Here is a 115,942-nt window from a genome sequence, read left to right as displayed (position 1 = left end):
ATAGCTTGTTCCTCTAATGCATCCATTCCGCCTTCACTTGAATCTACCAAAATATTGTCAATAGCATATTTAAATTGGGCAGATGGTGACGGACACCCAAAAATTCTACGCTCCACATTAATCCAATCTCTAAATAATACTGATATCTCTAAGTTGATTTCCAACTAAATGTATAAACTCGAAGCTGATCAAATAAATCATCTATTCTGGGGAGAGGGTATTTGTTCTTTACGGTGACCTTATTTAGCTGCATGTAGTCGATACACATTCTAAGGGACCCATCTTTCTTCCGCACAAATAGGACCGGAGCACCCCATGGTGAGACACTCGGCCTAATGAATCCCTTATCTAACAAGTCTTTCAACTGCTCCTTCAACACTCTCAACTCAGCTGGGGCCATTCTATATGGAGGAATTGAGATAGGCTGGGTATCAGGAAGAACATCAATCCCGAAGTCGATCTCCCTATCAGGAGGGACTCCAGGCAGATCTTCAGGAAAGATATCCGAAAACTCGTTGACAATCGGAACCGACTCAAGGGATGGAGACTCAATATTGTCACCTTTCACTCGGAAAATGTGATAAACACACCCTTTTGAGATTAGCTTCCTGGCCCTAAGGTATGAAATAAACTTACCCTTAGGAGCAACAGGGCTACCCTTCTACTCTATGACAACCTCATTCGGGAATTTGAACGTGATAATCTGAGTTCTATAATCAATAGAGGCATAACAGACATAGAGCCAGTCCATGCCAAGGATCACGTCAAAGTCAACCATATCCAACTCAACTAGGTCGGCCAAGGTATCCCTATGATAAATGGACACAGTGCAATCTCTATAGACTCTCTCAGCTAAGACAGAATCACCGACAGGAGTGGCCACACTAAAAGGCTCAAGAAGACGTTCAGGAATTTTATTGAATTTACTAGCCACATAAGGAGACACAAAAGATAGGGTGGCACCCGAATCCATCAATACATAACAGTCAAAAGAAGAGACTCGAATCATACCCATCACGACGTTTGGAGAGTTCTCCTGATCTTGGCGACTGCCCATGGCATATAGGCGGTTTATACCTCCACTCGTACCTGAAGTAGCGCCCCTATGATTACCCCTAGCTAGTGGTGCAGTGGTAGAGAACTGGGCTCTGTTCCCCCATGCTGGACACTCCTTCTGAAAATGGTCTAACAATCCATCTTTCCCGCTCTGCACTCTCCCAAGTGAAGCTTACCACACTTGACGCATGGTGGCTTCCCTTGCGCACCTTGACCCATGCTAGCTTGGGATTGAGAACCCTGGGGTCTGAAATTCTGGCGACCTTGTCCCTGCCGATCATACCTGTTTTGCGGCATCGGTGCATTGGCGGTAGATGAGGCATAGTTGGAAGGCCTCTTCTGGAAGAAGGACCTGTTTCCCTTGTGTTGCCTCTGTTCATTCTCATTGCCCGCTGATTTTGCCTTCTAGCTCATGTGCTCTTCTCTGTCCTTTCTCTTCTCCTCCTCCACCTGTTGGGCGTACACCATTAACCTTGAAATATCCATATCGGAGATTAACAACGCCGCTTTGCATTCCTTCTTCATATGTCTCCCCAAACCGGAGACAAACTTCCTCATCTTTGACCTCATATCTGGGGTCATTTCGGGAGCATACCTGGACAGTTGAATGAACTTAAGGCTGTACTCCTTAACAGTCATACCCTCTTGTTTTAGGTTTACAAATTCCTCCACTTTCGCTTCCCTTAATTCTCGGGGAAAGAAGTGGTCAAGGAAGGCTCCCTCAAATTCATCCCATCTAGCAGGTTCAGCATCCTCACCCCTACCCTGTTCCCATTAGTTATACCAAATGTTTGCCACATCTTTGAGTTGATAGGACACCAACTCGACCTCCTCAATCTCCGTAGCATGTATAACTTTCAGAATTTTCCACATCTCATCAATAAAGTTTTGGGGATCTTCATCTACCTTAGAACTCGTGAATAACGACGGATTCATCCTCAGAAAGTCTCTAATTCTAGTGGCAGCAGATGGCTCTTGGGAGCTAGAGCTAAGGGTCGACGAACTCTGATTTCCACTTCGGGAGGCCATTAGTTGCGTGAGCATTGCAATTGCCCCTCGAAATTCTACCTCTGATGTAGGTGGAGTAGATGGCACTTGGGGTACCTCCGAGTATCTCGCAGGTCGGCCTCTAGCCCTTGCCGGGCGTGCCTCGGACTGGGGCATCGCAGCATTATCAATATTCCTATGGCTAGCAGTACGTTTTGGAGGCATTATCTGTAACGTACATACGCACGAATTAGAAAGGAGTCTTATAGAGTTTTAACTCTATCGCACGAAGTCCGAGTATGAAAGAAGTGAAACAATTCCTAATGTTCTATAGCCTCCTACTTATAAGTGTGGTGCACAACACACCCATAAGCAAGACTCTACTAGACACGACTTCATAGACTCCCTAGGACACTTGAACTCTGGGCTCTGATACCATGTTTGTCACGCCCCGGGAGGGTACCCTAGACGTGACCGGCACTTGAAAGCCATTTCTGACCTTCAAGCGAACCACCTGATTCAGTCACCTCGTCATTCAATCACACTCACCCAAAGAAGGGGTCAATCATAGCATACAATTCACATTGCAGGGCCGAAGGCCAAACATATTCAAGTCCAACAAAATAAGTAAAATAGGACTCCTCAAAATAACAGTCCAACCTTCCCACACTCTAGTCTATGAAGCCTCTATCAAAGTCTAGAAGGTGCCGATGACAAGTCCATGGCTACCAACACTCAAAATAAAAGGAATGACAACAAAACTGTACAAGAAGGCTCAATATCCTTTGGGAACTAGGAGGACTCACCAACTAGTTGGAAGTGTATGTGGATCTTCAACGGAGCGCCGGTTGATGATCTCTAGTACTTGTCTCTGCATCATGAAATGATGCAGGCCAAATGGGTCAGTACATAGAATGTACGAGTATGTAAAATGGCCAAATACAACGAACATCAGGGAAGAATTTATTAACTCGGGAGCTCAACTCAAGAGGAATAACAACTCAATCAAATGTCCCAAGTCTAAACAAGAATATGATTTAGACGGGATTAATCACATATAATTCAACTCAATTTGACTCTGAGTACTATCAAGACCTATTTGGGAGTTTCTCTTAACCGACAACCATCACTTATGAGCCAGTGAAAGTACAACAAACCGACATTGTTGCCGCGTCCGTTCATACTTTGCCAGGGCATGAACGAATCAACAAATCATGGATCTAATCCAACCAGGTCCTATAATGTCAGGACAAATCTCTCGAGGAAGCATCCGACTTTAACGGTTCCATCCCCCTACATTTGGTGACGCAGTTATTGGATTCGAGTATGGACTATACTCTTGCCCAATTCAGTGCTCGATACTTCTCCCAACACTCAATGCTCATAAAACTCCATCCAATCAACTCAATCAAATCATATCGACAAGTCTCATTACAACCTTGTCAACTCATCAACTCTATCACAATCAAATCTCTTCTAATCATACTATCCGATCAATCTCAATCATATCTTCAAAAGAAATTTAAATGCATATATATAGCAACATCTAGATATAATCAATCATTCCCTCCATCCATATGAGAAATCTTTGAGACTCATCATAATTTCAAGACTTTAAATTTACATTTTTATAATAAGCAACATTTTAAAGAAAATAACATCCTTTATCAAAATCTACATAGTCAAGAAGATCAATAGAACATATTTAACAACTCATTTTCATCAACTCATTTTGGGAACTTCTTAATTCAACAACATCAATACCTATAGAATCAAATAAATAGGGGACAAAACTCATTTAAACTTAGACCATACCAAGAACTCCATTTTCATGAACATCTATCCTCAAAGCAAGAATAGGGCACATGGGTGGACTCAACCCATATTTTGGATAGCCTTACATACCTTAGTGAAGACTTGAAGAAAACCTTGTGGTTGGGTCTTCAATGGAGGACTCAAATCTTGAAGCTCTTGGACTCCTTTTTGTTGGAAATAGAGAAGAAGAAGAAGAGAGAGAGAGAAGCTAGGGCTTTTTAGAGAGAGGGTGAGGCTGCAAAATGTGTTCCCAAAAGACCAAGGGTGACATATATATAATTTGGGTAAGTTCCCAAATTGCCCCTCCTCAAAAGTTCTGAAAATGGGCTAAAAACGCACCTGGCGTGATAGTGGCGCGTCGCGCTATTGCAGCGCAAGCTGAATACGCCTAAAACCTGCATACCTCGTAGTGGCGCACCGCGCCAGAGACCAAACTACTGAGGCATGTTTCTGGCGCGATAGTGGCGCGTCGCGCCCTTACAGCGCCAAGGCAATATTTTCTGGGTTCTGGAAATTTGGCCAAAAAAAACCTGCACAACTTTTAGTGGCGCGCCGCGCCAGAGCCCAAACTACTGAGGCATGTTTCTGGCGCGATAGTGGCGCATCGCGCCACTGCAGCGCCAAGCCCAGTTTTCCAGCAATTGCAACCCAGGCTTGAAAATCTCTGCTGTGCTAGTTCATCTTAGGATCGTCATACCTCTCGACTCTGAACTCCAAAAGTTTCATTCTTGGTGGCGTTGGAAAGAAGACTCAACGACCTTTGATTTGATGGGTCATGGGCCCCCCCAGATTGTCACGCCCCGGGAGGGTACCCTAGACGTAACCGGCACCCGAAGGCCATCTCTAACCTCCGAGCGAACCACTTGGTACAGTCACTCATTCATTCAAGCACATTCTATTAGCAGAAAACTCAATTTAAGAAATACTTCTCATATCATAAGGGCCGAAGGCAAAACATTTACAATCAAGACGATAATCAAAATAGGAATCCTCAAGATGACCGCTCGACCTCCTCACATCTCAGTCTATGAAGCCTCTACTCGAGTCTAAAAGGTGCCAATGACAAGCCCATGGATATCGACAATCCAAATAAAGAAAAGGCAATAAAAAACTGTACAGGAAGGCCCAATATCCTCTGGGAACTAGGAGGACTCACCGACTGGCTGGAAGTGTAAGTGGATCTTCAACGGAGCACCGGTTGATGATCTCTAGTACCTGTCTCTGCATCATGAAATGATGCAGGCCAAATGGCGCCAGTACATGGAATGTACGAGTCTGTAAAATGGCCGAATACAACGAACATCAAGGAAGAATAAATCAACCAACTCGGGAGCTCAACTCAAAAGGAATGACAACTCGATCAAATGTCCTAAGTCTAAACAGAGTATGATTTAGACTGGAACAATCATATACAATTCAACTTAATTTGACTCAGATTGCTATCAAAACTTATTTGGGAGTTTCTCTTAACCGACAACCAACGCTTATGAGCCAGTGAAGGTACAACGAAACGACATCGTTGCCACGCCCGTTCATACCTTGCCAGGGCATGAACGACGAACACTCATGGATCCAATCCAACCAGGTCCTATAATGTCAGGACAAAAGCTCTCGGGGAAGCATCCAACTTTAACGGTTCAATCCCCCCTACGTTTGGCAACACAGGTATTGGGTTCGAGTATGGACTATACTCTTGCCCAATTCGGTGCTCGATACTCCTCCCAAGACTCAATGCTCATAAAACTCCATCAAATCAACTCAATCAACTCATATCAACAAGTCTCATTACAACCTTGTCGACTCATCAACTCTATCACAACCAAATCTCAATCTCAATGCTTAATCTCAATCATATCTTCAAGGAAGCTTTAAATGCACATATAACATCATCTAGATATAAAATCAATCACTACCTCCATCTATTTGAGAAAAATCTTTGTGACTCATCACATCTCCAAGACTTCAAATCGACATTCTTATAATAAGCAACATTTTTAAGAAAATAGTATACTTTATAGAATCTATATAATTAACAAGACCAACAAAACATATTTAGCAACTCATTTTCTCATCATCTCATATTTACATAAGGGCTCATTTTAGAAATCTCTTAGCTCAACAACATTGGCACATAAATACTTAAATAAGATAGAAACAAAACTCATTCAAACATGTACCATACCAAGGAACTCCATTTTCATGGATACCTAACCTCAACACAAGAATAGGGCACATGGGTGGACTCAACCCATGTTTTGGTTAGCCTTACATACCTTAGTGAATACTTTGAAGAAACCTTGATGTTGGGTCTTCAATGGGAGCTTGAGGTCTTGAAGCTCTTGGACTCCTTTTTGGTTGGAAATGGAGAAGAAGAGAAGAGAAAAGGGAGAGGAGCTAGGGCTTTTTCTAGAGAGAGAATGGGGCTGAAGAAAATGGTCCCAAAATATACAAGGTTTGTGTATATATAATTTGGGAAATTTCCCAAATTGCCCTTCCTCCAAATTCTGAAAATTAGGCAAAAATGCTCTTGGCGCGATAGTGGCGCCTCGCGCCCTTACAGCGCAAAGGCCAATTACGCCTAAAACCTGCACAACTTTTAGTGGCGCGTCGCGCCAGGACCAAACTACTGAGGCATGTTTCTGGCGCGATAGTGGCGCATCGCGCCTTTATAGCGCCAAGCCTATTGCTCCAAATTCTGGGGATTTGGCCTGAAAAACCCTGCACACTTTTAGTGGCGCGTCGCGCCAGGGACCAAACTATTGAGGCATGTTCCTGGCGCGATAGTGGCGCGTCGCGCCCTTACGGCGCCAGGGCCATTTCCCCAGCAATGGTAACCCAGGCCAAAATGAAATCCCTGTAGTGCTAGTTCATCTTCGGACCGTCATATCTTTTGGCCCCGAGCTCCAAAATCTACGTTCTTGGTGGCGTTGGAAAGAAGACTCGACGACCTTTAATTTGATTGGTCGTGGTCCACCCAGATTGATGTCTTTCAAACGATAGGGTCATTAAAAGTCGACCCTTACGTGAACTCGTCCTAGACTTAGCCACGACGGATCTTTTGGACTTAGCTCGGTCCTAGGGGTCCTCAATGACCCCACATTACCTCCAACGCTCTTAAACTCCTCAGGGACTCATCTTAACTCAAGTACGTACTTCAAAATAAATGTGATGGGCCCCACACATGTACAAAGAAGGCCTGAATCTTAGGAAAAAATTTAAGGGGTGTTACATTATCTCCCCCTTGGGATCATTCGTCCTCGAATGGCGAGCAACCAAGAATAGACTCGGGGTACAAATCACAATCAAAATTCAGTCATTCAATTAATCAAATTCTCAATCAAAACTCAAAAAGGTACGAATGAATTCGAGTCAAGGAAGTAGTCATTACCTTCAATGCTCTCCTCGGTAGGCACGAATAGATGTGGGTATTTAGACTTCATGGCTTCCTCCGCTTCCCACGCGGCTTCTTCAACAAATTGATTCCTCCACAGGACTTTGACTGAGGCGACCTCCTTGTTCCTCAATTTGCGGATTTAGCGATCAAGGATTTGGATTGGGACCTCCTCATAGGATAAGCCATCCTTAATTCCAACGCCTTCAATAGGGACTACCAATGAGGGATCGCCCAAGCACTTTTTCAACATTGACACATGGAACACCGGATGAATAGAAGCTAGTTCTGAGGGTAGGTCCAGCTCATAAGCGACACTTCCAATACGCCTCAAAATTTGGTACGGGCCAATGTATCGAGGACTAAGTTTCCCCTTCTTTCCAAACCTCATGACCCCCTTTATGGGTGACACTTTCAAATACACCCAATCATCCACCTCAAACTCTAAGTCTTTCCTCCTCACATCGGTGTACGATTTTTGGCGACTTTAGGCTATCTTTAGCCTCTCTCGGTAACTCGTACCTTCTCCATGGATTGATGGACGAGGTCAGGCCCAATCAACTCGGCTTCACCAACTTCAAACCACCCAATGGGCGATCTACACCTCCTTCCATACAAGGCTTCATAAGGATCCATTTGAATGCTTGCATGGTAGCTATTGTTATACGCAAACTCTATGAGAGGCAAGTGATCATCCCAATTTCCCTTGAAGTCAAGCACACACGCCCTCAACATATCCTCTAATGTTTGAATTGTGCGCTTTGCTTGGCCGTCTATTTGGGGATGGAAGGCTGTACTCAAGTTCACCCTCGAACCTAATCCCTTCTGAAAGGATTTCCAAAATTGGGAAGTGAATTGGGCTCCTCTGTCTGAGATGATAGACAAAGGGACCCCATGCAATCTAACGATCTCCTATATGTACAACTTCACATAATCTTCTGCGGTGTCAGTAGTCTTAACCGCCAAGAAGTGAGCTGATTTCGTCATTCTATCCACAATTACCCAAATGGAATCATGTTGCTTTCGGGACTTCGGCAAGCCCGTAATAAAGTCCATGTTGATCATCTCCCACTTCCATTCTGGAATTTCTATGTTTTGGGCTAGACCATATGGTCTCTGATGCTCAACCTTCACTTGTTGACAATTCGGGCATTTGGAAACGAATTCTGCAATATCCTTCTTCATCCCGCTCCACCAGTAGATCTCCCTCAAGTCATGGTACATTTTCGTGGAACCCAGATGAATAGAGTATCTAGAACTATGCGCTTCAGCCATAATCCTCTCTCGAACATCATCAACATCCGGCACGCACAATCTATTTTGGTACCGTAACATACCATCTCCCCCTTGGGTAAAAACCATTACCTCTTGTTTGTGAACGCCTCCCTTCAATTGGAGAAGGATGGGATCTTGGTCTTGCTTCTCCTTCACCTCTGCCACAAGTGAGGACGTAGACCCATCCTGAATGGTAACTCCGCCTTCATTATTCTCTTCCAGATGAACTCCCAATTGGGCTAATCTATGTACCTCCTTCGCCAATTCCCTCCTTCCTTCCCCCACGTGGCTAGTGCTACCCATGGGCAACCTGCTAAGAGCATCAGCAACAACATTAGATTTACCTAGATGGTAGAGGATGCTCATATCATAGTCCTTGAGTAGCTCAAGCCATCTCCTTTGCCTAAGGTTGATTTCCTTCTTGCTAAAGACGTATTGCAAGCTCTTGTGATCGGTGAATACATCGATATGCACTCCATACAGGTAGTGGCGCCAGATTTTAAGTGCAAACACCGCAGCTGCCAGCTCAAGGTCATGAGTTGGGTAATTCCTCTCATGGAGCTTAAGCTGTCTTGAAGCATAGGCTATCACCTTCCCCCTTTGCATCAACACACAACCCAAACCAATTCTGGAGGCATCACAATAAATCACAAAACCTTCTGTTCCATCAGGCAAGGTTAGAACAGGAGCAGTGGTTAGCTTGCTCTTCAATTTCTAGAAACTCTCCTCATAAGCATCAGACCATTGGAACTTAGCCTTCTTTTGGGTCAACTTAGTCAATGGTGATGATATGGATGAAAATCCCTCTACAAACCTTCGATAGTACCCGGCCAAGCCCAGAAAGCTCCTTATCGCTGTTGGGGATGTGGGTCTAGGCCAATTCTTCACAGTTTCTATTTTCTGAGCATCCACCTGAATACCATCTCCAGATACAATGTGGCCTAAGAATGCCACCGATGCAAGCCAAAATTCACATTTGGAGAACTTTGCATACAATACCTGGTCCCTCAAAGTTTATAGAATGACTCTAAGATGATAGGCGTGCTCCTCTTCATTCTTGGAGTAAACCAGAATATCATCTACGAATACAATCACAAACATATCAAGGTACGGTTTGAATACTCGGTTCATGAGATCCATAAAAGCGGCAGGAGCATTAGTCAACCCAAAAGACATGACCAAAAATTCAAAGTGGCCATAACGAGTCCGGAAAGCAGTCTTCGGAACATAGCATTCTCTCACCTTCAACTGGTGGTAGCCGGATCTCAAGTCTATCTTTGAGAAACAAGTGGCACCTTGAAGTTGGTTGAATAAGTCATCTATTCTGGGGAGAGGGTATTTGTTCTTCATAGTGACTTTATTCAACTGCCAGTAGTCGATACACATTCTAAGGGACCCATCCTTCTTCCGCACAAATAGGACCGGAGCACCCCATGGCGAGACACTCGACCTAATGAATCCCTTATCTAAGAAGTCCTTCAGCTACTCCCTCAACTCCTTCAACTCAGCCGGAGCTATTCTATATGGGGGAATTGAGATAGGCTGGGTATCAGGAAGGACATCAATCCCGAAGTCGATCTACCTATCAGGAGGGACTCCAGGCAGATCTTCAGGAAAGACATCTGGAAACTCGTTGACAATCGGAACCGACTCAAGGGATGGAGACTCAATATTATCACCTTTTACTCGGAAAATATGATAAACACACCCTTTTGAGATTAGCTTCCTGGCCCTAAGGTATGAAATAAACTTACCCTTAGGCGCAACAGGGCTACCCTTCTACTCTATGACAACCTCATTCGGGAATTTGAACGTGATAATCTGAGTTCTATAATCAATAGAGGCATAACAGACATAGAGCCAGTCCATGCCAAGGATCACGTCAAAGTTAACCATGTCCAACTCAACTAGGTCGGCCAAGGTATCCTTGTGATAAATGGACACAGTGCAATCTCTATAGACTCTCTCAGCTAAGACAGAATCACCGACAGGAATGGCCACACTAAAAGGCTCAAGAAGACGTTCAGGAATTTTATTGAACTTACTAGCCACATAAGGAGACACGAAAGATAGGGTGGCACCCGGATCCATCAATACATAACAGTCAAAAGAAGAGACTCGAATCATACCCGTCACGACGTTTGGAGAGTTCTCCTGATCTTGGCGACTACCCATGGCATATAGGCGGTTTGTACCTCCACTCGTACCTGGAGTAGCGCCCCTCTGATTTCCTCTAGCTGGTGGTGTGATGGCAGAGGACTGGGCCCTGTTCCCCCATGTTGGACACTCCCTCAGAAGATGGCCCATTTGGCCGCATTTATAGCAACCAACCTTTCCTGCTCTGCATTCTCCCAAGTGGAGCCTACCACACTTGCCGCATTGTGGCTTTCCCTTCGAACCCTGACTTACACTGGCCGGGGATTGAGAAACCTAGGGTCTGAAATTATGGCGACTTTATCCCTGCCGATCATACCTGTCTTGCGGCATCGGTGCGCTAGCGGTAGATGAGGCATAGGTGGAAGGCCTCTTCTGGAAGAAGAACCTGTTGCCCATGCTTTGCCTCTGCTCATTCTCATGCCCAGATGACCTTGCCTTTTTGCTCAGGTGCTCTTCTCTGTCTTTACTCTTCTCCTCCTCTACCTATTGAGCATACACCATTAATCAGGAAAGGTCCATATCCGAGATCAACAATGTTGCCTTGCATTCCTTCTTCACATGCCTCCCTAATCCGGAGACGATCTTCCTCATCTTCGACCTCACATCAGGAATCATTTCTGGAGCATACCGAGATAGCTGGATGAACCTTAGGCCATACTCCTTAACCGACATTCCTTCCTGCTTCAGATTAATGAATTCCTCCACCTTCGCTTCCCTCAATTCTCGGGGAAAGAAGTGGTCAAGAAAAGCCCCCTCGAATTCATCCCATCTAGCAGGTTCAACATCTTCACCTCGACTCTGCTCCCATTGGTTATACCAAATGTTTGCCACATCTTTGAGTTGATAAGACACCAACTCGACCCCCTCGATTTCTGTAGCGTGCATAGCTTTTAGAATCTTCCACATTTCATCAATGAAATTCTGGGGATCTTCATCAACCTTAGAACCCGTAAATGCCGGTGGGTTCATCCTCAGAAAGTCTCTAATTCTAGAGGCAGCAGATGGCTCCTGGAAACTAGAGCTGAGAGTCGGGGAACTTTGATTGCCACTTCGGGCGGCCATTAGTTGAGTGAGAATGGCAATTTCCCCTCGAAATTCAGCTTCTGATGTGGGTGCAGGTGGAATAGATGGAACTTGAGGTGCCTCCGCATATCTCGCGGGTCGGCCTCTAGCCCTTGTTGGGCGTGCCTCTAACTATGGCATCCCTGCATTATCAATATTCCTCTGTCTAGCGGTACGTTTAGGAGGCATTATCTGTAACGTATGAACGCACGAATTAGAAAGAAAGTTTCATGGAGTTCAACTCCATCGCACGAATTCAGAGTATGAAAGAAGTGAAACAATTCCTAATGTCCTATAGCCTCCTGCTCATAAGTGTAGTGCACAACACACCCATAAGCAAGACTCTACTAGACAAGCCCATGGCTACCGATAATCCAAATAAAGAAAAGGCAATAAAAAACTGTACAGGAAGGCCCAATATCCTCCGGGAACTAGGAGGACTCACCGACTGGCTGGAAGTGTAAGTGGATCTTCAACGGAGCGCCGGTTGATGATCTCTAGTACCTGTCTCTGCATCATGAAACGATGCAGGACAAATGGCGTCAGTACATGGAATGTACGAGTCTGTAAAATGGCTGAATACAACAAACATCAAGGAAGAATAAATCAACCAACTCGTGAGCTCAACTCAAAAGGAATGACAACTCGATCAAATGTCCTAAGTCTAAATAGAGTATGATTTACACTGGACCAATCATATACAATTCAACTCAATTTGACTCAGAGTGCTATCAAAACTTATTTGGGAGTTTCTCTTAACCGACAACCAACACTTATGAGCCAGTGAAGGTACAATGAAACGACGTCGTTGCCACGCCCGTTCATACCTTACCAGGGCATGAACGACGAACACTCATGGATCCAATCCAACCAGGTCCTATAATGTCAGGACAAAATCTCTCGGGGAAGCATCCAACTTTAACGGTTCAATCCCCCCTACGTTTGGCAACACAGGTATTGGGTTCGAGTATGGACTATACTCTTGCCCAATTCGGTGCTCGATACTCCTCCCAAGACTCAATGCTCATAAAACTCCATCAAATCAACTCAATCAACTCATATCAACAAGTCTCATTACAACCTTGTCGACTCATCAACTCTATCACAACCAAATCTCAATCTCAATGCTTAATCTCAATCATATCTTCAAGGAAGCTTTAAATGCACATATAACATCATCTAGATATAAAATCAATCACTATCTCCATCTATTTGAGAAAATTTTTTGTGACTCATCACATCTCCAAGACTTCAAATCGATATTCTTATAATAGGCAACATTTTTAAGAAAATAGTATACTTTATAGAATCTATATAATTAACAAGACCAACAAAACATATTTAGCAACTCATTTTCTCATCATCTCATATTTACATAAGGGCTCATTTTAGAAATCTCTTAGCTCAACAACATTGGCACATAAATACTTAAATAAGATAGAAACAAAACTCATTCAAACATGTACCATACCAAGGAACTCCATTTTCATGGATACCTAACCTCAACACAAGAATAGGGCACATGGGTGGACTCAACCCATGTTTTGGTTAGCCTTACATACCTTAGTGAATACTTTGAAGAAACCTTGATGTTGGGTCTTCAATGGGAGCTTGAGGTCTTGAAGCTCTTGGACTCCTTTTTGGTTGGAAATGGAGAAGAAGAGAAGAGAAAAGGGAGAGGAGCTAGGGCTTTTTCTAGAGAGAGAATGGGGCTGAAGAAAATGGTCCCAAAATATACAAGGTTTGTGTATATATAATTTGGGAAATTTCCCAAATTGCCCTTCCTCCAAATTCTGAAAATTAGGCAAAAATGCTCTTGGCGCGATAGTGGCGCCTCGCGCCCTTACAGCGCAAAGGCCAATTACGCCTAAAACCTGCACAACTTTTAGTGGCGCGTCGCGCCAGGACCAAACTACTGAGGCATGTTTCTGGCGCGATAGTGGCGCATCGCGCCTTTATAGCGCCAAGCCTATTGCTCCAAATTCTGGGGATTTGGCCTGAAAAACCCTGCACACTTTTAGTGGCGCGTCGCGCCAGGGACCAAACTATTGAGGCATGTTCCTGGCGCGATAGTGGCGCGTCGCGCCCTTACGGCGCCAGGGCCATTTCCCCAGCAATGGTAACCCAGGCCAAAATGAAATCCCTGTAGTGCTAGTTCATCTTCGGACCGTCATATCTTTTGGCCCCGAGCTCCAAAATCTACGTTCTTGGTGGCGTTGGAAAGAAGACTCGACGACCTTTAATTTGATTGGTCGTGGTCCACCCAGATTGATGTCTTTCAAACGATAGGGTCATTAAAAGTCGACCCTTACGTGAACTCGTCCTAGACTTAGCCACGACGGATCTTTTGGACTTAGCTCGGTCCTAGGGGTCCTCAATGATCCCACATTACCTCCAACGCTCTTAAACTCCTCAGGGACTCATCTTAACTCAAGCACGTACTTCGAAATAAATGTGATGGGCCCCACACATGTACAAAGAAGGCCTGAATCTTAGGAAAAATTTTGAAGGGTGTTACACAGATTATCGTCTTTTCAAAAGATAGGGTCGTTAGAAGTCGACCCCTTATGCGAGCTCCTACCCAAACTTAGCCACGACGAATTTTTTGGATTTAATTTGATCCTAGGGGTCCTTCATGACCCCACCTCACCTCTAACGCTTCTCAAATTTTCAAAGACTCATGCATACGCTCCTTAATACTCGAGCTTGACCCTACCCGTATACAAGAAGGGTTTGAATTTTAGGGGAATTTTTTTAGGGGTGTTACATTATCTCCCCCTTGGAATCATTCGTCCTCGAATGACGAGTGGACAGGAATGGACTCAGGGTACAGATCACAATCAATATTCAGTCATTCAATCAATCAAATTTTCAAACAAATATCAATCAAAACTCAAAATGCACTAATGAATTCAAGTCAAGGAAATGTCGTTACCTTCAAAATTCTCCTCGGTAGGCACGAATAGATGGGGATATTTAGGTCTCATGGCTTCCTCCGCTTCCCATGTGGCTTCCTCAACAAATTGATTCCTCCACAGGACCTTGACTGAGGCAACCTCTTTGTTCCTCAATTTGCAAATTTGGTGATCAAGAATTTAGACCGAAACTTCTTCATAGGATAAGCTATCCTTAATTCCAACTCTATCAATAGGGACTACCAACGAGGGATCGCCCAAGCACTTTTTCAACATCGAAATGTGGAACATCGGATGAATAGAAGCTAATTCCGAGGGTAACTCCAACTCATAAGCAACACTCCCAATCCGCCTCAAGATATGGTATGGACCAATATATTGAGGACTGAGCTTTCCTTTCCTTCCAAGCCTCATAACACCCTTCATGGGTGATACTTTCAAGTACACCCAATCTCCCACCTCAAACTCCAAGTCTCTCCTCCTCACATCGGTGTAAGATTTTTAGCGGCTTTGGGCTGTCTTTAGCCTATCTTGGATAACTCTCACCTTCTCCTTGGCTTGGTGAACAAGGTCAGGCCCAATCAACTCGGATTCACCAACTTCAAACCACCCAATGGGAGATCTACACCTCCTCCCATACAAAGCTTCGTAAGGAGCCATTTGAATGCTTGCATGATAACTATTATTATATGCAAACTCTCCCTCAACATATCTTCCAATGTCTGGATGGTGCGCTCTGCCTAGCCATCTGTTTGAGGATGGAAGGCTGTACTCAAGTTCACCTTCGAACCTAAGCCCTTCTGAAAAGATCTCCAAAATTGGGAAGTGAATTGAGCTCCTCTGTCTGAGATAATAGACAAGGGAACCCCATGCAATCTGAAGATCTCCTGGATGTATAATTTCGCATAATCTTCTGCGGTGTCAGTAGTCTTAACCGCCAAAAAGTGAGCTGATTTCGTCATTCTATCCACAATCACCCAAATGGAATCATGTTGCTTTCGAGACCTCGGTAGACCTATAATAAAGTCCATGTTAATCGTTTCCCACTTTCATTCCAGAATTTCCATGTTTTAAGCTAAACCATATGGCCTTTGGTGTTCAATCTTCACCTGTTGACAATTCAGGCACTTGGAAACAAATTCCGCAATATCCCTCTTCATCCCACTCCACCATTAGATTTCCCTCAAATCATGATACATTTTTGTGGAGCCTGGATGAATAGAGTATTTGGAACTATGTGCTTCGGCCATAATCCTCTTTCGAACATCATCGATATCGGGTACATACAATCTACTCTGGTACCTCAACACACCATCTCCCCTTTTGGTGAAAACTATCACCCCTTGTTTGTGAACAACTTCCTTTAGCCAGAGGAGGATGGGATCCTGATCTTGTTTCTCCTTTACCTCTTCTACAAGTGAGGATGTGGCCCCATCTCGAACGTTTACTCCACCTTTATTGTTCTCTTCGAGTTGAACTCCCAATCGGGCTAATCGATGTACCTTCTTCGCCAATTCCCCCCTCCCTTTTTCCATATGGGCAGTGCTACCCATGGACAACCTGCTAAGAGCATCAGCAACAACATTAGCTTTACCTAGATGGTACAGGATGCTCATGTCGTAGTCCTTGAGTAGCTCAAGCCATCTTATTTGCCTCAAGTTGAGTTTCTTTTGGCTGAAGACATATTGCAGGCTCTTATGATCGGTGAATACATCAACATGCACTCCATACAAATAGTGGCGCCAAATTTTTAGCACAAACACCATAGCTGCCAGCTCAAGGTTATGAGTTGGGTAATTCCTCTCATGAATCTTAAGTTGTCTCGAAGCATAGGCTATCACCTTCCCCCTTTGCATAAACACACAACCCAAACCAATTCTGGATGCATCATAATAGATCACAAAACCCTCTGTACCATCGGACAAGGTTAGAACCGGAGCAGTAGTTAGCTTGGTCTTCAATTCTTGAAAACTCTCCTCACAAGCATCGGACCATTGGAACTTAGCCTTCTTTTGAATCAGCTTAGTCAATGGTGATGATATGGATGAGAATCCCTCTACAAACCTTCGATAATATCCGGCCAAACCTACGAAGCTTCTTATCTCCGTCGGGGATGTGGGTCTGGGCCAACTCTTCACTGCCTCAATTTTCTGAGCATCAACCTGAATACCATCTCCAGATATAATGTGGCCTAGGAAGGCCACTGATGCAAGCCAAAATTCACATTTGGAGAACTTTGCATACAAAACCTGGTCTCTCAAAGTTTGCAAGACGACTCTAAGATGATGGGCATGCTCCTCCTCATTCTTGGAGTAAACCAGAATATCATCTATGAATACAATCACAAACATATCAAGATATGGTTTAAATACTCGGTTCATGAGATCCATAAAAGCTGCGGGGGTATTAGTCAATCCAAAGGACATGACGAAAAATTTAAAGTGACCATAACGAGTCCGGAAAGCAGTCTTCGGAATATCACATTCTCTCACCTTCAACTGGTGGTAACCGGATCTCAAGTCTATCTTTGAGAAACACGTGGCATCCTGAAGCTGATCAAATAAATCATCTATTCTGGGGAGAGGGTATTTGTTCTTTACGGTGACCTTATTCAGCTGCCTGTAGTCGATACACATTCTGAGGGACCCATCTTTCTTCCACACAAATAGGACCGGAGCACCACATGGTGAGACACTCGGCCTAATAAATCCCTTATCTAACAAGTCTTTCAACTGCTCCTTCAACTCTCTCAACTCAGCTGGGGCCATTCTATATGGAGGAATTGAGATAGGCTGGGCATCAGGAAGAACATCAATCCCGAAGTCGATCTCTATATCAGGAGGGACTCCAGGCAGATCTTCAAGAAAGATATCTAGAAACTCGTTGACAATCGGAACCGACTCAAGGGATGGAGACTCAATATTATCACCTTTCACTCGGAAAATATGATAAACACACCCTTTTGAGATTAGCTTCCTAGCCCTAAGGTATGAAATAAACTTACCCTTAGGCGCAACAGGGCTACCCTTCTACTCTATGACAGCCTCATTCGGGAATTTGAATGTGATAATCTGAGTTCTACAATCAATAGAGGCATAATAGACATAGAGCCAGTCCATGCCAATGATTACGTCAAAGTCAACCATGTCCAACTCAACTAGGTCGGTCAAGGTATCCTTGTGATAAATGGACACAGTGCAATCTCTATAGACTCTCTCAGCTAAGACAGAATCACCGACAAGAGTGGCCACACTAAAAGGCTCAAGAAGACGTTCAGGAATTTTATTGAATTTACTAGCCACATAAGGAGACACGAAAGATAGGGTGGCACCCGGATCCATCAATACATAACAGTCAAAAGAAGAGACTCGAATCACACCCGTCACGACATTTGGAGAGTTCTCCTGATCTTGGCGACTGCCCATGGCATATAGGCGGTTTGTACCTCTACTCGTACCTGAAGTATTGCCCCTCTGATTACCTCTAGCTGGTGGTGTGGTGGTAGAGAACTGGGCTCTATTCCCCCATGCTGGACACTCCTTCTGAAAATGGTCTATTTGGCCGCATTTATAACAATCCATCTTTCCCACTCTGCACTCTCCTAAGTGAAGCTTACCACACTTAACGTATGGTGGCTTCCCTTGCGCACCTTGACCCATGCTAGCTTGGGATTGAGAACCCTGGGGTTTGAAATTCTGGCGACTTTGTCCCTGCCGATCATACCTGTTTTGCGGCATCGGTGCACTGGCGGTAGATGAGGCATAGTTGGAAGGCCTCTTCTGGAAGAAGGACCTATTGCCCTTGTTTTGCCTCTATTCATTCTCCTGGCCCGCTGATTTTGCCTTCTTGCTCATGTGCTCTTCTCTGTCCTTTCTCATCTCCTCCTCCACCTGTTGGGTGTACACCATTAACCTTGAAATATCTATATCAGAGATTAACAACGCCGCTTTGCATTCCTTCTTTACATGTCTCCCCAAACCGGAGACAAACTTCCTCATCTTTAACCTCATATCTAGGGTCATTTCGGGAGCATACCTGGACAGTTGAATGAACTTAAGGCTGTACTCCTTAACAGTCATACCCTCTTGTTTTAGGTTTACAAATTCCTCCACTTTCGCTTCCCTTAATTCTCGGGGAAAGAAGTGGTCAAGGAAGGCTCCCTCAAATTCATCCCATCTAGCAGGTTCAGCATCCTCACCCCTACCCTGTTCCCATTAGTTATACCAAATGTTCGCCATATCTTTGAGTTGATAGGACACCAACTCGACCCCCTCAATCTCCGTAGCATGCATAGCTTTCAGAATTTTCCACATCTCATCAATAAAGTTTTGGGGATCTTCATCTACCTTAGAACCCGTGAATGCCGGCGGATTCATCCTCAGAAACTCTCTAATTCTAGTGGTAGAAGATGGCTCTTGGGAGCTAGAGCTAAGGGTCGGCGAACTCTGATTACCACTTCGGGAGGCGATTAGTTGTGTGAGCATTGCAATTGCCCCTCTAAATTCTGCCTCTAATGTGGGTGCAGGGGAGTAGATAACACTTGGGGTGCCTCCGAGTATCTCGCAGGTCGGCCTCTAGCCCTTTCCGGGCGTGCCTCGGACTAGGGCATCTCAGCGTTATCAATATTCCTCTGGCTAGCAGTACGTTTTAGAGGCATTATCTGTAACGTACATACGCATGAATTAGAAAGGAGTCTTATAGAGTTTTAACTCTATCGCACAAAGTCAGAGTATGAAAGAAGTGAAATAATTCATAATGTCCTATAGCCTCTTGCTTATAAGTGTGGTGCACAACACACCCATAAGCAAGACTCTACTAGACACGGCTTCATAGACTCCCTAGGACACTTGAACTATGGGCTCTGATACCATGTTTGTCACGCTCCGGGAGGGTACCCTAGACGTGACCGGCACTTGAAAGCCATTTCTGACCTTCAAGCGAACCACCTGATTCAGTCACCTCATCATTCAATCATACTCACCCAAAGGAGGGGTCAATCATAGCATACAATTTACATTGCAGGGCCGAAGGCCAAATATATTCAAGTCCAACAAAACAAGTAAAATAGGACTCCTCAAAATAACAGTCCAACCTTCCCACACTCTAGTCTATGAAGCCTCTATCAAAGTCTAGAAGGTACCGATGACAAGTCCATGGCTACCAACACTCAAAATAAAAGGAATGACAACAAAACTGTACAAGAAGGCTCAATATCCTTTAGGAACTAGGAGGACTCACCAACTAGCTGGAAGTGTATGTGGATCTTCAACGGAGCGCCGGTTGATGATCTCTAGTACCTGTCTCTGCATCATGAAACGATGCAGGACAAATGGCGTCAGTACATGGAATGTACGAGTATGTAAAATGGCCGAATATAACGAACATCAGGGAAGAATTTATCAACTCGGGAGCTCAACTCAAGAGGAATAACAACTCAATCAAATGTCCTAAGTCTAAACAAGAATATGATTTAGACGGAACCAATCACATACAATTCAACTCAATCTGACTCAGAGTACTATCAAGACCTATTTGGGAGTTTCTCTTAACCGACAACCATCACTTATGAGCCAGTGAAAGTAAAACAAACCGACGTTGTTGCCGCGTCCGTTCATACTTTTCCAGGGTATGAACGAATCAACAAATCATGGATCCAATCCAACTAGGTCCTATAATATCAGGACAAATCTCTCGGGGAAGCATCCGACTTTAACGGTTCCATCTCCCCTACGTTTGGCGACGTAGTTATTGGGTTCGAGTATGGACTATACTCTTGCCCAATTCGGTGCTCGATACTTCTCCCAACACTCAATGCTCATAAAACTCCATCCAATCAACTCAATCAAATCATATCGACAAGTCTCATTACAACCTTGTCAACTCATCATCTCTATCACAATCAAATCTCTTCTAATCATACTATCCGATCAATCTCAATCATATCTTCAAAAGAAATTTAAATGCATATATATAGCAACATCTAGATATAATCAATCATTCCCTCCATCCATATGAGAAATCTTTGAGACTCATCACAATTTCAAGACTTTAAATTTACATTTTTATAATAAGCAACATTTTAAAGAAAATAACATCTTTTATCAAAATCTACATAGTCAAGAAGATCAATAGAACATATTTAACAACTCATTTTCATCAACTCATTTTGGGAACTTCTTAATTCAACAACATCAATACCTATAGAATCAAATAAATATGGGATAAAACTCATTTAAACTTAGACCATACCAAGAACTCCATTTTCATGAACATCTATCCTCAAAGCAAGAATAAGGCACATGGGTGGACTCAACCCATGTTTTGGATAGCCTTACATACCTTAGTGAAGACTTGAAGAAAACCTTGTGGTTGGGTCTTCAATGGAGGACTCAAATCTTGAAGCTCTTGGACTCCTTTTTGTTGGAAATGGAGAAGAAGAAGAAGAGAGAGAGAAGCTAGGGCTTTTTAGAGAGAGGGTAAGGCTGCAAAATGTGTTCCCAAAAGACCAAGGGTGACATATATATAATTTGGGTAAGTTCCCAAATTGCCCCTCCTCAAAAGTTCTGAAAATAGGCTAAAAATGCACCTGGCGCGATAGTGGCGCATGGCGCTATTGCAGCGCCAGGCTGAATACGCCTAAAACCTGCACACCTCGTAGTGGCGCGCCGCGCCAGAGACCAAACTACTGAGGCATGTTTCTGGCGCGATAGTGGCACGTCGCGCCCTTACAGCGCCAAGGCCATATTTTCTGGGTTTTGGAAATTTGGCCTGAAAAACCCTGCACAACTTTTAGTGGCACGCCGCGCCTGAGCCCAAACTACTGAGGCATGTTTCTGGCGCGATAGTGGCGTGTCGCGCCACTGCGGCGCCAAGCCCAGTTTTCCAGCAATTGCAACCCAGGCTTGAAAATCTCTGTTGTGCTAGTTCATCTTAGGATCGTCATACCTCTCGACTCCGAACTTCAAAAGTTTCATTCTTGGTGGCGTTGGAAAGAATACTCAACGACCTTTGATTTGATGGGTCATGGGCCCCCCAGATTGTCGTCTTTTCAAAAGATAGGGTCATTAGAAGTCGACCCCTTATGCGAACTCCTACCCAAACTTAGCCACGACGAATCTTTTAGATTTAATTTGATCCTAGGGGTCCTTCATGACCCCACCTCACCTCTAACGCTGCTCAAATTCTCAAAGACTCATGCATACGCTCCTTAATACTCGAGTTCGACCCTACTCGTATACAAGAAGGATTTGAATTTTAGGGGAAATTTTTTTAGGGGTGTTACACCGTAGGTGGCTCAGTTTCATCATCATCATCAAATGTATCAATATCATCATTATCTACATTATCATCATCATCATCATCATCTAGTGATTCATCAAAACTACCATATCTTCTATCTAAATATTCATGGTCTAATTGAGTATTACTATCAATATCAAAACAAGTATTATTTACATGCGTATAATCATCCGTGTCAATACGTAATGGTGGTTGTCTAGTTTTAGATTTAGAAGAATTACCACCAAATTTAGTTTTTCTAGTTAAAACATTAGCAACACTAGCTAATTGATTTTTTACTTTTTCTAAAAATATTTTTGTCTCCGAAATCCATATTTAAATTTTACAAATATGCAAATTAAATAATACAAAATTTAAACACACACAAATAAATAAGTAAACTAGTGAAGACTAAATAAGCGAACTATTAAAATTTTACAAACATGCAAATTAAATATACTACGTAAATTAAACACAAACAAATAAATAAATAAACTAATAAAGTCTAAAAAGATGAAAATTGTAAGTTGGAACGAATGTACCGAATATTTGCGTAAAAATAGGTGTAAAAGCCGAAAATTGCTGAACTTGAAGCTTGAAGATATTCCAAAATAATCCACCAAAATTTTCCAACTAATATAATTTAAGAACACTTAATAAAGTATTTTAGAAATAACAAAACTTGAAAGAGTTGAGAGTTGAGAGAGTAGAAAGTATTGTGAAAAAATTGTAAAGGGGTGGGGGATTTTTATAGTTAAAAATAGGACCTAATTGTATTTTTTACAAACTTTAGGATATTATAAAAAATTGGGGGATAGGGGGTGTTTAGGGGGCTGATGGGGTAATATAGCCATTGGGGTGGGGGGCCAAACGACTATATTAACGGCTAAAATATAAAAAATTTAATTTTCTGGCGGAAAAATCTGGACCAATACTGGCGCAAACCGGATCGGGACGGACCGATAAACCACCACCCACCCGTCCCGTTACCCCTACCCATCCCCCCATACCCCTACCCCTATCGGAACTTACTGGACCGGGATGGAACCAGAATCGGATCGGGACGGACCGGTACCGCTACCGGTACCAGTAAGTTCCGGTTCCGCTGCCAGCCTTACTCTTGCTTGCTCACGACCCTTGAACCCAGAACATGATCCTGGATCATCATCTTGGACTTCTACTCAAGACTTCAAAGTCTCAGAACATCCGCTTTTGCTGAACAATTGTTCATTAGCTCAGGGACAAGTCTTTATACAACAAAAGACACATAATGAGTATAAAATGATAACATTATACCTCAAACACAATTAAAGTGTAGTAAATGAAAGGGCGAAATGTAGCTAAAAACTCGTGTTTATAGCCTATCATCAGTGTTGGATAAAAAAACAAAAAGATTATTACCTAAGATAATCAGTTGTAAATGTTCATGACAATATGAAGTGTTGACAAAATAACAGATCACTAGTAATACTCTTATCATAAACATTTACTTATAGATTCTGACTTAAAGTTGATCTCTAAGTAAGTTGATACTAAACTGTGAGAGTGAGTAACGAAATGAAAGAAATGATCACCATGAATTGGGATTTATTTGTATATTTACCTGTTTGATTTGTGATGTACAGACTTGCGATCAATTTCCTGCACACACTCGAGGATAACCCCTCCTTTCATTCTCTCTGGAATCTCCTTCAGATCTGGACATTGTTGAATGCTCAAACGTTTAATCCGAGGCATGGCACTTGTGGCTAAATGCCATCTTTCCAGGTTTTGAAGATGAGCAAGACTTGGGAACTCCAGTTGACAGAAGCTATTATCGCTGCAGGTAATTTTTATTCCTTCGTAAGCTCTAAATAGATCGAGATTCCTTAGATTTGGCAACTTCCCTAGAGTAGGCATGGGATCTTCAATAAGTTCTGAGTACCGAAGGAATTTGGAAACTGCTCCGATAGGGGCAGTTTTTCTATTCGCCCCTCTAACCACAACTTTTGAAGGTTTTGTCAAGAACTAAGATATTCAAGGGTTGGAAATGATTCATAAGCTACACAACACAATATGAGAGTGCTAAGGTTTTTCAAGCTGCTAATGTTGTTTAGGGAGTAAGTTTTCTTTATACTATACATGATTAATTCATGAAGATTGACTAACTCAACAGGATCAACATATTTCCACTGATCACAAGAAATGTGTTTTAGAACATGGAGACTTGTGAATTTGTGAAGTTGCAGAGATTTTCTATACGGAGCAACTAAATGCCTAAGATTTATTAAGTTAGATGTCTCCGGGTTAATATGCAATAGCGTGAACTATCCTTATCCAAGACTTGGAGTGTCATCAAATTCTTGAGGTTGCCAATGGAGGAGGGAATATTACAGTAGTCTCTCAAGCTTAAGAACTTGAGTTGGTACAAAATTCCTATGGCATCTGGTAATGGAAACAACACCGTTCGATTCTCCAAGTGCAACACATATATATGTTGGAACGCATTTTTGAAATTCAAATGTCTCATATTATAAAAACCAGCAAGGACCATAAGTGACCTTACCTTCAGGCTGGAAAAATCAAGTGAGAAGTACCTTTCTGCTTGATCATGAATGGCATGTCTGAGACATAAGGAGGATATGGAGTGGTTTCTTGTATCATAAATGTCAAAGAAGTTTACCTTCAATGCTTTTTGTATAGCGAGATCACGAAGTAGATCATGAATCTTACAATTGACAACATTTTCCCAAAGTGTATCTGCCACTTGAACCAAGCTTCGTCTTATTAGCTCATTCAGGACACATTCAGTGACGTCCTCCATTCTTTCTTCTCCTCTTGGTATGAATCCCTCGTCCATCCACAGCCGCATTATGTTTTCAGCACAGATCAAATGATCTTCTGGAAAAATACCAAAGTAGAGAAAACACTGTTTGAGAACAGTTGACAGATCATTGTTGCTTAATGACAGTATGTAGGAGATTTCAACAGAGTCATCTCGCATATGCCGCCAAAGGTGTGCTTTCACCTTTTGCCATGCTTCTAGCCCCCGTTTATGTGAAAGCAAACCGCTTAATATGACAATACCAAGAGGTAAGCCTCCACATTTGTCCACCATATCCCTAGCTAGCCTTTCCATTGCTAGGACCATTACCTGAACATCAAGTAGTTTCCTGCAAAAGAGGTCCCAACTTTCTTCTTGGCTTAGGAAACCCAAGTCTATGGGCAAAACCTTTTTCAGCCGCTCTTTCAGCAACATCCTCCTTGGGTGTTTTAATAATCACTCTGCTGCCATCCTTTCCATCTGGGAAGGCTCTTTTCAAACTTTCCCATGCTTCTCTCTGCCATAGATCATCAACCACCAAAAGGTATCTGCGTTCTTTCAATAGATCACGAAGGTAAATTTCTAGATCTCTTTCTTCTATCCTTTCCAACAAATCTAGAATTCCTTTGGTGCAACCTTGGATGGATTTTATGATATTCCTAAGGAGATCCATTGTGTTGTACTCTTGCGAAACACATATCCAAACGCGTGTTGGGAAGCTAGATACTATATTAGGAGTGTTGTAGAGGTTTCTTGCAAGAGTGGTCTTGCCTAACCCCCCCATACCATAGATGGAGATGATGCTTCTACGTGGCTCGTCTTTGAGTAGTTCAGCTAGCAATCTTTCTACAACATCCTGAAAGACAACAAATGTGTGATCCTCATCTATATAGGAGGTAGTTCTCCTCAATGTTCTAACCATAACAGACCTGTTGTTTGGCCCTTCTCCTCCTGCATTATTAATATCTCTAATACCATATGTTTCTCTTTTGCGAGAAATATCAATGAGTTGCTGCTTGAGTGATTCTATCTCCCTCCTTGCTCACATTGTAGAAGAATTTGGTCTCCTTCCTACCAATGCAAGTGCAAACCTTAAGACGACTAGCAAATCCATCGTCATGATCACCTTTACTTGCAGCCTCTAAGCTGTAAGTCTCGAGTATAGCAACAGCGTCACTAGCAATAGAGTTGATCTCAAACACCCATTGTTGAACTCTTTGATCTTCAACTTGCTTTTCTTCTGCACCTTTGAGGAAAGATGGCATATACAACAGCTCATTTCTCAGCCACTGCACATTCTCTCTGAGATTTCCGCGGACCGTAATTTCCTGTATGAGGAAATCTCCTAGTTTTTTTAACTGCAAATGACACAACAGCATCAATCATTTTTCAGGAGCCTTATAATAACTCTTGATTATGAGTTTTGTTTTAGAATTGTACATGTTTTACTGTAAATTTTATAGTGATCATTATCGTGTTAAATGGAGGAGTCCATTAATTTATGTGATTAAAGCTTAGAACTCTGCAATTTGTGAGTAATTAGCGTGTAATTACGCGTAAAACGAGGTTCGTTTTATGTGATTAAAGCATAGAAAATCCGGAAATATGATCATGGGGCTTCTACTTTATGAGGAAAAGAGTCAAAAGTAACAAATTGTGTTGTACTGTACCTAATAAAATAAATTTGTTTGATCATCATGATATTTGTGTTCACATTTTTGTACTGAACTTTTACGTATCAGAAAGAAAAATAAACATTTACACAATCATGTTTTTTTTAAAAAAAAAATAATAATATATGTATTACATGTAATTTCTTATTTATTCGAAATAAAGATGCAACACCAACTATGATAAAATAAATGATATTTTATGGCATAAATTAAAGTTAAATCGGTGCGAAATTATGATGAAAGCACAAACAAAAAGGAAAAATCTCTCTTAACTATTGTATTACTAAGTATAAGAGTCTAGGAAGCAGGTGTTCGTAGGTGTTGGTCAACATGCCTGCTTCCTAGATTACTACTTAATTATTTTATATATTTTTTAAATTTATTTTTTTATAGTATGTTATATATTTAAAAATTACATAAAAATATTATAAATGACAATAATTAATTATTTAAAATATTTAAAAGATATATAAAAAATTCGATTAATTTTTGAAATTCTATCGGCGCCACATAAATTAAGACAAAAAAAAGTAATATATATTATTTGAAATAACTAAATAGTACTATAAATCATAATAATTACAACTTAAAAATTTAAATGACAGAAAATATTCGGTTGATTTTCGAAATTTATCAGTGTCATATAAATTGAGATAGAGAAAGTTACATATTTTATTTTAAAATGACGTAAAAAGTATTATAAATCACAATAATTGACGCCTGCTTCCTAGATAGGGGTAATTTAGTTTTATTTTGTATTTTTTCCGTTTTAATTTGTTTCTCCCGAAATTTATCAGTATCATATAAATTGAGATAGAGAAAGTAACATATTTTATTTGAAAATGATATAAAGAGTATTATAAATCACAATAATTGACAACTTAAAATATTTATAAAAGACATAAAATTTGGTTGACTCTCCAAATTCTATCAATGCCACATATATTGAGATGAAAAAAGTAACATATATTATCTAAAATTATATAAAAAAGTAATATAAATTATAATAATTAATAACATAGAATATTTACGATTCATAAAAAAATTAAATTAATAGGCTCTCCAAATTTAATTTGCGTAACATATATTGAGCACAAAGTGAGTAACATATTCACGGGCTCCAATGTCTAGTTTTATAATAATTGTAGAAAACGAGGCAGGTAAAATGAAATTGAAAGGAAAGAATGACCAAGAAAAAGTACTCGTCTTAGAATACTTGTCATGTTTTTTATTTACACACTTTTTAATAAATATTAATTGTCATAATATATAAATCTGTTTTTAATTTGGCTTCAATTGATATTTAAGTTTTCCAACTTTATATATATACACACAAACATGTATAAAGTTGAACAAGTAGACACACGCGTCCTACGTGACATAATATATATAAGACGCCATATAGGATGCCGATGCGAATTGCGAACATAGGACACTAAGTAGGACATGTCTACTTGTTTAACTCTATACAAGTTTAAATGTCTACTTGTGTATATCCAAAATTGAAGGGTATAGATACCAGATGGGGCCAAGTTAAAATGACATGTTTATGTATTATGCCAACATTAATTAAGAGATTATTTTATTCTTATTTATGTCTTAAGCTATAATCTCTCTTTATTGAATATTACTTTGTTTATGTGAATATTTGTAATTTTCAGTTTTTTCACAAACAATTACTATTAAGGATAAAATGACAAAAATAAATTAATTTTATCTTGAATTTCCAAATGATAAGTATTTTAAGATAAATATTTTTAATAATAACGATAAGTATTTCAAAATGGTGGGAGTACTACGAACCTACTATCCACACAATAGGAAAAGAATGAAATTTTATTCATGGCATTAAGGTATAAAACGAAGTAAAAATGAAATTGACAAGAAAGAGAAGTATGAAGTCACATTAGAGATGATTCAGAAGCATACTGTATAAAGACAATAAAGGGAACTTTTATTGAACTGAGATTTCACAAGGTGGAAAATTGTTTTGGTTCTCATTACAATTTTCAAAAAGGAACAATAATCTACAAACAAGATAAAAATGTACTTTTGTTTTTCTTCATAAATTTATTTCCACTGGTTTGCAACAATGTCAGCAAGATCAACCACCCTCTGTGAGTAACCCCATTCATTATCATACCAAGCAATAACCTTAACCATATCATCTCCCATAACCATAGTGAGTGAAGCATCAACAGTTGATGAAACGTCACTGCACCGGAAGTCAACTGACACGAGTGGTTCATCGCAGACAGATAGAATGCCATTGAGTTCATTATCAGAAGCCTCTCTGAATGCAGCATTCACTTCCTCAGCAAATGTCTTCTTGGATACTTGCACAACAAGGTCTACAACCGAGACGTTAGGTGTGGGAACACGGAGGGCAATGCCGTTGAGTTTCCCCTTAAGGTTTGGGAGGACAAGAGCCACAGCCTTAGCAGCACCAGTTGAGGTTGGAACTATGTTGAGTGCTGCAGCTCGTGCACGTCTAAGATCCCTGTGGCTTGCATCAAGAAGCCTTTGGTCACCGGTGTAAGAGTGAGTAGTTGTCATTGTTCCTTTGATAATGCCTATGGTAAAGGACAAATAATTTATTGATGAGTTTAAGTTATGTACACTAACAGTATATATACATGCTCGTGTATAACTAGATCAAGATGTATTACCAAATTTTTGGTCAAGAACCTTGACAAAAGGAGCAAGGCAGTTGGTGGTGCAAGAGGCATTGCTGATGATAGGTTCATCATGGTTGTAAAGTTCAGCATTCACACCAACGACATAAGTAGGGATGTCACCTTTTCCAGGAGCGGTGATTAGCACCTTCTTGGCTCCAGCCTGGATGTGTTTCCCGGCACCTTCTCTGTCGACAAACACTCCGGTACCTTCTATGACCAAGTCAACCCCAAGATCTCTGAACAAATTACACAACTTTTTGAACAATAGTTTAGATGTTAACTAGGTATCTCAAGCTAGTACTATATGTTGCCACATGAGCTAAATTAAGCATGCTATAATTCAGATTTAATGGTCAAAAACATGCCTAATCTATCATTTTTTCGCGAGTTTCATACCTCAACTATCCGTTGTTCTCTTTATGTACTTAAATTATCACTCCTTTAGTATTAAAACACACCTCGATGCTGAGTCGGCCAAATATTTGTTCTCAATCGATAACAGGTGCATATAGGTCAACTCAATATCAAGGTGTGTTTTAATACAAAGGGAGTGATAGTTGAGGTATGAAACGCGCGAAAAGGTGATAGTTTAGGTGTGTTTTTACTATTAATCTATAACTTATGGCTATTAAAACTTATAAATACTGTTTCTGTTTAGACACAGCTGATAATATGAGTTCCCTGAATCATAATACAGAGTTTTTATTAGTCTTTTCTTCCCTCAATATATTATAACTAACTAGCAATACTGGTCCAAGTTGATTGCTATTTTGCGATAATTTGAATTTTATACATTGAAAATTAGAAAATGTAAAGATTTTTTTATACTAGTCGTCCTAAAACCGGTTATAGATAAACAACAACTAGTAAGGTGAATATGTAACTCGAGAAAAGACGATAACTAACCTGCTGTAACCAGTTAAGCTACAAATTTATTATGTAAATTTTGTTAACACTATATGTGAACGTATACAACTTAAATCCTTTTATTACATGTTAGTATGAAAGAACTTACCCCCAGGGGAGGTTGATGGGGTCGCGGTTGGAGACGACTTGGATGACTTTTCCATCAACAGAGATGCCATCAGTGCCAACCGGCTTGACGTCAGCATCAAAGATGCCAAGGGTGGAGTCATATTTGAGAAGATGGGAGGCTTGCTTGACACCACCAGTGTCATTGATGGCAATGACATCAAGGGGTGAGTCTTTTCTACCATGCCAACACCTCAAGAAGTTCCTTCCAATTCTTCCAAATCCATTGATAGCCACTTTCAACTTTGCCTCAGCTACTACCCTCCTGTTCTTCCCTCCTCCAATCTACATTTTATAAAATCCAATTACCACAAGAAACATCATGCTATGTAATGACGATATAATTGTTGGAAGCTATGCTATTCAGACTCTTCAGAAATGCTGACATGTGCATGTCGGATACTCTAAAAGTAGTGGATTTTGAGAGAATCCGACATGAATGCAACAACAATTTTGGAGAGACTGAGCAACATAAAATAGGTTGGAAGCAATATATAGATGTTTATACAATGTTCATTTTATGTGGCCTAAATTTTCTTTAATAATTTCATCTATCCAAAAGGTCCTCTTAAATTGTTCTTGACCAATAATAAACATTCAATATAGAAAAGGTAGCACATACAAGAAAAGAAGAACATAGAGAACATCTTGATCACAACTATACATGAAGGGATCCAAGTTATATACACCAACAGTACTAGAGATTTTTTACACTATCAATACTAATTAAAGGTTATGAAAAAGATTTACTTATACTTACTTTATAATTATTTACACCGTCAGTTCACATAACTTAAACTATCTTATAATGCAATAGTAGTAGTAGAATAATAATAATAATACTCACAACAGAGGTTTGTAAGGCAATAACAGAGAACAAGTCATCATTAGTTTTCCTCCCAAATGGAACAGCTGATGATGTTCTCAGACCAGAGAATTCAGAGAATCCTTTGTTTCTGACCTGTAGATCAATTCAATAAAAAAAAAAAATCAAATCAACAAGCATATGTTATAACTACATACGCCTCAGTTCCAAATAAGTCAGGATCAACTAATAATAGATAGAATGAAGGGCGAGTGAATGAGGAACCTGAAGAGAAGAGTTGGCTACTGAGAGAGCAGCCATTGTTCTTTTAGAATTACAGCAGCAGCAGTACAGTAATGTGTTGATGAAGAAGATGTGGAAGTTTTATGAATGAATGGATGGAGGGAAGAAAATGGATGAGATTATGGATGATAGATAGAAAGATAGCCTCTCACTCATTGTATGGTTGAGATTTTTTGTCTACTTGTATGTTCCATTTTAATTTTTTTTACTTATGTGCTAGATGAACTTAACTGGTAAATAACTCTTTTGAATATGCACATTTAGATTACATCAATTCATCTTCATTGTGTCGGTTGAACACGTCAACATACAAAATGATCATCTAAAACACCTTCAAAATTTATGTGACATGTCAGCATCGGAATGTCTACGAAACACAGTGGAGATGAGATGAGTTAGAGTGTTTAGTTGTCAGTTGAAATTAAGTTGAGGTATCTAAATGTACACTCTCAAAGTTGAAATGCTTATTTGTCAGCTAATATCAAGTTAGTGTTTGTTTTATATATTCTACCTTTATTTTTATAATCGATATCTGAATTCAATGGTCCTTCTAATATGAATTTGATCATATGTTTCATTTGCTTCTTTTAATAAATGATATAAATACTTTTATTTTCTATTTTCTTATTAAACACTAAAAATAAGTATAAAAAAATATTTTCCATCATATCAAAAATATCCCTGGAAATCGAATAATCTTTTGTTATTTTTCATTCAGTGTCCAATATCTGCATTTGATGTCTAGCTAAATTTAAATTTGTGCCGGAAAATCTCACATTAAAGGTAAAACGGTCTCCAAAAAAACTTATTTCGTCTACAAAATGAAAAAAATTAAACATGCTTAATCTATACCTCCTTAAATTCAGTAATAAGTAACTTCATTATGGCAAAATCAATAAGTACGTTATTAAAAGGTAAATTGTAGTTTTATTGTGATCAATAAAGCAAAATTCTAATTAAATCTTTTTCAAAGAGTTTTATTTCTATTTTTATGTGCAATTGCATTTTTTTCTTTTCTTCAATTAAAGATATGTACAAATTAATGACATGGTAGTTATTTATCCATAAAAAACTGCCACCTGGTCACTAAAACTCCCTGTCATTGGACATCCAATGACTAGAAATCCTTTGTCCATATCCATTTTATATATATTATAAAAATGTATTTTAATTTTTTTCATTTGGTCCCAATGATCTTTATAAGGACTTCAAATTACATTGAAAGAAACATCAACACCTTTGCAAATTTGTGGCTTCAAAAAAGTTTCTTCTTTTATATGATATCTACACTTATCCTTTGGATTTAAAATAGTGGTGTGTTGGGTAGGGAGGAAAATGTTTTTTTTTCCGCAAAATAAATTATTTATTTATTAATGTTTGGTAAAACAAAAAATATATGGTATGTGTAGATGTGTATTTCTAGGTAATTTGATTGTGAAATCAAATTATACAATTTTTCTCAATCTTCCTAACTAATTTACAAAATGTAGTCCAAGACTTCTTCATTTGACAATACTAATGAACGTTGCAATTCCCACTAAAGAACAATTATACTTCATAAAATTACTTGAACGGAGGATTTATCAGAAACGGTCTCTCTACCTTCACAAAGTAGGTTAAGGTTGCGTACACATCACCCTCCCAACCTCCTCAGACTCCACTTGTGGATTACACTGAATATGTTGTTGTTCTAAAATCAAAGTTTTGTTGATGTTCTACTGGTTTTTGTCGCTGGTCGCCACACCCCACTAGTGGTTCTAGCAATCTTTGGAGGGTCCTTCAGAGATGTTGCAAGCTGAACTTCCAATTTTGAAGGATCCAAAGACAACATTACGCGGATAAAATCATCTAAATCAAAGCCGCTTCCTGTATCTATGTTATTGTCATTGACGTTAGCCGAGGAGGGGGAAGCTGATTCTTCTGTGCTCCCCTCAACGTCGTCTCCAACAATAGTATTAGAAGTAGACTCTTTTACCTTGTAATAAGAGTTTTGATCTAAATTCAAGAGCCTCTTTATGCTATCAATCGCCGGATCAATGACGTCTAAGAAGCCCATAATCCACGACTCATCATCGACAACTTCAGTACGCTGTGTAAACAAAAACATCTAATGATGTAAAGATGGGGGAAGTGTAGCTATATGGAACACTGATTTAGTTAAGCAGTAATCGTGAATATCGAAAACGATGCTTAAAATGTGGTCATTGAAGGAAATGACTTTATTCATGGTGAATTCTCATTTACCTGTTGAAAGTAGAGATTACGGATTTCCTCTGCACGGACAGAGTTGCCTTGATCTTCCTCCAAATTTGCCCATGTCATCCATGTTATATAGCTCTGAGAGTTTATGTTCAGAGACGATCTGAATAATCTTCGAGCAGCTGATAGATTTCCAGCTCTTTGCTCCAAAACACCCCAAGCCTACAAACCAAATCTCAGAGTCGTAAACAACTCTTGGTACATTTCCTATGGGAAAAAGATCACATATAACCAGAATTTACTACTTGTTCGAACAAAGGAGAGATTAAGATGCAAGCCACAATTACGAGTATGGACTAATGATTTACTTAGTGTTCATCAAATATAACCTCCACAATTTGCATCAAAATGTTTTACAAAAAGCAAACTAGAAAATTACTCTTATCTATTAGAAATTAACATTACCTGAAGACAGCGTGCAGCACTTTCAGTAGTTGAGTTGATCGATAAAGCTTTCTGGTATAGTTCCCGAGCAGTGGAAATGTTTCCTTCTTTCCACTCCATCCAACCCCAAGCCTATATCAGTACCAAGTTTAGTCAGCATTTGATGCAAGCGTGCATGTTAATGAGAATGAATAGTTGTCGAATAAGTAGATTTCTCTTGAATCTATTTGTGCAAGTAAGAGGAGCTGGCTCCTAAGTGAATCTCGACAAGCAAAGTTGTTAAATTTACAAGTCTTATTATCTTAAGACTGTAAGAACAAATGGAAAAAACACTGATGAGTTCATCAATTGTATTCAGCTCTTTTAGTCTTTTCATCTTATATTTACCATGTCAAGAGCTTGATCTATTCGAGTGAGTCTTTCATTAAGGTTGTAAACAAGTCCACTCGATTATTCTGTTGAAGCTTAAGAACTTAGCATTGCTGAAAACAAAAAAGTGTAAGCATTTTTTTCTGACTTCTGTAGAGATTTTACTATTAAAAAGAAAGGTCTTACAATCCAAACTGGTTGATGCCTTGGATCCAGTTGAGATGCCCTCCGGAATAAAACTCGAGCAAGGTTTGCACTGGAGTTCTTGTATTCTATCAAAGCAAGTGACTGGAGGAGAACAGGATCTCTAGGATTCACCATGTGTCCTATTGTCAGAAGTTTCCGTCCTTGCTCAATATTTCCTAGATTAGCTTCAAAAACTCCCCACACATGCCACGCGAACCTATTTTTGGGACTGGCCTGAACTGCTTTCTGCTTTGTCAGGAGTAGCAAGTACAAGAAAAATAAATAAAACTGAAAATAAAGTGATAAAGGCATCAAATAAAAAGGAAAGGCATAATACATAATGAGATACACAAACTTGGTCTCAGCTAGCAACAAAGCAATCAAACTTTGAGAGTGCACATCCAGACACCTCAACTAGTCTCCACTATGTCAGTTAAACACTCCAACTTACAAAATGATCATCTATACACCTCCAATATTATGTGTTACATCAGTGTCGGGTGTCCACACGACATAGTGAGTACGAGTTGGAGCGTTTGGTTGCCGGTTGAGATCAAGTTGAGGTGTCTAGATGTACACTCTCAAAGTTGAAGGGCTTACTTGCCAGCTGAGGCGGAATTTGAGTTATTGTTTATGTATTATGCCAAAAGAAAATGCTCAATGATCATCGCAAAAGTTCAACTTCAGAAAATACAAACCTCAAATAGCTGCCTAGCGGAACGGTTATTCTCTAACTGAGCCTCTAGTTGAGCCCATGCCTACACAAGAATACAGAATAACTATAAGGAATAAACCAAAGACATGAGTATAAACCACTCGAAAGGAACCAAGACAGATAAAAGTCTTCAGAGAACTCTTACCAGCCAACTAGCACAACTTTTCCGGTTACACCTTGTCGCCTGCTTGAATAAATAGCGGGCTCTTTCATATCGTTTTGCTTTAGCTTCGAGAAGTGCAAGAGTTTGGTATACATACTCATTACCTCCACAAAACTTGAGGCCTTTGCCAAGAAGATTTCTTGCCTTCTTTATATTCCCCTGCTTCAGCTCTAAAACTGCCCATCCGTGCCAGGCTGCAATATGCTTCTTGTCAGCAACTGTCGCAGCATCAAATAGTTCTCTAGCTCTTCGTAAATTACCCATCCTATTTTCCAGAATAGCCCAGCACTAGTCGAAAGGAGTAAGTTTGGTGAACTTTCTGATACAAAAAAGATAATGCAAGAAGACATGTACTATGTCATATTGTTTTCAACAAAGGCACATCATCTGCAAACGGATGTTCTGACCTTGAACCCGATATCTTTAAAGTTAATTCTTTCTTTCCACTAAGAATATCTAAAAGACTTGAGGACCAATCCACTGATACATTTTAAGACACATTCAACGATTACTGATCAAATTCTCTTCTTCTATATCTGAAAATTTGAAGTTCATTCAGAGAAGTATTACACATGACCTTAGACAAGATTATTTCTTGTAGCATGGTGAATAATAGCAAAAGATCCGAAGGCTTAGTATATCAATCAATTGTTCCACATAACCCCCCAAAAATTATTATACGGGGTTAAATATCACTAGGAAACTTCACATAATTTACTATAATAATCGTTATTCCATTTGGGGATATGACATAGTTTTAGGTTGCCAAATCATTAGAAGTAAATACTATGTGCTTAAACAACAGATTCGATAAACTTGAAAATCAACTTATGTGTTATACTATGCTAGTAGACACTTGTAACTTACAACAGACTCCTGTTCAAGCTCAAGATTTATGTATAGTCTGGAAGCACGGGAGAATACTAAATACATTCATAAACATTGTTACAACACTAACCTGCCAAATGTAAGGATTTTCTCCTTGTGTTGCCTGACATCCTTTCTCGTAAACAGTTCTGGCTTCATTAAGTTTTGATTGCTTACTCAAAATCTTTCCCAAAGCAACATATGATCTCCCGTCTTCTGGCCAGACATCAATACACTCCATGCGTAAAAGATCCAGAAATCAGTAACATTATTAAACGAATAATGAGTGTCTTCTGGATATCAACAGAAAAGGACAAGGAATGGTAATATTTTTTGGATCAACGAATGACTACCTGTTGCAAAATTTTCTCTGCATCTGCATACTGAAATTTTCGAGCCAAAATCTTTGCCTTATACAGAGCCAAGTCTAAATTGACTTTAAGTGGCTTCTCTTCGGAACCAGATTCCAGCCTTCTTGGCTCAAAAATTGGCACCTTTTTTGCAAATTTCTTAAGGCCGGCATCAAGTGGAAATGATGAGGAAGATGGTTGCTCTTCCAGAAGATCATTTCTCTCTTGAGAATCCTCAAAGTTACTCACCGCTTCCCCTTTTTCATCACCATTTTCCACGTAAGGCTCCTTCACCGGCCTACGAACAACAAGTAACTCTTCCAAGGACTTCTTCGTAGTGCTGATCTCATCAGAAACTTCATCATTGTAACGTCTATCTTGAGGATCAAACTTAGAAGAGGCTTGTGATGTTTCTGGCTTTTCTTCAAGAAGTGGTGATGAGGAAGACGGCTCACGGGAACATAAGGGAGGTAAAATAGGATGTGAAGGCGATGGTTGGGATGTTCTAAAGGGGGAGGAAACATGAAACTTTGAAGGATTGTGATTCTGAGAATGATAGAAGAGAGTGAAATTAGAGCTCGAAGAAGAAGTAAACGAAAATTGACTCATTGCTTTTCTTGTATCTACACTTGTTTTGGTAAAACTGTTATATACTTTATGGAAGACAATGGTGATTGAATATCGGTTTCTATCTTCACAGGAGATGAAAGAATAAGCAGATAAACTTCAAAGATTAAGGGAAAATTGGTGTCGAATAGCTCAAAATTTTCGATAGTTCAACGGATTCTGAGAAGCAAGCTAATTTAAAAATAATTCAAGACTGCATTTCCTCATAGAAAAGATTATCCTCTCCGGTATGTATTCATCTGTATCCTATTACTCTGAAACAGAAACAAGACAAGATGAGATGGGAAGAAAGTAATTTTCCTCATCCCTATGACACGCATCGTCTTCAAAATCCCGAAGAATGTTTTAACAAACTTCTATAAGTAGCAAATTAATACACTATTCACAAGGATTCAAGATTTCAAAAAAAAAATACACGGGTCAAACTAGTCTATCATTCATGTTTTCTTACCAATGAAACTTCATGACAAAAAAAAATCATCTTATAAACAAAGTGTTGAAAGACATAATTAATCAAATAAAATTGTGCTCTCTCTAACGGCTTAAACTTTTAGGTCACTCACTTCGACATGGTTTTAGGGCAGGCGGAGGTCATAGGTTCGAGTCTCACTGTCACCCATTATCAAAAAGAATATCTACATGATTGACCCATAGCAAAGAACTACGCTGCATATGAGGGGCATGTTGAAAGACATAATCAAATAAATCGAAGTGTATTCACCTCTAACAACTTAAGCTTTTTGATGAGATGGTCGGACTTAAACACATAGTACATAATTCCTTCTCAAACTAAAAAAATTATGCAAAAGGGCTTTAAAAAAAAAAGGAAACATGATCTACACCTTAAACCTTGAAATTCATGTTCACAGCTTGATAACTCACACAAATCAAAGTACTTCCACATAACCAAATACAAAAGCCTAATTTCCAAGAACTTGTCATTAAATATCTCATACCAGTTAAACTAACTTGAATAACCTTCAAAATGTTGAAACTCAACTAAAATGCAGCTGAAACTTCAAATATTAAACAAAAAAATATGTTATTGCAAACTATCTAAAAAAAAGTTATACCAACAAGTACCTAAGCGGAGCTAGAATTTCAACTTTATCGGCTCTAAATTTTAGAATAATGACTTTTAGCTTAATAACATGGTTCTAAATTTGATATTTTTACATATTTTAATAAACCTCGTAAACAAAAATACATAACTTGACCAAAAACTACACTATCCGAGCTTCTAGCTCGGCCCCTGTTAAACTATCAACATTTGGAAAAAGAAAATGGAACTAAAATGTGTGACTTACAAAAATAAAACAGAGATGGACTGATTTCCAACCAAATATGAGAATTCCTTGTTTCTTGAATTGCACCTGAGTCGAAAGAGAAAGAAGAAGAAGTTATTTTACTGTTTGTGCAGCAGCAATGGATGAGATTGTTGATGACTTGGAGATTGCATTTGGGTCACTCTTTTAACTGAATGGCTGTGCTCCTTTCTGCCTACGTGTATGCATCTTCTCATTTCATTTTCTTTCTTTTCTATTTTTATTTATTTTAATGATTATTATTATTTTTGGATTTAAGTTGTATTGACTGATAATGTTCCCAAAGGAAAAAAAAATGAATTATATTATTCTATTGAGAAAAGGTTCATTTATGTCATACGTTAAAAGTTTAATTCATCTATATTATTGTCGTTTGAAAAAAGGTTATTCATGCCGTTATTTTTTAACTATGATTTTGCAAAATTATTGTTTGGAATCTTGTTGAGTTAGATTGACTTTTTTATATAAAAATAAAATAAAATAATGATGTGGTCGAATTATAGTTGATCACGTGTAAGAATAATTTTGCAAAATTAATGTTAAAAAATTGTCACGCCGAGAGAGATACCCTCGGCGTGGCCGGCACTTGAAGACCATTATTCACCGCAAGCGAACTACTTGGTCTGATCACTCATTCAATCACTCAGCGAAAAACTTAGATAAATCAAAGGAGACACTCAAGTGGGCTAACAATTCAACAGCTCAATGAAGGTAGTTTTAAATAAACAAATCAAATCAACTTCATACCATAATAATAGTTTTTCAAAACAAGTTCAAAATGAAAACATCAACTCTACTTCGTCACTTTCTTAGTCACTGTCTATGAAGCCTCTAACCTCATGATAGGAAGGTGCCGCGATAGGCCCATGACTACTTCAAAAAAGAACTACTCTAATAAAGGAAGTCTACTAGAATGAAATAAATAGATCCCTTCGAAAGTAAGGAGGTCTTACCAAAAGCTGGGATGGAGTAATCATCCATGAAGCGTATGTTGAGGATCTCTAACACCTATATTTGTATCATAAAATGATGCAGGTAGAATGACGTCATTACATGAAATGTACGAGTATGTAAAATAGCTGGAAGAAAATACGATCAACAATATTCAACGTCATGCAACTCAACTCAAGGAACTTAACTATGAAATCAACTCAACTCAATAAGCATGCAGTTTAAAAATTCAATTCCTCTTCTACTCTGTCATAAAATGAGTTTGGATTGGATCTGAATAGATGAAGATTTTTTTTTTTAATTGGGTCGGATCTGAATGCATAAAAATGGATGAAGTACTTTATTTTAGTCACGTGGCTTTTTTGGAATCTAAAAATCAATTTTAAGATTTTTTTTAATTTCATCTATTAACAAAAAGAGTAAATATATACCACTTGCTATACGGCGAGAGTATATATACACTATTTATTAGATAATGATAGTATCTATACATTATTTATTAGATAATAAAGTTATATGTATACCACTTTTTTTTAACAAATGATATATCATCTCTAAATTATAAAGTTTAGAAATATATTTGTCGTTCATGCTTTTGATAAAGATGGATCAATGGTCCATTATTAAAAAAAAAAGAGTTACGAATACATAAATGGCCCTTAATTTGTCAAAAATAATGAAATTATTAATGTTTTGGAAAAAATTTTAAAAAAATTAATTATCTCTTAACTGTTTAAATTGATAATTATTTTAAAATAAGTATTTATAGTATACTGATAACCAAAAAAAAAAAAGTAATAACAAGAACTAAATAAAAATAAATAAATTATATTCTACTTAGGTATTTTGTTTCATCAGATCTGGTTGTCTCTTTTATGTACGTATCTCCTTCATCTTTTGTCTGCTCAGTGCTTTTGGTTCTTCGTTTAATCTTTCCTCTTCCAGGAATTTGTGTGCATCTTCGGTATGTTTTCGTCCCTTATTTTTTGGGGGCCTAAAGCGACTGCTTTAGTGCCTTTAGGTTGAGCCGCCCTTGTTTTTATTTTGTTGTTCATATTAATGGTGTTTGGATAAGCTTGCTTGCATCTGGACTAATATGTAGGCTAGCCCACAAGTACAGCTTCAGTCTAGAGTTTTAGCTGAGATTCGAACTTGGGATTTTTCAGTTTTTCATTCACATGCTGCAACTACTAGGTCATCCTCTTGGGCAGGGGCGGATTTGTAGGGCAATTTATGGTGCTCATGGGTTCACGGTCTCTCACACTAAATTAGATATGTTATGTACATATTTCCAAGAATTGATCTAATATTATCTGTTGGCATCCATGTTATAAAAAGATTTAATTGTGCACTTGGTTGAATGTTAAGTTGTTTACCTAAAGTAGCAGCGATCAATTCCCACTTGATACTTCTTTTTTTTATCGTTTTTTAGTGGTGCACCGATGTTATAGAAATCCTATATCCGCCTCTGCCTTGTGCACTCATCATAGAACTTAATTTTCGAGTAATTTACAAAATCATTCTGATGATCTGTGCCATATATTTCGATTTGTAGTATAAATTTTTTATTAAGTTGCCTTATCTCAATTATTCTCCTTTAAAGCCCTTTAGTTGATATTAGTTTGTTAGGTTTGTTAGGGAACGTGATAGTTAATCTCTAATGACTTGTTATTTTTCATGATTATTGTGTAATGGAGCATTAAAGGACAAGTTATAAAGTGTTATAATGAAAATGTGCCCAAATGAAGCGAATTGGTTACAGAGTATTCCTAGTGGACCCCGACTAGTTTGGAGACGTGTTATGTTGATTGATTGATTATTAGAGAGACTAATACCTAAACCTCTGTACTGACCCTAAAATCCCATCGACGATGTTTGAAGAGTAATTGTGAGAGATAAGCTATGATTTCTAAGCTACATAGAGTAAGAGATTGTATAAACTGATATTGGAGACAAACTGAGAATGATCTTGTGTATAGTGCGTGTATAGAATCTAAGTTCTGTTATCCCCTTTGATATGATGTCTGTGTTCCTGAATGGTGCTCACATAAATTTGCAGGAAATGTCATTCTTAAAGGATATTTTCATTGATTCTGAAGCCCATTTTGTGGTGCTAATTGTACAGAGCTCATCAACATTTTCAGGTTTGGAGTTGAAATTTGAAACATAGCGTATCATGATATCCAGCCTTTGATGACTCAGACTGAGATCTCATTTTAGTAATTTTAACGAGAGATTTTGTTTGACTTATTCGCGAGAAATGGCAGAGCTTTTTGGATATACAGCATGCAGACAACTATCACAAATGTTAGTTTCAATAATATTCTTCCATGTTTCCGAGTACATTCTGGCACTTGTCATTCATGGGAAGTCAAACGTATCTTTTAAGTCGCTTTTGATAAGCAAACATTATCTACTGGCGATGATTTGCTCCTTGATAGAGTACCTTATTGAAATCTATTTCTTTCCCGGCTTAAAGGAATATTGGTGGATAAGTAATTTGGGCCTTGCAATGGTTGTTCTTGGAGAAATCATAAGGAAGTTGGCAATTGTGACAGCAGGCCAAGCCTTCACTCATCTAATAAAGGTTTATCATGAGGAAAATCATCAGTTGGTTACAAGCGGGATCTATAGATTTGTCCGGCATCCTGGTTATTGTGGTTTCTTCATCTGGTCTATTGGTACTCAAATAATGCTCTGTAATCCAATATCAATCGTTGCATTTACAGTTGTTGTGTGGAAATTCTTCTCGGGAAGGATACCTTACGAGGAATTTTTCCTCAAGCAGTTCTTTGGTTCTGACTATGAGGATTATATGAGAAAAGTTCCTTCTGGTATTCCATTTGTGAGGTGATTATTCAACAAATTCTCTTGAGGGCTCTATATACGCGCCCAACATCCATGTTCATTATGCTATCTTCATCTGATTACCGGTGCTGAGATAATGTCATTTAGGAATTTTATTTTCTTACACATACGGTTCTCATAACGTGAAGTTTTCCAGAAAAAAGTTCCTCTTAGATATCACTTCTAAGGTGATGCTTCTATTAACCCTTGTAGAGCGCGTTTATCTTATTTGTACATCATGTCATTGTTAAGACTAGGTGTTCCAAACCTTGTCCGAAGATCGACCAGGTTCTTTGCTAGTTCTTATGGGCTGATGGGGGGCAGTGTTTTAATCACTCTTTTAAGGAGAAGAAAGACCTTGTAATATTTTCTGTATTTGTCAAATTCACTTCATCTCAATTATGGTTTAGTTCTTTCTGTTGCCTTCTGTTGAAGGCTTGAAGCACAGGCTTTGGCCATTTTGTTGAACAGTATTAGCTAGACAAGGTGATATAACAACTTCTAAGCATTAAAAATGCACCACATTTATGTACAGTCAGATTTTTTTATAACGGTCATCGTCTTTTGTAACAATATTTTACTATAATATCCAAGTTTTCGTTGGATCCAATTTTTCATGTTGTGTAATATCATATGTTCCGTATAACAATATTTTGTCATAGTAGCCAAAAAAATTCAAATGAACGATATTGTTATAGTGATGTTTGATTGTATAATGTTATCTTCAGTCCCTACCCAAATTCAATCTATTATTTTGAACCTACGGTAAGGAAACAATGAGTTGCAGTTAAATTAAGCAGTGAGAATTTATATAGTTTATATCGACTTGTTTGGGATTAAGATATAATTGTTGTTGTAAGTGAAGAGCAGCACAAATGTTGCAGAATATCTCTAGACTCTTTTCAGAAAAGAAAGGACAATGCAACAAAACATACAATTCATTGAGAAAACAGTAACGATATTGGTAACATGCTAACCATGATGTCCTAAAAGAGAGAAAAAAAGCCAAAACGTCTCTTTCCTTTTTGTTTTTCGATTCGATGTTCAAAAATAGGAGCATGATTAATTTAAATTTATGTTGTGTAAATTGAGATTTTTGATTAAAAAAAATAAAAAAATAACCTCAGGTCTCATCCATCACACCACATCTAGTGATAAAAAGCCATAATGTTCATTTCATATCCGTTTAAACTCTTAAATTTTTTATTATCCCATTTGGTTGCAACTTTATTAAAATAAAAAATATATAGTAGTACTAATTAAAGAGAATCAAATCTAAGAACAAGAAGAGACATGTTTCCACTCATATTGATTCAACTCGCCAAAAATATTATTGGATTGTATAAAATTTTCAAAAAAAATATTGCTACAATCGAATTGAATTTTTAATAAAGACACTAATTTTGAAAGATTTAATAATACCCGTCAGCAATTTTTAAAAATCCGAATCCCTTATAAAATTTATTAAAAAATATTACTTTTAAAAGACCAATCACACCCGGCAACAATTTTTAAAAGTCCAAATTCAAATCCAAACCATAAGTTGTTTCCAACCAATATTCCTCACTAAACTAAATTATTAGACATGTTGCAGAAGTTAAACTGGCTGGCACTTCTTCGTAAGTACAACACAGGAATCTATGCTTATTTCTGTTCCATCTGATGTTCTAACAACATGCCCATCACTCAATCTTCCTTAAATCCCATGTCAAATGACAAAAGACACTTCTTTATTCAAAAAACTCATCACTTGGGACCTATTCTCCCTCCCAAACTCTACACCCTTCGCCAAGATTCTAAGTTCTTGCATCAATTCCAAGTGCCAACATGTCATACACACTGTACATTGTCGAATTCTCAAGACCCATTTCAGCTCCGAGGTTTTCATAAACAACAAGCTAATCGACAGTTATGGGAAATCGGGCTTGTTAAAGTATGCCAAGAAGGTGTTTGATAAAATGACTGAGAGAAACACCTTCACTTGGAATTCCATGATAAATGCATATACAGCTTCAAGATTGATTTTTGAGGCTGAGGAATTGTTTTACATAATGCCTGAGCCTGATCAATGTTCGTGGAATTTGATGGTGTCAAGCTTTGCACAATGTGAATTGTTTGGTTCTTCGATAGAGTATCTTGTCAGAATGCACAAAGAAGATTTTTTTTTGAATGAGTATGGTTATGGTAGTGGTTTAAGTGCTTGTGCAGGGTTAAGGGACTTGAGAATGGGAACTCAACTTCATGCATCAGTAGCTAAATCGAGATATTCGAGAAGTGTTTACATGGGTTCTGCGCTTATTGACATGTACTCGAAAACGGGTAATGTGGATTGTGCAACAAAGGTGTTTAATGGGATGTGTGAGCTTAATGTGGTGTCGTGGAATAGTTTACTTTCTTGTTATGAGCAAAATGGGCCAGTGAAGGAGGCATTTGTGATATTCGTTAGGATGATGGACTTTGGGTTTAAACCAGATGAGAAGACCTTGGCAAGCGTAGTAAGTGCTTGTGCGAGTTTATGTGCGATAAGAGAAGGTAAGGAAATTCATGCACGAATTATGAGGTCGGATAAGCTTAGGGATGATCTTATTATATGCAATGCATTGGTTGATATGTATGCAAAGTTTGGGAGAATTTCTGAAGCTAGATGGATTTTTGATAAGATGCCAGTCAGAAGTTTGGTGTCAGACACCTGTTTGATAAGTGGTTATGCAAGAGTTGCGAGTGTGAAGACTGCAAGAGCCGTGTTTTTGGGGATGATTGAAAGGAATGTTGTGTCTTGGAATGCTCTTATTGCTGGATATACACAGAATGGGAACAATGAAGAGGCACTAAATCTCTTTCTTTTGCTAAAAAGAGAACCTGTTTGGCCAACTCATTATACGTTTGGGAATCTCCTTAACGCATGTGCAAATTTAGCTGATCTGAAACTTGGTAGGCAGGCTCATGCACATATTTTGAAGCATGGATTTCGTTTCCAGAATGGACCCGAGCCTGATGTTTTTGTGGGAAATTCTCTCATAGACATGTATATGAAATGTGGATCAGTCGAAGATGGTAGTTGTGTATTCACAAAAATGCTGGATAGAGACTGGGTTTCATGGAATGCTGTAATAGTTGGATATGCACAAAATGGGCATGCTATGGAAGCTCTTAAAACTTTCAAGGTTATGTTAGTATCTGGAGAGAAGCCAGATCACGTGACTATGATTGGAGTTTTATGTGCATGTAGTCATGCAGGATTGGTTGAGGAAGGGCGTAAATATTTCTATTCCATGGACACAGAGTATGGGTTGACACCATTGAAGGACCACTATACATGCATGGTCGATTTACTTGGCAAGGCTGGTTGCTTAGAAGAGGCAAAGGATTTGATTGAATCCATGCCGATGCCTCCAGATAGTGTGGTATGGGGGTCTTTGCTCGCTGCATGTAAAATTCACAGGGAAATTGAGTTGGGAAAGTATGTAGCTGAGAAGCTTTTGGAGATTGATCCTACAAATTCTGGCCCTTATGTTCTTCTATCAAACATGTATGCTGAACAAGGAAGATGGCAAGATGTCAAAATGGTCCGAAAACTTATGAGACAACGAGGCATTGTTAAACAGCCTGGTTGTAGTTGGATTGAAATACAAAGCCAGGTTCATGTTTTCATGGTAAAAGATGGGAGACACGCGCAGAAAACAGAGATATATTTGATATTGAATACACTAACTAAATTAATGAAGCTTTCTGGCTATGTCCCAAATGCTTGTCATTTGGATTCTGATGAGGAGCAAACCATGTTGAATTTTTCCCCATCTGAAGAGTTTGAAGAACCTGTAATAGCTGCCATTGCATGTTAAGTTGCACATACTCTTCACTTTCAATGTTGCACCGCTGTCGGATTCCCAAAATACACGACTTTTGGAGGATCCAACACCCACTGACATTTTTGAAGAGTATGAGCAACATAGATGGCATGATGTTCAAGGTGACTTGTGGAATTTGCTAATTCCCTGTACTTGTCTAGAAAGAGTTATACAATTTTTTTTGAGCATAATACATAGACATGACACTTAAACTTTTATTAGCAGTTCAACACCTTAATTTTCATTGTGACTATCTAGATACTTCAACTGGACACATGCATTTCGTAAACATGTGAACTTTGAAAATATACATCTAAATACCTTTCAGACAGTGCATTCAAAGTTGGATGCTTACTGGGCCAGCTTAAACCAATTTAAAGCGTCAAGATGTGCCTTTTCAAAATTAGATTATTTAATTGTCAGTCAAGATCATGGTAAGATGTCTATCATAATATATGTAAATTACTTAATTGAGTGCTTTTTAAAAATTAATTACTGATTTTAACGATATTTTTTATTTATTACAATTTATAGCAATACATAACATTATTATGATAAATATACATTTGTATTAAAAGTGAATTATGCATATAATATAAATGTATTATAAGTGTTTTAAAATATATATTATGTTTGTGTAGTAAGAAACTGACATAATGTATTATAAGTTTATTAAAATATGTGAAAAGTGTATTATCCATCTATAAAACTTGTATTATATATGTTTTATAAATAGTTCTGTACAATATGTATTAAAACTGTATTATAAATATATTATAAGTGTTCAGTGAATTTTTTTTTTATTGCCATAGATGGTAAATATTTTTTTAATATTGTATATTTATGTAAGTTTCCCTTTATTTTTCATGCCTCCTCTCCCATCTGCCAAGGAGAACAGAGGCAGCAGAAACACATTACGAAATATAATTTACCAACATGTCATCATAATGTATCTCACTTAACAAATATCACATTATTCATCTTAATTCGATTGCATTTTCTTCCAATGACAGTTTAATTGTCTGCTAAGCTTAAACTTTCTTGTGTTTGATCTGAAATGTGACAAGTAAAAACTACGTTTTCCTCCCCAAGTATTACTATCTCTCTTTTTTTGTTTTACTTATCATGTTTCGTTTCATGTGAGTTAAATTAGATTAAACTTCAAAATTAAATTGAATTTGATTAATTCAATATTTTGAATTTAGATGGTTGAAAAATATACGAAAAATACACTATAAGTTACTACCCTTTTCATATTAATGTAATACAAAAAATACATCTTAAAATATTAATAATATCATCCAATTTGACTCTCAAAAAATAAAATGTATAAATAAAAGTGGACGGAGAAAGTAACTCATTAAATTACTTAATCATGATAAATTGATGTGATTTAATATAAATATACCGTGTGGATAAATCTTACTCCCTCCCCTCCTTCCCTGCCTATGCTACATTTGAATAGATCATTTTTCGTGTTATATAATTGTTATACATCAATAATTTGAATGATAAATCTGTAAGAAAAGTAACATACATGATAGAATTATTATGAAAATATAAAATAAAAGATAAAATAAAATTGATAATAAGTAAAGATTAAACGAGAATAAAATGTTAAGATAACAACACGATCTCATCAACTCAATCATTTTGTGCTGTTAGCAGAGATAGTGACGAGACCAAAATTTTTATTAAAAAAATTAAAAAAAAAATCAACATCTAATATATATAACAATATAATTTTTTGTGGTAGAGTATCGAGACTGTATTATGATTTCGATGGAAACATAAAATTGTGAAATTAACCCCTAAAACAAGAAACCAGAACTACCGATCCAAATACGCCCACGCGAATCACAGATAGGCTTTTCTTTTTGGGAAGAAAACCAAAATGCTAATACAACAATAGGCCGAATCCATCTCAATCTTCTTCTTTTTCTTCTGATGAAAATTAAGAATGTTGGGTGGGTCTCGGTGTATATCTCACCACTGTAATTTTCACTGCACTGCTCACCAATTCTCCACCATTTTAGCTGCTTCTCCATTAACTTCAAATTCTTCCTTCAAGAATTTCAGAATCAGATTGAGGAGCAAGAATACTAGCAGTTCTTGTTTGAACAATAAAGTTTGTGATTTTGGGGTCAATTGTGTTCAACCCAAATCTTCAGATACTCAAAGCTCTTTGCTTTCTCAAACTTTGAGGTAATTTATCGTATTTGAGCAGTAAAGTTAGTGGTTTTTGGGGTAATTTTGAGCTATTTATCAAAGACACTTGTTTGAGCAATGAAACCAGTGATTTTGGGTTCAATTGTTTGAACCCAAATCTTCAGATACCAAAAGTTCTTTACTTTCTGAAACTTTGAGGTAATTTATCGTACTTTGAGCAGTAAATTTAGTGAATATTGGGGTAATTTTGAGGTATTTATCATAGATTTTTTGTTTGATTAATGAAGTTAGTGATTTTGGATTCAATTGTGTTCTACCCAAATCTTCAGATACCCAAAGCTCTTTACTTTCTGAAACTTCAAGGTAATTTATATTTAGTGATTTTTTTGGGTTAATTTTGAGGTATTTATCATAGATTCTTGTTTGAGCAATGAAGTTGGTGATTTTGGGTTCAATTGTGTTTGAACCAAATCTTCAGACACGGAAAGTTATTTACTTTCTCGAAGTTTGAGGTAATTTATCTTAGTTTGAGCAGTAAATGTAGTGATTTTGGGGTAATTTGAAGTATTTATCATACATGTTGTTCTAGCTGTAAATTTAGTTAATTTAGGTTTTTTCATTAATTGTGTACAACCTATATCTTAGATATCCAAAGCTCTTTACTTTTTGTAAGTTTGAGCTAATTTATCGTAACTTATCTTCGTTGAACAGTGACTATAGTGATTTTGGGGGTAATTTGAGGTATTTATCATAATGTTCTTGCTTGAGTGGTAAAATGTAATTATTTTGGAAAATTTTTCCATCAATCGTGTACAACCTAAGTCTTTGATTCCCAAAGCTCTTAATTTTCTGAAAGTTTGAGGTAATTCAACATATCTGTTCTTGTTTGAGCAATAAATTGAGTGATTTTGGCCCCCCCAGGGCTTTAGTCAAAGTGGTAAGAGCCCACATGCGACGTTGGGTTAGGCACACAACACGATTTAGAACAGTTCCACAGTCAAAAGCCTGGTATTTAAGTGGGAAAGAGGGTAGAGGAGCTAGGGCAAGTTTCGAACTGTGCACCACTAGTCTTTGGGGATTTTTCGGTTATCAAAAGAATAAAAAATTAAGTGATTTTGGGGTCTGTTTTATCAGTTGTGTTCAACCCGAATATTTAGATTCCCAAAGTTCCTTGCATTTTAATAGTTTGAGGTAAATTTTATCTCTTTTTTTTTTCTTAAACCCTTTTTTCATTGAAAAGACAAATGTAGAAAAGGAAGCTCTTTTGTGAAGCCTTGTTTTGTAAGCTTGTGATTGCTGGGAATGGAATGGGTGAATGGAAGGTTGGAAGGAGACCTTTATAACCGCAATAAGATGAAAGAGGAAAGTTAGTTAAAACTATAAGTTTGGATCACATTTTTGATGTAAACAATATGTAAAGTTTATTGGAATATCGTATAAGTATGGGCATGTATGCCTTTGTACTTACTAAACTGTGGTGTGTTGAGTTTTTATTGTAGATCGAAAATAAATAGATAATGTTATTTCTTTCTTAACTGTTTAAAGTTTTAGATGAGAGGATTCACACACTTTAACTGGGCAACATAGTAGAGAGTAGACGGAGGCCCCATGTTTGAGTCTTGTTTCCAGTCATCTACAAAAATAGTTCCACATGCTTGGCTCAAAAGAATCAGGTGCTGCACGAGAGAGCGTGTTCTGACCTAAAACAAATAAATAAGAATGTCTTCCCTTTAATAATATGAGTTTTTAGATAAGACGGTTACACATTTAAATAGTTTCATCTGGACATAGTATTTGGAGTAGTTTTCATTTTATGTTTAAATGAAGCTTACAAAGGTCAGATTTCCATTAAATCTGAGAGCTTTTCATTCCATTGCATGACAATGTAATGTCATTTTGTATTTAAGTATGACTCTCCTTAGAATCCCAGTGCTTAAATGTCTGTTCTTCACAATTTTCATGTAAAGCCAATCTGGAACAGATGAGGAGCCTCCATCAGAAAGATTGCCCATTCTTGCAGGTTTGCTCGCACCCATATACTACTAGTAATAAATTACCAAACGATATTGCATGTATGCTGAATTTATATGAATACCCATTTTCATTTATTCTGACTCATGAAGTTTTTTCAATGATCTTTATGTCATAATCCTTGTTACATTGCTATATCGACTCTTATGCTTATTCTTTCCTTTTGTAATTTCTTTTATTTTTCTCTTCCTGTTTTCTAAAGAACAACAACATACCCAGTGGAATCCCACAAAGTGGGGTCTGGGGAAGGTAGGGTGTACGCAGACCTTACCACTACCAAGTAGAGGTAGAGAGACTGTTTTTAAAAAACCCTCAACTCAAGTGAATCAAACCCAGGAAAAAGGAAGAAAACAACGAAGAAAGCATAAGAGCAAGGACAACAACAACAAAAAAAATGATAAGATAATGCAATAAGTAACATATGGCAATATCTATAAGGGCCTGATCTATGACCTGCACTATACCTCTATACGGCAAGACAACACTCTACCCCTACTACCCTTCTATCCTAATAAGCGACCTCTACTTCTTCCTATCTAGAGTCATGTCCTCGGTGATATGAAGCCGTGCCATGTCATGGAGAATCACCTCGCCCCAATACTTTTTCGGCCTACCACTACCCCGCCTCGTACCCGCTACATCCAACCTATCGCACCTCCTCACTGGTGCGTCGGCCCACCTCCTCTGCACATGTCCAAACCATTTCAGTCTTGTTTTCCTCATCTTGTCCGCCACCGGAGCACTCCCACCTTCTCTCGAATAACCTTATTCCTAATCTTGTCACTCTTATTATGCCCACACATCCACCTCAACATCCTCATTTTTGCAACATGCATCTTCTGAATATGAGAGTTCTTGACTAGCCAACACTCTACCCCATACAACAAGGACGGTCTAACCATCATTCTGTAGAACTTACCTTTAAATTTAGGTGGTACCTTCTTGTCACACAAGACTCCAAAGGCAAGTCTCCATTTCATCCAAGCAGCCCCAATGTGATGTGTAACATCATCGTTGATGTCCCCACTACTCTAGATGACGGACCCGAGATATTTAAATTTTTTGCTCTTGGAAATAGCTGTGAGGCAAGCCTAACTATTATGGCCGGCTCAGCCAACGCCACACTGAATTTGCACTTCAAATACTCCGTTTTGGTCCTGCTCAATCTAAATCCTTTGGACTCCAGAGTTTGTCTCCACACCTCCAACCTATCATTAACTCTGTCTCGAGTCTCATCAATCAGTACTTTGTCGTTCGTAAATAGCATACACCATGGAACCTCATCCTGAATATGCCGTGTCAGCTCATCTATCATCACGACAAATAAGAACGGGCTTAGCACCGATCCTTGATGTAGACCCATCTCTACTGGGAAGGGATTCGATTCCCCCCTCCCCCCATCGTTCTAACCCGAGTCTTGGCTCCATCATACATGTCCCTTATCGCCCTAATATACACCATTGGGACACCTTTCGCCTCCAAACACCTCCAAAGGACCTCTCTCGGAACTTTGTCATAAGCCTTCTCCAGATCAATGAACACCATATGCAGGTTCCTCTTTCTTTCTCTATATTTCTCCACCAGTCTCCGCATAAGGTGAATTGCTGCAGTAGTCAATCTCCCCGGCATGAATCCAAATTGATTCTTGGGAATAGACACCCCTCTCCTCACCTTTATCTCCACCACTATCTCCCAAACTTTCATAGTGTGCTTTAGCAATTTGATACCCTTGTAATTGTTACAATTTTGGATATCACCTTTGTTCTTGTACAATGGGACCATTGTGCTCCACCTCCATTCGTTAGGCATTTTAGCCGTCTTAAAAAATAGCATTAAACAGCCTTGTTAACCACTCAATCCCCGCTTTGTCAGTGCTCTTCCAAAATTCCACCGGAATCTCATCGGATTCGGTCGCTCGTCCCCTGCTCATCCTACTATCAGCACGCCTTACCTCCTCAACCTTAAAATACCTACAGTACCCAAATCCCTACAACTTTCAGAGTGTGCTAGTTCATGCAAATGTGGAAATAGGTAACAAGATTTATCCATTTCTGTTAGTGTACATATTTATATGTGTTGCAATCTGTGTACGCCAGTCTTCAGTTATACTGCAAGGTCAAAGAATAACCCTTAGTATCACAACTTAAAAAACCCTGTGAAAACTGTTGAAATATGCTCCAATACATGAGTCATCACAAAGAGAAATATTTTCCATTCTTTCATCAATTTGTTTTGTTAATACTTCAGACCTGTTCTTTCGATATACTTTTTACTTTATTTTTGTGTAAGAAATAAAGTTTTGATGGGATTTCAACTCCTATCTCTGCTCTGAAGAACAATGCATGTTGGTCTTAACTTACTCTTATTTTATTATTATGGTGTAGAGCCTCTGGACGCCTCTATGTAGCTTGGCATGCTTGCTTGACGAAATCATATTCTCCTTTGGTTAAAAGCCGATCCTAGGTCCTCATCCCTCAACTCTATCTAACTCGATACGTTGGGCATCCTCCTTGGTCTCCTTACCAAATATTCTGGTTCTATCCACTCCCGAAATAGACTCTAAAGTTTCTTGAAACACACAAAAATTAATTTTTCAAAATGGTTGTAACTACTAAGATTTTTATTTATCCCGACACAACTCCTGAAATCACTGGAATGCACACTAAAAATACATTTAAAACAACTAAGTAATTTCCAAAGTTGCTGGTACATCAAAAGTAACACCCAAATTTTTTTTAAGAAAAAAAAATATTTTTTATTTTGTTACTTTTTCGGGTGATCTGACTTCGGGAGGCCATAAACCGATCAGAATTTGGAAATTTGGGAAAACTCCTCAATTGAGAGTTGTAGATAATTGAAATACCTTTCCAACATAGGTCATGGGCTTATATATGACATTGGAATAAAAAGTTATGGACATTATAAGGCAGAAGGGTCAACATGGGCAGAAAATTCGGCCCAACCCGATTCCAAGTCGAGTCAGGCCCATATTTCTTACCATGTAAGGGATAATTTCAGCCTTATTTCTTCTATTTCAACTAGAACATCATATCGAGAGAGAGAGAGAACTTCTAGGCTAAGAAGTCATTTTTGACCCAAATCCGAGTTCTAAATTCCAAAGCTCGTGAAGAGAAAGGCGTTGCACGTTGCATTGTCTTCACTTTGAGCTCAAAATCAGCGAAGGAGTGTATTGATGTGGTTGCTTTACACTTAAGGTAAGATTGAGGTTCCTTTTTCCTTATTAACAAGCTTGTTTAGAGATTTAACGGATTAGAACAGAGGAAGTAGCATTGTAAACTTGTTTGTTGCTTTGTTGAGACTTATGGATTAGGGGCTGTTTTGGTTGGATTAAATGGGTGGAGTTCGTTACTTTATGTTTGATCTTTCTTTTCAGCTGGAGCAATTTAGCCAAAGTAAATGATGTTATTCCTCTTGTAGATTTCATTAGCTCCCTGCCTTTGGCTTAACAGCCAAACCTTTTTCTCATTTAGAGAAATGGCTTAATTCTCTATCGATAGGTTTTTGTATCTAGGAGCTTTCCCTTTTTTCCTTTGTACTGGTTCAGCACATCTTGATGCCAGTCAATATAACAATTACTTCATAAAAATAACTCTACTTTTGTATAAGAAGATCAGGGGTAGTCTAACTGTGAATAGTTGAATGGTCAATCTGCAAGTTTATTCTAAATTTACTTAGGACCTACAATTACTTTCTTCAATTAATAAGTTTCAGTTCTGATAATTGCTTATCATCAAAGAAATAAAAGAGAGTTTCAATTCCACTTGTTATAATTGTGTTGTAAATGAGAAGAAAATAGAGGATTTGTGGATATGATTCATGTGTAAATTCTCAATTATTACTTTCGCTTCAATAGGTGGGATAGTAGCTCTGGGGAAGTTTGATGCACTCCATATTGGTCACCGCGAGCTTGCAATTCAAGCAGCAAAGAGAGGAATTCCGTTTCTTCTTTCATTTGTTGGAATGGCGGAAGTACTTGGATGGGAACCGAGGTATAACTTCTGTTGTCTCTTATCTTTTACTCTACTGCCATAGAATGTTAAATAGAGAAATATTATCTCCTCGAAATACCAGAAAAGAAGAGAAGGACGAACTTCGACTCGACTCTCACTGCTACACCCAATCCTATAATAGTACCCAGGATCAACTTTAAATTCTGAAAATACAAAAGGAAAGAGGATTATCACATTCAGGGAGTTTTATCTTGCATTCTCTAAGTGTGTGTGAGTCTTAATCTGCAGAAATATTCCACCCTAGCTCCTCTGATTTAGCAGAACTCTATGGACCCTGTTGACGCTCTTTCTCCAAAGCACTAGATTTTGTTAGGTAGCATTCTTGAGTTTAGGAGTTTCTGTTAATAGGATGATCGATCAGAATATGTGCAAAGAAGGAAGAAAATGTATCCCTACATTTTTAGTTCATTTAAGTTTTAATGAAAAGGATAAAATAAAAAAATCTATCAATCAATCAATCTCCGCATCAGTATATTTTCCAACAGGAAAACTTAAGTTAATGTTCTCTCGTCTTTTCTTCACTGTTTTTAGAGACAAGTAAAAGTTTGTGATGATTCATTGTAGCTTTTTTGCAGAATCTTGTCCTTCATCTAAAAATTCAAAGGATGTCCTTATCAACATGTTACACAATCTTGATTTTCTCCTTGAAAATAAAATATTTTCAAACTTTATTCTACTCAAGTTGTATATAGGATTAGTCACGGTTTAGAAAATTTGGTGTTTGAAGCTGGAAGGTGTTTAAAATCTGTTGAATGTATCCTCCTAACCTTACTCAAGCATACTGAGAAGCTCCTTTTTTGGTTAGTTGTCTTTATTAAATGCCACATCATGAAATGAGAAATAATCTTTGTGATCATGTGTATATTTTCGACACAGGGCTCCCATTGTTGCTGAATGTGATCGCAAAAGGATTCTTTCGTCTTGGGCTCCTTATTGCGGTAATGTAATGCCAAGGGAACTCCAGATAGATTTTTCAAAAGTTCGATATCTTACGCCTTGTCAATTTGTGGAGAAGCTGTCCAAAGAGCTGGGAGTACGAGGAGTTGTTGCTGGTATGTTGTAACATCCTAACTTGACATAGAGATTCCAATATAAACGAACAAAAGATTAAAAGATGATGATATCTTGATGATCTCAGGCGAGAACTATCGTTTTGGATATAGAGCTGCTGGTGATGCATCGGACCTTGTGAAGCTCTGTGAAGAGTATGGATTAGAGGCTTATATAATCAATTCTGTCATGGACACAAATCAAATTTCTGGAGCCTTAAACTCTAATGACGGAAAGGAGAGAGGGCAAGTATCATCTACTCGTGTTAGGTATGCCCTTGACAAGGGAGACATGAAATATGTGTCAGAGCTGTTAGGTCGCAACCATCGTCTTGTTTTAATGATGGAAGACCAAGAAAGGTTTACTAGTGAGAGAAATAGGCTGTCAGCTCCAAAGTCTTGTTTGTTGAATCTTGCACCCAAGGAAGGTCTTTATGAGAATTGTTCAGTTTTGATTGACAAGAATGATATGCCCTGCAGAGTAATTGTTGATACAACAGATATTCATTTGGAATTCTATGAGGTAGCTAATTTTTCCTGTGTTACTTCTCAAGACTTAAAGATATTAGGTATTGAATTTGGTAGTCCAGAGTTAGATGGGGTTCAAATTTTGTAATTCATTCCCTATAATTCGTTAGTGCAACCATTTCTGAATGTCCTTCAGTCTTTAAGTATGAGTATGATTCTCTTTAAGCGATACCTTTCTGTTCATTTCACATTCTTTTGGCGGGGACATAGCTGAATTTACTGATATTCTAATTTCTAAGAATCTGCTAGTATGAATAGAATCGAGATGATAAATGGGCAACAAAATAGCAAATATCATTATGAAATACTTTTGAACATTACCATACATAATGGATTTTGTTCTATCACTATAAGTAGATTGGCTGACAACATGGTTACTGTTTCTCTTTCCTTGTTCGAGTGTTCTTGTATTTGTTCTAATTAGTGACAATCCCTTGATTACAATCATGTCATACTTGATTGGCTATTAACCTTTCCGATAATATCTTTAGTGCTTGAAGTCCATTTCCTTCAATTCATTTGTAATTGTTGAAATGTGTGAACCATCTCGTCTAAAACTTTGAACTGTTAAAGGGGAGGCACATATTAATTTACAAGATGTTTCGTCTCATCTAAAATCTTAAATAACTATAGAAAAGGAGCACTTTTTTTAAATTAGTTTACTCTCCAACCGTAGTGAATGAAATGTGTCTATAACTACTTACTTTGAGGCTTTGAGCATGTTTTGAAACTTTACAAGGAGTGCTTCTTGTAGACTTCTTCTCTCTCATTCATGCTAGAGTGGTTTTACCTGATTTTCATTACCATTCCGTGGCTGCTTCTGTAAATCTTGTTCATCATCATCATCAAGTGGGTGGTCATCTGGAATGTTTTGTTTCACGGATAAAAGATCTTGCAGTAATCTTTAAGAGTGTTCTTTGATAACTGCAGAAGACCAAACTAATGTCTAGATTCTGACATGTATAAAGGTGGAACCGATGTGTTAGGCTGTGGTGTGTTAATTTAGAGAGAGAGAATAATTTGAAGGGATTGTAGAATATGATGAATGTTGCTTGGAAGTCTACAGATCTTCATATATTAAATTCAGGAAAGCATAGTTTCAATTTTTTCTTTGGAAGCAGGGATGGTTTTGTTATACAAGGTCCTTGATATTTGGGTTCCTGCTGTGCCACTTTTGGATTCATCTCGTGGGTATGCCAAGGCATTGTCTACTAAGCTATTGCCATTGAAACTGGTAAATTGTTAGCAGAATGCCACTATGGTGAGATAAGGGAGAAGCTCGATAGCGGACAACTGTTTCTTCAATGATCTCCATCCATTTTGTCGGTGCACCTAATTGTATGGTCCAGAAGGAGAAGTGGGTTTTCCTTCCTCAAGTACGAACTGTTTCCTGCTATGTGTTTCACGTGTCTCCTTTGTTTAACAACTTGTGTTTCATATGTGGTGACCATATATTAGAAGCTGCACATTGAAGGATGATCCTCGACCTACTTAATGCAAAAGGATCTTGCTTTGTGGCGCTTGGTTCAGTGTAATACTTGATAAATTTAGATTTAAGGTGGTGTGCTGCCAAGAGCAGCTTCTGCCATTGTTGGAGATGTATTTCTGTCACGACCCAAAAACTGAGGTCATGATGGCACACATCTCAAAACCCAATCTGATGTGTAACCCTAAAAATAAAACTCATACAAGACTCCCAAAGGGGAAAGTGATGTCACGATTTAAATAAAAAGAAAAAAAAACAATGAAGAAATTATCCCAAACCTGGTGTCATAAGTATAAAGAGCATCTAATACAAGGTTCGAATCTGAAGATACAACATAAGTCTCTGAATGATACAAAAGACTGAAAAATAAAGATAGACTAGTGACGATCCGAATTCTGGGACCTCACCACTAATCTGAGAATACACAATCCGCTAGAATATTAACTGCCACGTGGGGTACCCTGACTAGTATCTGCATCAAAAAGGGACACAAAAGTAGGGGTGAGTACAATTCACATGTACTCAGTAGGTTTTAGCTGACTGAGTATAAGGAATTAATCAAACCTATGAAATAAACTAAGGAACGCTTCCACCTGCATACAGAAAAGTCCCACTTCGGCATCGGTGCCGCCAGTTTATATATATATTGACGCGAGTAAAGTAAACCCATAAAAACAGCTCATAATCACAATTAACCAGATAATTCAAGCAACACAAATATCAATGCAATGCAATGCAATATGATGATGCAATGATGTGGTGGTACGATGGAATCAAGACTGTCGCACAGACTGTCGTATACACCTGCTGAGTTGTGCTACCAAGCAGGACCCATGGGGGTCTCGCACACCATATACCTAAATCGCAATATCTCATTATCCTTGCCACCTCCTCGTGGTCAAGGGATCACAATGCATCTACTATCTTACCGAAAAACTGCCTCGATCAGGGACTCAAGATACAAAGGTTTAAAGGTGTTTCATTTTCTTTCTCAAAAAGAATTTCCATATTTCTCAACTTCTCATGTTTCATGATATGATGAATGAGGATGAATGCATCAAAACACATATACATGGAAGTAATAATCAACTCACATGTGGTATAAGGTTCAAAGTTCTCAAAACTTAACCTACACATGATATTCACCCTCAATAAATAGTAACGGGAAGAACACACTTTCATTTAAATATTCACCCCTTTCTCAACAATATTTCAATACTCAAGTATGCTCAAAAAACCCAACTCAATCTCTCAGGCGGCATCACAAGTCAAATAATATACTCAAGCCTCTCTCTTAGGCAAATCACAAATCACATGCTCTCAAAGCAAATAAGATAACAAATAAGGCCCCCACACGGGCTACGTAATACGAATAAACCCCCACACGGCAACACATTAATAAATAAGCCCCCACACGAGCATCACAATATATATAACATTCTCAACTCATACAACAACCCCATCCCAAATTCTATAATATATGAATGACTAATTACCCCATCTCAATCTCAAAGAAAGATAGCCAAACCTACCTCAATTGCCTAAACCGCACTCGAATACCTCCACCGGACAAGCAACTCTTGAATTCAGCGCCCGGAATGACACCACACTATCAAAAATGAAACATACACGTTACAAGGAGTCCAATGACACCCATATTGATAGGTTTCGGAACTGGGGGTAAAATGGTCCAAAAATTAACTATTTTCGAAAAGGGTCAAATCTAGAAATTTATTGAACAATCCATTCTATTGGTAATAAGGAACTCATGGTTGAAAAACCCATAAAAATAGATCTCAAAACGAGTTGGAAATCACAATTTTCCTTAAATTCGGATTAGGGAAGAAACAAAGACTTTTGGGATTTGAAACTAAAATTTAAGAGTTAAAATCGTCAAAAACTTAATGAAAAAGGAAGGTTTTAGGTCAAAAATCACTTACCCAACACTTTGCCTCGAAAATCTCTTCTCAAATCACCTCAAGGAGTTCAAGAACTCAAACAAATGATGAAAGATATTGAAATTGGAAGAAAGGGGCATTTTCTGCCCAAAAAGTTACTGTTCACGAGTGTTACTGTTCACGCATGTTACTGTTCACGCGCGTTTTGTACAAATTTTCGAAAATCACCCTCAAGATCAGTACAATATCCACCACTAAAAAGGATGTTCGTCCTCGAACATAAGATAAAATAAAGTACCTGGGGTCTCAAAAAGCTGAGGGTACCGAGCCTGCATATCAGACTCTAACTCCCAAGTCGCCTCCTCATCAGGCCGATGCTGCCACTGCACCTTGACCGAAGCGACCTCCTTGGTCCTGAGTCTACGAAGCCGCCTATCTAGAATAACTGTCGGCTCCTCCTCATAAGTCAAATCCGGACTCAACTCTACCGCATCATAAAAAATCACATGAGACTCATCCGGTATGTACTTGCGAAGCATGGAAACATGAAACACCGGATGGACAACTGACAATTTAGGGGGTAAGGCCAACTTATACGCCACTCCACCTACTCTTTCAAACGGGCCAACAAACCTTGGGCTAAGCTTGCCCTTCTTTCCGAACCTCATCACACCCTTCATGGGCGATATTTTAAGCCACACACAATCACCCACCATAAACTCTAAGGGACAAACCCTCGTATCAGCATAACTCTTCTGACGACTCTAAGCTGTCAATAGTCGACCCTGAATCAAACGTACCCGCTCCACAGCATCCCTAAGTAAGTCAGTATCCAATGCATCAACCGCAACAGAATCAAACCATCCAATGGGTGATCGACACCTACGACCATACAATGCCTCAAATGGTGCCATTTGAATGCTAGAGTGACAATTGTTATTATAGGCAAACTCTGCTAAGGGCAAATGTTGGTCCCATCGGGCACCAAAATCAATCACACAGGCCCTAAGCATATCCTCCAACACCTGAATAGTCCGCTTGGACTGACCATCGGTTTGGGGATGAAATACTGAACTCATCTCTAGCCGCGTACTCAAACCACGTTGTAATGCCTTCCAAAAGTGAGAGGTGAACACTGAACCCCGATCCGATACAATAGAGATAGGCACCCCATGCAGCCTAACAATCTCACGAAGATAGATCCTAGCTAACTGATCCGCATTGTAGCTAGTCTTCACCGGAAGGAAATGAGCTGATTTGGTCAATCGATCCACAATCACCCAGACAGAGTCATACTTACCCAATGCCATAGGTAATCCAGACACGAAGTCCATAGTGATATGCTCCCATTTCCACTCAGGAATGGGCATCTTTTGCATAGGACCACCCGGTTTCTGATGCTCATACTTCACTTGTTGGCAATTTAAACACTTAGCCACAAAATCAATAATGTCTCTCTTCATGCCACACCACCAATAGTCTTGTTTCAAGTCATGAAACATCTTTGCCACTCCCGGGTGAATCGAATACTTGAAACAATGAGCCTCCTCCAATATCATACGTACCCATTCACTAACCTTGGGCACACAAATGCGACCATTAATCCTCAAAACTCCTTCCGAATCAAGAGAGGCTGATTTTGCTTCACCACTTAACACTTTGTCTCGAATGGCCCTCAACTTTTCATCTTCAAACTGGTGTGTACGAATCTGGTCCATCAAAGTAGACCTAGCCTCCACAAAGGCCAAAATACCATGATATGTAGAAATATCAAGTCGGACCAACTGTCTAGCCAATGACTGAACCTCCAACGCCAAAGGCCTCTCCACAGCCTTAAGAAAGCCCAAACTACCTATGCTAGATGCTTTGCGACTCAGGGCATCTGCTACCACATTAGCTTTGCCCGGATGATAAAGTATGGTAATGTCATAGTCTTTCAATAACTCTAACCACCTACGCTGCCGCATGTTCAGATTCGGCTGAGAAAAGATATACTTAAGGCTACGGTGGTTAGTATAGACCTCGCAATGCACTCCATAGAGATAATGCCTCCACAACTTCAGAACAAACACCATCGCTGCTAACTCTAAGTCGTGGGTAGGATAGTTCTTCTCATGTACCTTCAACTATCGAGAAGCATAAGCTATAACTCTACCTTTTTGCATCAATACACTACCCAAGCCGACTCCTGAAGCATCACAAAACACAAGAAATGCCACGCTCTCCTCGGGTAAGGCTAGAATAGGTGTTGAAGTCAATAATTCCTTGAGCTTTTGAAAGCTCGCCTCACATTCATCAGTCCACTGAAATGCCATGGTCTTTTGAGTTAGCCTAGTCAATGGGGCTGCAATAGAAGAGAATCCTTAAACAAACCGACGATAGTAGCCTGCCAACCTAATAAAACTCCGAATCTCGGTAACCGAAGTAGGCCTAACCCAATCACGAACTGCTGCAACTTTGGCTAGATCAACCATAATACCATCCTTGGTCACTATATGACCCAAGAATGTCACGGACTCAAGCCAAAACTCACATTTGGAGAATTTTGCAGAGCTGTTAGGTCGCCACCATCGTCTTGTTTTAATGATGGAAGACCAAGAAAGGTTTACTAGTGAGAGAAATAGGCTGTCAGCTCCAAAGTCTTGTTTGTTGAATCTTGCACCCAAGGAAGGTCTTTATGAGAATTGTTCTGTTTTGATTGACAAGAATGTTATGCCCTGCAGAGTAATAGTTGATACAACAGATATTCATTTGGAATTCTATGAGGTAGCTAATTTTTCCTGTGTTACTTCTCAAGACTTAAAGATATTAGGTATTGAATTTGGTAGTCCAGAGTTAGATGGGGTTCAAATTTTGTAATTCATTCCCTATAATTCGTTAGTGCAACCATTTCTGAATGTCCTTCAGTCTTTAAGTATGAGTATGATTCTCTTTAAGCGATACCTTTCTGTTCATTTCACATTCTTTTGGCGGGGACATAGCTGAATTTACTGATATTCTAATTTCTAAGAATCTGCTAGTATGAATAGAATCGAGATGATAAATGGGCAACAAAATAGCAAATATCATTATGAAATACTTTTGAACATTACCATACATAATGGATTTTGTTCTATCACTATAAGTAGATTGGCTGACAACATGGTTACTGTTTCTCTTTCCTTGTTCGAGTGTTCTTGTATTTGTTCTAATTAGTGACAATCCCTTGATTACAATCATGTCATACTTGATTGGCTATTAACCTTTCCGATAATATCTTTAGTGCGTGAAGTCCATTTCCTTCAATTCATTTGTAATTGTTGAAATGTGTGAACCATCTCATCTAAAACTTTGAACTGTTAAAGGGGAGGCACATATTAATTTACAAGATGTTTCGTCTCATCTAAAATCTTAAATAACTATAGAAAAGGAGCACTTTTTTTAAATTAGTTTACTCTCCAACCGTAGTGAATGAAATATGTCTATAACTACTTACTTTGAGGCTTTGAGCATGTTTTGAAACTTTACAAGGAGTGCTTCTTGTAGACTTCTTCTCTCTCATTCATGCTAGAGTGGTTTTACCTGATTTTCATTACCATTCCGTGGCTGCTTCTGCAAATCTTGTTCATCATCATCATCAAGTGGGTGGTCATCTGGAATGTTTTGTTTCACGGATAAAAGATCTTGCAGTAATCTTTAAGAGTGTTCTTTGATAACTGCAGAAGACCAAACTAATGTCTAGATTCTGACATGTATAAAGGTGGATCCGATGTGTTAGGCTGTGGTGTGTTAATTTAGAGAGAGAATAATTTGAAGGGATTGTAGAATATGATGAATGTTGCTTGGAAGTCTACAGATCTTCATATATTAAATTCAGGAAAGCATAGTTTCAATTTTTTCTTTGGAAGCAGGGATGGTCTTGTTATACAAGGTCCTTGATATTTGGGTTCCTGCTGTGCCACTTTTGGATTCATCTCGTGGGTATGCCAAGGCATTGTCTACTAAGCTATTGTCATTGAAACTGGTAAATTGTTAGCAGAATGCCACTATGGTGAGATAAGGGAGAAGCTCGATAGCGGACAACTGTTTCTTCAATGATCTCCATCCATTTTGTCGGTGCACCTAATTGTATGGTCCAGAAGGAGAAGTGGGTTTTCCTTCCTCAAGTACGAACTGTTTCCTGCTATGTGTTTCACGTGTCTCCTTTGTTTAATAACTTGTGTTTCATATGTGGTGACCATATATTAGAAGCTGCACATTGAAGGATGATCCTCGACCTACTTAATGCAAAAGGATCTTGCTTTGTGGCGCTTGGTTCAGTGTAATACTTGATAAATTTAGATTTAAGGTGGTGTGCTGCCAAGAGCAGCTTCTGCCATTGTTGGAGATGTATTTCTGGCTTATGATTTGATTTGAAGCATATATAGGAACTTTTGGTGGGCCTAAAGAGGTCATGAAAGGAAACCCAACTCCAAATCTTGGGATGATGCAACCCTGAATCTACGTACTTGTCGCCTGGGTCCTGTAACCTCATTGCTTCAATCTAGAGATCTTGCAAGCAGGTATGAATTTATGACTGAAGGCAGATCTAAAAGTTTAATTAGTATGTATAGATTATAGAATTCACAACACCCATTACTCCTTTGTAATGGGTCTAGACTTAAGAGACTAAGGTAGAAGATGCGGGAATAGCTAAGAATCCTATTTGACATAGTATTATGCTAACCATGTACTGGAACCCTATCAGTTATAACTGTTTATTCGTGTAACATTGTGTTGGAAGGATGCAACTTGCTATAAGGTCAAAGGGCCTGAGGCTGTGATCCTATTGTGCTGCATCGAACTCTACACAATTTGAATGACACTGAGATCTTAAAGACTGCTCCCATGGCTTTGGTCTAGTGGTAAGAGTGCAACACGTGATGGGTAGATTAGGCACACGTTACAGATTCTGTATTTAAGTGGAGAAGGGTAAGGGGCCCGGCCCCTTGTCCACGACTTCCGAACTGTGTGCTACTGGCACTCAGAGATTTCTCAGTTTTTCTAAAAAAGATTGTTGAATGATTGGTGCTCAACTTATTACTTCTATACCTCTTTGTCCCTCATGATCCAGTGACAAGCTTATGAAGTATTTCAGAGAAGAATGGTATTTAAAGGTACTTCCTGAAGTAAAGTTCTTTCTTTGAAAGATGGGAAGATATCCTACACACTCGGCTATATCTGGTAAAGAGATGGTGCTGTGAATTATGCAATGAGATTGTGTTCTCCTGTCCTGTTCCTTCAGGTTTTCTCCACCAAAGCTATGATTCTCATGTCGGCCTTCAAGTTGTTCCTGACAATAGGAAGGGGCTGTTCTTTCTACTTATTTATGGTCCTTTTCAAGTATAAGGGCTCCAGTGATCTTTCAAGGATCTTCTTGTAAAGTCCTGCTGATATTGCTTGATCGTTGTCTATTCGCATCTGGTGTTTCTTGCTACTTGAATCAAGATTTCGGTTATTCCAGCAGATATTGTTAGATTGAGGAACTTCTGCTGGCCAGTTTTAGCTAATCTACATGGTGTTTTGATATCCTTAAGAGCTTGAGTTTGTTGTTCCTAGGGAGATCCTCCTAGCTTCTTTACTTTAAATTTTGCATTTTGCTAAGATGAACCATTTCTGCAAATGACAGTTACTCTGAATACTTTGCAGACATGAAAGTCTGCAAAGAGAATAAGATAGCTACTGTCCTTCCTTCTGTTCTTTTTTGGCATTTCTAGTTGTAGTTATGCTTCTGAATGACCTAAATATAGTGCATATTGTAAATATGGATTTGATATTATCAGAAACTTAAGTCTGTGTTTAGATGAATCTGACCAGCAAGGGATAGATTAAGGTCTTTTTCCAGCTATGTTTGTTAAGATGCTTTTGAGAAAAATGAGTTGTTAATTTGTTAAGATACAGTTTTGTTTTCTACTTTTTGTCTCCAATGGTCCCTTAACATTCTCAGAGGTAATGAATTTTACAGAATGCAGATACTTATTCTTTATGTTCTACATGATGAATTGGTGGTCATGTCTTTGCTTCTCAAACTAAGTTGGTCAAATTTGCATTTCATCCTTTCTCGTGGCTCATTATTCTTTCATTTTCATTGTTGCTCTCGGAATCTAAGATTTGAAATTTATGATTTCTATAATGTATTTACGTTAATATATAATAATAACTGAGTTCGTAGTGAAGTTAACAATATATTCAGTGTAATACTATAAGTGAGGTCTGGAAAGGATAGAATATATGCTTACCTTGTGTAAGATAAAGAGGTTGCTTTCAATAGATCAACTCCAAAAAAATATTTCCAGTGAAGCTATCAGCGATGATAATGATATTTACTGACTACCTCATATTTTCAACTTAAATATCAGCATCATTGCGGATAGCTTCATCGAAAATTAATATAATACATTTGTTATAAATTAACTAACTTGATAATTTTATAAAGGAAGAAAATGCAAGAGAATATATATATATAAGTATTAATATAGAGAGAGTAATAGTAATTCTCTTCTTTTATGTATTTTGTGTGTTTTTACATTGAAGTTTAAGGCTATATTTATAGCCATATTTACAAGTGGAGGAAAATATTAGTGAGCAATTTACCCACTTAAAAAGTAAATGGACTATCCACCATTGTAAAGTGGACAACCATTTTACTTGGTTGATAATACTCCCTCTTGGATGTCCACGAGAAATGTGTCTCGTTAAAACTTTACAAATAATAAAATAATATACATTATTATTTTGAACATCCATAGATGTTGTGCCTCGTTAAAACCTTATTAGGAAAAACTCAGTGGGAAAAAGCCTAATGAAGGAAAAAGAGTACACACATCTGATAATACGCCTTGAGTGCTGCCTCATTAAAAACCTTATCAGGAAAACCCAGTGGGACAAAACCTTGACTAAGGGAAAAAGAGTACAGCGCGTATTTTGCTCCTCCTGATGAAAATATCACTTAATATCTCGAAGACGATGCATTCCAATTTTGTATCTCATTTTCTCAAAGGTTGAAGTTGGCAATGCTTTGGTGAACATATCTGTCAAATTGTCACTTGAACGAATTTGTTGGACATCTATTTCACCCTTCTTTTGAAGATCATGAGTGAAAAAGAATTTTGGTGAAATATGTTTTATTCTGTCTCCTTTGATGTATCCTCCCTTCAGTTGAGCTATACATGCAGCATTGTCTTCATACAATATTGTTGGAGCGTCTTTTGTCAAACAAAGGCCACATATTTTTTGAATGTGTTGAGTTATTGATTTTAACCAAACACATTCTCTACTTGCTTCATAAATGACTATTATCTCTGCATGATTTGAGGAAGTGACAATCATAGTTTGTTTTGTTGAACGTCATGATATAGTTGTACCACCGCATGTAAATAAATAGCCTGTTTGTGACCGACCTTTATGGGGATCAGATAAATATCCTGCATCTGCATAACCGATCAATTGTGATGTGGAATTATTTGAGTAAAACAATCCCATATCAATGGTACCTCAAAGGTATCTGAATATATGCTTAATTCCATTTCAGTGTTTTCGTGTTGGGGAAGAACTAAATCTTGCTAACAAGTTTACTGAGAAAGCTATATCTGGTCTAGAATTGTTAGCAAGATACATTAATGCACCAATTGCACTAAGGTATGGTATTTCAGCACCAATAAGTTCTTCATCATTTTCATAAGGTCGAAATGAATCTGTATTAATATCAAGAGATCTCACAACCATTGGGGTACTCAATGGTTGTGTTTTATCCATATAAAATCTCTTTAAAATATTTTCAGTATATGTTGATTGATGGACAAATATTCTATTTGTAAAATGTTCAATTTGTAGACCAAGACAAAATTTTGTCTTTCCTAGGTCTTTCATTTAAAACTCCTTTTTCAGATATTTTACTGCCTTTGAAAGTTCTTCCGGAGTTCCAATAATATTCAAATCATCAACATATACTGCTATTATGACAAATTCAGATCCAGACCTTCTCATAAAGACACAATGGCAAATTGGATCATTTTTATATCCTTCTTTTAGAAAATATTCGCTAAGACGATTGTACTACATTCGCCCTGATTGTTTCAACCCGTACAAGGATTTTTGAAGTTTTATTGAGCAATTTTCTCGAGAATACTTGTATGCTTCAGGCTCTTTGAACCCTTCGGAAATTTTCATAAAAATATCATGGTCCAATGAGCCATATAAATAGGCAGTGACCACGTCCAGTAAGTGCATTTCAAGCTTTTCATGAACTGCCAAATTTATTAGATACCTGAAAGTAATTGCATCCACCACAGGAGAATATGTTTCCATATAGTCAATGCCAGGTCTTTGCGAAAAACCTTGGGCTACAAGTCGTGCTTTATATCTTACGACTTCACCCTTTTCATTTCGTTTACGCACAAAAATCCATTTGTGCCCTATTGGCTTGACACCTTCAGGTGTTCGAACTATTGATCCAAAAACTTCACGTTTTTCAAGTGAAGTTAACTCTGCTTGAATTGCATCCTTCCATCTTGGCCAATCATTTCTCTGTCTGCATTCATCGACAAATTTTGGTTCAAGATCCTTATCTTGTTGCATTATTTCAATGACAACATTATAAGCAAAAATATTATCGACCACAATATCATTTTGATTCCACCGTTTTCTTGTCGATACATAACTTATTGAGATTTCTTCATTCTCATTATTTTCAGGTACTTGGATCTCGTTGGTGGTATCACCATTTGTTGTGTCTCTGGGCTCTTCTTGAATACTCGCCTCCAAATTATGATCATCTTGATCATTTATTTCTTTTCTTTTTCGAGGATTTTTATCTTTGGAACCAAATGGTCTTCCACGTTTTAAGCGTGGCCTAGACTCATTTGCCTGAACAAGTTGTCCTACTGGGACATCAACTCGAACTTGAGCATTAGCAGCTGGGATATGCGATTTAGTAACCCGTGGAAGGTTAGTAAATGCATCTGACAGTTGATTTGCAATATTTTGCAAATAAATCATCTTTTGAACTTCTTGCTCACATTGATTTGTTCGAGGATCTAAATGAGATAGTGACAATGAATTCCAATCTATCTCATTTTTCAACTGCTTATGTTCTCCCTCTAATGTTGGGTATTCTGATTCATCAAAATGACAATCGGTGAATCTTGCCGTAAATAAATCTTCGGTCATAGGTTCCAGATATTTTATAATAGAAGGAGATTCATACCCAACATATATTCCTAACCTTCTTTGGGGACCCATCTTTGTGCGGTGCGGTGGAGCAATTGGGACATATATCGCACACCCAAATATTTTAAGATGGGATATATTTGGCTCCCGTCCAAACGCCAACTGTAATGGAGAAAATTCATGATAATTTGTTGGCCTTATGCGCACAAGTGCTGCTGGATGCAAAATAACATGCCCCCATACTGAAATAGGAAGTTTTGTACTCATTAGCAATGGTCTAGCTATCAATTGGAGGCGTTTAATCAATGATTCTGCTAGACCATTTTGAGTATGTACATGAGCGACCGGATGCTCAACTTTTATTCCAACCGACATACAATAATCATTAAATGATTGAGATGTGAATTCACCAGCATTATCAAGACGAATTGTCTTTATTGCATAATCTGGAAATTGTGCTCTTAACCATATAATTTTAGCTAACAATCTCGCAAAAGCCATGTTGCGAGTTGATAATAAGCACACATGTGACTATCTTGTAGATGCATCTATCAATACCATATAATATTTAAATGGTCCACATGAAGGGTGAATTGGCCCACATATATCACCCTGTATACGTTCCAGAAACGCAGGGGATTCAATCCCAACCTTAGTTGCTGATGGTTTGATAATCAGTTTTCCTTGGGAACAAGCAACACAAGAGAATTCCTAAAATTGAAGAATTTTTTGATTCTTCAAAATGTGTCCATGTGAATTCTCAATAATTCTACGCATCATATTATAACCGGAATGGCTCAATCGGTCATGCCAAATGATAAAATCATTAGAATCAGTAAACCTTTTGTTTACAATGGCATGCGATTCAACAGTACCAATATTTGTATGGTACAACCCAGAAGAAAATGCAGGTAATTTTTCGTGCACAATTTTCTTCTCCATATTTATTGTAGTAATATAAAGGTATTCAACATTTCCTTCATTTGTAGTTTCAATATGATAGTCATTTTGACGAATAACCTTGAAACTTAACAAGTTTCTTTGAGACTTATTACAATATAATGCATTATCAATTACTAATATCGTTCCTCCAGGTATTAATAAGGTTGCTTTTCCAGAGCCTTCAATTAATTTTGTACTACCAGATATTGTATTGACATAATCCTTTTTCATAATCAAATGACAGAAATATTTCTTTTCTTTTAATATAGTATGAGTTGTGGCACTATCCAAAAGACACATATCTCCATTATTCATCTTGAATCCAATTGAAGACTGATAAATTTATTTATCTTCATAAAATAAAAATGCATTGTAAGAAATAAAATAAGTAACAATTTTGCTAGAAAAACATAAGTCCTTTTTTTAAAAGTTAAATTATGGTTATTTAGAATTTAAAAAAATTATATGATTCAATTATGATGAATGTTACAATAATTTAGTTTATCAAATTATATACTTATTAACCTTAAATAAATATTATACGTAAGTATTAAAAACAAATATAAAATATTATAGAACATTAATATAATATTATTCATCATGTATAGATAATTTGTTTATTGACAAAAATAATACAATCATTATAAATTATTAATGTCTAAAACATCAACAAGAATAAACAATTAGTATAATGACATTAAATAAGGCGAATATTATTTTTAGTAACAATATAATATTAAGATTAAATAATAGCACACTAATAGTAATTAATTACAACATTGTAAAATAGCATAATGTAATAAACAATATACAATTATCATAAAAATGTGGCCCTATTTTTTTTCTTCCAAATACATAAACGTAAAAACACGATAATTCAAAGTACATAAAACTGACAACATATTGAAAAACATGAAATTAAGCATCAATTAAGATCCTTAAAAAAATCTTCAACCTCCAAATGAGTAATATCATTGAGGTCATTAAAATCATCATCTCTTAAAGCCAGATTTGCTTCAATATTATCATTATTCAAAGGCCTTGCCTCAACATTATTTTCGAACGCCAAGTGTGACTCTATTCGAGCATTAGAAGAAGAGGCACCACCTCTATTTGCCTTTCTTTTGAAAGAATTTTGATAAAGTCTTACAAAATGCTCAGGCGTCCGACATTCATTTTTCCAGTGGCCTTTCATGCCATAACGATGACAGTTACTTCTTGAAGGGCCATTTTGAGAACTGATATTTTTCTCCCTTTTATGTTGACCACCACCTCGACGATTATTTAATCGTCTTCTGTCATTGCCACGTCCACGCACATTATCGTGGACATAATTTTTATTTTATCTTCTTTCAGACTGACCATGTGCCTTTACCATATTTACCTCCGATAACGGAGCAGTTCCAGTGGGACGGACTTCATGATTTTTCATTAAAATGGCATTATGTTGTTCAGCCACCAGAAGACATGATATCAATTCAGAGTATTTTTTAAAACCATTTTCACGATATTGCTGCTGTAATATTACATTAGAGGCATAAAAAGGTAGTTAATGTCTTTTCTAACATGTCCTCATCATTTATAGTTTCTCCGCATAATTTTAATTGAGAAGTTATTCTAAATACAGCAGAATTATACTCAATTACGGTTTTAAAATCATGAAACTGTAAATGCATCCACTTATAACGAGCCCTTGGCAATACCATTGCCCTGAGGTGGTCATACCTCCTTTTAAGTCTTTCCACAATTCAAGTGGATCTTTAATTGTCAAGTATTCCATTTTTAGGCTGTCATCTAGATGACGACGAAGGAAAATCATAGCCTGTGCTTTATCCTGACTTGATGCTGTATTTCCTTAAATTATAACATCACCAAGACCCTTAGCGGTAAGGTGAATTTCAGCATTAAGTACCCATGACAAATAATTTTTATCAGAAATATCAAGTGCCACAAATTCCAATTTTGACAAGTTTGACATGATGAAAATTAATTTTGAAAATAACAAAGATAACTTAAAAATTAAATTTCTTCAGTAGATATACCTGATATAGAAGTTAATTTTCTGAAAAATTAGAGTTTCGTGCTGATAACGTGTTATAAATTAACTAACTTGACAATTTTATAAAGGAAGAAGAGCAAGAGAATACACACACATATATATATATATATATATATATAAGTATTAATATAGAGAGAGTAGTAATATAGAGAGAGTAGTAATATAGAGAGAGTAATAGTAATTCTCTTTTTTGTGTGTTTTTATATTGAAGTTTAAGGCTATATTTATAGCCATATTTACAAGTGAAGAAAAATATTAATTAACAATTTACCCACTTAAAAAGTAAATGGACCATCCATCATTATAAAGTGGACAACCATTTTATTGGTTGATAATAACATTTAATTATATTAATTTGTCATAATAATAGAGTGGCAAGAGGATTTGACCTAAAAAAAAAAGGCGTGCAGTTTGCTATGCGCAGACAATAAAGAAGACCTAATTGAAGACGCTGTCACTCCCTCTACCGTCTCATGGTCAAAACCATAATCACCGTCGCCTCTTTCCTCCTGACAACGCCATTCTCCATTCTAGAATGACCAAGCATAGACTTGGACTGCACACTCGGCTGTGCTTCCATCTCTCAAGAACAAAGAGACCTTTAACACGGTGTTTTGTGATTTATTTGGGATGTTACTTCCATCTCTCAAGAACAAAGAGACCTTTAACAACTTGCCCTTTACCTTCGGAAGCAACATCCCTAATAAATCACAAGACACCGTGTTTTTCACTTGCAGAGAATTTAATAGTTCGTGGGTTGTTCGATTCAGCTCGGAAAGTGATTCGGAGAATCATCAAGCAATGCCCATCAGTCTCTGAAGCTATCTCTGCTGTTGAATTTTCCATTTCTCGTGGAGTTGAGCCTGACGCAGCTAACTATGGTTTTCTAATTCGGCAACTCGTGACATCTGGAGAAACCCACAAGACCGAGGTTGTTTATGTAGATTGCATTTTGAACAGAGGTATTGAACCGAACCATTTTCTATTAAATTCCATGGTGATTTGTTATTGTAAGTTGGGTAAACTGGAGGAAGCTAAGTTGCTTGTCGATAAACTTGTGGATATGAATTCGATGCCTTGCAGTAGCACGTGTAATGAGCTTATTAAGGGATTTTGTGGCCAAGGTAGAATCTTGGATGGATGTGATGTTTTTGTGAAAGCTATTAATGCTGATGTATTACGCGCTTTCAGTTGTTACAATAAGTTAGTTGATGGTTTGTGCTTCCGTGGGTACTTGGATGAAGCTCTCTGTGTGTTTGATGAAATGTGTGATAGAGGGGTACCGCCCACAGTTCATTTGTTTAAAACATTGGTTCTTTCGTTTTGTAAGAGAGGTAGAGTTGAGGAAGCGCAATTGTTGAGCATGGATATGGAGTCTTATGGTTTTGTTTTGGATAAAGTCATGTACACAGCTCTCATCAATGTCTATTCCAAGACCCAGAAAATGAAAACGGCTATGTTGGTATTTCACAGAATGCTCAAGTTGGGTTGTGAACCTGATAAGTATACTTACAACACACTGATAAATGGGTTTACAAACACGAAATGTCACTCTTATACTGCTTTAATCTCTGCACTTTATAAAGAGAATCAGTCAGCAAAAGTAGATGACTTATACAGGAAGATGTTGTACACTGGATTGGTTCCTGACCATGTTCTGTTTTTTACCTTGATCAACAATCATCCAAAAGGGTCAGAGATTAGTTTAGCACGCACATTTTTGCGGGCTATTGCCAAGAACGGTTGTGGTATTGACCTCTCTTACATCCCTAGACCTACCAGTCATAAAGTTACTTCAGATATCATGCTTGATATTGATTGTCTCTTGGGAGAAATTGTGGCAAGAAACTTACCTCTGGCTAGTGTTGCTTTCAATATATACATGATTGCTTTGTGTCTAGGAGGAGAACTTGATTCTGCTCAGCTTTGCATGGATAAGATGGCAAGCCTTTCTCTTCAGCCTTCACTGTCAGCTTATAATTCCATGATCAAGTGCCTTTACCAAAAGGGACTACATGAGGATGCCAAGTTTCTTGTTGAAGTTATGCAAGATCAAGGTCAAGTTCCAAATCAAGCAACATTCTTGATTATGGTAAATGAATACTGTAAACAGGGTGACATACAATCAGCACTAGAAGTTCTGGACCAAATGGAAGAGAGTGGATTGAAACCTAGTGTTGCTATATATGACTCCGTCATTGGGTGTTTGGGTAGAAAAAAGAGAATAGACGAGGATGTTACATCTCGCACCTTTGCGCATTCGGAAAGAGGAAAAAATATTTTTGGCTTGCAAAGAATGAGGTTGTGAATTATTTTATTTATTTCAATTAGTACCGGTGTGATGTTCATGAAAAAAAATGGTGTGAAAATACGGAGGAAGACTGAGGGCAAAAAAAAATTTGGAAATTTTGGAAACTAATTTTGTGAATTACTAGTAAGACTTATAGTTGGGCTCAAAATAATAATAATAATAAGGAATAAGAGAAATTAGGGCCCAATACATGATATGGCCCAAGCCTTGAAAATTTAGTTCATTAATTATATTGGCCCATCATCTATTTAGTATATGTGTCTCTAGAAGTTTCAAGACTTCCAAAGAGAGCTAAGTCATCTTCCAAGAGAAGAAGAGACCGATACTAGAGGAAGAAAAGGGAAAAAATTTCAAGTTTTTCAACTTTGATCCAAAAATCTTGTCTTCTTGAATTCTTGTCAAGTTCGAGGCCCTCTTCAACGTGGTATAATTAATTGAGCGAGAAAATTTCATTTGTGGCAAGTCGAAAATTGAAGAAAAGGTAAGAATTCTATCTTTTTATATTACGGAAGAAGTCTATGTGTTGTAGCTAGTGGAATTAAGTTCTAATCATGTAATTATGATGTATGTGGGTGTGTGACCATGTGGGTGTGCAAGTGGGTGTGTGTGGTCATGTGGTGTGATGGTTGGGAGAAGAGGAATTGAACTTTATTTAGCTTGTTAGTGGTGTCGTTATGGCGATTATGGTGTAACTAAAAGTTTAATGATTCGAGATGGCATTGAAATTGGTTATAAGTTGTTATAGAGAATTATGTGATTTTAATATAGTTTTTGTGTAATTATGGAAATAGAATTCTAGTATGTGGATTATTGTTATTCTTAATGAATTTGGAAGGAGACAATGCAATTTGGTAGTTTCGTTACATTCGTAGAAGTTTTGGGTGGATTATGGTTTTTGTGGAATTCTTACATATTGTATGGCATAATGTTAACTTCTTTCGAATTATGATTACGTGGTCTTGAGCTAGTAAATGAATATGAAATGTTGATATTAGTTTGAAGGTGAGGTGGAATAGAACTTGTGGCCTTATGTGACAAAAGAGAAGAAGAAGAAAGATTTTTAGTGTAAATTGTGCTTTGTAGTAATTGTTGATATTGTTGGTATGCTTGTGGGTGTTGTTGATATTCTAGCCGAGTTAAATTCTCGGGGATGTTGAATTTATAGGGGAGGTGCTGCCCAAATTTTTGTAGGCAAGTAAAGGAAAAAAAATTGAACTCTTAAAGGCTTATAATTTACAATTGGTAATTGTGACCATTTGTAGATTTTGGAAGAAACGGGATTTGAATTTGAGTGAGCGTAAGAAGCGGATAAGGTATGTAAAGCTCCTCTTTTTCTTGTTTTGGCATATCCTAAGTGTAGTAGGTTGTAATTTGAGTCTCGGGAAAAACTCTACTCATGAGAATCCAAGCTTAAATTTCCTAGAAATCCATTCAGTGAAATTGAATTAAAAATTCATGTATGTTGAAAGGAAACATGCAAATATCCGTAACTTCTACTTATATGACCGCATCATCCTACAACCTTGATAGATGACTCCGTAGGGCCAAATGTTTGAAATTTATGTACGCCACCTCGGCTTGGCCAAAGGTGGGCCCACTAGCTCCAAAATTCACCTAGTTGTCCTATCTAGTTTATTCTATATAACATAAAGGGATAACTTTTGCCCATGAGTTTTCCTACAAAAACTAAGAATAAAATAATAATATCCTGATCGTCCCCTTATGTTCTAATACCCGTTTTGGGACTGTAAACATAATTTCAGAAATGTTTGATATATATATGTGCTGCATTAGTTTCTCACTACTCCGCTCGTGCATATTACTATGATATCGTTCGCCGGAACCCGGGCCGGCTTTGTAATCGTGCGCCTTATAATATACTCGGCAGTATGATGTGTTACGGGTCCCGAGACCTCGCCATAGGGCCGGGTACCATCTATGGTGACATGATGTGACATGGCATATGATATGTTCTGATGATATGGCATGCTGTGATGATACGATATGTTTGGGGTTGGTACGGAGATTTGAAACCTTCTGGAGTATGATGTGTTGTGGCACTAGCGTCAGGGTGGTGACCACGTTCTTATGCCTTATGCATGATTTTACTTGCATTATGTACATATGTTTTCAGTACAGATTTTGATGTTCTGGTTTGGTATGTGCTCCGTGTATCCTTCCTTTCAGTTACGATTTATATTCCTTACACGTGTGCTTTACATATTCAGTACATATTTCGTACTGACCCCCTTTCTTCGGGGGCTGCGTTACATGCCCGCAGGTATAGATGTTCTGGATCCATCGGCGTAGGCTGCATACCTTCTTCTACTACAGAGTGCTCTATTGACTCGGAGCCGCATTTTGGTATATGCCTTTCTGATGTACACACTCTTATGTATTTGAATATTTGGATATGGCGGGGCCCTGTCCCGTCATATATTTTCGTTATGCTTTGGTAGAGGCCTGTAGACATAGGTGTGGGTCATGGGTCGTGTATGTTCGTTCGCGTATGATTTGTATCTTAATACGGCCCCTTTTGTTATAACGGCCAAAACGGCCCATATGTTTGTATATATGTACGTATCCGGTGACGCACCCTTCGTTGCCCCTTTTTTTGGTTTGATAAATTATTTTCTGCACACGCGGTTACTGAAATTAAGGATAGCCTATTATTCTGATTGAGACTAATATTAAATTGGATTTATTTTGTAATATGATAATTTGGTATGTAAGTTCATTTGGGTGTCCTAATAGAGCACCAGTCGCGGCCCACAGGGCTGGGTCGTGACAGAGGCCCTTGGAGTTTTTCGGAGAATGATAGAAGAGGGTTTCATGCCAAATACTGTTCTTCATACTTCACTTAGAAAACAATTCTTAAGGAATAGAGAGTTTGAATTTGCATTTAAGTTGGTTGATTTGATGGAAAGAAGTGAGATTGAGCGAGATCTGGTAACTTATATTATTTTGGTCAGTGGCGTTTCTAGAAATATTAGGTCACTTGATGGGAAAGTGCTTGTTCCACAGAGAAGGTATGAAGAATCTAAGGAAATGTTGTTCCGTCTACTTCATCAGAGTGCTATGTTGCCTAAGGAAATTGGTTTGGAAATCTCAGTTAGCTCTCAAGAACAAATAAAATATCTTGCACTTTGGTTGATAAACAAAGTGAAGAGAGTTATTTTATCACCCAAAGTGCAAGATATTTTATTTGTTCCTTGAAAGCTAACTAAGATTTTCAAACCAATTTCCTTAGGCAACATAGCACTCTGATGAAGTAGACAAAACAACATTTCCTTAGATTCTTCATACCTTCTCTGTGGAACAAGCCCTTTCCCATCAAATGACCTAATATTTCTTACCCTTATCTGGTATCTTTTTATGCTTTTATTGAGCCGAAAGTCTCCAGAAAACAGTCGTCCTACCTTGGTAGGAGTAAGGTCTGCGTACACTCTACCCTCTCCAGACCCCTCGTTGTGTGATTTCACTGGGTTGTTGTTGTAATAATAGAGTGGCAAGAAATAGGCGAAATTCATCGATGGCCCCCTAAAGTTGGCACCGATTTTCACTTAGACACCTCAACTAGACTTTGTTCAAAAATGTCACGTGTCATCAAATTATTGGTCATTTTTTTAATTCAAAAGTCATTATTCAAAAGTCATTATATATATATATATCACGTGTCTTTATTTAATTTATCATTTTTGACACGTCAAGCGAGTATATTATACACATTTAATATATTTTGGTGATTGTCAAAAAAGTGTCAAAATGACACATCGGAGTCTTACTTGAGGTGTTTAAAATGAGCAAAGTCTAGTTGAGGTATCTAAGTGAAAGTTGATGTCAACTTTAGGGGGATACCGATGGGTTTTGCCCAAGAAATATGTAAGTGACACATATGCACTCATTGAATTGACCTAAACATTTAGTATGGGAACCTTGTGCCAACTAGCGCCAACAATGTAATTGAGAATTATTAATGTTCCCTTATTTTAGGATAATATACCAAAGGACAAATAATAAAGGGGGATTTTAATGCGAATATACCATATGTTAGTTGGAATTTCAATCATTTAATCAAATGCAAATGTTCTAAACATTTTAGGAGTTATTTGGTAGGATGTATTTTAATAGTATTGAAATATAGTGTATTAATAATATTGAGATTGATATTATTTATTTATATTATTATTATTATTATTATTATTTCTATTGATTGTTTGATTTGTTGCATTAAATCAGTAGAGTGAATTTGAATAAAAATAGTGCAGAATAGAATGTATATTATCCTATATTATTAATGTTATGATTTATTATGTATAAAAATAATGTTGAATATAATATATGAGTTATAAATAGGTTAAAAAGCTATTACATAAAAACTAAATAATACCAAAATTAATTCATATGTTATTTTCTCTAATACCTCACCAAACGATCATAGTTTATGCCATGGTTTGTTGTTATGCCTCATAAGTTGGTAACCACCACATTCCAACTAATCAGTCAATTCCAAAATAGTTATAATATTTCGTTTCTTGAGAATTAATCTAATTAACCTTTAAAATTAAGTTAGATTATATTAATTTAATATTTCAATTCCAAAATAGTACTTTGTCGTTCGCAAATAGCATACACCATGGAACCTCATCCTGAATATGTCGTGTCAGCTCATCTATCATCACGACAAATAAGAACGGGCTTAGCACCGATCCTTGATGTAGACCCATCTCTACTGGGAAGGGATTCGATTCCCCCCTTCTCCCCATCGTTCTAACCCGAGTCTTGGCTCCATGATACATGTCCCTTATCGCCCTAATATACACCATTGGGACACCTTTCGCCTCCAAACACCTCCAAAGGACCTCTCTCGGAACTTTGTCATAAGCCTTCTCCAGATCAATGAACACCATATGCAGGTTCCTCTTTCTTTCTCTATATTTCTCCACCAGTCTCCGCATAAGGTGAATTGCTGCAGTAGTCAATCTCCCCGGCATGAATCCAAATTGATTCTTGGGAATAGACACCCCTCTCCTCACCTTTATCTCCACCACTCTCTCCCAAACTTTCATAGTGTGCTTTAGCAATTTGATACCCTTGTAATTGTTACAATTTTGGTATCACCTTTGTTCTTGTACAATGGGACCATTGTGCTCCACCTCCATTCGTTAGGCATTTTAGTCGTCTTAAAAAATAGCATTAAACAGCCTTGTTAACCACTCAATCCCCGCTTTGTCAGTGCTCTTCCAAAATTCCACCGGAATCTCATCGGATCCGGTCGCTCGTCCCCTGCTCATCCTACTATCAACACGCCTTACCTCCTTAACCTTAAAACACCTACAGTACCCAAAATCCCTACAACTTTCAGAGTGTGCTAGTTCATGCAAATGTGGAAATAGGTAACAAGATTTATCCATTTCTGTTAGTGTACATATTTATATGTGTTGCAATCTGTGTACGTCAGTCTTCAGTTATACTGCAAGGTCAAAGAATAACCCTTAGTATCACAACTTAAAAAACCCTGTGAAAACTGTTGAAATATGCTCCAATACATGAGTCATCACAAAGAGAAATATTTTCCATTCTTTCATCAATTTGTTTTGCTAATACTTCAGACCTGTTCTTTCGATATACTTTTTACTTTATTTTTGTGTAAGAAATAAAGTTTTGATGGGATTTCAACTCCTATCTCTGCTCTGAAGAACAATGCATGTTGGTCTTAACTTACTCTTATTTTATTATTATGGTGCAGAGCCTCTGGACGCCTCTATGTAGCTTGGCATGCTTGCTTGACGAAACCATATTCTCCTTTGGTTAAAAGCCGATCCTAGGTCCTCATCCCTCAACTCTATCTAACTCGATACGTTGGGCATCATCCTTGGTCTCCTTACCAAATATTCTGGTTCTATCCACTCCCGAAATAGACTCTAAAGTTTCTTGAAACACACACAAATTAATTTTTCAAAATGGTTGTAACTACTAAGATTTTTATTTATCCCGACACAACTCCTGAAATCACTGGAATGCACACTAAAAATACATTTAAAACAACTAAGTAATTTCCAAAGTTGCTGGTACATCAAATGTAACACCCAAATTTTTTTTAAGAAAAAAAATATTTTTTATTTTGTTACTTTTTCGGGTGATCTGACTTCGGGAGGCCATAAACCGATCAGAATTTGGAAATTTGGGAAAACTCCTCAATTGAGAGTTGTAGATAATTGAAATACCTTTCCAACATAGGTCATGTGCTTATATATGACATTGGAATAAAAAGTTATGGACATTATAAGGCAGAAGGGTCAACATGGACAGAAAATTCGGCCCAACCCGATTCCAAGTCGAGTCAGGCCCATATTTCTTACCATGTAAGGGGTAATTTCAGCCTTATTTCTTCTATTTCATACCAGAACATCATATCGAGAGAGAGAGAGAACTTCTAGGCTAAGAAGTCATTTTTGACCCAAATCCGAGTTCTAAATTCCAAAGCTCGTGAAGAGAAAGGCGTTGCACGTTGCATTGTCTTCACTTTGAGCTCAAAATCAGCGAAGGAGTGTATTGATGTGGTTGCTTTACACTGAAGGTAAGATTGAGGTTCCTTTTTCCTTATTAACAAGCTTGTTTAGAGATTTAACGGATTAGAACGGAGGAAGTAGCATTATAAACTTGTTTGTTGCTTTGTTGAGACTTATGGATTAGGGGCTGTTTTGGTTGGATTAAATGGGTGGAGTTTGTTACTTTATGTTTGATCTTTCTTTTCAGCTGGAGCAATTTAGCCAAAGTAAATGATGTTATTCCTCTTGTAGATTTCATTAGCTCCCTGCCTTTGGCTTAACAGCCAAACCTTTTTCTCATTTAGAGAAATGGCTTAATTCTCTATCGATAGGTTTTTGTATCTAGGAGCTTTCCCTTTTTTCCTTTGTACTGGTTCAGCACATCTTGATGCCAGTCAATATAACAATTACTTCATAAAAATAACTCTACTTTTGTATAAGAAGATCAGGGGTAGTCTAACTGTGAATAGTTGAATGGTCAATCTGCAAGTTTATTCTAAATTTACTTAGGACCTACAATTACTTTCTTCAATTAATAAGTTTCAGTTCTGATAATTGCTTATCATCAAAGAAATAAAAGAGAGTTTCAATTCCACTTGTTATAATTGTGTTGTAAATGAGAAGAAAATAGAGGATTTGTGGATATGATTCATGTGTAAATTCTCAATTATTACTTTCGCTTCAATAGGTGGGATAGTAGCTCTGGGGAAGTTTGATGCACTCCATATTGGTCACCGCGAGCTTGCAATTCAAGCAGCAAAGAGAGGAATTCCGTTTCTTCTTTCATTTGTTGGAATGGCGGAAGTACTTGGATGGGAACCGAGGTATAACTTCTGTTGTCTCTTATCTTTTACTCTACTGCCATAGAATGTTAAATAGAGAAATATTATCTCCTCGAAATACCAGAAAAGAAGAGAAGGACGAACTTCGACTCGACTCTCACTGCTACACCCAATCCTATAATAGTACCCAGGATCAACTTTAAATTCTGAAAATACAAAAGGAAAGAGGATTATCACATTCAGGGAGTTTTATCTTGCATTCTCTAAGTGTGTGTGAGTCTTAATCTGCAGAAATATTCCACCCTAGCTCCTCTGATTTAGCAGAACTCTATGGACCCTGTTGACGCTCTTTCTCCAAAGCACTAGATTTTGTTAGGTAGCATTCTTGAGTTTAGGAGTTTCTGTTAATAGGATGATCGATCAGAATATGTGCAAAGAAGGAAGAAAATGTATCCCTACATTTTTAGTTCATTTAAGTTTTAATGAAAAGGATAAAATAAAAAAATCTATCAATCAATCAATCTCCGCATCAGTATATTTTCCAACAGGAAAACTTAAGTTAATGTTCTCTCGTCTTTTCTTCACTGTTTTTAGAGACAAGTAAAAGTTTGTGATGATTCATTGTAGCTTTTTTGCAGAATCTTGTCCTTCATCTAAAAATTCAAAGGATGTCCTTATCAACATGTTACACAATCTTGATTTTCTCCTTGAAAATAAAATATTTTCAAACTTTATTCTACTCAAGTTGTATATAGGATTAGTCACGGTTTAGAAAATTTGGTGTTTGAAGCTGGAAGGTGTTTAAAATCTGTTGAATGTATCCTCCTAACCTTACTCAAGCATACTGAGAAGCTCCTTTTTTGGTTAGTTGTCTTTATTAAATGCCACATCATGAAATGAGAAATAATCTTTGTGATCATGTGTATATTTTCGACACAGGGCTCCCATTGTTGCTGAATGTGATCGCAAAAGGATTCTTTCGTCTTGGGCTCCTTATTGCGGTAATGTAATGCCAAGGGAACTCCAGATAGATTTTTCAAAAGTTCGATATCTTACGCCTTGTCAATTTGTGGAGAAGCTGTCCAAAGAGCTGGGAGTACGAGGAGTTGTTGCTGGTATGTTGTAACATCCTAACTTGACATAGAGATTCCAATATAAACGAACAAAAGATTAAAAGATGATGATATCTTGATGATCTCAGGCGAGAACTATCGTTTTGGATATAGAGCTGCTGGTGATGCATCGGACCTTGTGAAGCTCTGTGAAGAGTATGGATTAGAGGCTTATATAATCAATTCTGTCATGGACACAAATCAAATTTCTGGAGCCTTAAACTCTAATGACGGAAAGGAGAGAGGGCAAGTATCATCTACTCGTGTTAGGTATGCCCTTGACAAGGGAGACATGAAATATGTGTCAGAGCTGTTAGGTCGCAACCATCGTCTTGTTTTAATGATGGAAGACCAAGAAAGGTTTACTAGTGAGAGAAATAGGCTGTCAGCTCCAAAGTCTTGTTTGTTGAATCTTGCACCCAAGGAAGGTCTTTATGAGAATTGTTCAGTTTTGATTGACAAGAATGATATGCCCTGCAGAGTAATTGTTGATACAACAGATATTCATTTGGAATTCTATGAGGTAGCTAATTTTTCCTGTGTTACTTCTCAAGACTTAAAGATATTAGGTATTGAATTTGGTAGTCCAGAGTTAGATGGGGTTCAAATTTTGTAATTCATTCCCTATAATTCGTTAGTGCAACCATTTCTGAATGTCCTTCAGTCTTTAAGTATGAGTATGATTCTCTTTAAGCGATACCTTTCTGTTCATTTCACATTCTTTTGGCGGGGACATAGCTGAATTTACTGATATTCTAATTTCTAAGAATCTGCTAGTATGAATAGAATCGAGATGATAAATGGGCAACAAAATAGCAAATATCATTATGAAATACTTTTGAACATTACCATACATAATGGATTTTGTTCTATCACTATAAGTAGATTGGCTGACAACATGGTTACTGTTTCTCTTTCCTTGTTCGAGTGTTCTTGTATTTGTTCTAATTAGTGACAATCCCTTGATTACAATCATGTCATACTTGATTGGCTATTAACCTTTCCGATAATATCTTTAGTGCTTGAAGTCCATTTCCTTCAATTCATTTGTAATTGTTGAAATGTGTGAACCATCTCGTCTAAAACTTTGAACTGTTAAAGGGGAGGCACATATTAATTTACAAGATGTTTCGTCTCATCTAAAATCTTAAATAACTATAGAAAAGGAGCACTTTTTTTAAATTAGTTTACTCTCCAACCGTAGTGAATGAAATGTGTCTATAACTACTTACTTTGAGGCTTTGAGCATGTTTTGAAACTTTACAAGGAGTGCTTCTTGTAGACTTCTTCTCTCTCATTCATGCTAGAGTGGTTTTACCTGATTTTCATTACCATTCCGTGGCTGCTTCTGTAAATCTTGTTCATCATCATCATCAAGTGGGTGGTCATCTGGAATGTTTTGTTTCACGGATAAAAGATCTTGCAGTAATCTTTAAGAGTGTTCTTTGATAACTGCAGAAGACCAAACTAATGTCTAGATTCTGACATGTATAAAGGTGGAACCGATGTGTTAGGCTGTGGTGTGTTAATTTAGAGAGAGAGAATAATTTGAAGGGATTGTAGAATATGATGAATGTTGCTTGGAAGTCTACAGATCTTCATATATTAAATTCAGGAAAGCATAGTTTCAATTTTTTCTTTGGAAGCAGGGATGGTTTTGTTATACAAGGTCCTTGATATTTGGGTTCCTGCTGTGCCACTTTTGGATTCATCTCGTGGGTATGCCAAGGCATTGTCTACTAAGCTATTGCCATTGAAACTGGTAAATTGTTAGCAGAATGCCACTATGGTGAGATAAGGGAGAAGCTCGATAGCGGACAACTGTTTCTTCAATGATCTCCATCCATTTTGTCGGTGCACCTAATTGTATGGTCCAGAAGGAGAAGTGGGTTTTCCTTCCTCAAGTACGAACTGTTTCCTGCTATGTGTTTCACGTGTCTCCTTTGTTTAACAACTTGTGTTTCATATGTGGTGACCATATATTAGAAGCTGCACATTGAAGGATGATCCTCGACCTACTTAATGCAAAAGGATCTTGCTTTGTGGCGCTTGGTTCAGTGTAATACTTGATAAATTTAGATTTAAGGTGGTGTGCTGCCAAGTGCAGCTTCTGCCATTGTTGGAGATGTATTTCTGTCACGACCCAAAAACTGAGGTCATGATGGCACACATCTCAAAACCCAATCTGATGTGTAACCCTAAAAATAAAACTCATACAAGACTCCCAAAGGGGAAAGTGATGCCACGATTTAAATAAAAAGAAAAAAAAAATGAAGAAATTATCCCAAACCTGGTGTCATAAGTATAAAGAGCATCTAATACAAGGTTCGAATCTGAAGATACAACATAAGTCTCTGAATGATACAAAAGACTGAAAAATAGAGATAGACTAGTGACGATCCGAATTCTGGAACCTCACCACTAATCTGAGAATACACAATCCGCTAGAATATTAACTGCCACGTGGGGTACCCTGACTAGTATCTGCATCAAAAAGGGACACAAAAGTAGGGTGAGTACAATTCACATGTACTCAGTAGGTTTTAGCTGACTGAGTATAAGGAATTAATCAAACTTATGAAATAAACTAAGGAACGCTTCCACCTGCATAAAGAAAAGTCCCACTTCGGCATCGGTGCCGCCAGTTTATATATATATTGACGCGAGTAAAGTAAACCCATAATAACAGCTCATAATCACAATTAACCAGATAATTCAAGCAGCACAAATATCAATGCAATGCAATGCAATATGATGATGCAATGATGTGGTGGTACGATGGAATCAAGACTGTCGCACAGACTGTCGTATACACCTGCTGAGTTGTGCTACCAAGCAGGACCCATGGGGGTCTCGCACACCATATACCTAAATCGCAATATCTCATTATCCTTGCCACCTCCTCGTGGTCAAGGGATCACAATGCATCTACTATCTTACCGAAAAACTGCCTCGATCAGGAACTCAAGATACAAAGGTTTAAAGGTGTTTCATTTTCTTTCTCAAAAAGAATTTCCATATTTCTCAACTTCTCATGTTTCATGATATGATGAATGAGAATGAATGCATCAAAACACATATACATGGAAGTAATAATCAACTCACATGTGGTATAAGGTTCAAAGTTCTCAAAACTTAACCTACACATGATATTCACCCTCAATAAATAGTAACGGGAAGAACACACTTTCATTTAAATATTCACCCCTTTCTCAACAATATTTCAATACTCAAGTATGCTCAAAAAACCCAACACAATCTCTCAGGCGGCATCACAAGTCAAATAATATACTAAAGCCTCTCTCTTAGGCAAATCACAAATCACATGCTCTCAAAGCAAATAAGATAACAAATAAGCTTCCCACACGGGTTATGTAATACGAATAAACCCCCACACGGCAACACATTAATAAATAAGCCCCCACACGAGCATCACAATATATATAACATTCTCAACTCATACTACAACCCCATCCCAAAGTCTATAACATATGAATGACTAATTACCCCATCTCAATCTCAAAGAAAGATAGTCAAACCTACCTCAATTGCCTAAACCGCACTCGAATACCTCCACCGGACAAGCAACTCTTGAATTCAGCGCCCGGAATGACAACCCACAATCAACAATGAAACATACACGTCACAAGGAGTCCAATGACATCCATATTGATAGGTTTCGGAACCGGGGGTAAAATGGTCCAAAAATTAACTATTTTCGAAAAGGGTCAAATCTGGAAATTTATTGAACAATCCCATTCTATTGGTAATAAGGAACTCATGGTTGAAAAACCCATAAAAATAGATCTCAAAACGAGTTGGAAATCACAATTTTTCTTAAATTCGGATTAGGGAAGAAACAAAGACTTTTGAGATTTGAAACTAAAATTTAAGAGTTAAAATCGTCAAAAACTTAATGAAAAAGGAAGGTTTTAGGTCAAAAATCACTTACCCAACACTTTGCCTCAAAAATGTCTTCTCAAATCACCTCAAGGAGTTCAAGAACTCAAACAAATGATGAAAGATATTGAAATGGGAAGAAAGGGGCATTTTCTGCCCAAAAAGTTACTGTTCACGCGTGTTACTGTTCACGCGTGTTTTGTACACATTTTCGAAAATCACCCTCAAGGTCATTACAATATCCACCACTAAAAAGGATGTTCGTCCTCGAATATAAGATAAAATAAAGTACTTGGGGTCTCAAAAAGCTAAGGGTACCGAGCCTGTATATCAGACTCTAACTCCCAAGTCGCCTCCTCATCAGGCCGATGCTGCCACTGCACCTTGACCGAAGAGACCTCCTTGGTCCTGAGTCTACGAAGCCGCCTATCTAGAATAATTGTCGGCTTCTCCTCATAAGTCAAATCCGGACTCAACTCTACCGCATCATAAGAAATCACATGAGACTCATCCGGTATGTCCTTGCGAAGCATGGAAACATGAAACACCGGATGGACAGCTGGCAATTTAGGGGGTAAGGCCAACTTATACGCCACTCCACCTACTCTTTCAAACGGTCCAACAAACCTTGGGCTAAGCTTGCCCTTCTTTCCGAACCTCATCACACCCTTCATGGGCGATATTTTAAGCCACACACAATCACCCACCATAAACTCTAAGGGACAAACCGTCCTATCAGCATAACTCTTCTGACGACTCTGAGCTGTCAATAGTCGACCCTGAATCAAACGTACCCGCTCCACAGCATCCCTAAGTAAGTCAGTATCCAATGCATCAACCGCAACAGAATCAAACCATCCAATGGGTGATCGACACCTACGACCATACAATGCCTCAAATGGTGCCATTTGAATGCTAGAGTGATAATTGTTATTATAGGCAAACTCTGCTAAGGGCAAATGTTGGTCCCATCGGGCACCAAAATCAATCACACAGGCCCTAAGCATATCCTCCAACACCTGAATAGTCCGCTCGGACTGACCATCGGTTTGGGGATGAAATACTAAACTCATCTCTAGCCGCGTACTCAAACCACGCTGTAATGCCTTCCAAAAGTGAGAGGTGAACACTGAACCCCGATCCGATACAATAGAGATAGGCACCCCATGCAGCCTAACAATCTCACGAAGATAGATCCTAGCTAACTGATCCGCATTGTAGCTAGTCTTCACCGGAAGGAAATGGGCTGATTTGGTCAATCGATCCACAATCACCCAGACAGAGTCATACTTACCCAATGCCATAGGTAATCCAGACACGAAGTCCATAGTGATACGCTCCCATTTCCACTCAGGAATGGGCATCCTTTGCATAGGACCACCCGGTTTCTGGTGCTCATACTTCACTTGTTGGCAATTTAAACACTTAGCCACAAAATCAATAATGTCTCTCTTCATGCCACACCACCAATAGTGTTGTTTCAAGTCATGAAACATCTTTGCCACTCCCGGGTGAATCGAATACTTGAAACAATGAGCCTCCTCCAATATCATACGTACTCATTCACTAACCTTGGGCACACAAATGCGACCATTAATCCTCAAAACTCCTTCCGAATCAAGAGAGGCTGATTTTGCTTCACCACTTAACACTTTGTCTCGAATGGCCCTCAACTTTTCATCTTCAAACTGGTGTGTACGAATCTGGTCCATCAAGGTAGACCTAGCCTCCACAAAGGCCAAAATATCATGATGTGTAGAAATATCAAGTCGGACCAACTGTCTAGCCAATGACTGAACCTCCAACGCCAAAGGCCTCTCTACAGCCTTAAGAAAGCCCAAACTACCCATGCTAGATGCTTTGCGACTCAGGGCATCTGCTACCATATTAGCTTTGCCCGGATGATAAAGTATGGTAATGTCATAGTCTTTCAATAACTCTAACCACCTACGCTGCCGCATGTTCAGATTCGGCTGAGAAAAGATATACTTAAGGCTACGGTGGTTAGTATAGACCTCGCAATGCACTCCATAGAGATAATGCCTCCACACCTTCAGAACAAACACCATCGCTGCTAACTCTAAGTCGTGGGTAGGATAGTTCTTCTCATGTACCTTCAACTATCGAGAAGCATAAGCTATAACTCTACCTTTTTGCATCAATACACTACCCAAGCCGACTCCTGAAGCATCACAAAACACAAGAAATGCCACGCCCTCCTCGGGTAAGGCTAGAATAGGTGTTGAAGTTAATAATTCCTTGAGCTTTTGAAAGCTCGCCTCACATTCATCAGTCCACTGAAATGCCATGGTCTTTTAAGTTAGCCTAGTCAACGGGGCTGCAATAGAAGAGAATCCTTAAACAAACCGACGATAGTAGCCTGCCAACCCATTAAAACTCCGAATCTCGGTAACCGAAGTAGGCCTAACCCAATCACGAACTGCTGCAACTTTGGCTGGATCAACCATAATACCATCCTTGGTCACTATATGACCCAAGAATGTCACGGACTCAAGCCAAAACTCACATTTGGAGAATTTTGCATACAACTTCTCCTCTCTCAATCTCTGAAGGACTGTCCTCAGGTGCCTAACATGATCCGCCTCATTCTTGGAATAAATCAAGATGTCATCAATAAACACGATCACAAACGAGTCCAAATAAGGTCAAAATACCCGGTTCATCAACTCCATAAAAGTAGTCGGGGCATTAGTCAACTCGAAGGACATAACCACAAACTCATAATGCCCATAACGAGTCCTGAATACAGTTTTCGGGATATCAGATTCCCGAACTCTCAACTAATGGTAACCCGACCTCAAATCAATCTTTGAGAACACCGATGCACCTTGAAGTTGGTCAAATAAATCATCAATGCGAGGGAAATGATACTTGTTCTTGATAGTGACTTTGTTCAATTGTCGATAGTCAATACACATCCTCATAGTACCATCTTTCTTCTTCACAAATAAAACCGGTGCACCCCACGGTGATATACTAGGTCTAATAAACCTTTTCTTCAATAAATCTTCTAATTGTTCTTTCAACTCTTTTAATTCTGCTAGAGCTATCCGATAAGGAGAAATAAAGATGGGTTTAGTGTCATGCTCCAAATCAATCACAAAATCGATATCACGGTCAGGAGGAACTCCCGGCAAGTCTGTAAGAAATACATCCATAAACTCTCTCACCACCCTCGTAGTCTCTATATGAGATGACTCCGTAGTGAGATCACGTACATGAGCCAAATAAGACAAACAACCCTTATCCATCAAGCGACGAGCACGAATATAAGATATCACCCTCTTAGGATATGAACTCGAATTACCTTTCCATACCACGCTAGGTAAACTAGGATAAGCTAAGGTCACGGTCTTTGCATAACAATCTAATATAGCATGATAAGGAGATAACCAGTCCATACCCAGTATCACATCAAAATCAAGCATGTCTAATAAAATCAAGTCTGCATGGGTCTCTATACCCGAAAATATCACCAAACATCCCTTGTATACCCGATCCACTACTAAAGATTCACCTATTGGGGTAGAAATAGTAATAGGCACAATAAGGGATTCACTCACATAATCAATACCCACATCAAAATAAGTCGACACATAAGAATAGGTAGACTCTGGGTCAAATAATACTGAAGCAGAATGATGGCAAACTGGAACAATACCTGTAATAACTGCATCAGAGGCTTCTACCTCATATCTACCCGGTATAGCATAGCATAACTGATGGTCACCCTTAGCCTGCGAACCCCCACGAGCACCACCTCGTGCTCCACCCTTAGCACCACAGGTGCCACCTCTAGTATTCTGCGAAGAACCTCAAACAACTGGATCATCTATAGAATGAACAACTGGTGCCCCAGACCGTCTAGTAGAAGGAGCACGTTTAGGGCAATCTTGGGCCTTATGCCCAAACTCATCGCATATATAACAACCTCGAGGACCTGAACTCCGTGGGGAATAACTAGAAGTGTCAAAATGACCTACGGAGCTCGAAGAACCCTGAATAGATGCCTGGACTGGTCTGCCCTGATAACTATGGGTTCCTGAACCCGAATATTCTCTATCCTTGGAGGAATGATCGCTGAATTGACCCTACCGACGAAACCTCTTGGCCTCGCCCTGTCTAGACGTCGGATACTCTCTATCATCCTGGCATGATCAATAATACTCTGAAACGTACCCCCCCAGATAATACAAGAGAGGCTGTAGCCTCCTGGAGATAACCGGCGAATCCCTTCACTAGTTTGCGAATCCGCTTGAACTCGGTGGGAATACTCGACATAGCATAACGAGATAACTCATGGAAGCGAGTCTCGTACTCAGATACAGATAGGGAGCCCTGCTCCAGTCTATCAAACTCATCCCTACGCTGATCACGAAGGCTATAAGGCATAAATCTCTTAAGGAACACCTCAGTAAACTGTTCCCAACTCATCATAGGAGAACTAATAGGTCTACGAGCAAGAACTGACCTCCACCATTCTTTGTCCACTCCCACAAATTGATATGAAGTGTAAGTAACTCCATGTGCCACTAAAATGCCTAAGTTGAACAACCTATCTTGGCACTCAGTCAAAAAGTCATAGGCTTTCTCTCCGACTTTACCATCAAACCTTGGAGGCGCCAATCGAACGAACCTCTCGAAACTCTTCTGCTCAGCTACCGTCATAGAAGCATTAGCAGAAACTGGTGGAGCTGCAAATCTCGGAGGTGCAATAGAAGGCATTGAAGATGAACCAGGAGTTTGAAATCCTACACTAGGCCCCTAAACTGGCGGTGTTACACCAACTATGATAAGAGAACCTACAGCACCTGAAACACTACCAGAGGTAGGAGCACCATCCAGTCTAGCCAATAATCGAACCAGTAGCTCCTGAAGAATCGGAGCACTATCGGGAACCACAGGAGGCTGGGATGGCCTCTGCTCCTCAGTCTTCTACTCTAAGTCATCCTCATATTCATACATGGGCTAAGGTGATAGCTCTCTAGCTCGTCTACGAGCAGGTGCCGCTCCCCTTGCACGACTTCATCCCCTAACTCCACCACGTCCTCAACCTCGCCCGTATAGTGGGGCTCGAGCAGCAGGTGCAGCCTCACCATCAGTAATTATGGCTCTAGTCCTCAACATCTGCATAGAAGGAATAAATCAGAGGTATACAACACTTGATATGAATAAATCGCACGAAGGGAGTAAAAAGAAAGAAATTCTCCTATTAAGTATCTTGTAGCCTCTCGAAGATAAGTACGGACGTCTACGTACCGATCCGCAAGACTCTATTAGACACCCTGCTCTTTAACTTATAAGACCGGTGAACCTAGTGCTCTGATACCAATTGTCACGACCCAAAAACTGAGGTCATGATGGCACACATCTCAAAACCCAATCTGATGTGTAACCCTAAAAATAAAACTCATACAAGACTCCCAAAAGGGAAAGTGATGCCACGATTTAAATAAAAAGAAAAAAAACAATGAAGAAATTATCCCAAACCTGGTGTCATAAGTATAAAGAACATCTAATACAAGGTTCGAATCTGAAGATACAACATAAGTCTCTGAATGATACAAAAGACTAAAAAATAAAGATAGACTAGTGACGATCCGAATTCTGGAACCTCACCACTAATCTGAGAATACACAATCCGCTAGAATATTAACTGCCACATGGGGTACCCTGACTAGTATCTGCATCAAAAAGGGACACAAAAGTAGGGGTGAGTACAATTCACATGTACTCAGTAGGTTTTAGCTGACTGAGTATAAGGAATTAATCAAACCTATGAAATAAACTAAGGAACGCTTCCACCTGCATACAGAAAAGTCCTACTTCGGCATCGGTGCCGCCAGTTTATATATATATTGACGCGAGTAAAGTAAACCCATAATAACACCTCATAATCACAATTAACCAGATAATTCAAGCAACACAAATATCAATGCAATACAATGCAATATGATGATGCAATGATGTGGTGGTACGATGGAATCAAGACTGTCGCACAGACTGTCATATACACCTGCTGAGCTGTGCTACCAAGCAGGACCCATGGGGGTCTCGCAGACCATATACCTCAATCACAATATCTCATTATCATTGCCACCTCCTCGTGGTCAAGGGATCACAATGCATCCACTACCCTGCCGGAAAACTGCCTCGATCAGGGATTCAAGATACAAAGGTTTAAAGGTGTTTCATTTTCTTTCTCAAAAAGAATTTCCATATTTCTCAACTTCTCATGTTTCATGATATGATGAATGAGGATGAATGCATCAAAACACATATACATGGAAGTAATAATCAACTCACATGTGGTATAAGGTTCAAAGTTCTCAAAACTTAACCTACACATTATATTCACCCTCAATAAATAGTAATGGGAAGAACACACTTTCATTTAAATATTCACCCCTTTCTCAATAATATTTCAATACTCAAGTATGCTAAAAAAACCCAACTCAATCTCTCAGGCGGCATCACAAGTCAAATAATATACTAAAACCTCTCTCTTAGGCAAATCACAAATCACATGCTCTCAAAGCAAATAAGATAACAAATAAGCCCCCCACACGGGCTATGTAATACGAATAAACCCCCACACGGCAACACATTAATAAATAAGCCCCCACACGAGCATCACAATATATATAACATTCTCAACTCATACTACAACCCCATCCCAAAGTCTATAACATATGAATGACTAATTACCCCATCTCAATCTCATAGAAAGATAGTCAAACCTACCTCAATTGCCTAAACCGCACTCGAATACCTCCACCGGACAAGCAACTCTTGAATTCAGCGCCCGGAATGAGAACCCACTATCAACAATGAAACATACACGTCACAAGGAGTCCAATGACACCCATATTGATAGGTTTCGGAACCAGGGGTAAAATGGTCCAAAAATTAACTATTTTCGAAAAGGGTCAAATCTGGAAATTTATTGAACAATCCCATTCTATTGGTAATAAGGAACTCATGGTTGAAAAACCCATAAAAATAGATCTCAAAACGAGTTGGAAATCACAATTTTCCTTAAATTCGGATTAGGGAAGAAACAAAGACTTTTGAGATTTGAAACTAAAATTTAAGAGTTAAAATCTTAAAAAATTTAATGAAAAAGGAAGGTTTTAGGTCAAAAATCACTTACCTAACACTTTGCCTTGAAAATGTCTTCTCAAATCACCTCAAGGAGTTCAAGAACTCAAACAAATGATGAAAGATATTGAAATGGGAAGAAAGGGGCATTTTCTGCCCAAAAAGTTACTGTTCACGCGTGTTACTGTTCACGCGTGTTTTGTACAAATTTTCGAAAATCACCCTCAAGGTCATTACAATTTCTGGCTTATGATTTGATTTGAAGCATATATAGGAACTTTTGGTGGGCCTAAAGAGGTCATGAAAGGAAACCCAACTCCAAATCTTGGGATGATGCAACCCTGAATCTACGTACTTGTCGCCTGGGTCCTGTAACCTCATTGCTTCAATCTAGAGATCTTGCAAGCAGGTATGAATTTATGACTGAAGGCAGATCTAAAAGTTTAATTAGTATGTATAGATTATAGAATTCACAACACCCATTACTCCTTTGTAATGGGTCTAGACTTAAGAGACTAAGGTAGAAGATGCGGGAATAGCTAAGAATCCTGAAACAATAACAGAGGTAGGAGCATCATTCAGATATTTTACTGCCTTTGAAAGTTCTTCCGGAGTTTCAATAATATTCAAATCATCAACATATACTGTTATTATGACAAATTCAGATCCAAACCTTCTCATAAAGACACAAGGGCAAAATAGATCATTTTTATATTCTTTTTTAGAAAATATTCGCTAAGACGATTGTACCACATTCGCCCTGATTGTTTCAACCCGTACAAGGATTTTTGAAGTTTTATTGAGCAATTTTCTCGAGAATACTTGTATACTTCAGGCTCTTTGAACCCTTCGGAAATTTTCATAAAAATATCGTGGTCCAATGAGCCATATAAATAGGCAGTGACCACGTCCAGTAAGTGTATTTCAAGCTTTTAATGAACTGCCAAATTCATTAGATACCTGAAAGTAATTGCATCCACCACAGGAGAATATGTTTCCATATAGTCAATGTCAGGTCTTTGCGAAAAACCTTAGGCTACAAGTCGTGTTTTATATCTTACGACTTCACCCTTTTCATTTCGTTTACGCACAAAAACCCATTTGTGCCCTACTGGCTTGACACCTTCAGGTGTTCGAACTATTGATCCAAAAACTTCACGTTTTTTAAGTGAAGTTAACTCTGCTTGAATTGCATCCTTCCATCTTGGCCAATCATTTCTCTGTCTGCATTCATCGACAGATTTTGGTTCAATATCCTTATCTTGTTGCATTATTTCAATGGCAACATTATAAGCAAAAATATTATCGACCACAATATCATTTCGGTTCCACCGTTTTCCTGTCGATACATAACTTATTGAGATTTCTTCATTCTCATTATTTTTAGGTACTTGGATCTCGTTGGTGGTATCACCATTTGTTGTGTCTCTGGGCTCTTCTTGAACACTCGCCTTCAAATTATGATCATCTTGATCATTTATTTCTTTCTTTTTTCGAGAATTTTTATCTTTGGAACCAAATGGTCTTCCACGTTTTAAGCGTGGCCTAGACTCATTTGCTTGAACAAGTTGTCCTACCGGGACATCAACTCGAACTTGAGCATTAGCAGCTGGGATATGCGATTTAGTAACCCGTGGAAGGTTAGTAAATGCATCTGACAGTTGATTTGCAATATTCTGCAAATAAATCATCTTTTGAACTTCTTGCTCACATTGATTTGTCCGAGGATCTAAATGAGATAGTGACAATGAATTCCAATCTATCTCATTTTTCAACTGCTTATGTTCTCCCTCTAATTTTGGGTATACTGATTCATCAAAATGACAATCGGTGAATCTTGCCGTAAATAAATCTCCAGTCATAGGTTCCAGATATTTTATAATAGAAGGAGATTCATACCCAACATATATTCCTAACCTTCTTTGGGGACCCATTTTTGTGCGGTGCGGTGGAGCAATTGGGACATATATCGCACACCCAAATATTTTAAGATGGGATATATTTGGCTCCCGTCCAAACGCCAACTGTAATGGAGAAAATTCATGATATTTTAAGATGGGATATATACTCAATTATGGTTTTAAAATCTTGAAACTGTAAATGCATCCACTCATAACGAGCCCTTTGCAATACCGTTGCCCTGAGGTGGTCATACCTCCTTTTTAAGTCTTTCCACAATTCAAGTGGATCTTTAACTGTCAAGTATTCTATTTTTAGGCTGTCATCTAGATGATGACGAAGGAAAATCATAGCCTGTGCTTTATCCTGACTTGATGCTGTATTTCCTTCAATTATAACATCACCAAGACCCTTAGCGGTAAGGTGAATTTTAGCATCAAGTACCCATGACAAATAATTTTTATCAGAAATATCAAGTGCCACAAATTCCAATTTTGACAAGTTTGACATGATGAAAATTAATTTTGAAAATAACAAAGATAACTTAAAAATTAAATTTCTTCAGTAGATATACCTGATATAGAAGTTAATTTTCTGAAAAATTAGAGTTTCGTGCTGATAACGTGTTATAAATTAACTAACTTGACAATTTTATAAAGGAAGAAGAGCAAGAGAATACACACACATATATATATATATATATATATAAGTATTAATATAGAGAGAGTAGTAATATAGAGAGAGTAGTAATATAGAGAGAGTAATAGTAATTCTCTTTTTTGTGTGTTTTTATATTAAAGTTTAAGGATATATTTATAGCCATATTTACAAGTGAAGAAAAATATTAATTAACAATTTACCCACTTAAAAAGTAAATGGACCATCCATCATTATAAAGTGGACAACCATTTTATTGGTTGATAATAACATTTAATTATATTAATTTGTCATAATAATAGAGTGGCAAGAGGATTTGACCTAAAAAAAAAAGGCGTGCAGTTTGCTATGCGCAGACAATAAAGAAGACCTAATTGAAGACGCTGTCACTCCCTCTACCGTCTCATGGTCAAAACCATAATCACCGTCGCCTCTTTCCTCCTGACAACGCCATTCTCCATTCTAGAATGACCAAGCATAGACTTGGACTGCACACTCGGCTGTGCTTCCATCTCTCAAGAACAAAGAGACCTTTAACACGGTGTTTTGTGATTTATTTGGGATGTTACTTCCATCTCTCAAGAACAAAGAGACCTTTAACAACTTGCCCTTTACCTTCGGAAGCAACATCCCTAATAAATCACAAGACACCGTGTTTTTCACTTGCAGAGAATTTAATAGTTCGTGGGTTGTTCGATTCAGCTCGGAAAGTGATTCGGAGAATCATCAAGCAATGCCCATCAGTCTCTGAAGCTATCTCTGCTGTTGAATTTTCCATTTCTCGTGGAGTTGAGCCTGACGCAGCTAACTATGGTTTTCTAATTCGGCAACTCGTGACATCTGGAGAAACCCACAAGACCGAGGTTGTTTATGTAGATTGCATTTTGAACAGAGGTATTGAACCGAACCATTTTCTATTAAATTCCATGGTGATTTGTTATTGTAAGTTGGGTAAACTGGAGGAAGCTAAGTTGCTTGTCGATAAACTTGTGGATATGAATTCGATGCCTTGCAGTAGCACGTGTAATGAGCTTATTAAGGGATTTTGTGGCCAAGGTAGAATCTTGGATGGATGTGATGTTTTTGTGAAAGCTATTAATGCTGATGTATTACGCGCTTTCAGTTGTTACAATAAGTTAGTTGATGGTTTGTGCTTCCGTGGGTACTTGGATGAAGCTCTCTGTGTGTTTGATGAAATGTGTGATAGAGGGGTACCGCCCACAGTTCATTTGTTTAAAACATTGGTTCTTTCGTTTTGTAAGAGAGGTAGAGTTGAGGAAGCGCAATTGTTGAGCATGGATATGGAGTCTTATGGTTTTGTTTTGGATAAAGTCATGTACACAGCTCTCATCAATGTCTATTCCAAGACCCAGAAAATGAAAACGGCTATGTTGGTATTTCACAGAATGCTCAAGTTGGGTTGTGAACCTGATAAGTATACTTACAACACACTGATAAATGGGTTTACAAACACGAAATGTCACTCTTATACTGCTTTAATCTCTGCACTTTATAAAGAGAATCAGTCAGCAAAAGTAGATGACTTATACAGGAAGATGTTGTACACTGGATTGGTTCCTGACCATGTTCTGTTTTTTACCTTGATCAACAATCATCCAAAAGGGTCAGAGATTAGTTTAGCACGCACATTTTTGCGGGCTATTGCCAAGAACGGTTGTGGTATTGACCTCTCTTACATCCCTAGACCTACCAGTCATAAAGTTACTTCAGATATCATGCTTGATATTGATTGTCTCTTGGGAGAAATTGTGGCAAGAAACTTACCTCTGGCTAGTGTTGCTTTCAATATATACATGATTGCTTTGTGTCTAGGAGGAGAACTTGATTCTGCTCAGCTTTGCATGGATAAGATGGCAACCCTTTCTCTTCAGCCTTCACTGTCAGCTTATAATTCCATGATCAAGTGCCTTTACCAAAAGGGACTACCTGAGGATGCCAAGTTTCTTGTTGAAGTTATGCAAGATCAAGGTCAAGTTCCAAATCAAGCAACATTCTTGATTATGGTAAATGAATACTGTAAACAGGGTGACATACAATCAGCACTAGAAGTTCTGGACCAAATGGAAGAGAGTGGATTGAAACCTAGTGTTGCTATATATGACTCCGTCATTGGGTGTTTGGGTAGAAAAAAGAGAATAGATGAGGCCCTTGGAGTTTTCTGGAGAATGATAGAAGAGGGTTTCATGCCAAATACTGTTCTTCATACTTCACTTAGAAAACAATTCTTAAGGAAGAGAGAGTTTGAATTTGCATTTAAGTTGGTTGATTTGATGGAAAGAAGTGAGATTGAGCGAGATCTGGTAACTTATATTATTTTGGTCAGTGGCGTTTCTAGAAATATTAGGTCACTTGATGGGAAAGTGCTTGTTCCACAGAGAAGGTATGAAGAATCTAAGGAAATGTTGTTCCGTCTACTTCATCAGAGTGCTATGTTGCCTAAGGAAATTGGTTTGGAAATCTCAGTTAGCTTTCAAGAACAAATAAAATATCTTGCACTTTGGTTGATAAACAAAGTGAAGAGAGTTATTTTATCACCCAAAGTGCAAGATATTTTATTTGTTCCTGAGAGCTAACTAAGATTTTCAAACCAATTTCCTTAGGCAACATAGCACTCTGATGAAGTAGACGGAACAACATTTCCTTAGATTCTTCATACCTTCTCTGTGGAACAAGCACTTTCCCATCAAGTGACCTAATATTTCTTAGCCTTATATCTTAATATTAGCCTTATCTGGTATCTTTTTATGCTTTTATTGAGCCGAGAGTCTCCAGAAAACAGTCGTCCTACCTTGGTAGGAGTAAGGTCTGCGTACACTCTACCCTCACCAGACCCCACGTTGTGTGATTTCACTGGGTTGTTGTTGTAATAATAGAGTGGCAAGAAATAGGCGAAATTCATCGATGGCCCCCTAAAGTTGGCACCGATTTTCACTTAGACACCTCAACTAGACTTTGTTCAAAAATGTCACGTGTCATCAAATTATTGGTCATTTTTTTAATGCAAAAGTCATTATTCAAAAGTCATTATATATATATATATATCACGTGTCTTTATTTAATTTATCATTTTTGACACGTCAAGCGAGTATATTATACACACTTAATATATTTTGGTGATTGTCAAAAAAGTGTCAAAATGACACATCGGAGTCTTACTTGAGGTGTTTAAAATGAGCAAAGTCTAGTTGAGGTATCTAAGTGAAAGTTGATGTCAACTTTAGGGGGATACCGATGGGTTTTGCCCAAGAAATATGTAAGTGACACATATGCACTCATTGAATTGACCTAAACATTTAGTATGGGAACCTTGTGCCAACTAGCGCCAACAATGTAATTGAGAATTATTAATGTTCCCTTATTTTAGGATAATATACCAAAGGACAAATAATAAAGGGGGATTTTAATGCGAATATACCATATGTTAGTTGGAATTTCAATCATTTAATCAAATGCAAATGTTCTAAACATTTTAGGAGTTATTTGGTAGGATGTATTTTAATAGTATTGAAATATAGTGTATTAATAATATTGAGATTGATATTATTTATTTATATTATTATTATTATTATTATTATTTCTATTGATTGTTTGATTTGTTGCATTAAATCAGTAGAGTGAATTTGAATAAAAATAGTGCAGAATAGAATGTATATTATCCTATATTATTAATGTTATGATTTATTATGTATAAAAATAATGTTGAATATAATATATGAGTTATAAATAGGTTAAAAAGCTATTACATAAAAACTAAATAATACCAAAATTAATTCATATGTTATTTTCTCTAATACCTCACCAAACGATCATAGTTTATGCCATGGTTTGTTGTTATGCCTCATAAGTTGGTAACCACCACATTCCAACTAATCAGTCAATTCCAAAATAGTTATAATATTTCGTTTCTTGAGAATTAATCTAATTAACCTTTAAAATTAAGTTAGATTATATTAATTTAATATTTCAATTCCAAAATAGTACTTTGTCGTTCGCAAATAGCATACACAATGGAACCTCATCCTGAATATGTCGTGTCAGCTCATCTATCATCACGACAAATAAGAACGGGCTTAGCACCGATCCTTGATGTAGACCCATCTCTACTGGGAAGGGATTCGATTCCCCCCTTCTCCCCATCGTTCTAACCCGAGTCTTGGCTCCATGATACATGTCCCTTATCGCCCTAATATACACCATTGGGACACCTTTCGCCTCCAAACACCTCCAAAGGACCTCTCTCGGAACTTTGTCATAAGCCTTCTCCAGATCAATGAACACCATATGCAGGTTCCTCTTTCTTTCTCTATATTTCTCCACCAGTCTCCGCATAAGGTGAATTGCTGCAGTAGTCAATCTCCCCGGCATGAATCCAAATTGATTCTTGGGAATAGACACCCCTCTCCTCACCTTTATCTCCACCACTATCTCCCAAACTTTCATAGTGTGCTTTAGCAATTTGATACCCTTGTAATTGTTACAATTTTGGATATCACCTTTGTTCTTGTACAATGGGACCATTGTGCTCCACCTCCATTCGTTAGGCATTTTAGTCGTCTTAAAAAATAGCATTAAACAGCCTTGTTAACCACTCAATCCCCGCTTTGTCAGTGCTCTTCCAAAATTCCACCGGAATCTCATCGGATCCGGTCGCTCGTCCCCTGCTCATCCTACTATCAACACGCCTTACCTCCTTAACCTTAAAACACCTACAGTACCCAAAATCCCTACAACTTTCAGAGTGTGCTAGTTCATGCAAATGTGGAAATAGGTAACAAGATTTATCCATTTCTGTTAGTGTACATATTTATATGTGTTGCAATCTGTGTACGTCAGTCTTCAGTTATACTGCAAGGTCAAAGAATAACCCTTAGTATCACAACTTAAAAAACCCTGTGAAAACTGTTGAAATATGCTCCAATACATGAGTCATCACAAAGAGAAATATTTTCCATTCTTTCATCAATTTGTTTTGCTAATACTTCAGACCTGTTCTTTCGATATACTTTTTACTTTATTTTTGTGTAAGAAATAAAGTTTTGATGGGATTTCAACTCCTATCTCTGCTCTGAAGAACAATGCATGTTGGTCTTAACTTACTCTTATTTTATTATTATGGTGTAGAGCCTATGTAGCTTGGCATGCTTGCTTGACGAAACCATATTCTCCTTTGGTTAAAAGCCGATCCTAGGTCCTCATCCCTCAACTCTATTTAACTCGATACGTTGGGCATCATCCTTGGTCTCCTTACCAAATATTCTGGTTCTATCCACTCCCGAAATAGACTCTAAAGTTTCTTGAAACACACACAAATTAATTTTTCAAAATGGTTGTAACTACTAAGATTTTTATTTATCCCGACACAACTCCTGAAATCACTGGAATGCACACTAAAAATACATTTAAAACAACTAAGTAATTTCCAAAGTTGCTGGTACATCAAATGTAACACCCAAATTTTTTTTAAGAAAAAAAATATTTTTTATTTTGTTACTTTTTCGGGTGATCTGACTTCGGGAGGCCATAAACCGATCAGAATTTGGAAATTTGGGAAAACTCCTCAATTGAGAGTTGTAGATAATTGAAATACCTTTCCAACATAGGTCATGGGCTTATATATGACATTGGAATAAAAAGTTATGGACATTATAAGGCAGAAGGGTCAACATGGACAGAAAATTCGGCCCAACCCGATTCCAAGTCGAGTCAGGCCCATATTTCTTACCATGTAAGGGGTAATTTCAGCCTTATTTCTTCTATTTCATACCAGAACATCATATCGAGAGAGAGAGAGAACTTCTAGGCTAAGAAGTCATTTTTGACCCAAATCCGAGTTCTAAATTCCAAAGCTCGTGAAGAGAAAGGCGTTGCACGTTGCATTGTCTTCACTTTGAGCTCAAAATCAGCGAAGGAGTGTATTGATGTGGTTGCTTTACACTGAAGGTAAGATTGAGGTTCCTTTTTCCTTATTAACAAGCTTGTTTAGAGATTTAACGGATTAGAACGGAGGAAGTAGCATTATAAACTTGTTTGTTGCTTTGTTGAGACTTATGGATTAGGGGCTGTTTTGGTTGGATTAAATGGGTGGAGTTTGTTACTTTATGTTTGATCTTTCTTTTCAGCTGGAGCAATTTAGCCAAAGTAAATGATGTTATTCCTCTTGTAGATTTCATTAGCTCCCTGCCTTTGGCTTAACAGCCAAACCTTTTTCTCATTTAGAGAAATGGCTTAATTCTCTATCGATAGGTTTTTGTATCTAGGAGCTTTCCCTTTTTTCCTTTGTACTGGTTCAGCACATCTTGATGCCAGTCAATATAACAATTACTTCATAAAAATAACTCTACTTTTGTATAAGAAGATCAGGGGTAGTCTAACTGTGAATAGTTGAATGGTCAATCTGCAAGTTTATTCTAAATTTACTTAGGACCTACAATTACTTTCTTCAATTAATAAGTTTCAGTTCTGATAATTGCTTATCATCAAAGAAATAAAAGAGAGTTTCAATTCCACTTGTTATAATTGTGTTGTAAATGAGAAGAAAATAGAGGATTTGTGGATATGATTCATGTGTAAATTCTCAATTATTACTTTCGCTTCAATAGGTGGGATAGTAGCTCTGGGGAAGTTTGATGCACTCCATATTGGTCACCGCGAGCTTGCAATTCAAGCAGCAAAGAGAGGAATTCCGTTTCTTCTTTCATTTGTTGGAATGGCGGAAGTACTTGGATGGGAACCGAGGTATAACTTCTGTTGTCTCTTATCTTTTACTCTACTGCCATAGAATGTTAAATAGAGAAATATTATCTCCTCGAAATACCAGAAAAGAAGAGAAGGACGAACTTCGACTCGACTCTCACTGCTACACCCAATCCTATAATAGTACCCAGGATCAACTTTAAATTCTGAAAATACAAAAGGAAAGAGGATTATCACATTCAGGGAGTTTTATCTTGCATTCTCTAAGTGTGTGTGAGTCTTAATCTGCAGAAATATTCCACCCTAGCTCCTCTGATTTAGCAGAACTCTATGGACCCTGTTGACGCTCTTTCTCCAAAGCACTAGATTTTGTTAGGTAGCATTCTTGAGTTTAGGAGTTTCTGTTAATAGGATGATCGATCAGAATATGTGCAAAGAAGGAAGAAAATGTATCCCTACATTTTTAGTTCATTTAAGTTTTAATGAAAAGGATAAAATAAAAAAATCTATCAATCAATCAATCTCCGCATCAGTATATTTTCCAACAGGAAAACTTAAGTTAATGTTCTCTCGTCTTTTCTTCACTGTTTTTAGAGACAAGTAAAAGTTTGTGATGATTCATTGTAGCTTTTTTGCGGAATCTTGTCCTTCATCTAAAAATTCAAAGGATGTCCTTATCAACATGTTACACAATCTTGATTTTCTCCTTGAAAATAAAATATTTTCAAACTTTATTCTACTCAAGTTGTATATAGGATTAGTCACGGTTTAGAAAATTTGGTGTTTGAAGCTGAAAGGTGTTTAAAATCTGTTGAATGTATCCTCCTAACCTTACTCAAGCATACTGAGAAGCTCCTTTTTTGGTTAGTTGTCTTTATTAAATGCCACATCATGAAATGAGAAATAATCTTTGTGATCATGTGTATATTTTCGACACAGGGCTCCCATTGTTGCTGAATGTGATCGCAAAAGGATTCTTTCGTCTTGGGCTCCTTATTGCGGTAATGTAATGCCAAGGGAACTCCAGATAGATTTTTCAAAAGTTCGATATCTTACGCCTTGTCAATTTGTGGAGAAGCTGTCCAAAGAGCTGGGAGTACGAGGAGTTGTTGCTGGTATGTTGTAACATCCTAACTTGACATAGAGATTCCAATATAAACGAACAAAAGATTAAAAGATGATGATATCTTGATGATCTCAGGCGAGAACTATCGTTTTGGATATAGAGCTGCTGGTGATGCATCGGACCTTGTGAAGCTCTGTGAAGAGTATGGATTAGAGGCTTATATAATCAATTCTGTCATGGACACAAATCAAATTTCTGGAGCCTTAAACTCTAATGACGGAAAGGAGAGAGGGCAAGTATCATCTACTCGTGTTAGGTATGCCCTTGACAAGGGAGACATGAAATATGTGTCAGAGCTGTTAGGTCGCAACCATCGTCTTGTTTTAATGATGGAAGACCAAGAAAGGTTTACTAGTGAGAGAAATAGGCTGTCAGCTCCAAAGTCTTGTTTGTTGAATCTTGCACCCAAGGAAGGTCTTTATGAGAATTGTTCAGTTTTGATTGACAAGAATGATATGCCCTGCAGAGTAATTGTTGATACAACAGATATTCATTTGGAATTCTATGAGGTAGCTAATTTTTCCTGTGTTACTTCTCAAGACTTAAAGATATTAGGTATTGAATTTGGTAGTCCAGAGTTAGATGGGGTTCAAATTTTGTAATTCATTCCCTATAATTCGTTAGTGCAACCATTTCTGAATGTCCTTCAGTCTTTAAGTATGAGTATGATTCTCTTTAAGCGATACCTTTCTGTTCATTTCACATTCTTTTGGCGGGGACATAGCTGAATTTACTGATATTCTAATTTCTAAGAATCTGCTAGTATGAATAGAATCGAGATGATAAATGGGCAACAAAATAGCAAATATCATTATGAAATACTTTTGAACATTACCATACATAATGGATTTTGTTCTATCACTATAAGTAGATTGGCTGACAACATGGTTACTGTTTCTCTTTCCTTGTTCGAGTGTTCTTGTATTTGTTCTAATTAGTGACAATCCCTTGATTACAATCATGTCATACTTGATTGGCTATTAACCTTTCCGATAATATCTTTAGTGCTTGAAGTCCATTTCCTTCAATTCATTTGTAATTGTTGAAATGTGTGAACCATCTCGTCTAAAACTTTGAACTGTTAAAGGGGAGGCACATATTAATTTACAAGATGTTTCGTCTCATCTAAAATCTTAAATAACTATAGAAAAGGAGCACTTTTTTTAAATTAGTTTACTCTCCAACCGTAGTGAATGAAATGTGTCTATAACTACTTACTTTGAGGCTTTGAGCATGTTTTGAAACTTTACAAGGAGTGCTTCTTGTAGACTTCTTCTCTCTCATTCATGCTAGAGTGGTTTTACCTGATTTTCATTACCATTCCGTGGCTGCTTCTGCAAATCTTGTTCATCATCATCATCAAGTGGGTGGTCATCTGGAATGCTTTGTTTCACGGATAAAAGATCTTGCAGTAATCTTTAAGAGTGTTCTTTGATAGCTGCAGAAGACCAAACTAATGTCTAGATTCTGACATGTATAAAGGTGGAACCGATGTGTTAGGCTGTGGTGTGTTAATTTAGAGAGAGAGAATAATTTGAAGGGATTGTAGAATATGATGAATGTTGCTTGGAAGTCTACAGATCTTCATATATTAAATTCAGGAAAGCATAGTTTCAATTTTTTCTTTGGAAGCAGGGATGGTTTTGTTATACAAGGTCCTTGATATTTGGGTTCCTGCTGTGCCACTTTTGGATTCATCTCGTGGGTATGCCAAGGCATTGTCTACTAAGCTATTGCCATTGAAACTGGTAAATTGTTAGCAGAATGCCACTATGGTGAGATAAGGGAGAAACTCGATAGCGGACAACTGTTTCTTCAATGATCTCCATCCATTTTGTCGGTGCACCTAATTGTATGGTCCAGAAGGAGAAGTGGGTTTTCCTTCCTCAAGTACGAACTGTTTCCTGCTATGTGTTTCACGTGTCTCCTTTGTTTAACAACTTGTGTTTCATATGTGGTGACCATATATTAGAAGCTGCACATTGAAGGATGATCCTCGACCTACTTAATGCAAAAGGATCTTGCTTTGTGGAGCTTGGTTCAGTGTAATACTTGATAAATTTAGATTTAAGGTGGTGTGCTGCCAAGAGCAGCTTCTGCCATTGTTGGAGATGTATTTCTGTCACGACCCAAAAACTGAGGTCATGATGGCACACATCTCAAAATCCAATCTGATGTGTAACCCTAAAAATAAAACTCATACAAGACTCCCAAAGGGGAAAGTGATGTCACGATTTAAATAAAAAGAAAAAAAAACAATGAAGAAATTATCTCAAACCTGGTGTCATAAGTATAAAGAGCATCTAATACAAGGTTCGAATATGAAGATACAACATAAGTCTCTGAATGATACAAAAGACTGAAAAATAAAGATAGACTAGTGACGATCCGAATTCTGGAACCTCACCACTAATCTGAGAATACACAATCCGCTAGAATATTAACTGCCACGTGGGGTACCCTGACTAGTATCTGCATCAAAAAGGGACACAAAAGTAGGGGTGAGTACAATTCACATGTACTCAGTAGGTTTTAGCTGACTGAGTATAAGGAATTAATCAAACCTATGAAATAAACTAAGGAACGCTTCCACCTGCATACAGAAAAGTCCCACTTCGGCATCGGTGCCGCCAGTTTATATATATATTGACGCGAGTAAAGTAAACCCATAATAACACCTCATAATCACAATTAACCAGATAATTCAAGCAACACAAATATCAATGCAATACAATGCAATATGATGATGCAATGATGTGGTGGTACGATGGAATCAAGACTGTCGTATACACCTGCTGAGTTGTGCTACCAAGAAGGACCCATGGTGGTCTCGCAGACCATATACCTCAATCACAATATCTCATTATCCTTGCCACCTCCTCGTGGTCAAGGGATCACAATGCATCTACTATCTTACCGAAAAACTGCCTCGATCAGGGACTCAAGATACAAAGGTTTAAAGGTGTTTCATTTTCTTTCTCAAAAAGAATTTCCATATTTCTCAACTTCTCATGTTTCATGATATGATGAATGAGGATGAATGCATCAAAACACATATACATGGAAGTAATAATCAACTCACATGTGGTATAAGGTTCAAAGTTCTCAAAACTTAACCTACACATGATATTCACCCTCAATAAATAGTAACGGGAAGAACACACTTTCATTTAAATATTCACCCCTTTCTCAACAATATTTCAATACTCAAGTATGCTCAAAAAACCCAACTCAATCTCTCAGGCGGCATCACAAGTCAAATAATATACTCAAGCCTCTCTCTTAGGCAAATCACAAATCACATGCTCTCAAAGCAAATAAGATAACAAATAAGGCCCCCACACGGGCTACGTAATACGAATAAACCCCCACACGGCAACACATTAATAAATAAGCCCCCACACGAGCATCACAATATATATAACATTCTCAACTCATATAACAACCCCATCCCAAATTCTATAATATATGAATGACTAATTACCCCATCTCAATCTCAAAGAAAGATAGCCAAACCTACCTCAATTGCCTAAACCGCACTCGAATACCTCCACCGGACAAGCAACTCTTGAATTCAGCGCCCGGAATGACACCACACTATCAAAAATGAAACATACACGTTACAAGGAGTCCAATGACACCCATATTGATAGGTTTCGGAACTGGGGGTAAAATGGTCCAAAAATTAACTATTTTCGAAAAGGGTCAAATCTAGAAATTTATTGAACAATCCATTCTATTGGTAATAAGGAACTCATGGTTGAAAAACCCATAAAAATAGATCTCAAAACGAGTTGGAAATCACAATTTTCCTTAAATTCGGATTAGGGAAGAAACAAAGACTTTTGGGATTTGAAACTAAAATTTAAGAGTTAAAATCGTCAAAAACTTAATGAAAAAGGAAGGTTTTAGGTCAAAAATCACTTACCCAACACTTTGCCTCGAAAATCTCTTCTCAAATCACCTCAAGGAGTTCAAGAACTCAAACAAATGATGAAAGATATTGAAATTGGAAGAAAGGGGCATTTTCTGCCCAAAAAGTTACTGTTCACGAGTGTTACTGTTCACGCATGTTACTGTTCACGCGCGTTTTGTACAAATTTTCGAAAATCACCCTCAAGATCAGTACAATATCTACCACTAAAAAGGATGTTCGTCCTCGAACATAAGATAAAATAAAGTACCTGGGGTCTCAAAAAGCTGAGGGTACCGAGCCTGCATATCAGACTCTAACTCCCAAGTCGCCTCCTCATCAGGCCGATGCTGCCACTGCACCTTGACCGAAGCGACCTCCTTGGTCCTGAGTCTACGAAGCCGCCTATCTAGAATAACTGTCGGCTCCTCCTCATAAGTCAAATCCGGACTCAACTCTACCGCATCATAAAAAATCACATGAGACTCATCTGGTATGTACTTGCGAAGCATGGAAACATGAAACACCGGATGGACAACTGACAATTTAGGGGGTAAGGCCAACTTATACGCCACTCCACCTACTCTTTCAAACGGGCCAACAAACCTTGGGCTACGCTTGCTCTTCTTTCCGATCCTCATCACACCCTTCATGGGCGATATTTTAAGCCACACACAATCACCCACCATAAACTCTAAGGGACAAACCCTCGTATCAGCATAACTCTTCTGACGACTCTAAGCTGTCAATAGTCGACCCTGAATCAAACGTACCCGCTCCACAGCATCCCTAAGTAAGTCAGTATCCAATGCATCAACCGCAACAGAATCAAACCATCCAATGGGTGATCGACACCTACGACCATACAATGCCTCAAATGGTGCCATTTGAATGCTAGAGTGACAATTGTTATTATAGGCAAACTCTGCTAAGGGCAAATGTTGGTCCCATCGGGCACCAAAATCAATCACACAGGCCCTAAGCATATCCTCCAACACCTGAATAGTCCGCTCGGACTGACCATCGGTTTGGGGATGAAATACTGAACTCATCTCTAGCCGCGTACTCAAACCACGTTGTAATGCCTTCCAAAAGTGAGAGGTGAACACTGAACCCCGATCCGATACAATAGAGATAGGCACCCCATGCAGCCTAACAATCTCACGAAGATAGATCCTAGCTAACTGATCCGCATTGTAGCTAGTCTTCACCGGAAGGAAATGAGCTGATTTGGTCAATCGATCCACAATCACCCAGACAGAGTCATACTTACCCAATGCCATAGGTAATCGAGACACGAAGTCCATAGTGATACGCTCCCATTTCCACTCAGGAATGGGCATCCTTTGCATAGGACCACCCGGTTTCTGATGCTCATACTTTACTTGTTGGCAATTTAAACACTTAGCCACAAAATCAATAATGTCTCTCTTCATGCCACACCACCAATAGTCTTGTTTCAAGTCATGAAACATCTTTGCCACTCCCGGGTGAATCGAATACTTGAAACAATGAGCCTCCTCCAATATCATACGTACCCATTCACTAACCTTGGGCACACAAATGCGACCATTAATCCTCAAAACTCCTTCCGAATCAAGAGAGGCTGATTTTGCTTCACCACTTAACACTTTGTCTCGAATGGCCCTCAACTTTTCATCTTCAAACTGGTGTGTACGAATCTGGTCCATCAAAGTAGACCTAGCCTCCACAAAGGCCAAAATACCATGATATGTAGAAATATCAAGTCGGACCAACTGTCTAGCCAATGACTGAACCTCCAACGCCAAAGGCCTCTCCACAGCCTTAAGAAAGCCCAAACTACCTATGCTAGATGCTTTGCGACTCAGGGCATCTGCTACCACATTAGCTTTGCCCGGATGATAAAGTATGGTAATGTCATAGTCTTTCAATAACTCTAACCACCTACGCTGCCGCATGTTCAGATTCGGCTGAGAAAAGATATACTTAAGGCTACGGTGGTTAGTATAGACCTCGCAATGCACTCCATAGAGATAATGCCTCCACAACTTCAGAACAAACACCATCGCTGCTAACTCTAAGTCGTGGGTAGGATAGTTCTTCTCATGTACCTTCAACTATCGAGAAGCATAAGCTATAACTCTACCTTTTTGCATCAATACACTACCCAAGCCGACTCCTGAAGCATCACAAAACACAAGAAATGCCACGCTCTCCTAGGGTAAGGCTAGAATAGGTGTTGAAGTCAATAATTCCTTGAGCTTTTGAAAGCTCGCCTCACATTCATCAGTCCACTGAAATGCCATGGTCTTTTGAGTTAGCCTAGTCAATGGGGCTGCAATAGAAGAGAATCCTTAAACAAAACCGACGATAGTAGCCTGCCAACCTAATAAAACTCCGAATCTCGGTAACCGAAGTAGGCCTAACCCAATCACGAACTGCTGCAACTTTGGCTAGATCAACCATAATACCATCCTTGGTCACTATATGACCCAAGAATGTCACGGACTCAAGCCAAAACTCACATTTGGAGAATTTTGCATACAACTTCTCCTCTCTCAATCTCTGAAGGACTGTCCTCAGGTGCCTAACATGATCCGCCTCATTCTTGGAATAAACCAAGATGTCATCAATAAACACGATCACAAACGAGTCCAAATAAGGTCAAAATACCAGGTTCATCAACTCCATAAAAGTAGTCGGGGCATTAGTCAACTCGAAGGACATAACCACAAACTCATAATGCCCATAACGAGTCCTGAATACAGTTTTCGGGATATCAGATTCCCGAACTCTCAACTAATGGTAACCCGACCTCAAATCAATCTTTGAGAACACCGATGCACCTTGAAGTTGGTCAAATAAATCATCAATGCGAGGGAGAGTATACTTGTTCTTGATAGTGACTTTGTTCAACTGTCGATAGTCAATACACATCCTCATAGTACCATCTTTCTTCTTCACAAATAAAACCGGTGCACTCCACGGTGATACACTAGGTCTAATAAACCTTTTCTTCAATAAATCTTCTAATTGTTCTTTCAACTCTTTGAATTCTGCCAGAGCTATCCGATAAGGAGAAATAGAGATGGGTTTAGTGTCATGCTCCAAATCAATCACAAAATCGATATCACGGTCAGGAGGAACTCACGACAAGTCTGTAGGAAATACATCCATAAACTCTCTCACCACCCTCGTAGTCTCTATATGAGATGACTCCGTAGTGAGATCACGTACATGAGCCAAATAAGACAAACAACCCTTATCCATCAAGCGACGAGCACGAATATAAGATATCACCCTCTTAGGATATGAACTCGAATTACCTTTCCATACCACGCTAGGTAAACTAGGATAAGCTAAGGTCACGGTCTTTGCATAACAATCTAATATAACATGATAAGGAGATAACCAGTCCATACCCAGTATCACAGCAAAATCAAGCATGTCTAATAAAATCAAGTCTGCATGGGTCTCTATACCCGAAAATATCACCAAACATCCCTTGTATACCTGATCCACTACTAAAGATTCACCTATTGGGGTAGAAATAGTAATAGGCACAATAAGGGATTCACTCACATAATCAATACCCACATCAAAATAAGTCGACACATAAGAATAGGTAGACTCTGGGTCAAATAATACTGAAGCAGAATGATGGCAAACTGGAACAATACCTCTAATAACTACATCAAAGGCTTCTACCTCATATCTACCCGGTATAGCATAGCATAATTGATGGTCACACTTAGCCTGCGAACCCCCACGAGCACCACCTCGTGCTCCACCCTTAACACCACAGGTGCCACCTCTAGTATTCTGCGAAGAACCTCAAACAGCTGGAGCATCTATAGAAAGAACAACTGGTGCCCCAGGCCGTCTAGTAGAAGGAGCATATTTGGGTCAATCTTGGGCCTTATGCCCAAACTCATCGCATACATAACAACCTCGAGGACCTGAACTCCGTGGGGAATAACTAGAAGTGTCAAAATGACCTACGGAGCTCGAAGAACCCTGAATAGCTGCCTGGAATGGTCTGCCCTGATAACTATGGGTTCTTGAACCCGAATATTCTCTATCCTTGGAGGAATGATCGCTGAATTGACCCTACCGATGGAACCTCTTGGCCTCGCCCTGTCTAGCACGTCGGATACTCTCTATCATCCTGGCATGATCAATAATACTCTGAAACGTACCCCTAGACAATACAAGAGAGGCTGTAGCCTCCTGGAGATAACCGGCGAATCCCTTCACTAGTTTGCGAATCCGCTTGAACTCGGTGGGAATACTCGACATAGCATAACGAGATAACTCATGGAAGCTAGTCTCGTACTCAGATACAGATAGGGAGCCCTGCTCCAGTCTATCAAACTCATCCCTACGCTGATCACGAAGGCTATAAGGCATAAATCTCTTAAGGAATACCTCAGTAAACTGTTCCCAACTCATCATAGGAGAACCAATAGGTCTACGAGCAAGAACTGACCTCCACCATTCTTTGGCCACTCCCGCAAATTGATATGAAGTGTAAGCAACTCCATGTGCCACTAAAATGCATAAGTTGAACAACCTGTCTTGGCACTCAGTCAAAAAGTCATAGGCTTTCTCTCCGACTTTACCATCAAACCTTGGAGGAGCCAATCGAACGAACCTATCGAAACTCTTCTGCTCAGCTACCGACATAGAAGCATTAGCAGAAACTGGTGGAGCTGCAAATCTCAGAGGTACAATAGAAGGCATTGAAGATGAACCAGGAGTCTGAAATCCTACACTAGGCCCCTAAACTGGCGGTGTTACACCAACTATGATAAGAGAACCTACAGCACCTGAAACAATAACAGAGGTAGGAGCATCATCCAGTCTAGCCAATAATCGAACCAGTAGCTCCTGAAGAATCGGAGTACTATCGGGAACCACAAGAGGCTGGGATGGCCTCTGCTCCTCAGTCTTCTACTCTAAGTTATCCTCATGCTCATACATGGGCTCAGGTGATAGCTCTCTAGCTCATCCACGAGCAGGTGCCGCTCCTCTTGCACGGCTTCATCCCCTCACTCCACCACATCCTCAACCTCGCCCGCATACTGGGGCTCGAGCAACAGGTGCAGCCTCACCCTCAGTAATTATGGCTCTAGTCCTTACCATCTGCGCAGAAGGAATAAATCAGAGGTATACAACACTTGATATGAATAAATCGCACGAAGGGAGTAAAAAGAAAGAAATTCTCTTATTAAGTATCTTGTAGCCTCTCGAAGATAAGTATGGATGTCTACGTACCGATCCGCAAGACTCTACTAGACACCCTGCTCTTTAACTTATAAGACCGGTGAACCTAGTGCTCTGATACTAATTGTCACGACCCAAAAACTGAGGTCATGATGGCACACATCTCAAAACCCAATTTGATGTATAACCCTAAAAATAAAACTCATACAAGACTCCCAAAGGGGAAAGTGATGTCACGATTTAAATAAAAAGAAAAAAAAACAATGAAGAAATTATCCCAAACCTGGTGTCATAAGTATAAAGAGCATCTAATACAAGGTTCGAATCTGAAGATACAACATAAGTCTCTGAATGATACAAAAGACTGAAAAATAAAGATAGACTAGTGACGATCCGAATTCTGGAACCTCACCACTAATCTGAGAATACACAATCCGCTAGAATATTAACTGCCACGTGGGGTACCCTGACTAGTATCTGCATCAAAAAGGGACACAAAAGTAGGGGTGAGTACAATTCACATGTACTCAGTAGGTTTTAGCTGACTGAGTATAAGGAATTAATCAAACCTATGAAATAAACTAAGGAACGCTTCCACCTGCATACAGAAAAGTCCCACTTCGGCATCGGTGCCGCCAGTTTATATATATATTGACGCGAGTAAAGTAAACCCATAATAACACCTCATAATCACAATTAACCAGATAATTCAAGCAACACAAATATCAATGCAATACAATGCAATATGATGATGCAATGATGTGGTGGTACGATGGAATCAAGACTGTCGCACAGACTGTCATATACACCTGCTGAGTTGTGCTACCAAGCAGGACCCATGGGGGTCTCGCAGACCATATACCTCAATCACAATATCTCATTATCATTGCCACCTCCTCGTGGTCAAGGGATCACAATGCATCCACTACCCTGCCGGAAAACTGCCTCGATCAGGGATTCAAGATACAAAGGTTTAAAGGTGTTTCATTTTCTTTCTCAAAAAGAATTTCCATATTTCTCAACTTCTCATGTTTCATGATATGATGAATGAGGATGAATGCATCAAAACACATATACATGGAAGTAATAATCAACTCACATGTGGTATAAGGTTCAAAGTTCTCAAAACTTAACCTACACATTATATTCACCCTCAATAAATAGTAATGGGAAGAACACACTTTCATTTAAATATTCACCCCTTTCTCAATAATATTTCAATACTCAAGTATGCTAAAAAAACCCAACTCAATCTCTCAGGCGGCATCACAAGTCAAATAATATACTAAAACCTCTCTCTTAGGCAAATCACAAATCACATGCTCTCAAAGCAAATAAGATAACAAATAAGCCCCCCACACGGGCTATGTAATACGAATAAACCCCCACACGGCAACACATTAATAAATAAGCCCCCACACGAGCATCACAATATATATAACATTCTCAACTCATACTACAACCCCATCCCAAAGTCTATAACATATGAATGACTAATTACCCCATCTCAATCTCATAGAAAGATAGTCAAACCTACCTCAATTGCCTAAACCGCACTCGAATACCTCCACCGGACAAGCAACTCTTGAATTCAGCGCCCGGAATGAGAACCCACTATCAACAATGAAACATACACGTCACAAGGAGTCCAATGACACCCATATTGATAGGTTTCGGAACCAGGGGTAAAATGGTCCAAAAATTAACTATTTTCGAAAAGGGTCAAATCTGGAAATTTATTGAACAATCCCATTCTATTGGTAATAAGGAACTCATGGTTGAAAAACCCATAAAAATAGATCTCAAAACGAGTTGGAAATCACAATTTTCCTTAAATTCGGATTAGGGAAGAAACAAAGACTTTTGAGATTTGAAACTAAAATTTAAGAGTTAAAATCTTAAAAAATTTAATGAAAAAGGAAGGTTTTAGGTCAAAAATCACTTACCTAACACTTTGCCTTGAAAATGTCTTCTCAAATCACCTCAAGGAGTTCAAGAACTCAAACAAATGATGAAAGATATTGAAATGGGAAGAAAGGGGCATTTTCTGCCCAAAAAGTTACTGTTCACGCGTGTTACTGTTCACGCGTGTTTTGTACAAATTTTCGAAAATCACCCTCAAGGTCATTACAATTTCTGGCTTATGATTTGATTTGAAGCATATATAGGAACTTTTGGTGGGCCTAAAGAGGTCATGAAAGGAAACCCAACTCCAAATCTTGGGATGATGCAACCCTGAATCTACGTACTTGTCGCCTGGGTCCTGTAACCTCATTGCTTCAATCTAGAGATCTTGCAAGCAGGTATGAATTTATGACTGAAGGCAGATCTAAAAGTTTAATTAGTATGTATAGATTATAGAATTCGCAACACCCATTACTCCTTTGTAATGGGTCTAGACTTAAGAGACTAAGGTAGAAGATGCGGGAATAGCTAAGAATCCTGAAACAATAACAGAGGTAGGAGCATCATCCAGTCTAGCCAATAATCGAACCAGTAGCTCCTGAAGAATCGGAGTACTATCGGGAACCACAAGAGGCTGGGATGGCCTCTGCTCCTCAGTCTTCTACTCTAAGTTATCCTCATGCTCATACATGGGCTCAGGTGATAGCTCTCTAGCTCATCCACGAGCAGGTGCCGCTCCTCTTGCACGGCTTCATCCCCTCACTCCACCACATCCTCAACCTCGCCCGCATACTGGGGCTCGAGCAACAGGTGCAGCCTCACCCTCAGTAATTATGGCTCTAGTCCTTACCATCTGCGCAAAAGGAATAAATCAGAGGTATACAACACTTGATATGAATAAATCGCACGAAGGGAGTAAAAAGAAAGAAATTCTCCTATTAAGTATCTTGTAGCCTCTCGAAGATAAGTATGGATGTCTACGTACCGATCCGCAAGACTCTACTAGACACCCTGCTCTTTAACTTATAAGACCGGTGAACCTAGTGCTCTGATACTAATTGTCACGACCCAAAAACTGAGGTCATGATGGCACACATCTCAAAACCCAATTTGATGTATAACCCTAAAAATAAAACTCATACAAGACTCCCAAAGGGGAAAGTGATGTCACGATTTAAATAAAAAGAAAAAAAAACAATGAAGAAATTATCCCAAACCTGGTGTCATAAGTATAAAGAGCAT

The 115,942-nt window shown here is 38.2% G+C and overlaps 8 protein-coding genes, 3 long non-coding RNA genes and 1 pseudogene across 18 annotated transcripts; 6 read left to right on the top strand and 6 right to left on the bottom strand.

The window, feature by feature from the left end:
• Positions 1–23,535: 23,535 nt before the first annotated feature.
• Positions 23,536–26,125, bottom strand: LOC129869916 (putative disease resistance RPP13-like protein 3; annotated as a pseudogene).
• A 2,220-nt stretch (positions 26,126–28,345) lies between these two features.
• Positions 28,346–31,404, bottom strand: LOC129869982 (glyceraldehyde-3-phosphate dehydrogenase A, chloroplastic). The gene is made up of 5 exons (XM_055944529.1): positions 31,213–31,404; positions 30,970–31,083; positions 30,106–30,407; positions 29,082–29,326; positions 28,346–28,985 (listed from the first exon to the last, which is right to left on the bottom strand). The coding sequence occupies exons 1-5, from the start codon at positions 31,246–31,248 to the stop codon at positions 28,483–28,485; spliced, it is 1,200 nt and encodes a 399-aa protein (XP_055800504.1). The 5' UTR covers positions 31,249–31,404; the 3' UTR covers positions 28,346–28,482.
• Positions 31,405–32,717: 1,313 nt separating this feature from the next.
• On the bottom strand, positions 32,718–38,603 carry LOC129869981 (protein high chlorophyll fluorescent 107). The gene is made up of 9 exons (XM_055944528.1): positions 38,458–38,603; positions 36,527–37,404; positions 36,265–36,408; positions 35,289–35,594; positions 35,127–35,186; positions 34,429–34,674; positions 33,895–34,005; positions 33,475–33,651; positions 32,718–33,319 (listed from the first exon to the last, which is right to left on the bottom strand). The coding sequence occupies exons 2-9, from the start codon at positions 37,130–37,132 to the stop codon at positions 32,927–32,929; spliced, it is 2,043 nt and encodes a 680-aa protein (XP_055800503.1). The 5' UTR covers positions 37,133–37,404; positions 38,458–38,603; the 3' UTR covers positions 32,718–32,926.
• A 1,672-nt stretch (positions 38,604–40,275) lies between these two features.
• LOC129871506 (protein-S-isoprenylcysteine O-methyltransferase A-like) lies at positions 40,276–42,910 on the top strand. Of its 3 annotated transcripts, none has more exons than XM_055946434.1 (3): positions 40,276–40,390; positions 41,486–41,570; positions 41,694–42,910. In XM_055946434.1, the coding sequence occupies exons 2-3, from the start codon at positions 41,489–41,491 to the stop codon at positions 42,278–42,280; spliced, it is 669 nt and encodes a 222-aa protein (XP_055802409.1). In that variant the 5' UTR covers positions 40,276–40,390; positions 41,486–41,488; the 3' UTR covers positions 42,281–42,910. The 3 variants fall into 3 exon arrangements, with proteins under 3 accessions (XP_055802409.1, XP_055802411.1, XP_055802410.1); XM_055946435.1 differs by having other exon boundaries at positions 40,286–40,303; XM_055946436.1 differs by lacking the exon at positions 41,486–41,570 and having other exon boundaries at positions 41,571–42,907.
• A 901-nt stretch (positions 42,911–43,811) lies between these two features.
• On the top strand, positions 43,812–46,314 carry LOC129871710 (pentatricopeptide repeat-containing protein At2g13600). The gene has a single exon (XM_055946682.1). It carries the CDS (start codon positions 43,986–43,988, stop codon positions 46,113–46,115), a length of 2,130 nt encoding a protein of 709 aa, XP_055802657.1. The 5' UTR covers positions 43,812–43,985; the 3' UTR covers positions 46,116–46,314.
• Positions 46,315–47,903: 1,589 nt separating this feature from the next.
• On the top strand, positions 47,904–56,098 carry LOC129870151 (FAD synthetase 1, chloroplastic-like). Its single transcript, XM_055944777.1, has 5 exons — positions 47,904–48,326; positions 50,258–50,310; positions 54,196–54,331; positions 55,229–55,404; positions 55,491–56,098. Exons 1-5 carry the CDS (start codon positions 48,082–48,084, stop codon positions 56,015–56,017), a joined length of 1,137 nt encoding a protein of 378 aa, XP_055800752.1. The 5' UTR covers positions 47,904–48,081; the 3' UTR covers positions 56,018–56,098.
• Positions 56,099–56,195: 97 nt separating this feature from the next.
• Positions 56,196–57,161, bottom strand: LOC129870152 (uncharacterized). Its single transcript, XR_008762049.1, has 2 exons — positions 56,634–57,161; positions 56,196–56,493 (listed from the first exon to the last, which is right to left on the bottom strand). It is a non-coding gene; the product is annotated as an uncharacterized LOC129870152 (long non-coding RNA).
• A 14,874-nt stretch (positions 57,162–72,035) lies between these two features.
• LOC129871600 (FAD synthetase 1, chloroplastic-like) lies at positions 72,036–82,953 on the top strand. 6 transcript variants are annotated; one of them, XM_055946556.1, is made up of 7 exons: positions 73,822–74,292; positions 75,074–75,124; positions 76,093–76,175; positions 79,561–80,391; positions 81,051–81,186; positions 82,084–82,259; positions 82,346–82,953. In XM_055946556.1, the coding sequence occupies exons 4-7, from the start codon at positions 80,370–80,372 to the stop codon at positions 82,870–82,872; spliced, it is 861 nt and encodes a 286-aa protein (XP_055802531.1). In that variant the 5' UTR covers positions 73,822–74,292; positions 75,074–75,124; positions 76,093–76,175; positions 79,561–80,369; the 3' UTR covers positions 82,873–82,953. The 6 variants fall into 6 exon arrangements, 5 of the variants coding, with proteins under 5 accessions (XP_055802530.1, XP_055802533.1, XP_055802531.1 ...); XM_055946557.1 differs by lacking the exon at positions 73,822–74,292 and having other exon boundaries at positions 74,605–75,124; XM_055946558.1 differs by lacking the exons at positions 73,822–74,292; positions 75,074–75,124; positions 76,093–76,175 and adding an exon at positions 72,372–72,462.
• A 97-nt stretch (positions 82,954–83,050) lies between these two features.
• On the bottom strand, positions 83,051–84,016 carry LOC129871602 (uncharacterized). Its single transcript, XR_008762274.1, has 2 exons — positions 83,489–84,016; positions 83,051–83,348 (listed from the first exon to the last, which is right to left on the bottom strand). It is a non-coding gene; the product is annotated as an uncharacterized LOC129871602 (long non-coding RNA).
• A 12,098-nt stretch (positions 84,017–96,114) lies between these two features.
• Positions 96,115–98,827, top strand: LOC129904962 (pentatricopeptide repeat-containing protein At5g62370-like). Its single transcript, XM_055980368.1, has one exon. It carries the CDS (start codon positions 96,302–96,304, stop codon positions 98,426–98,428), a length of 2,127 nt encoding a protein of 708 aa, XP_055836343.1. The 5' UTR covers positions 96,115–96,301; the 3' UTR covers positions 98,429–98,827.
• A 1,019-nt stretch (positions 98,828–99,846) lies between these two features.
• LOC129904963 (FAD synthetase 1, chloroplastic-like) lies at positions 99,847–104,357 on the top strand. Its single transcript, XM_055980369.1, has 4 exons — positions 99,847–101,795; positions 102,455–102,590; positions 103,488–103,663; positions 103,750–104,357. Exons 1-4 carry the CDS (start codon positions 101,774–101,776, stop codon positions 104,274–104,276), a joined length of 861 nt encoding a protein of 286 aa, XP_055836344.1. The 5' UTR covers positions 99,847–101,773; the 3' UTR covers positions 104,277–104,357.
• Positions 104,358–104,454: 97 nt separating this feature from the next.
• LOC129904964 (uncharacterized) lies at positions 104,455–105,699 on the bottom strand. The gene is made up of 2 exons (XR_008770541.1): positions 104,893–105,699; positions 104,455–104,752 (listed from the first exon to the last, which is right to left on the bottom strand). It is a non-coding gene; the product is annotated as an uncharacterized LOC129904964 (long non-coding RNA).
• Between the last annotated feature and the right edge of the window lie 10,243 nt (positions 105,700–115,942).

Source organism: Solanum dulcamara, chromosome 10 (assembly GCF_947179165.1).
Source record: "Solanum dulcamara chromosome 10, daSolDulc1.2, whole genome shotgun sequence".
Classification (NCBI taxonomy): Eukaryota; Viridiplantae; Streptophyta; class Magnoliopsida; order Solanales; family Solanaceae; genus Solanum; species Solanum dulcamara.
The sequence above is the reverse complement of the archived record's forward strand: the minus strand, read 5'-3'. Positions and strand labels throughout refer to the sequence as shown.

What these genes read in the sequence shown, in the direction of transcription:
- LOC129869982 (XM_055944529.1), bottom strand. Translation starts at nt 31,248, where the DNA reads ATGGCTGCTCTCTCAGTAGCCAACTCTTCTCTTCAG. An exon ending in TAGCCAACTCTTCTCTTCAG is followed by an intron (nt 31,084 to 31,212) that starts GTTCCTCATTCA and finishes ATTGATCTACAG; the next exon opens with GTCAGAAACAAAGGATTCTC. An exon ending in CCCATCAACCTCCCCTGGGG is followed by an intron (nt 29,327 to 30,105) that starts GTAAGTTCTTTC and finishes TAATTTGTTCAG; the next exon opens with AGATCTTGGGGTTGACTTGG.
- LOC129869981 (XM_055944528.1), bottom strand. Translation starts at nt 37,132, where the DNA reads ATGAGTCAATTTTCGTTTACTTCTTCTTCGAGCTCTAATTTCACTCTC. An exon ending in CCGCTAGGCAGCTATTTGAG is followed by an intron (nt 34,675 to 35,126) that starts GTTTGTATTTTC and finishes CTGACAAAGCAG; the next exon opens with AAAGCAGTTCAGGCCAGTCC. An exon ending in GTAATCTCTACTTTCAACAG is followed by an intron (nt 33,320 to 33,474) that starts GTAAATGAGAAT and finishes TTGTTTACACAG; the next exon opens with CGTACTGAAGTTGTCGATGA.
- LOC129871506 (XM_055946434.1), top strand. Translation starts at nt 41,489, where the DNA reads ATGTCATTCTTAAAGGATATTTTCATTGATTCTGAAGCCCATTTTGTG. An exon ending in GAGCTCATCAACATTTTCAG is followed by an intron (nt 41,571 to 41,693) that starts GTTTGGAGTTGA and finishes GAGAAATGGCAG; the next exon opens with AGCTTTTTGGATATACAGCA.
- LOC129871710 (XM_055946682.1), top strand. Translation starts at nt 43,986, where the DNA reads ATGACAAAAGACACTTCTTTATTCAAAAAACTCATCACTTGGGACCTA.
- LOC129870151 (XM_055944777.1), top strand. Translation starts at nt 48,082, where the DNA reads ATGTTGGGTGGGTCTCGGTGTATATCTCACCACTGTAATTTTCACTGC. An exon ending in AAGATTGCCCATTCTTGCAG is followed by an intron (nt 50,311 to 54,195) that starts GTTTGCTCGCAC and finishes TCGCTTCAATAG; the next exon opens with GTGGGATAGTAGCTCTGGGG. An exon ending in GTACTTGGATGGGAACCGAG is followed by an intron (nt 54,332 to 55,228) that starts GTATAACTTCTG and finishes TTTTCGACACAG; the next exon opens with GGCTCCCATTGTTGCTGAAT.
- LOC129871600 (XM_055946555.1), top strand. Translation starts at nt 72,036, where the DNA reads ATGACCAAGCATAGACTTGGACTGCACACTCGGCTGTGCTTCCATCTC. An exon ending in AGATTGCATTTTGAACAGAG is followed by an intron (nt 72,463 to 81,050) that starts GTATTGAACCGA and finishes TCGCTTCAATAG; the next exon opens with GTGGGATAGTAGCTCTGGGG. An exon ending in GTACTTGGATGGGAACCGAG is followed by an intron (nt 81,187 to 82,083) that starts GTATAACTTCTG and finishes TTTTCGACACAG; the next exon opens with GGCTCCCATTGTTGCTGAAT.
- LOC129904962 (XM_055980368.1), top strand. Translation starts at nt 96,302, where the DNA reads ATGACCAAGCATAGACTTGGACTGCACACTCGGCTGTGCTTCCATCTC.
- LOC129904963 (XM_055980369.1), top strand. Translation starts at nt 101,774, where the DNA reads ATGTGGTTGCTTTACACTGAAG. An exon ending in GTGGTTGCTTTACACTGAAG is followed by an intron (nt 101,796 to 102,454) that starts GTAAGATTGAGG and finishes TCGCTTCAATAG; the next exon opens with GTGGGATAGTAGCTCTGGGG. An exon ending in GTACTTGGATGGGAACCGAG is followed by an intron (nt 102,591 to 103,487) that starts GTATAACTTCTG and finishes TTTTCGACACAG; the next exon opens with GGCTCCCATTGTTGCTGAAT.